Source organism: Zalophus californianus, chromosome 7, assembly GCF_009762305.2.
Source record: "Zalophus californianus isolate mZalCal1 chromosome 7, mZalCal1.pri.v2, whole genome shotgun sequence".
NCBI classification, from domain to species: Eukaryota; Metazoa; Chordata; class Mammalia; order Carnivora; family Otariidae; genus Zalophus; species Zalophus californianus.
This window is the reverse complement of record NC_045601.1, coordinates 118,944,276-119,084,822: the sequence shown is the minus strand read 5'-3', so window position 1 is coordinate 119,084,822 and position 140,547 is coordinate 118,944,276. Positions and strand designations below refer to the sequence as shown.

General features: G+C 47.8%; 6 protein-coding genes and 1 pseudogene across 19 annotated transcripts in view; 5 read left to right on the top strand and 2 right to left on the bottom strand.

The window, feature by feature from the left end:
- The window catches only part of DDR1 (discoidin domain receptor tyrosine kinase 1), a 51,809-nt gene extending 12,422 nt beyond the window's left edge, over positions 1–39,387 (top strand). Inside the window, exons 1-19 of one of the 11 annotated variants that reach the window (XM_035728540.1) lie at positions 21,886–21,978; positions 25,168–25,333; positions 28,053–28,194; positions 28,284–28,386; positions 28,583–28,811; positions 30,196–30,343; positions 30,577–30,685; positions 31,141–31,327; positions 31,432–31,678; positions 32,185–32,280; positions 32,397–32,548; positions 33,398–33,563; positions 34,587–34,697; positions 35,817–36,061; positions 36,235–36,362; positions 36,623–36,841; positions 37,330–37,564; positions 38,115–38,264; positions 38,379–38,519. In XM_035728540.1, coding sequence (XP_035584433.1) covers positions 28,095–28,194; positions 28,284–28,386; positions 28,583–28,811; positions 30,196–30,343; positions 30,577–30,685; positions 31,141–31,327; positions 31,432–31,678; positions 32,185–32,280; positions 32,397–32,548; positions 33,398–33,563; positions 34,587–34,697; positions 35,817–36,061; positions 36,235–36,362; positions 36,623–36,841; positions 37,330–37,564; positions 38,115–38,264; positions 38,379–38,519 — 2,766 coding nt within the window. In that variant the 5' untranslated portion in view covers positions 21,886–21,978; positions 25,168–25,333; positions 28,053–28,094. The other 10 variants (XM_027602318.1, XM_027602317.1, XM_035728541.1 and 7 more) reach the window with 10 other exon arrangements.
- Positions 39,388–42,978: 3,591 nt separating this feature from the next.
- On the top strand, positions 42,979–48,781 carry GTF2H4 (general transcription factor IIH subunit 4). 2 transcript variants are annotated; one of them, XM_027603287.1, is made up of 14 exons: positions 42,979–43,238; positions 43,897–44,042; positions 44,311–44,415; positions 44,768–44,899; positions 45,182–45,278; positions 45,368–45,456; positions 45,653–45,764; positions 45,951–45,974; positions 46,172–46,255; positions 46,631–46,763; positions 46,955–47,085; positions 47,750–47,797; positions 47,950–48,028; positions 48,475–48,781. In XM_027603287.1, the coding sequence occupies exons 2-14, from the start codon at positions 43,900–43,902 to the stop codon at positions 48,645–48,647; spliced, it is 1,350 nt and encodes a 449-aa protein (XP_027459088.1). In that variant the 5' UTR covers positions 42,979–43,238; positions 43,897–43,899; the 3' UTR covers positions 48,648–48,781. The 2 variants fall into 2 exon arrangements, with proteins under 2 accessions (XP_027459088.1, XP_027459087.1); XM_027603286.1 differs by having other exon boundaries at positions 45,906–45,974.
- VARS2 (valyl-tRNA synthetase 2, mitochondrial) lies at positions 48,624–60,285 on the top strand. 3 transcript variants are annotated; one of them, XM_027603283.2, is made up of 30 exons: positions 48,624–49,029; positions 49,421–49,647; positions 49,788–49,869; positions 49,986–50,086; positions 50,383–50,504; positions 50,624–50,690; positions 50,790–50,887; positions 51,608–51,689; positions 51,867–51,986; positions 52,417–52,528; positions 53,225–53,313; positions 53,809–53,899; positions 54,133–54,260; positions 54,386–54,489; positions 54,725–54,806; positions 55,126–55,202; positions 55,285–55,360; positions 55,656–55,761; positions 55,980–56,050; positions 56,185–56,310; positions 56,532–56,636; positions 56,785–56,853; positions 56,978–57,056; positions 57,198–57,325; positions 57,452–57,604; positions 58,213–58,419; positions 59,080–59,191; positions 59,351–59,526; positions 59,713–59,841; positions 59,933–60,285. In XM_027603283.2, the coding sequence occupies exons 1-30, from the start codon at positions 48,771–48,773 to the stop codon at positions 60,026–60,028; spliced, it is 3,474 nt and encodes a 1,157-aa protein (XP_027459084.2). In that variant the 5' UTR covers positions 48,624–48,770; the 3' UTR covers positions 60,029–60,285. The 3 variants fall into 3 exon arrangements, with proteins under 3 accessions (XP_027459084.2, XP_027459086.2, XP_027459085.2); XM_027603285.2 differs by lacking the exons at positions 48,624–49,029; positions 50,383–50,504 and having other exon boundaries at positions 49,038–49,647; XM_027603284.2 differs by lacking the exons at positions 48,624–49,029; positions 49,986–50,086 and having other exon boundaries at positions 49,506–49,647.
- A 2,338-nt stretch (positions 60,286–62,623) lies between these two features.
- SFTA2 (surfactant associated 2) lies at positions 62,624–63,407 on the bottom strand. The gene is made up of 3 exons (XM_027603985.1): positions 63,266–63,407; positions 62,947–63,035; positions 62,624–62,796 (listed from the first exon to the last, which is right to left on the bottom strand). Exons 1-3 carry the CDS (start codon positions 63,324–63,326, stop codon positions 62,710–62,712), a joined length of 237 nt encoding a protein of 78 aa, XP_027459786.1. The 5' UTR covers positions 63,327–63,407; the 3' UTR covers positions 62,624–62,709.
- An 8,799-nt stretch (positions 63,408–72,206) lies between these two features.
- Positions 72,207–82,094, top strand: LOC113927995 (mucin-like protein 3). The gene is made up of 3 exons (XM_027604096.2): positions 72,207–72,288; positions 80,484–81,424; positions 81,948–82,094. The coding sequence occupies exons 1-3, from the start codon at positions 72,207–72,209 to the stop codon at positions 82,092–82,094; spliced, it is 1,170 nt and encodes a 389-aa protein (XP_027459897.2).
- A 7,233-nt stretch (positions 82,095–89,327) lies between these two features.
- Positions 89,328–92,003, bottom strand: LOC113927994 (annotated as a pseudogene).
- An 896-nt stretch (positions 92,004–92,899) lies between these two features.
- On the top strand, positions 92,900–104,191 carry MUC21 (mucin 21, cell surface associated). Its single transcript, XM_035728347.1, has 3 exons — positions 92,900–93,407; positions 102,436–103,439; positions 103,772–104,191. The coding sequence occupies exons 1-3, from the start codon at positions 92,900–92,902 to the stop codon at positions 103,958–103,960; spliced, it is 1,701 nt and encodes a 566-aa protein (XP_035584240.1). The 3' UTR covers positions 103,961–104,191.
- The last annotated feature ends 36,356 nt before the right edge of the window (positions 104,192–140,547 follow it).

Below are 140,547 nucleotides of genomic sequence, written 5' to 3'. Positions count from 1 at the left end.
TATTTTTTTCTGGAGGTTTTTTTAAAATAATTTTTTAAAAAGGTGTATTTATTTATCTGAGCAGGGGAGGGGCGGGGGACGGACAGAGGGAGAGAGTATCCAAGCAGACTCCCACTGAGTGGGGAGCCTTACGTGGGGCTTGATCTCACAACCCATGCGATCAGGACCTGAGCCAAAACCAAGAATTGGAAGCTTAACCGACTGAGCCACCCAGGCGCTCCTCTGGAGATCTTTTTAAAACAAACTCCAGACATCGTACCATTTCATCTATAAATTCTTCAGCATTATACCCAATTCTTATTTGAGTCCCTGCAAGCTGAGAGCATAATCACAAAGCATAATTCATGATAAGAGATTCTATAAAGGTTTAAAACAGTGTGATCAAAATTCACAATGTTGTGAATGTCTGGAATTACATAATCCACAGAACTGGATGCACTGCATACCCTTCAAGGAATCCTACAGGGACTTTGTTTCACTTAACTGAGTTTTTGGTAAGAACTGGGGGGAGGGAACAATATTCAAAGTTGTATGTTTTGGCAAAAACTTAAGAGTGCAAGTTATTCTTGTTGGTGTTTAAGAGAGACCCATTAATCAGAAAGTGGATTTGGCATCCTTGTAGAAAAATTGCATAGCCTAACCAGAATTCATGACACCTAGTCACTGCACAGACATGAGCTTTTGGTAGGATTCACTAAGCTGAACTGGCTTGCATCAGAATGGTGTCTCTTAAAAGTGGGCAGCCAGAGTGAAAGAAGCCAGATAAAGAAGAGCACATCCTTTATGATGTCACTTTATGAAAGTCTGGAAAATGCAAATTAATCTACAGTGTCAGTAAGAGGATCAGTGTTTGCCTGGGAATGGGGGCAGGGAGGGGCAGAAGGAAAGGAATTACATAAGGGAATGAAAACTTTTGGGATGGTCACTTACTGATTGTGGTGATGAATGTGAAACCACAGACATTTAGCTCTGACAAAACTTATCAAAGTGCATACTTTAAATCTGTCCAATTTATTGTATGTCAATTATACCTTCATAAATATGTTTTTTGAAAAAGCTTAGCTAAAGGGCAGAGTGGTGGAAAGCCTGCAGATGCTTTTCCAGAGGTGTGTGCCTACAGTTCCAGGCCCAGGTCACAAGTGGAACTCGAAACAAGAAAAGACAGGAGTCTGCGAGCTGACAACTATGAGCCCACAAGTTAAGGAAAGCACCCTCTGGGTACACAGTCCACTCTTTGGGTGGAGTCCTAACCAGCCGGTTGGTTGAGTCAAGGGGTGGAGACCTGAGCCCTGTTGGTTCGAAAGTTTGCCCTGGAGATACAGTCCTTGCCTCAGCGGCTTTCCTGGGGTTTTCTTCAGGCAGCCTGATAAAGCTCCTGGTTCTTAGTACAGCAGGACAATTTTTGTGTACCGGGATCTTGTCATGCTCAGGTGAAGCTGAGAACATGGTGTTCGTTTCTGGTCTTCTGTCTAAATATAAAAGCTAAAAATGAACAAAAATGAACATGGGAATTACCCAGTACCTGTATCTCCAAGAACTGTGTTGGGTGGAATTTAACTATGACGCAGGGGGAAGGTGCCAGTCAGTCACTGGGATCTAGAATTTTGCCTGTTAGCTTAGGACTCCAATCTGGACAACTAAAATTTCAGGAAGGATTGACCAACTTTTACATGAAAAATTGGTTCAAGGGGTGGCCCAATGTATTTGGGTAGAGGGAAGGCTGCTCTTGCTGGTGTCTCTCTGCCTACTTAATAGACTGCTTCAGAGGAAGCACACCCCAAAGACAAGGCCAGGTGTGTCCATTAGTGAGGACAGCTTTACTTATACCACTAGAGTCTTGACGCTGCAAGCTTTGGAGTCCTATATCAAGTTCATTGTATCTCCTACTGGAAAATACTGGGGGTGCTCCAGGGTTGATATAGGAAACCATCGTACCTGCCTTGAGCTTTTTCCTCACGCCTAAAGGTCTTTGGCTGCCCTAAGAAATGCAGGAGATCAGTGCCTGAATCCTCCCCTTTGGAAGATGGTTGAGGTATTAGTTTAGATTTGAGCTAAGCTCTAGGTCCTCCGGGGCTGACTAGAGCAGAGCATCTTACCCAAGACAACTGAAGTTGAAAGAGCAGGGAGAGTGGGCCCCAGATAAGGCCTGCGGAGAGCTGAGCACCAAGCCAGGGAGCCTGATTTCCCAGGCAAGTCTAGGATAGGAGAGGGAACTCAGTCAGGAGCGACCAGAAATGGGAACAGGCTGGGAACAAAATGGTAGGAGATGGTTGCTTTGAACAGACCCCAAGAGTCTGTGGCTCTTGTCAATCTCTCTATAGGCCATGGGAGCATCAGTCATGAGGGTGGCAAGTTGGTTTGGAGCTATAGAGGCAGGGCAAGCACCATTCACATCCCTACTACAGGACTGTGGCTCGCTTAGGGTCACCAGTGGAAGATTCTGAAATGTTCTGGGACATTTGGTGCAGGAGGCCGTTTCATAAAACCATCTTGTTGGGCCATACTTCCCCATGGCCCGAGTATTTGGAGATGACCATGATGTTTGATCCTAAAAAGATCCTGATGGTTCATGTAGTGGCCACTTGGTATTTCCTGGCACCTCTCAGCAGCTCATATTTTCTCAGTCACTAGTAGTTGTCCAGAGGACCGTTACACTTTGCCAGGAAAAGGCCATCCTGACTGCAACAGTAGTTAGACTGTGGGTCCAAAAGTGCTCCTCTTGTGGGGCTGGACAGGTTTCCTCTTAGTCTTGACAGCCTTTCAAGTCACTGCCTGGATGCTGCTCTGTGGTGCTGGGTCTTCAAGCCTTACTGAGCACTACACCCATGGCCTGAGTTCCTGATGGTTCTTGCATGTTTTGGTTTCCTCTTTTTGTTATCTCTGTCTGTATTGGGCTTACTAATCATGGGAGACTGTGGGCCACTCCTGCCCACCATCCCTGACTTCATGAGGTGAGTCAGAATTGCCCTCTCTCATGTGGGAGTCCCTTTCTTTTCTACTTTTCATGAAGAGGTGTTTAACAGCTACGCATGGAGATTCTCCTTTGTGTTCTAACATCTGCTGTGAAATTTAATGGCATGGCCCTGTAGCTCTCCACAATTCTAACCCTTGTGTACGTGCCACCCCAGGCATCCTGCCCCAGAGTCCGGTCTGTACTGACACCAGGAGTATTTCTGATGTGGCACCCAGAAGCTTTGTACTAGCCTCATTTCTTCTCTTTCCTCTTTTATGATTCTGCTATTCCTCGAGTGTCTTAAAGGAAAGTTCCAGCCAACATATTAAATGTCTTACTCTCTGAACCTGGCACAAGACTGCCATCTGTTTCATTTTTGGCCCAAAGACTTTGTATTTTTGGTAACTCATTGTTATAACCATTATATCAGGTAAGCAGAAATCATGAGGCATGGGGTGGAGACTTCCAGCTGCATACCAAAATGCCCCTCTCTTCTTGGGGTACACAGACTACATTTCCCAGCCTCCCTTGCAAACAGGTGTAGTCACATGACCAAGTTCTCTCTAGTGGCATGTGATCAGAAGTGTATGTGCCAAATTCCAGGTCTGGCCTATTAAAAACCTCCCACATTCCTCCTCCTTTCTCTTTACCCCTTCTGACTGACTGAGAGTTTGATTCCCAAGGTGACCTTGGAAGCCACAGTTGAAAATGGTAAAGCCACTGTTGGTTCAAGTTCCTGATTGACCTTAAGGAGGAGAGCTGCCCTTGGAATCCAAACCTGCTCAGGAGAGTTATATATAAGAAATAATGTCGTATTATGTTAAGCACTGAAACTTTAAGGTCTTTTTGTTACTACAGTGTATTCTACCCTAACTAATGCAAGGTAGGATCAGGAAGCAAATTAATTTTCATTTCTCTCTGTCAGTGTAAACCCATTTTGTGGGATCCAGTCTCCTTCTGCCCCGAGATAAAATTTAAGGCAGGTTCTGTGAAATTTCTGGTCATATGTAGGTAATCAAAGTCATCTGGTCACTCTAATTCCCCAAACAGTTCAGTAATTAAATGGTCCAGTTTCATGTAATGGCAAAAACTTCAAGCGTTATTTAAATTTAAGGCTTCTTCCTTTTCTTTGTGGCATTTATAAACCAGCTGCCCTCACTAGGAATTGAGGTGTGCAGAAATCTCTCATTTCCCACTTTGTGCTTTGTAGCAGAAACTGCTATTGTCCCCCAATATCCATTTTCCTTCTCTTCCTTATTTGTTTTTTTAGAGATAGAAGAGAAAACATGTGTGTGCAGGGGGTGGGAGAAGAGGAAGAGGGAGAGACTCTTAAGCACGCTCCACACTGAGCATGGAGCCTGCTTGAGCTTGGAGCCTGACTAGGGGCTCGATCTCATGACCATCATGAGATCATGACCTGAGTCAAAATCAAGAGTCAGATGCTTAACCCATTGAGCCATCCACATGCTCCCCTCCTCTTTCTTATTAATTGAACTCCCAAATTTTTGTGGATTTGTGGCTACCCCCAATAAAGACTACATTTCTCAGCACCCCCTGAAGCTAGGTGTTGCCATGTGACTAATTTGGCAACAGGGTCTGAATAAAGCCGGTAAGCAATCTTTTGGTAATGTCCTTAATAGCAGGAGTAGTGCTCCCCTTCCCCTATCCTTTCCCCCCACTCCTGGCTGGAATCCAGACTCTGTAGATGTGATGATGGGTCATTTCACCCTTGCAACTGAATGGCAGAACAGTAAGACAGAGGAGCTGGGTCCCCAACACAGTGGGCTTATGTATCCAGCTCAGGACTCTTTAAGCTGGAACTATTCCATGAGAAATAAATTAACTTTTGTTCTTTTTGTCTTTTTGCATGCTTCTCCCTCATCTTGCTAACGTGGACCTTGGACCCCTCTAGGGTTGGAGTGGTGAGAGGGAGAGACTTAAGGGGACCAGGAGAAGTCTGATTTGGCTAGAGTTACTGTGAGGTAGCATAAATGATCCCTGGGTCATTAGGCATAGCTGATTCTTCCTTTCATTAGACACTTTGTGAATTTCTTGGAAATAAATCTTTGCCTTTGCTACGGTTTCTCACTCCCTGATCCTTTAACATGGGCCAATGTCTTTCTTAGGCTGGTCAACTATACATCTTTCTGCAGCCTCCAAGAGTCTGGCAACTCATCCCTTTATTAGGATCACCAAATCCCTCTGACTGACCATTTTGGACAGGATCTAACATAATCTTGTGCCCGCTCTCTCTTTTGCTGGCCCCACATCTGGTCCATAGGAAACATCATGAATCCAGTGCCTCTGGAATGTGGGAAGCTGACAGCCCCTCAACCCAGCAGTGTCCCTTGCACCACAATGAGAGCAGCTAGCCAGCCTCTTGGTTTTTGGTTTTCAGACATGAGCCAGCCGCTAGCTCCCCCTGTACTCCAAATTGCAGCGGATACGTATTAAACTCTCTGAAGGGGTCTGTTGAAGCCCCTTGCCCTGGGCTTCAATCAGGGCAATACCTTAGTTCTCCTCAGGAGGCTGAATTGCCTCCCCTTCCTACTCAACTATGGTTCAGAAGTTGCTCTTTCACCTAGGGACTCTGGCCCTTTCTGTTGTTAGTCCCCTCTTTCATTTAGGAAGAGGTTCAAACTTTTTAGAAGCTCATTGTCTTTCTTTCTTTCTTTCTTTCTTTTTTCTTTCTTTCTTTCTTTCTTTCTTTCTTTCTTTCTTTCTTTCTTTCTTTCTTTCTTTCTTTCTTTCTTTCTTTCTTTTTCTTTCTCTCTCTCTCTCTCTCTCTCTCTTTCTTTCTTTCTTTCCTTTTTCTTTTTCTTTTCTTTTTTTTTCAAGTAGGCTCCACACCCAGTGTGGGGCTTGAACTCACAACCCTGAGATCAAGAGTCACATGCTCTACTGAATGAGCCAGCCGGGTGCCCCTAGAAGCTCATTATCTTGAGTAAGAGCCACTGTTTGCTTTCCAGATACCAAGCCCACCCACTTGCCTCATACATTCCAGGGCATCACAGAAGAATTATCTCTGGAAGCTCGAGTGGCACTGTGTTCACATTCTCCTTCTGTTTGAACTTCCAGGCCACCTTACCCAAGGCCACGTGTAGCAGGACTCCACCCGTGCTGCGGCCACTGCCACCGTCCCCAACAGGTCAGGGGTGCTCATCCCAGAGATGGTGCAAGTAGTATTTCAAGACCGAGTTCCAAAAATGTAACCTGAGTTTCCCGGGTTCTCACTAGCCTACACAGATGTGCAAATGGGGCTACCTTAGGGTGATAAGCCAGATTTCAGTGTCTCTTCCCAACCCCTGAAAGGTCCCCTTCTCTGCCCAAGTATTTCTGGGGTCTGAGGGAAGTCTCACAGGTGCTCATAAACCCAGCCATCCAGGTATACTGCCATTCTGTGCCCAACCCCTGCTGAGTATCACCCCCAGTGAACTGAAGCACTGAAGTCACCAAATCTACAGTGGGGGGTGTCTGTGCCCAGAGGGGAAGTGTCCCTCTCTTTCATGTTCCGCTTCATCGGAGGGCTGCCCAAGCAATGGCCGTGTGCTTCAAGGTCTTGCAGAGCTTCCAGAACCAGATTCATGTTGACATTCAGTCTCCTGTTTGCCTGGGAGGACTAGAGGTGGTGACAAATCACATCCACTTACTCTTTAATTCAGCAAATATTTCCTGAATCCCTCTTCCGTGCTAGCCATGTGGCAAACAAGATACATGTGGTCTCTGCACCCATGGAGTTGACAGTCTTATTGCAAGACCAAAACAAAAAAAAAATACACAATGACAAAAAAAGGTCACTTGAAATTTTATGTTCAAGACTTTGTTATTGGGCCCAGTTCATTGTGCTTGCCTGCTGCTTCTGCTTGGGCGAGTTTTGCACACGAAGCCTGCCAACTCTCAGGCAAATAGATGCTGACAGCCTGCCTCACCATGTGGAGCAAATCCCTCCTTAACCCATGGCTACCCTGATCCTTGCTGTGCTAAAATTGTCTGATTTTTTTTTCCACATGTAGTGATAACCAAAGAAAAAACATGAACTGTATTTCTCTAAGAGCTTTCTTCCTGCCATTCCACACCATGGTTCTCAAACTCTCCATTCCCTGTGGCAAAACTTGATAGTGAAGAGAATGGCCTGGTGGCTATGATAACTTCAAAACCATAAGAGGAGGCCAGGGTTTTGTTCATCCTGGCAGAAGAGGGAGGCAGGCCAGTGCAAACATGGGGAGATGGGGAAATTTGACAGAAGGTGAAAGGAAGGAGGGTGTGCAGAGGGGGAAAGTGGAAGGTTGAAGAAAGAGGTACCAGAGGAACTGAGGGAGGTCTTGGAGGCACGTTCTCCATTGGCCTTAGGGGACCCCATGCACAGATAGACTGAGGTTCTGGGCAGCAGGTGCACGGCAGGGAGCCATTGGTACAAACCCCTGAGACTCCATACTGTTTGGATTTGGGCCTTGAAAACCTTGAGTACCAACCTTCCTTGGGATTTTCCGTGAGAGTGAAAAGTCTCCTGAACTACCAAATGGCATGTGAATGGGATGTGTTCTTGCCTCACTTTCTACAAAAAGGAAAGGATCTCATGAAAAACGTCCAGTGAACAGATAGCAAGACTGAGCCCCCTTGCCTGCCATCCTGTCCTGGATCCTCCATTGCTGCACATCTGTCCCCAGCTGTGAGGCCCACGGAAACCGAGCTCAGTTTGATGGTCACCCAGGGTTGAAAACCAGCCTGGAATTTTTAGCTTCCTGTCTAAGAAAATCCAGATATATAATTTTTTTTACACCATTATAATTTCAGATTTCCTTTTTTCTTTCTGTCTTTCTTTTTTTTTTTTTAATTTTCTTACTTTCTCGTTCTGTGGCTTGAAATACAGAAACTTTCAGTCCCTCCTTTTGTTAAGTGTCTATTGATCAGGAAACACGCCCTATAATAACACTAAGAGAAGATGCTACTCAACGGGTTCATGTGATTATTTCATCAAGTGAGAGATTCTTTCATAATTTGAATAATTTCATTCATTCGTGTGCAAGTTTTGGAAATGATGTTATAAGGTAAGTTCAATAACTTAAAAGGTCCATCCCATTATGGGGAGGATAGATCTCTGCAGAGAAGTTTCCTTCCCCACTTTGTACCTCCAACCCCTCACTGCTCAGGGCAGGGCTTTCGTGGAGCACACAGGCCACGCCTCACTCAAGGGGGGCACCCTGCAAAGATTGGAGAAATGACTCCAGGAGGTTGCTATACTGATGTTCTGAACCTGGCCCCTGCTGTGGGCAGTGGCAAATGGGCAGGCAGCTCTTCCAGCGGAGAAGTTTGAACACTCTTTTCCAGAGACATGATGTGAACTTCAAGCCTCAGCTGATGATCTGCCAGTGGTGGTGGCTGACTATTTCTATGATCCATGGAGGGGCCCCGGCAGGACACAGAAGGAGGTGCATCATTTTGTCCGTATCACTGTTGCCCTCAGGTCAGGGGACAGGTCATTAGGAAGTTCTTGAGCGATGCATGAGATGACTCTTGGGCACTCCCCTCAGGTGAATGTATCATAAATGGAAGTATAGTTTATGGCATGGTGCCTAAAATTAGGCAATTACAAGTCTCAGATTGTCACTTTTGGTGCCTTGAATGGGACGTGGTGGTCTGTTCCGGGAGCAAAGCAGCAGAATTTAGCACTTATGTCAGCCTTCTTTGATTCAAAACATTGTCAGCCCCCTCCCACCCTGACCACTGGGCCTTTAGGACCGCTCCCCCCAGCCCCACAACAGTGGATCCTAGTCAGGCACGAAGTCTGCTGTTTGTACTTAGGTTAGTTAGCTCCACTCAAGGGTGAAGAGCAATGAAGTTCATGGGGAGGATCTCCAAGGAGGACAGTTTTTGCTGCCTGCGATCCAGTAGGCATCATAGGTTATCTATCCACCTGTCAGCTTTGGTTTCCTGATATGTAAATGATTTAGAATTAGAAGCAAATAAAAAACAGCTGTAGTGCTGGCACCCCTCACTTCCCCTTCACATCATTCTTTATAACATTATGCAAATCTGATCATGCCCAGGCTCCATTTTAAAAAGGCTTTCCAGAACCTGTTGGATTAGATCCAAACCTCTTGGCATGGCAGGCAAATCCGTTTAGGAAAGCCTGTCTAATCTCACGAAAGCTTTTTGTAGAGGACACTTTTGGTGCTCACACAACAGTTATCCCTACATCCTTCCTGGCAAAGCTTTTGCAAATTGTATTTATTGTTTCAGTGCTGCCTTCTGGTAAATTCAGGGAAGGAGGTCCCTTCAAGGTCCAAAGAGATACACGTATTACTGTGATCGGTCTAAAGCGTCTTGCATCACTCTTGCCATGACTGATGTAGTAGTAGGGCTCTGGGCCCAGTGAGCAGTGAGGGAAAGTTGGCTGGGGCACTTCTGGGAAAACCTTTCTGCCTCTGAACAGGGTTGTTGACGATGTGGTATCTGCTGCTTCAGCAGCTGACCACAGTCCTTGAGGGTGAATTCCAACACACTGACGATGGGGGAACAGAGGGATGGAAAGAAGCTGGTCCTTGATATCATCCAGCCACCAAATTAACCCAGAACTTTTTGTCTGGAAGCCTTTTAAACCCGACCATTTTTCACTTGCAGCCACCAACATTCTGACTGATAAACTTGCATAATATAGTCTTTTACAGTTCACCTTTTCTTTCCTTCTGCTTAATGCCTGCCAGGGTCTCTCTCACACCTCCAAGCTCTTGCATACAGTGGTGCCCTCTGCCTGGAGTGTTTCCTCCCTGCTTTTTGGCCTGTAAACTCCATTCACCCTTCCTGTCCAGCTTTGCTGTGACCGCCTCTGTGAGGTCTTCGCAGCTCCCCCACGCAGGCTCAGGGGAAGCCATCGTGTGGCCCCACTGCTCCCCATTGCTCCATTCTCTACAAAAGCAATGCTTCCATTTGTGGAACAGATAAGAACTTCCCCATCTGCTCTTACCAAAATCATTTTATGAAAAAAATATCTCCAAACCTCCTTTTGCTAATCTGTCTGATGGAAAAATTCAAGCATCCCATCCAAGCCATTATTCTCAGTAGCAAATACAAGTTTGTAGAAGTTAAAATCTTAAATTAAAATACCCTTTTTATTATGGAAAGTTTCAAACATATTTAAAAGGAGAGGCAATGTGGGGCACCTGGGTGGCGTGGTCCATTAGGCATCTGACTCCTGGTTTTGGCTCAAGTTGTGATCTCAGGGTCCTGAGATAGAGCCCTGCATCGGGCTCCCCACTCAGCGTGGAACCTGTTTGAGATTCTCTCTCCCTCTCCCTCTGCCCCTCCTGCTCATGCCCTCTCTCTAAAATAAATAAATAAATCTTAAAAAAAAAAAAGAGGCAATGTTATAATAGACTCCACTGTATCCACTCTGCCTGCCTGTGGCACATAAACGAATGACCAGTCTTGATTCAGGCGCTGCCAGCCCCGTCTGCCCCGAGGCAGTCTCACATTACGTCATTTCCCTCATTAATATTTTACTCTGATCTCCAAGAGTCACAGCTCTCTTTTGAAAAAAATATAACCACGGTATCACTACCACTCTTCAAAGTATCAACATTGATTCCTTCACGATATCAGTAAATAACCAGTCAGGGTTGAAGATTACTTTTCTTTGATTGTGCTGATTGTTTTATACACACACATAGACAGTTTCTTGGAAAATCGGGATCCAAATAAAATCCATATATTGTAATTGGTTGATATGTCTCCAGTCCTTTAAAAAATTATTTAAATTTTATTTATGCCTGTATTTTACTGTACACTGTGCTTTTCTAACATGGCCAGGATTTTTTCCTTCTCAGCATTCCTAATAGAACTAGTGTTGGAACGCAGGGACCACTTGCCCAAACAAGGGGAACGGGAGGAGAGGCTTCAGGGGTCAGGAAGCCGTAGAGGGCAGTCAGCAAAGTCTCTCTTAAAGCGAAAGTGGCGAAGAGCCTCAAAAGCTCCTCTGAACACACAAGAGAAGGTGTCTTCTTCCTTTCTTTCTTTCTTTCTTCCTTCCTTCCTTCCTTCCTTCCTCCTTCCTTCCTCCTTCCTTCCTCCTTCCTTCCTCCTTCCTTCCTCCTTCCTTCCTTCCTTCCTCCTTCCTTCCTCCTTCCTTCCTCCTTCCTTCCTTCCTTCCTCCTTCCTTCCTCCTTCCTTCCTCCTTCCTTTTTTCCTTCCTTCCTCCTTCCTTCTTCCTTCCTTCCTTCCTCCTTCCTTCCTCCTTCCTTCCTTCCTCCTTCCTTTCTCCTTCCTTCCCCCTTCCTTCCCCCTTCCTTCCTCCTTCCTTCCTTCCTTCCTCCCTTCCTTCCTTCCTTCTTTCTTTCCTTCTTTCCTTTCCTTCCCTTCCCTTCCCTTCCTCCCTTCCTCCCTCCCTCCCTGCTTGCTTGCTTGCTTTTTTCTTGTCTTTTTGTTTTTTAATTACAGTGTCTCTAACTATATCTTGGCTTCCTCAACTTCTTAATTTTGTCAGTTCATTTATGGGAACAAATCTCTCTATCAAAATCTATACTAAGAAGACCCTCCTACATTTGTGGTATGAGTATAAAGTGGTTCAATTTCTAATGGAAGCAATCAAAATCACAAATTTCCTTTTACTCAGCAAGGCCACTTCTATGAATCTTCCCTACAAACATACTCACTCATGTGCAACATGACTCCTGTGCCAGGTGGTTTGCTGCAGCATGTTTGTGCAAGAGTTTGGAAATAACAAATGGCCATGAATAGGGGGCCAGTTTTTTTAAAATTATGGTATTTCCATACCACGGAAACTGTGCAACTATAAAAACTGTATGCAAGCTCTTGATATACTGATAACATACACTAATAAGTGAAAAAAGTGGGAAACTGAATAGTACACACACACACAGCATGATTCTTTTTGTTTAAAAAAAACAAAAAAATGGGGGTGTCTGGGTGGCTCAGGCGGTTAAGTGTCTGCCTTTGGCTCAGGTCATGATCCCGGAGTTCTGGGGTCGAGCCCCGCATCGGGCTCCCTGCTCAGCGGGGAGTCTGCTTCTCTCTCCTTTCCCTGCTCGTGCTCTCTCTCTCGCTCACTCTCCCTCTCAAATTAATAAAATCTTAAAAAACAAACAAAAAACCCAACCCAAAACAAAACAAGAAAAACAAAAAAATGTGTGTGTCCGTGTATTATGATTTTGCTTCCATATGTATAGAAGGATAGAAAGAATATCAGAAAAATATAAATAACCGATTGGCAGCATTGCTGCTGGGGGAGGAAACAGGATGGCCTGGGACTTGGGTTTCAGGGAAGCGTCACTTGTAGGTACTTTCAGATCTTTTAAATTTTGAACTGTAGGAATGTATTAACTATTCACAATTAAGATTATCTAAATATAAAACTTAATACTTAAGGGGCGCCTGGGTTGCTCAGTCAGTGAAGCGTCTGACTCTTGATCTCAGCTCAGGTCTTGATCTTGGGGTCGTGAGTTCAAGCCCTGCATTGGGCTCCAACCCCCCCCCCCAACTTAATACTAAAAAGGCTCAGCCAAGGGATTGGGAGTGATCTGTTGCAGGGCTCACATACTACTGTTGGCCGTGACCTCCTTACATGCTCCTTCCATTGGCCTCTAGGACACCTTGCTCCCTCAGCTCCTTCCTGTTAGCTCAGTTGCTATGCTGGCAACTCTTCCCATGCTCATCTTACACATGGATGCTCCTCAGGGCTCAGCCGGGGCGCCTTCTCTTAGTCATTCTACACCAGTGGTTCTCTCTCATTCCTCCCCATGGAACCTCATGGTGCATCGTTCTCATGTGTTTGCGCAAAGCCCCTCTTTTGTTTATTTATTCCATTTTCTTCCACTCCTAATTCTATTTCTCTCTCCCTTGGGCCGTCATTCTAATGTGCTCTACGTCTCTCCTCTTGCTCGAATGTGTTTTTGTAAACTGTATTGCTATTTTGTGTGCATGTACTCTTAAATAAACAGTATTAAAATAGTATCATGTTATAATTTTTTTTCTTATTTTTTCATTCAATGCTATGCTTTTAAGATCCATCAGTATTGCTATCTTAGAGAACTGAACCCAACCCTTGCATGGTTTACAAGTCCATTCATTCATCCAGTCAATAAACATTTATCACGCACTTTCTATGTGCCAGGCCCTATACTAGGTGCTGGGGATAGAGTACGTGAGCAGAAGTGGTCAGAGTTGATGGGGCAGAGAGGAAAATAGCGGGGGGATCCCAATAGCAAACTTGACTGCTGGGGCTGGCAGGGACTCTAGATCATGGTGGGGAATTTTAACATCATCCTAGGAGAACAAAGGGAATCACTGAAGAGTTTTAGTCAGGGGATAACATGATCAGAGGTTCATTTTGATCTTCTGTCTGCAACGTGGAGGATTGATTGTCATGGCCCAAGGTGAAGGTCGGGGGCGCTGGATCATTCTCAGCAAGACATGTGAATTAGGAGGGCTGATGGAGGAGATGGGAAGACACTGTCAGATTTGAGAAATATTTAGTAAGTAAAGTCCATAGGACCTGGTGCTGGGTTGAATATGGGTATAAAACAGAGGAAGAGGCACCAAGGTGGACTCTAAGAAACTGGGCTTGTCCGGGTGGACAGTGACAGGCAGCTTTCTGAGAGAAGGAACACCAGAAGAGGTCTAGTTTGGGTGGCAAGGCAAGGAGGGAGGTTTTTAATGTGCAAATTATTTTTTAAAACCTCAGTAATAACAAATTATTATGTGTATATGTGTGTGTGAATTGTTTATTGTTGTTTGAAGGTATTAACTTTTGGGGTGGTTTGTTACCCAGCGATAGAAGACTAACATGATGGATTTTCACCAAATTTGAAGATTTTGTTTGATGAAGTATGACTTAAAATATATGCTATGTGGCATACACTGTGTCTAATTTAGCAGACCTGTGGTCACGTCAGAGAAATGGCAGTCACCCATCAGAGCAGATTAAGTTTATGTACAAGGAGAGGCCTGGAAAGACATTCCAAGCTTACTAAGATGCTATGGACGAAGAAAACAAACAGTAATCGCAGGTAAGAAACTTATATAGGAAGCTATAACTGTGCGTGTTCCAAATTGTAATGACTAATTTGCTATCCAGCTGCTTCTCACACAGGCATCTCCATAGAACCAGGTTTCAGGTGGCATAGGAATCTTTTTAGTATCAGTTGATAATGGGGACAACATGAGGGTTCAGCTAGTCTCTGATATAGAAGTGTCATCAACTGGCCGCTGTAAGTCACAGGGCTTTGTGAGGATCAAAGGAAATAATGTGGGAAAGATGTGGGGAGCACAAAAGAACTATGCAGATGTATCAAGGATTATATATCAGTCAGTTTTGTTATGGTGACAAAACCCCCACACTCTTAAGGTCCCATAACATCCAAGGTTTACCCTTTGCTCATGCTGTATATTACAGGTTGGCTGTGGCTCTTCCCATGTCATCTCACACCAGGACTCAGATGGAGTCATGGAGAACCACACACTGGCTTTCAAAGCTATTTACTGGAAGTAACACATCACGTCTGCTCACATTTCATTGAGTAGAGCAGGTGATGGCCAAACTTGGCATTAAGAGGTGAGAAAGTGTAATCCTCCCATATTTTTGCTTGTTCTATTGTCCTTTCTTCCTAATGTTCCAAGAGTCCTTTTATCATCTCCTTTCTCCTGTAGTTTAGGGTCGGAATGCTGATGACAAATTCTCTTGTTCTTCTAAGAATGTCTTGATTTCCCCTTCATTCCTGAAGGGTATTTTTCATGGATGTAGGATTCTGAGCTGACAGTTCTTTTCCTTCAGCATTCGAAAAATGTTGTGCCACTTTCTTCTGGTTTCCATGGTTTCTGTCATTTGAATGGTTTTTCTCCTATAGGGAATGTGTCATCTCTTGCTGCTTTCAAAATTTTTTGTCGTTGGTTTTCAGGAGTTTCATTAAAATGTGTCTTGTTGTAGATTTCTTTGAGTTTATTCTGTTCATGGTTCACTCAGCCTCTTAAACATGCAAGTTTATGTATTTTGCCAAATATAGGAAATTTTCAGCCATTATCTCTTCAAATTCTTCTTTATTTTTATTTTTTATTTTTTTGTTTTAAAAAATTTTATTTATTTGACACAGAGAGAGAGAACTATGAATTTTTATGCTTCAATACTTGAGCAGTTATAAAGCTGTAGAAAGAAAACAAAGTAGAAATAAAAACACATGAGAGAACTGGAGGGAGAAGCAGCCTCCTCACTGAGCAGGGAGCCAATGTGGGGCTCCATCCCAGGACCCTGGGATCATGACCTGAGCTGAAGGCAGATGCTTAACCGACTGAGCCACGCAGGTGCCCCTCAAATTCTTTTTTAGTTCCACTCTGATTTTCTACTCCTGCTGAGACCCCAACGACACAAAATTAGATCTTTTGTTATAATCACAGAGGTTCTTTCCATTCTGCTATTGAGCCCATCCAATGAACTTTTAATTTTGATTATGGTATTTTTTGGTTCTAAAAAAAGAGCCCTGTAGTGGGGGCTCTTTACTATTGGGCAGGGGTGAAAGTCTGGGTTCCTCACTGAGTCTTCTCCGATGCCACTCCAAAAAAGGAGAGGAGGCGCTCAGGGTACCAGAGCGCCAGGTCTCAGAGGACGTCTAGGTTCCTCACTCAGCCTTTATTGATTGAAGTGGAGATGGAGCTGCATTTTTCCCCTGGCGTTTGGTTGGGATAGGCCATTATTTTTTTTATTTTTTAGTTTCAGAGGTAGAATTTAGTGATTCATCAGTTGCATATAACACCCAGTGCTCATTACATCACCTGCCCTCCTTAATGCCCATCACCCAGCTACCCCATCCCCCCACCCACCTCCCTCTAGCAACCCTCAGTTTGTTTCCTAGAGTTAAGAGTCTCTTATGGTTTGTCTTCCTATTTTTATCTTGTTTTATTTTCCCTTTCCTTCCCCTATGTTCATCTGTTTTGTTTCCTAAGTTCTGCCTATGAGTGAAGTCATATGGTATTTGTCTTTCTCTGACTGACTTATTTCGCTTAGCATAATACCCTCTAGTTCCATCCATGTCATTGCAAATAGCAAGATTTCATTCTTTTTGATGGCTGAGTAATATTCCAGTGTGTGTGTGTGTGTGTGTGTGTGTGTGTGTGTGTGTGTGTATGTGTGTATTATATATACACACACCACCTCTTCTTTAACCATTCATCAGATGATGGACATCTGGGCTCTTTCCATAGTTGGCTGTTGTGGACATTGCAGCTATAAACATGGAGGTGCAGTGCCCCCTTTCAATGGGATAGGCCATTATTGTCTCAGTTTTCTGTCTTGCTACGTTCAAGCTATTACTTTAAAAAATATAAAGTTAGTTAAGTTCATTATAAAGAACTAAGATATACAGAAAAATACAAAGTAAAACTTCTTTCCGCCACGATCTGTAGACCTCTTTGGATCACTCCAGATATTGCTCTATAGCTTCCATGTATATACATGTGTATGCACAGGCACACGTACGTGTATTTATGGGCACATATACTCAAGGGCCCAGTCTCTCTGCTTCTCCACTTAGTGGCTTTCTCTAGTGCCATGAGAGCTGAGTTAGCCTCTGAAGGCAGACTACAAGTTCCAGGGAATTAATATCTCCAAGGGCAACTGCCGCCAATGAGGGATGGGAGTTGGAGGGTGCTATGGACCTGATGTTTGTGTCTCCCCACCGAAAAACCATATGTTGCAGCCCTAATCCACAGTGTGATGGTATTTGGAGGTGGGGCTTTTGGGAGGTGATTAGGTTTAGATGAGGTCATGAGGGCAGGGCCCCCATACTGGGATTAGTGTCCTTATAAGACGAAGAGACCAGAACTCACGCTCTCTCTCCACAATGCGAGGACACCGCAAGAAGGCAGCTATGAGCAAACCAGGAAGAGGCTCTCACCAGACACCAAATGTGCCAGGACCTTGATCTTGCACTTCCCAGTCTCCACATTGTGAGGAAGAAATGTTTGTTGTTTAAAGCATCCAGTCTGTGGTATTTTGTTATGGTGCTCCAAACTGATGAAGATGATGGGAAATAACTGCTTCATCCCTTATGGGGACAAATCTGAGGAGCATTCTATACAGTTCCTTAGTGGGCTCACAGTTTTCAGTCCCAGTGTCCCCCAACAGTAGTACACCAATGAACACACACATTATTGGCTCTTTTCCCCTCCCTGTCTCACTCCTCCCAGCCCTTCCCTTCAGTTTCCTGGGCTCTCCTCCCAAGTGAATGACTTTTATGCAAGTCATAAGTTCTTGTCTCAGGACATGCTATTGGGAAACCCTCAACTAAAACCACCACCATTTTCATGGCTCTTCACTATTAGTGAACATTTCACTGTCTTCTTTTTATTTCTCTTGCTATTTTTTCTTTCCTTCCTTTCTTTCATTTCAAACAAGGTAATGGAAACATTGTGCACATCTCTGCACACCTGTACAAACATATCCATCTAGTATAAATTCCTAGGGGTAGAATTGCTGGGGGAAATAATGCACATTTAACTTTTTCATAGACACTTTCCTTAAAAAATCTGTGTGCACGTATTTGGGAAAAATTCTACACATTCTCACCTCATTTCCTGGTTCTGTCATGTAAATTCTGCTTGGAGTTTTCCCCAGGTACCTGCTCTATGACTTCCTCACTCTGACTTGCAACCCCCATCTCAGTAGCCCAGAGGCCCCAAGTTCCAACTTCTTTGTACTGGATCTTTTTTTTAAATTTTATTTTATTATGTTATGTTAGTCACCATACATTACATCATTAGTTTTTGATGTAGTGTTCCGTGATTCATTGTTTGTGTATAACACCCAGTGCTCCATGCAGAATGTACCCTCCTTAATACCTATCACTGGGCTAACCCATCCTCCCGCCCCCCTCCCCTCTAAAACCCTCAGTTTGTTTCTGAGAGTCCATAGTCTCTTATGGTTCGTCTCCCCCTCCGATTCCCCCCTTCATTTTTCCCTTCCTACTGTCTTTTTCTTTTTTTTTTTTTAACATATAATGTATTATTTGTTTCAGAGGTACAGGTCTGTGATTCAACAGTCTTACACAGTTCACAGCGCTCACCATAGCACATACCCTCCCCAATGTCCATCACCCAGCCACCCCATCCCTCCCACCCCCCTCCACTCCAGCAACCCTCAGTTTGTTTCCTGAGATTAAGAATTCCTCATTATCAGTGAGATCATATGATATTTGTCTTTCTCTGATTGACTTATTTCACTTAGCATAATACCCTCTAGTTCCAACCACGTCGTTGCAAATGGCAAGATTTCATGGGTTTTTTGATGGCTGCATAATATTCCAGTGTGTGTGTGTGTGTGTGTGTGTGTGTGTGTGTGTGTGTGTGTGTGTGTGTACCACATCTTCTTTATCCATTCATCTGTTGATGGACATCTTGGCTCTTTCCATAGTTTGGCCATTGTGGACATTGCTGCTATAAACATTGGGGTGCATGTACCCCTTCGGATCACTACATTTGTATCTTTGGGGTAAATACCCGTAGCCTTGCACTGGATCTTGAAGATGAGGAAATTTCTGGTCCTTAACAGGAATTCGATCACTACAGGTTGCCTTTGGAGGTTCCCGAAGGCCCAGGTTTAGTTCAGCCCTGCTTTAAAACTTGAGTAATATATGGACCCTTTTGGAAGAACTACAATTCTCACGGACTTGATTTAAATTATTTTTATAATTTAAATGTGTGCAAACCCAGCTAACCACGAATTTTTATGCTTCAATACTTGAGCAGTTATAAAGCTGTAGAAACAAAACAAAGTAGAAATAAAAACACATAAAAGTAAAAAGGCAGTTTAAGCTAACTAATCTGATGTGACGCATAGCTGTTTTTCTGAAATGAAGTTGCTGCTGGCAAGATGAACACATACTGCCTGATACAGGTACTTGTGAAATTGACACAGTATCCCACTGTGTGCCCGGTGATGACTCAGTTCTCCCCATACTTGTGTCTATTCAAATTGCTAAGCAATCATTGTCAGTACATGTTCCCTGGGCTTTACTTGGTACAAATGCAACCCAGGCAATTACAGAAGTGCTAACTTGACCATAAGAAGGAAAACACAAACGTGAACAAACACAGGTACTCACATACAGGGCCGGGATCAGTTATTTATGATCCAGAAAAGGCTTATGATACTTTTTAAAAATTACTGATGAAACGAAAACACGGAATTTAATCATTTTCATGGGGCATCATGGGTTCTCAGGAGTCCAGGGACCTCGGTTTGAGAAATGCTATCTTAGTACTGACCTTGACTTCTGGTGTGACCTTGAGCAAATCTTTTGCTATTGTTGGATCTCTGTACATTCTTCGTACACAAACAAGAATGATTTGGGCCACCAGTATTCTTGGGAGATGAAGGCAGTTAAGAGTATTTTCAAGGACTAAAAGGAAGGGATAAGGCTTTTTACAGACTCTAGATTTGGGAAAATAATGATGGCTAAGACCCTCCAGCGTAGCTTTGGCTTTAGAGTCAAAAGGACTCAGGTTTGAATTCCAGATCTGCCAGTTGTTACGTCTGTGTGTGGGCATTATTTGACTTCTCTTATTCTGTTTCTGCCCCAGTAAAAGTGGGCATATATCAAAATGCCACATCACAGAGCTGTGGCGAGGGCCAAGTGAGATGACTCAGGAAAGTGCTGAGGGCAGAGCCTGGCCCTAGCAAGGCTCATTAATTAGCAGCACGATCAGGAAGAGGCCAGGGGCTGCTGACAACAGAAGAGAGAAAGGGAAGATTCTGAGATTCTGTCTATAAATGACAATATTCCTGAGAAATGACTATCAGGATATCTCACCCCAATGACACCTGCTGCGACTCTAAGCTTCCACTCAGCCTTTCTCCTGTCTCCTTCCCTATCTGCCCTCCCAGGCCTAGGCTGGACTCTCTTGCCCTCCCCTCCGGGCTTTCACCTCTCTCTCTGGTACGTTGTGTTGGTCACCCGGGAAGCGAGCGCCCCCCTGTGGCCGTTCTGTTCATTACAGGGACCACGAGCCTCACAAAAGAGTCTGAGGAAAGGTGGAGTTTCCAGGGGAAGCCGCGCTCTACAGGCTCAGGCGTCTAGTCTAGCCTCACAGAGGCTGTTCTGGATCCCCTCCTAGTTCCCTCCCCCTTTTGGAAGAGAGAGGCAGAGGAATTTAGGAGAGGTCCTGGGTGGGAAGCAGCAACTTGCCTCAGATGAGGCAAGTTACAACTTCTCCAGGCCCGGTTCCCCTTTCATGAAGAGCCCCGCGTCACCCACCTCAAATGCTCCAGAGAAGACAACCAAATGATAGGTGAAAATACCAGAAAAATATCTAGCATGTGCACTGCTTTCCTGTAGCATCTCAGCATTTTCTCACGGCATTCCTGGCTGGGGGCGGCGGGTGAAACACTGGCTAGATGTGGACAGGATGCCGTTGGAATCAACCCGCCCCTCCCCCTCAGCTGTTGCTCTGCCAGATGTTGCCAACACACCGCTTCCAGAAACCACCTTTAAAATCTAATCATGCCATCGCCCAGCTCAATATCCCAAGGCCCTTCTTCCTCACCTTCGGAATAAGCCAAACTACTAATGTGATTACCTCACCTCACCCTACCTCTCTGGGTTTACTCACCTGGGCAGACCCTGTCTTCCGGTCACAGCTGCATTCTCACATAACCATGTTCATGCCTCCCTTCTTTGGCCAGGAGTGGCCCTGCCTCATCCCTGCAAATCCCTGTCTGACTTAAGGCCCAGTTCAAGCTCCAGCTCTTCCATGAAGTCTTCCTTGACCTTGACTCAGGACGACCTGGGCTGCTCCTCTGCTGGGTTTCCTCAGCCTCTTCCACCTCCAGGTAGAGCCTGGGTGATGCTATCTTCTGTGATTATAAACACACACACACACACACATATGCATATACATGTCTGGCTCCCCCTCTAGACTGTAAATGCCTGGAGGGCATGGAGTGGGTTGTGTTCCTCAATGTATGTCTCATAGTGCTTACTTTCAGAGCCCTGCCCCTCACAAACCCTTAGTAACTATGGAATCAGCTGGGATGTGGAACTCAGAGATGCAGGTGACGTGGTAAGGGAGCCACACAGGGAGATCACGTTAGTGGAGTTCGGCTGGTTGCTTCCATGAAAAGGGCCTGTGCTTTTCAGATGCCATCTCATAATATCACAACAGACTCCAGGGGCAGGTATTATCATGTCTGTGTTACTGGTGAGGGAACTGGGATGTAGTAGGATGCAGCACGAGAAGCTAGATGGTGAGTGGCAAGGTCAGTCCTCGCCTCTGAGAGGCCGAGCCTTGCTTTCTCCCCTCCCCATTTGGTACTCTGCTTCCTTCCAGCACTGTGAGAGGCCTGGTGACTACCTCCCTCCCTGCCCCACCCCCTCCCAGCCTAATCCGTTACCTTCAGCTTTGAGGATCATATTTTCCAAACTATGGATTGGCGTACACTGTCTGACAAGGACATCTGATTTCAGAGCTGGCAGGTCAGCATATGTTTGAAGTTGGGGCCGTTCTTGAAAACTGAGGGTGCTTTTCGAAAAATCCTGAGAGAAGGAAGTGGATTGTTAGGGACCCAGAAGGAGGCCTCCAAAGGACTGCAGCCAGTCAAAGCTAATCTCTGGTCCCTTGCCTGGATTTTCCCCCCTTGGCAGGACCAGACGCGCCCTGCCTAAGTAAGCCCGGGGCCACAGCTAGCCAGGGCTGCTTCCCCCCTGCTGCCTCCCTCATCCCCCTTTGTCTGGGGTCTCTTTGTCTGGGGTCTCCCTTTGGTTCACTTTTGAAGTCCTCTGCCCCCTCCCCTCCTTTCTTTTGGCCCTGAGGCTCCCTCCCTCTCCATGGGGCCCGCGAGGCTGGGGGGGAGGGGCGCGGGCCTGGGTTGCCATGGTCACGTCGAAGGCGGCCGCAGCTGGCCGGGGCAGCTGCTCCCAGCCCCGGATAGGCGGACAAAGCCAGGCGCCTAGGCAGCCCCGGACCTGGAACCCCGAAGGCCTGAGACGGGGGAGGGGACTGGGACCCAGGAGAACCCTGAGCTGGAGGTGAGAGCGCAGACTGGGAGGGCAGCAGTGGGGACTGGAGCTGGGCGCACCCCTCTCGGGGAGGAACCAGGTGCTCTGGGCCGGTGGTGCGGGAGGAAGGCAGCCTGGCCACAGCCGAAGGAGGCCAAGGATGCCAAGTGGAGTTGGGGGGCCATGGTGCTGCAAATGGGCTGAGGGGCTAGGACGTCCCCAAAGAGAGGCATGCGGCCTCCGTGTCCTGTCGCCCAGAAACAGGTTCCGCTCAGCCGTTAGGCCTGTGTCTCCTCTGGTCCGTCCCTCAGTAGCCCCTTCCTCTCCTAGCCTCTTACACTTGTCATCTCCCTCTGTGTCTTTCTTTCAGCCCCTGTGCCTCAGTCTCCCTCCTCTTCCCCCATCTCTTAGTTTCACTCCAACCCCTTCTTTTCTCCTTTGCCGCTGTTTATTGTCCCCTCGGTCTGTCTGCCGCCTTTTAGGCCTCCTCACTTTCCTGCCCTACTTTCTGAGTGCCCCCCCTCCCGTCTCCACTCCAGTTAGCTTCTCTGTCCAGCTCTCTTCTCCCCAAATCTCTGTCTCCCTCCTTCCCTTCTGTGTGCCCTCATCCCCATCCCCCCCCCCCGTTCCTTTCTGTGACCCCCCCAGGCCCCCCCCAGCCTCCGAGTTCCACCCCCACTGTGCCGCCATTCCCCACCCCCAGGCTGCCCACCGCTGAGCTGTCTCACTTTCCTCCCCATACTATGTCATCTCTCCCTCCTCCTTCCACTTCTGGGCCTCAGTTTCCCATTTGTACTTGGTGGTATCAAGGCCTGACTCCTGGTTGTGGCCTTGCCACCGCCCTCCCCCCTCAGCCAGTTCTCATTCTCCCCAGCTGCTGACCCGGCCTGCTTGCTCCAGAGGCAGCTGCATCTCTTGGGAAGGGGACTGCAGCTAGTGTGTCTGGACCCTTCTGGTCCATCCCCCCCTCTCACTCGTCCTGTGGGCTTCCTTGCAGTGACCGGGTGGTCTGCAGGCCTGAAGCTGCTGCTCTCTCCTACGTGCCTCTTCTCACGTTTTTTGAGCTCTTTCCCCTCCTCTCCTTCCTGGGGAGCAGGAGACCATTGGCTTGAAGGGGAGGGGAGAAGCTGGAAGGGAGGGCATGGATGTGGGAGGGGCGGGCCGTCCTTCGGGGGCTCAGGAAGACACGGGGGTCCCTGGAGTTGGGAGTGATGCAGCAGATATGGGATGGTCTCTAGGGCCACGAAAGACTGTGTGGACATTCTCAGCCTTTGGCACTGCTCTAGGGGCCCCTGGATAGCTGGGATTTCCCTCTCTGGCCCCTGGGAATCTCGGCTCCGAGACCCGCATTCCAGGCGGCTCCAGCCTCCTTTCCACTGTCACTTGACTCCGCTGGGCCCCAACCCTGCATCCCTCCCACTCCTCCAGCTTTGGGCTGGGGCGAGGTGGGCATCACCGACTAGGAATTTCTCCTGGGGGAGACCAGGGGACAAGAGTTCCCGGATTCTATGGTTTCCTCTACTCTCCCCACTGGACCCCTCTGTCTGGCGCCGCCATGCCACCTGGCCGGGGAGCGTGGGCCTGGGGTGTGGAATGTCCCAGTGGGGTGTGAGGGGCTGCCGCTCCTTCCCTGAGGCTTCTGGAAGCAGCCCAACCCGGTCTGCCAGCCCAGGGTTCCTCCGAGCACAGTCCCTGGAAGGAGGGGTCGAGAGTCTGCCCAGGTGAGGTTACTGGGGAAACCTTGGCCCCACCCCCGGCCTGGCTCCACCCCCGGCCCAGTCTCTCCAGGGCCCAGATTCCCCAGCGGCTGTCTCCAGAGGGGTACGTGCTCTTGGGAACCCCTGGGGGTTTGGTCGGAGGGGACGGTGGGAAGTGTCCATTCTCCGAGTGACCGTGGGGCTGTTTATTAATGAGTCCCTTAGCAGTTGGGCGTGCTGGGATTGGTGTGTCCTTGGTGGTTTGGATCTCTTGCCCATACCGAGGGCCAACTTCTTCCTGGTAGTACTTTTGTGTACTTGTCTGGTTGGGACGTCGTGTTTCTTTCTTGGGACTGTTGTTGGGACTGTACATAGGGTGTGAGCTGATGTCTGCTGTGAGGTGTAGTGGGGCGGGGGATCTGCAGTGGACTCAGAGATCTTTCTGAGCCAGTGACATTGATAGGTGGCTGACAGGTGTGGATGTGGAGAGATGATGGCCTGAGGCCGAGTGGGGCGCAACACCCCCCACCACAGCTCCTCTGTCCTGCCCACCTCACCCAGCCTCCTTGCCCATCTTCTCTGGGACTCCTGTACCTGGTTCTTTTGGGCTGTGTCCAGTTTTCTCTGTCTCTATCCCCCACAACCCCCTCACCTTATCCAGGCCTATGCCTGCCAGTGGTCAGAGCCTCGACCTCACCTGGGCCCAAGGGAGGCTTGCCCTGAGGACTCCGGGGCCTTGAGCAGGGAGCCCAAGGGAACCTGGGTCTTGGAGTCTGGGCTGCAGGGTCCTTGAGAGGACTGGGGGATGGAAGGTGGAAGTAGAAAGAGAATGGGGCTAGGAGAGAGTGGGGGGCCATCAGGCTCTGGGGCAATCTGGGTTGGGGTGTAGAGGACGGGAGGCCAGAGGGTGCCAGAGAGAAGCAAAGGTTGGTGGTGTGAAAAGTGTGAGGCTGGGGGGCCTGGTTGGACAGGTGAGCCCTGTTCCCTTCCTCCATCCAAACTTCTGCTGCTGGGCTGGGCACCGGGCCTGTGGGAACCTGCTCCTTCCCTGTGCCCTGGGGCTGCCCCCTTCACCTCCCTCTCCAGGAACTGAGCCCAGAAAGGGGGAGTAGGGAGGGGGCCATCTCTTCACGGGGCCTGGATATGTGGGAGGCCCCAAGCGGGGCCTCAGCTTCGGCTGTTCCCTTTAGTGGGGACCCTGGGGCCTGGGGGTTGGGCCGCGGGTAGGCGGAGGGGGCTGGGCGCGCAGCGTCGAGGGGACCGCGGGCTGGTTTCCTGGGGGAGGCCGGGGCGCGCGGGGGAATGCGGGGTGGGCGTGGCGGGCGGAGGGGAGCGCGCGGCCGGGAGGGCGGTGCCGGGCGTGGGAGCGGCGGGGACGACGCGGGCCAGGAGGGGGAAGGGCGGCGACCCGGGCAGGCGGGCGGAGGGCGGCGGGAGGGAGCGAGGAAGGGGGAGTCCGGCTTGGGGGGAGGCGGCGCCTGGGCCCGAGCTGCCCCAGCCCTGGCTCCTCTCCCCGGAACAGGCCCCCGACAGCTGCTCGCGGGAGCCGCCTCCCGACACCCGAGCCCCGCCGGCGCCTCGCGCTCCCTGCTCCTGGCTGCCTGCGCCTCCCCCGCCCCTCGCCCTGCCGCCGAGGAGGCCCAGCTCCCGGGTCGGACGCCTGGGTCTGCCGGGAAGAGCGATGAGAGGTAGGGGGCGCGGGCGGAGGACCCCTGCGGGGCGGAGGGGCCGAGGCGGAGGCCGCGGGGGCTCCAGGGGAGGCGCGGCGGCCGGGCGAGGGCCTGGCGGCGCGGAGGCAGGACGCTCCCAGGCTGTTCTTGGTTGTCCAGCTGTGCCAAGTGTGTCCCTGCCTGAAAATGGGGCGGGGGGGGACCTCCCTGACCTCCGAGAAAGTGTGTTCCAGCATTGAGGAAGGACCCTTTACTCAGTGTGAAGGAACTGACACCCAGGAAGACAGGTGCTCTCGTGTGGCCCCGTTGAATCATCCCCTCGCGCCCCTGGAGAAGTGGGCCTGCCCTCCCACCAGGCCAGTCTCTGCGGGCATCCATCTGCTAAGTGCTAAGCCTCCACCCAGTCAGCTCCCAGTGGGGCAGCCTGCCCTCAGCCCAGCAGAGAGAGGCACTGACACCCTAACCCGCCAGTGACAGCCTCTCCATGGTCAGTTGGTTCTGTCGTGAGACTGTGCCACTGCCCAGTGAGCACCATCCTCAGTGTCCCCCCCCCTCCCTTCCACACCCCCGCGGCCTGGCCAGGTCCCCTGCTGGCTGGACTTTCCTTCTCAGCACCTCTGCCCCCAGCCGGTGCTGCAGGCACACAGGTGCGTCCAGAGTGAGTGCTACAGTGGAGACAGGTGAAAGCTGAGGGTACGGGGAAAATGGAGCAGTGCCTCTTTCTCATTGCTGGTCCAGCCACCGCCTTGACTTCCCTCTGGCTTGGTCTTGGTGTGTATTAGGCGGTGGGCCCCAGTTCTCTTGGAATCCTGTGCCTGAGAGCCTGCGTGTGTATGTCTCACGGTGTCCTCTAATGGTAGGAGCATGTGGTATCTGTCATTTCACGTTCACAGATATCTGAAGATGGCTGTTTACTAAGTGATGGCATTGGATTTTAAAGAAGGCCCACATGTGGACGGCGTTGATGTGTGCATGAGTGTCTGTGATTGCGGCTGGGGCAAATGTGTGTAACAGATGTGTCTGTCTCTGAAAGTCTGTGGAGAGTTGTCTGTGATGGAGGTGTGTGCGTGCGTGCCCATGTGTGGGTGTGTGCTACATCTAGCCCCAGTGTTTACAGTCGGCTCTGTAAGTTTGCATGGCTGACGTTTGTGGGGGGGGCTGGGTGCACAGAGCTGTGTGGGTGGTGTTTGTGGTGGGGGGTGGGGGTGGGAGAGGAGAGGGAAGGACCTGAAGCTGTGACCGGGTCCCTGCTTTGTAACTGGTTGCAACGGAGTGGAGTAGGGTAAGGTGGGGTGGGGTTGGGGTAGGTCTTCTCAGCCTGTCCTCTGTGTGTCTGACCCGGTGAGAGAGAAAGAGGGTGATTGGAGTGTTGGAGGGATTGCCCCAGACATCTGTGTGTTTCTCTGCTTGGCTCTGTGCCGTGTACTTCTGAGCCTGCTCTATTTACCTCTTGCTTTGTGTTTCTCGCACTGTCTCCCCCTTGCCTCCTATCCTCTGCCTGTCTTTGTGTCTTTGCCCGGAGCTCCTCTAGCTCCGTCTGGCTCCGATGACTCATCTGGGATAGGCATGAAGGTTACCCAGGGGAACAAGGGCCCCGCTGTTCCCGAGAGAGGTGGGGGTGGAGAGCGGCACCCAGGAATTCCAGGCCAGCCGCCTGGGACCCTGCAGCCTGCTCCCCTGCACGTGGCTCCTGGACCTCCAAGGGACCAGGTGTGATGCTTCTGGTTCTAGCTCTTCTATGATGCCTGGGTGCCCCCCGCAACTCAGTCAGCCCCCTCAGCTGCTGCTTCAGAGCTGTGGGGTCTCAGCTGCCTCTTACATTCCTGCCCTAGAGCATGATGGGAGCAGCTGGAGGACGACAAAGGGATGGGGGGGTATCCCCCCACTCTTCCCACCTCCTGGGGTGACCTGGCCTCCCTGTCTTTAGACCCGCCCTCATCTCCAAGGCAACTCAGGCTTTTCCTCAGCGCTGGGCTTTTCCTTCAGAGGCAGCCACCTTGAGAAAGTGGGAACTGGGGGGGACAGGATGTCCAGGTCTTAGGAAGGGACGGCGGGAGGAGGAGAGCTGGGGTAGGGTGCTTTGGTAGATGCTGATGGCAGAGGTGGGAGAAGGGCTTGAGGGGTGGCACTAGGGCTCCCTCCAGATTCCAGGGCCTGGAGAACTCAGTGCAGACCTCCAGGAAGAGGCCAGGTCAGCATAGCTTCTCCTGCTGGTGGGGCTGCGGAGGGTAGATACCCGGATTCACAAGGAGACGCCAGTTGGAATGGTTTTAGGCAGTGCATGCCACTGGGCCCCAGTGAAGAGCAGGGATTCCCAAATTTTCATGGGCACAGATCACCTGGGGATTGTGTTAAAATGCAGATGCTGATTTAGCAGATCGAGGGGAGGGATGAGGTTCTGCCTGTCTCCCGGGTGCCCGCGTGCTGCCGGGGCTGCTGGTCCAGGGGTCATACTGGGCTTAGTGGGGCTGGAGGACAGTGAGATTGGAAAGCCCTGGGGTCCCCCACTTCTCTTAGCATTCTGGGATCGTAGGCGGGGTGGGGACCAGAGTTTAGCCCAGCGTCTGGCACGTGGTGAGCATTGTACAATATAGCCGACGCTGTTTAGCGACTATTGCTGTTGTCACTTTACCCCTGCTCTTCCCAGAGCAGCCCATTCTGCCCGTCGGTTGTTGGCTGAGGCTCGGGCCCCTGGACTGTCCTTTCACTTACCCTACCATTGTTTGCTCCCCTGCAGAGATGCTGCCCCCGCCCCCTTAGGCCTGAGGAGTCAGGAGCTATGGGGCCAGGGGCCCTCTGTTCCCTACCACTGCTGCTGCTGCCGTCGCTGCTCTTGGTGGCAACTGGACATGCTGATATGAAGGGACATTTTGACCCTGGTGAGGAGACTGGCTCCTGGGTCCCTGAGGATGGGGCTTGGGAGACAGAGCCAGGGGCCTTGACCCTCCGTATGCCTGTGTTCACCCAGCCAAGTGCCGCTATGCTCTGGGCATGCAGGACAGGACCATTCCAGATGCGGACATCTCTGCCTCCAGCTCTTGGTCAGACTCCACTGCGGCTCGCCACAGCAGGTAACTGGCCCACCTAGGCGGCCGCTCTGGAGGGAGCTCCTGGGGCCTCTACCTGCCCTTCCAAGTCCTCTGCCCAAGTCCAGAGGCTTCTGGGAGGGCCAGTGGCAATGGAACCCCACCCCCCATTGTGAGGGGCTTTAAACACTAGAGACAGAGGCAGACCAGATGTTCTTTGTGACCTCTTGCCCCCTCCCAGGCTGGAGAGCAGCGACGGGGATGGGGCATGGTGCCCGGCAGGGCCGGTCTTTCCAAAGGAGGAGGAGTACCTGCAGGTGGATCTGCGGCGGCTGCACCTGGTGGCTTTGGTGGGCACCCAGGGGCGGCACGCGGGAGGCCTGGGCAAGGAGTTCTCCCCCAGCTACCGGTTGCGTTACTCCCGGGACGGCCACCGCTGGATGGACTGGAGGGACCGCTGGGGTCAGGAGGTGAGGCTGGCGTGGGCAGCCCCCAGGGAAGGTTGGCTCTCCTCTCGCCCCCAGCTATACTGTAAATGCCACCTTCCACCGATGACTCTCCCAATTTATACCCTCTCTAGTCCAAGCCTCTCTCTTGAGCTCCATATAGTGTTGCAAACCTGACCACCTTCTGGACCTTTCCACCTGGATGTCTTAAAGGGTGTCTCAAACCTACCATAAACTTCCCAAGCTGAATTTGAATCCCATTCCCACCCCAAACCTGCTCCTCCCCCAGCCCAGAGCAGTTGCTCAGCCACAAGCTAAGATGATATCCCCGATTCCTCTGGTCTCTCACCCCCTACTTCCAAAGCACCAGCAAGGGCAGTCTGTTCTACCTCCACATTTCCTGAATCCAGCCACTTCTCACCACCGCCACCTCTACCACCCGCGGCCACGCCCACACCATCCCCAGCCTAGAGGAACATGCTGGCCTCCAGACTGTTCTCCCTGCTCCTCTCTGTTCCCACCTGAAGTATCTCCACCTGGAGGCTACATCCACTGTACCTGAGAACATGCAAATCAGATGAGGCACAGCAGGCCCATAACCCTCCACCGGATTCCCACTCTGCCAGAACAAGAGCTAAGCTCCTTCTGGGGTGCGGAAGCTTAGCCTGGCCTGGCTCTTGCCCGCTTCCCTTATTCCTCTTTCCTATATTCTCGCTCCACTTGGGCCCACCGGCTTTCTTGCTGTCCCTGGAACAAGCAAGGGTTCATCCCACAGCTTTAGGATATTTTTGCTTGCTCGTCTCTCTGCCTGGAGAGCTTCTCCCCCAGATGTAACCAGGTTCTCCTTCTACTCAGTTCTCCTCTAGATGTCACCCGCTCCGAGTGCCCGCCTCTCCCTGCTTCAGCCCCACCCCCTGCCCCTTGCTCTTCACAGTGGTTTTTCTCAGTGCGGTGTGGGGAAGGGGGAAGGGGGAGGGCGGGAGGCTTGCCGCTGAGGATGTGCGTGGCTGGCACAGAGTGGGCACTCAAGCAATGCCTGCTGAGTGAACAGAGAGGGTGCGGTGAGGGAAGAGGGGAAGGCCGCAGCACAGTTGCGGAGCCGTGAGGCTGGGTGGGACCCGTGCCCGGCGGGGCGGGTGGCTTAGAGACAAACGGGGACAGGCGGCGCGCCAGGCTGACTGGAGGCTGAGGACAGACCGTCAGGCTGAGAGATGTGTCAGAGGTGTCTTTGCTGCAGCCCCTCATTTTAGAAATGCCTGGCTGTACCCCATAGCCCTCTATGCTCAGCACCAGCCTTCATGAGTCTCCTTGGGCCACTGTGTGCTGGGCCAGGGGACAGCGGCTGACTGGGAAGTGAGGTCCAACCCGGAGCCTTTCCCACTCACCCACCCTGTTTCCTGGGCCACAGGTGATTTTAGGTAATGAGGACCCTGGGGGAGTGGTGCTGAAGGACCTTGGACCCCCCATGGTGGCCCGGCTGGTTCGCTTTTACCCCCGGGCTGACCGGGTCATGAGTGTCTGTCTGCGGGTGGAGCTCTATGGCTGCCTCTGGAAGGGTGAGTCATTCAGACCCCCCGAGAATTCGCTTCCTGGGCTGGGGCCGGGGCAGAAGGGCCTCCGGGATCCTCTTTCTCCTGTTGGGAAGCTGTCATTCTGAGTGAGGGGGTGCCTGGCCAACTTGGTCTCCTCCAAGCCCGTGGGCCTGTCTGGGGACACAAGAGGGGACTGATGCAAGGGAGCAGGAGGGAGCCTTCCTGCCTAGAACACCCCTCCTCCTACCCCGCCCCAGACGGACTCCTGTCTTACACGGCCCCCGTGGGGCAGACGATGTACTTATCTGAGGCGGTGCACCTCAATGATTCCACCTACGATGGACACACCACACACGCTGTTGGCGGGTAAGAGAGGCCGGCCCTGCAGCGCCTGAGCCTGGGGTGGGAGGAAGGGTGGAGTGGGTGGGGTCAGGGGCCTGGGCAGTGAGATGCAAGACCTGGGGAGAGGGGTGGGTTAGGTAGGGGCCTTGGAGACATAGGATCAGGATTGAAGGGTAGCAAGGTGACTACTAGCTCATGTGACACTTGGTGCAAATTAGAAAAAGGCACCCCTTCGCTAAGACACATCTGTTGGAAACTGTCACAGTAAATATACACACCATAGGTGGCATGGTGCTCCCTAGAGGTGGTGCCTTCCTGCAGCCTGCAGCCGCAAAGTACCAAGCTAGTCCTTGGGGGTGGGAAAGAGAGAGCCACAGGGGGTTGGGGCAGGAGGTTGAGGCTGGGGGTGGCAGAGCACGTGGAAGGGTGGCACTCTCTTCTCTCCCACCCTCCGCTTCCTCTGCTCCCCTGCTTTCCAGGCTGCTGTACGGAGGTCTGGGTCAGCTGGCAGATGGTGTGGTGGGGCTGGATGACTTCAGGAAGAGCCAGGAACTGCGGGTCTGGCCAGGCTACGACTACGTGGGGTGGAGCAACTACAGCTTCCCAGGTGGCTACGTGGAGATGGAGTTTGAGTTTGACCGGCTGAGGGCTTTCCAGGCCATGCAGGTAAGCGCATCAGCTCTTCTGAGACCAGGGTGGTTGCTCCTGGGGTGCTCACCTGGGCTCTCCTGGCCTTGACCCTGTGTTCCATCCTCCCTTCCCCTCCCCAGGTCCACTGTAACAACATGCACACCCTGGGAGCCCGCCTGCCTGGTGGGGTGGAATGTCGCTTCAAGCGGGGCCCTGCCATGGCCTGGGAGGGGGAGCCTGTGCGCCACGCCCTGGGGGGCAGCCTGGGGGACCCCAGAGCCCGGGCTGTGTCCGTGCCCCTGGGCGGCCGCGTGGGCCGCTTTCTGCAGTGCCGCTTCCTCTTTGCTGGGCCTTGGTTACTCTTCAGCGAAATCTCCTTCATCTCTGGTAAGCCCCTGGTCTATGCCCAATCCTCAGCCTCTGGGATTGCCAACCCGCAGGATGCCAAAATATCCACTCTTGGCACCAGAGCTATCACTCGTGAGACTTCCCAATCAAGGGATGCCCTGAGTAATCGGAACACCTCCCTACTCCTTTCCCCATCCCCATCTTGCTTCACTCATGACTGATACTGAGCCAGTAGGACAGTGTCAGCTGTAAAAATACTGAAGTACTCTGTGCTGGTTGAGGAATAGCCTCTTCTCCGGCCTCCTGATACCCAAGATCCCCACCTGGGGCCCTCTCCGTGGGAATCCTGTATCTCCTCACAGTCCAGCAACTAAAAACTTTGACATCCACAACAGCCAGGCCCCTCTCCTTCAGATGGGCTGGTACACATACTGAGTATCACCCCTGCTCCCGGTGGTAGGATTCCATAGGTGTCCTGCAAGTAGCTTCCCTTTGGTCCCTCTTCCCTATCTGACTCCCTCCTTTCTTCTCATCCTTCCCAACAGATGTTGTGAATGACTCCTCTCCAGCCCTGGGGGGCACCTTCCCACCGGCTCCCTGGTGGCCACCTGGCCCACCTCCCACCAACTTCAGCAGCTTGGGTGAGCAGCCTGGGGCCTCCTCCCGGACCAGTGGGACCTGTGCTGCCATTCGTCCCTGGGGCCCCCCAGCTTGGGTGGGAAGCCTCCTGCGGTTCTGACTCCCCTGTCCCTGCCAGAGCTGGAGCCCCGAGGCCAGCAGCCCGTGGCCAAGGCTGAGGGGAGCCCAACTGCCATCCTCATCGGCTGCCTGGTGGCCATCATCCTGTTGCTCCTGCTCATCATCGCCCTCATGCTGTGGCGGCTGCACTGGCGCAGGCTCCTCAGCAAGGTGCGCGGGGTGGGGGCAGGGCCTGGGGGGCAGCAGGCGGGGTGCAGCCTGGCGGGGGCAGGCAGGGGGTGGGTGTGGGGAGCGAGGCCAGGCCGATGCCGACGTGGGTGGGGGTGCCTGCGTTAGTTTGGGTCCTGCGGGGACGACAGAACACAGTCTTAACTAGAATAATCAGAGGCGGGCTTAGGAAAGTGACAGGTTGCAACGGAGTGGGCAGCCTTGCGGAAATCGAAAAGAGTAGTGCAGTTCCCACAGAACTGTTACCACCCGTGGGCCGCGGGCATGCAAGATGAGAGGAGGGAAGTTACCAGAACCTGGAGGAGTGGGTCTGGGGAAAGGCTCCTTGAGAAGGGCAGTGGACTTGGCTTCAGGGATACAGCTAGCCTGAGTCCACCTCTCAGGGAAGGGCTGGGAGACTAATCACCCTGACCTTACTCCTCGCCTGCCCAACAAACTCCTCTCCGGCCAACCCAAACCGAGCCTGTTGATTCAGTCCACACTGGTCAATCTCTTGGGGCAGAAGCCAGATGGGAAGCGGGGAGAGTGGAGCTAGAGGAAGAAGCCAGGCACACTCCAAGCCCTTGCCTTCCTGGCGAGGGTTCGGTGGTGGTGAGATGCATGAAGGTTTATAATTCTAGAACTATCTGGTCAAATTTGGGTTGGAATCCCATTGTGAGACATCAGGGGACTCACCTACATGCTCTTGAACCTCTGTTTCTTTACCTGCGAAACAGAGTTAATAGTAGATACACACTATGCGACTGTTGTGGGGACTGAAGGGGAGAAGGGGAGCTTGGCATTTAATGAGCTGGAATCATGTGCAGTTAACATTCCCATTCCCGTGACAAGGCCGAGCGCCGGGTATTGGAAGAGGAGCTGACAGTCCATCTGTCTGTCCCTGGGGACACCATCCTCATCAACAACCGCCCAGGCCCTCTTGAGCCACCCCCTTACCAGGAACCCCGCCCTCGTGGGAATCCGCCCCACTCTGCTCCCAGTGTCCCCAACAGCTCTGGTAAGACCTGCCTTGTTCTAGTCCCCCCTCCATCCTCTGCTTATTTTCTTATTGTATCCCTTTTCCTCTCTGTTTCCATTCTCTTCTTTTCCTGTCTTTCCAAATTTCAACTCATTTCCTTATTTCTGTGTCCCTGGTCACCACACTCTATGTCACTCCATGTCCCTACCATATAATTTCTCTCAAGAATTTTCCATGTATTACCCCGAATCCCTGTCTCTGTGTCCCATACACATCTCTCTCTCTTCTTTGTTGTGCCCTCTCGTTGTGTCTTCCTGGCTCCTCTCCTTTCTCCTAGACTTGCCATGGTCATTCCATTCATCAATCTATCCATCCATCCATTATCCATCCTTCTATCTGTATTTATACATCTGTTCATCCACCTGTCCATCCATTCCTCTATCCACCATCTGACCGTTTATCTATCATCCATCCATCCATAAATATTCATACATCCATTCATCCTTCTGTCATCCATCCATCCAACCACCCATCCATCTTCTGTTTATCTGCCCATCCATCCATCCCACCACATCTGTCTTCTTTCTGTCCATCTATCCATCCATTATCCATCCGTGTTCATACATCCATTCACCCATTCATCCATCTGTACATACATCCATTCACCAACCAATCACTCATCCATCATCCATCTATCCATATATATTCAAACATCCATTTGTTTATCTCTCCATCCATCCACCATCCAACCATTCATCTATCATCCATCCAGCCATCCATATATATTCATCCATTCATTTGTCTATCTGTCCATCCAGCCATCCATCCATCCATCCAACCATTCATTTATCATCCACCCATCTACCCATCCATCTGTGCACCCCTTCATTCATTGTTCATCCAGCTACCCAGCACTCTCCAGATCCTTGTTGTACCCTGTCCCTGTCTCTCAGTACATTCATTCCCATCAGCCCTGGTCTTGCCCTGTTGCAGGTCTCCCTGTCTGTCTAGCCTTGAGTCTCATCCCTTCCCCGTGTCTCCCCTCCCTCCTTCTCCCGACAGCGTTGCTGCTCTCCAATCCAGCCTACCGCCTCCTTCTGGCCACTTACGCCCGTCCCCCTCGGGGCCCCGGCCCCCCCACACCCGCCTGGGCCAAACCCACCAACACCCAGGGTAAGCCCCTCTGCCCCTGGGCTCCTCCAGGCTCCCCATACCTCTACTGGGGCAGGGAAAAGTCCTCACACCTTGCACTCCCTCTCTCCCTGCTGTGGCCTCTTTTGCTCTCCTGAGCTCCCAAGGAGGAAGCTCTTATGGCCTCAGCTAGCCTCTGCCGTGCTTGTTCCTTCTTAAAGCCTTTCCCTTGAGCAGAGGAGCAGGGAGCTCGCTGGTTCTCAGCTCTGTCCTCTTCATCCACCCCATCTTTTCCGCTCTCCAGAGCCAGAGAGGAGGTTGCTGCGCTGGCCCCAGGTTCTCTTGTAACTCCTCCTTTGTTTCCCCTCTCTCTAGAGCTGCGAGGAGGAGGGCCTCTCACCCTGGGTGCCTGCCCTCCCCCGCCATGCGCTCTCTCTCCGCAGTCCCAGAGCTGAAGGCTCGCACCCTGCCCTTCCTGTCTGCTCCGCTTCTCCTTGGTGTTGCCTTCTCTCAGTGTTGCTGCTTCCCCAGGGCTAAGAGGGGACAGCTCTGCTTCCCCTCCTCTGTCTGTGGATTCCTTGTTGTCCTGGCCGTGAGGAACTGTCCCCCTCTCCCCCTTTCTGTGTGCCCCTGTCTCTGCTTGTCTCTGAGCTTGGACTCTTGGGTCGGGGAGGGTTTGGGTAACCACGGCAGGGAGGAACCACGGCTGATAGTGTGTGTGGCGGGGTGCGGGCCGGTAGAACAGCCAAGTGAGCAGGAGGGCCCGGCGGCGAGTGGGACAAGGGTTTGGAAAGTAGGGGGTGACCGGATGACTGGCACCATCCTTCTTCTGATGGTGGGTAGAGGAATCCCTCTTCCAGTCAAGACTTCTGTCATGGTCTCTTGGGCTGTGCTGGGATCCCTAGAAAGCAGACTTTATGACATTCTTTGTTCAACCATTCCCGTTGCCTTAAACTCTGAAACAGCTCGCTCTCATCTCATACCAGCATCTTCTCTGGTTTGAGGTTGCAGGGTTAGAATACCAAGAAGATGGAGGGTAGACCCCATCTCTCACCCAGCTGGGAGACAGGGGGCCTTTGGGAGGCCAGGGTGTGGAGAACCATGGCTCTCGGGGGCTGCTCCTGATGCCTCGTCTTGTCTTCTTTCCCCTCACGCCTCCAGCCTGCAGTGGGGACTATATGGAACCCGAGAAGCCGGGTGCCCCGCTTCTGCCCCCACCTCCCCAGAACAGCGTCCCCCATTATGCCGAGGCTGACATTGTCACCCTGCAGGGCGTCACCGGGGGCAACACCTATGCTGTGCCCGCGCTGCCCCCAGGGGCTGCCGGGGATGGGCCTCCCAGAGTGGATTTCCCTCGGTCTCGGCTCCGCTTCAAGGAGAAGCTTGGCGAGGGCCAATTTGGGGAGGTAAGGAAGATCCCTGCCCAGCTATCAGTAGAGTCTCGACTATCTGGGGCTCTGACGCCATGCCCATACATCCCCATCGGTCAGAACCTGTCATCCGTGACTGTGTTATCCCAGCTGACCTTGTGACCTCAGTGACCCATGTGACTTTCTAACAAATGAGCTTCTTTCCCCAGGTGCACCTGTGTGAGGTAGAGAACCCTCAAGATCTGGTCAGTCTTGATTTCCCCCTTAATGTGTGCAAGGGACACCCTTTGCTGGTAGCTGTCAAGATCCTACGGCCAGATGCCACCAAGAATGCCAGGTGAGGTCCAGGGATGGTGTCTGGGGATAGGGAAGGGAGGCCCTGAAGAGTGGGGAACCATCAAGAGAGAAATACGGTAGAGGCCAACAGAGGAGGAGTGGCTGGGGAAGGAAGTTTCCATCTCAGGCTGATCTCAAGCCAGGTCTCAGTGTCACTAGTGAGTCAGCTTGTCTGCTGGGGTTAGGGCGCTGGTCTACATGGGCAGGAGAGAGAGTACAGATCAGCCCCTCAGGAGCCCTGCCCCCTCCCTGCTTTCCTAGGAATGATTTCCTGAAGGAGGTGAAGATCATGTCGAGGCTAAAGGACCCAAACATCATCCGGCTCCTGGGCGTGTGTGTGCAGGACGACCCCCTCTGCATGATTACTGACTACATGGAGAATGGTGACCTTAACCAGTTCCTCAGTGCCCACCAGCTAGAGGACAAGGTGGCTGAGGGGGCCCCCGGAGACGGGGAGGCTGCCCAGGGGCCCACCATCAGGTACCCACTTACCCAGGCTGGCCCTTCCCTGAGAGCTCCCCGGGGCGGGGGGTGGGGGTTTCCTCTCCCCTTGCTGCAACCTGGATCCAACATGGGATGGGGAGGCAGGTAGAGGTTCAAGGGGGTGGGGACTGGGGTGAGGAATACATGGCCATGTTCATCTGGGAACTGAGGAGCAAAAGCCAGAAGTTACTGCAGTGGGGGTGCTGAAGGGACCTGGCCTCTGTCAGGAATCTCTCTCTGCTCTCTCTCACCCTCACTGCCTGAGTCCAGGCAACAAAGCAGTAGCTCCCTGGGTCAGATGAGCCAAACAAATGTTGAGTGGGCACCTACCTCTGGCCTGTACCTGGGCATTCCATCTCTGCACCAGGAGTAGATGTGGCCCGGTCCCAGGGAGTGGGCCCCACCTTCCTCTCCTAGGAATCTGTGAGGTGGGGATGAGTCTGGGACAGTCCCCAGTGACCCTGTCTTGTTGGCTCCCTCCTCAGCTACCCCATGCTGCTACATGTGGCGGCCCAGATTGCCTCAGGCATGCGCTATCTGGCCACACTCAACTTTGTGCATAGGGACCTAGCCACAAGGAACTGCCTCGTTGGGGAAAATTTCACTATCAAAATCGCTGACTTCGGCATGAGCCGGAACCTCTATGCTGGGGACTATTACCGCGTCCAGGGCCGGGCAGTGCTGCCCATCCGGTGGATGGCCTGGGAGTGCATCCTCATGGTGAGAGGCCCTGAGAGAGGTGGGTGGGGCAGGGCCGGGCAGGGCTGCACTGGCTGCTCCGTGGTCCCGGTCAGTCACTTGACTTCGGGACTGCAGTTCCCTCACCTCTGACGGGAGGGTTGGGCCAATGCTCTGTGAGGTTCCCTCTGGCTCTAGGGACCAGAGAAAGCGGGGAGGAATGGTATGATGGGAAAGGGCCCAGGAGCCAAGAGTGGGTACAAGGGCTGGAGTCAGGGAGCAAGAGAGGTTAGGGGAGACAGGAGGCTAGAGATAAAAAGGCAGGAGTTGGGGAAGAATCAGGACCAGAAGATGAGGGTCGGGCTGGAGAGGAAGGGTGGGTGGAAGAGGGAAGAGGTCAAGGGGAGGACTGGAGCCTGAGAAAGAAGACAGAGCCCGAAGGAGGGAGGAGCAGACTTGTTGGGAGGGGACCAGCCAGGGGGAGTCAGGCCAGGGAAGTGTTGAGTGGACGTGGAGCTCCCCGTGGGGAGGGGAGGAGGGTCTGTGTTGCCTGATGTCTTTCTCTGCCTTTGTTGCTTTATCTACACACCAGGGGAAGTTTACGACTGCAAGTGACGTGTGGGCCTTTGGGGTGACGCTGTGGGAGGTGCTGATGCTCTGCCGGGCCCAGCCATTTGGGCAGCTCACTGATGAGCAAGTCATCGAGAATGCAGGGGAGTTCTTCCGGGACCAGGGCCGGCAGGTCAGAGCAGAGGAGAGGGAAGTTAGGGTTGTGGGTCTGGGAGGGCCAGAGCCTATCATCTTGGGGACTAAAGAACATTTGTTCCCTGCCTTTCGTCCATGCTGTCTAATGCAGGTGTACCTTTCTCGGCCCCCTGCCTGCCCGCTGGGCCTGTATGAGCTGATGCTTCGGTGCTGGAGCCGGGAGCCTGAGCAGCGACCACCTTTTTCCCAGCTACATCGGTTCCTGGCAGAAGATGCGCTCAACACGGTGTGAATCACACCGAGCTGCCCCTTCCTCAGGGAGGATTCAGGCAAAGCCAGAGGCAATAAACAAGAGGATTTTAATGGCGCCCCCACTCCATTCCCTGTCCCGACCACCCTTCACCTCTGAAGGAGAGGCAGTGTGACCATAGGTGGGCTGGGCCTACCAAGGAGCTGACGCCTTCTCTTCCCAGGACATACTCTCATGCCCCCTTCCTGCTCCTCTCTCAGAAGCCTCTGCCACCCACCCAGCTGGCCCTGTGGATGGGATCCTCTCTGACCTCTTCTAGCCATCCCTGGGGGGCGGGGGGAAGATGGGGGCACATATAGGGCAGACACTGGATAAGGCCTATTGGAGCACCTGGGCCCCACTGGACAACACTGGTTACTAGAGAGAAGGTTGTGGCCTCCCCAGCCTCTCTCTCCTTCCGTCGCACACTGGATCCCACGGGCTGAGAATCTGGGGAATGAGGAGGACAAGAAAGGGAGAAAGGTGTTCCCTTGTGCTAACTCCTGGAATTGTCCTTGGCTTTGGCTTCTCCCTCCTCCATCCTCTGAAACACTGGACCTGGGGGTGATCCCTGTCCCCCACCCCCAGCCATCCCCACTTCCCACCTGCTGTGTTGTAGCTAGAACTTCTCTAAACCTGTATGTTTCTGTGGATTAAATACTGGGATTAGGGGGAAAGAGGGAGCATGGCCTGCGGCCTTGGGGTTGGACATCTCTGTTGTAGCTGCCATATTGGTTTTTCTATAATCACTTGGGGTTTGTACATTTTTGGGGGGAGAGACACAGATTTTTACACTAATATATGGATCTAGCTCAATGCAATTTTAATATCCTGCACTAGGCAGGTAATAATAAAGGTTGAGTTTTCCACAGCTGTGAGTGGGTTTCTTGGGGTTTTGGTAAAATCTGCTTCCTGTGTCTGCTCCCAACTCATTTCCAATTCCTTTCTTCTCCTTTCTTCTCCCCATTCCATTTCCTACTGTGTATCTTGCCCAGCACAGTGTTCTGTCTGTCTATAAGCCAGGCCCTTGCCTGTGGGACCTCAGGTCCTACATGAATGTGTGAACCTTGTCAACTCCAGTGGGAGCTCTGCAGGAGGCTTGGAGGGGGCTGAATTAGGCCAGAGGTCTTAACCTTGTTTGACCCATGGATCCCTTTGGCAGACTAGAGAGGTCTACTTATTCCTCCTCAGAATTGTTTTAAAACGTGTTACACACATACCCACACACACGTGTATATCTCATATCACAGAAGAGATCAATTGAAAGAGTTGACTAAAATGTTAAAAAAAAAACACAGTAACCTATGTTTTTAAAATATATTTAATAACAATAGCAGGGGGTGTAGTAACTACTAATATCTCCAAATAGTAATAAGCATAAAAGATACTCAATACTTGGAGATTTCTACAAAGGTAGTGGATACGAACAGAGCTGTGGTGTCTCAGTGACAAGTCCCAGGTGCTGCTAATACTACTGGGGGTTTTGCTCGTATTCATACTTGGAGGACATGCTAAATTTCTGTTAGAGGTTAATAAAAATAGAGGTGTAAATTTTTTGGGCCCTAATTCTAAGACCCCCTTCAAGGGTCTGGAAGTCACAGGCAGGGAATCCTTGGATTTGGCTGATCAGATGTACAGATGACCCAATAGGTGGGAGCTATTTGGATGGGAGCCAGAATCAAGAGCCTAAATTATTTCAGAGGTTTGGAAGGATGAGCCACAACCATCAATGGAGCATTTAACAGAGTTTAAATTGGTTGGGGGAAAAAAATCACTTGCAAGTATTGGAAAAGGCAGACCTATCTTGATGGAAGTTTGTGTGAAATAAAGACCCTGGGGTCTTGGCTGATGATACTCACAAAATGAGCCAATTGGATAATGAGGATACCAATAAAGGTAATCTGTTGAATTAAAAACCCCTTGGTGGGAATGCAAGCTGGTGCAACCACTCTGGAAAACAGTATGGAGGTTCCTCAAACAGTTGAAATTAGAGCTACCATTCGATCCAGCAATTGCACTACTGGGTATTTACCCCAAAGATACAAATGTAGGGACCCGAAGGGGTACGTGCACCCCAATGTTTATAGCAGCAATGTCCACAATAGCTAAACTGTGGAAAGAGCCAAGATGTCCATCGACAGATGAATGGATAAAGAAGATGTGGTATATATACACAATGGAATATTATGCAGCCATCAAAAGGAATGAGATCTTGCCATTTGCAATGACGTGGATGGAACTGGAGGGTGTTATGCTTAGTGAAATAAGTCAATCAGAGAAAGACATGTATCATATGACCTCACTGATATGAGGAATTCTGAATCTCAGGAAACAAACTGAGTGTTACTGGAGTGGTTGGGGGTGGGAGGGATGAGGTGGCTGGGTGATAGACATTGGGGAGGGTATGTGCTACGGTGAGCGCTGTGAATTGTGCAAGACTGTTGAATCACAGATCTGTACTTCTGAAACAAATAACGCAACATATTTTAAGAAAAAAGAAAAAGAAGAAGATAGCAGGAGAGGAAGAATGAAGGGGAGTAAGTCAGAGGGGGAGACGAACCAGGAGAGATGATGGACTCTGAAAAACAAACAGGGTTCTAGAGGGGAGGAGGGTAGGGGGATGGGTTAGCCTGGTGATGGGTATTAAAGAGGGCACACTCTGCGTGGAGTACTGGGTGTTATGCACAAACAATGAATCATGGAACACTACATCAAAAACTAATGATGTAATGTATGGTGATTAACATAACAATAAAAAATTAAAAAAAAAGAATTGTGTTAGTACTGATAAATAGCCACAGGTGGCTAGTGGCTCCTATTCTGGAAAGGGTAGCCTTAAAGATTTTTCTCTACACTGCAGGGTCTCCCCAGCTTCCCTTTGCTTGCTCCTGTCAAAATGAAGCATATGACCTATTTCAGTTTTACACACACACAAAAGCTTCTTGCAAAGATGGCACTGAACTAGGCATGCCATTTTGTAATCCGCCACTCTCCCCCTCATGATAGGTTGTACATAGCTCAGCCACTATGCAGTGTCCTAAGTGTTGCAATGACCCACATTTTATCTAACCAACTCCCCATGATGGACATTCAGGCCCTTTCCATTGTTTTCATAATACAATAACAGACACACTTCAATAAATTTGCATGTATATCTCTGTATCCATGGGGGAGAACTTCAGTATGATACATCTCTAAAGGTGGAGTTGGTAGGTCAAACGGCAGTTACATTAAAATAACTGGTACATACTGCCAAAGCCCCCTTAAAAAGGTGTGACTATGTCGACTTTCAAAAAAAGTATATGAGTACTTATGCTCCTATGTGGTGACAACATCGAGGTTGTCAATTGCCCCCCCTTTTTTTGCTAATCAGATATTTTACTGTTTCTTTAATTTACTTTTCCTTAACTACTGGCGATGACGAGAGCTTTTTCATTTGCTTATAAACTTTTCTTTTTCTGTTTATTGCCTGTTACATCTTTCTACAATCTTTCTATTCTGTTTTCTTACTGCTTTGTAAAAAGCTCTTTGTATTGTCTATTTTGTCAAACATTTTTTCCAGACCAATTTGTCTCGTATTTTACTTAAGGTTAGCCGTAAGTAAGCTTTGTCAGTTTTGTGTCATCCTTGAGGATTATATGCACCGACTGTTAAAGAAACGGAAAAACAAAACAAGCACGGGTGAGCATAACAGAGTCTTACACAGTTCTTGCCATTTTGGTCCGCGGTCCCTCACATGTACTTCAAATCCCAGCTTCGGGATTTTCTAGATGAACGATTGGGGGCCAATTTCTTAATCTCACTGGGCTTTGGTCTTCTAGTCTGCAAAGCGGGAATGATAAAACTTACTTTATAGGAACTTGGGGATACTTGTAGCTCTGGCTTTGGCTTAAGACGTTCCCTTCCCTTTTCCTGCAGTAGCCTCATAAATCAAATCAGACCCAACAACTGGTTTCTTAAAAAAATTGTATTTATTAGGATCTTCGGAAAAAAACGGGATGGTGGGAGCATGGTGGACGTGGCAATTAAGACCGAGTACTTACGTGCCGAGTAAGGCGCAAAGAGTAGTGCTAACTCCTACCTCTCAAGAACGCTCTAGAGAGTGCTTTACTCCAATTTTACGAGGAGTAAAGAGCTCAAGGAGCTCAGTTTGTGTGTCTCTAAACTAAGCGCCTCACCTAGGAGTCCTGTCCGCGCCTCCGCCAGGAAGCCCTCGGGGCACTTCTCCTCCCGGGGTCCCGCCTCCCGCCCAGGTCGGTTAGACCCACCGGTAGGGGCGTGAGCGTAAAGTGACGCGGAACAAAGCGGCGCGGCCTCGGGTGTCCCCGGCCCTTGCAATTAAAGTCCGGTCTCCCTCCTGGCGGCTTCCTCGCGGTGCCTTCTGGGAGTTGTAGTCAGACGCGCTTCAGCCTATTCCAGGGCGAGCCGAGACAAGACTCTAATTCCCAGAATGCCCCGCGGCGGGCGAGTGAGTGCAGCGCCTATTCTTATCTTCCCTACTTTTCCACTCCTTCCCCTCCTTTTCTTTTCTTCTGAATCCTCCACTGTCTAGGTCTTTGTCCCTCTCCCCATCTTTTTCTCTCATTTTCCCTCGTCCATTCTCCTGTCTAGTTCTTTGTCCCTCTCCCCATCTTTTTCTCTCATTTTCCATCGTCCATTCTCCAGTTCCCTGGAGCCAAGGCGAGACCTTAGCTACGATTAAGCGACGACTTGAGACTCAAGGTGCACGAAGGGGGAGCGACACGGAGTGGTAGGGGGGCGCCGAGAGAGAGGGGATGAGGGAGGTATGAGAGTTGGCTGAGAGGCGATGAGTAGGAGGAAAGTAGGAGAGAAGTGAGGAGATCCGACATGTCGATCAGGGTGAATGAGGTGAAGTCTTGGCGGGGCAAAGAGGAGAGGTGGACTTAGATTTGGGCGATAAGGAGGAGAAAAGTAGTTCATTGCTCTGCCCGGCAGGACCTGTGGGGCCAACAAACAGATGGGAAGGACTGACAAATTTGGAGCTCATGGGCTAATCTGACCAGGAGAGGGGAAGGGAGAGGGGGTTGGGCTTAAACAAGTTTCCTTGACACTGCTTAGGTAAAGATGAGACGAAACATTGAAATTAAAAAAATGATTTTGCCAATATGGGACAATTAAGAATTCTCTAATTTGGAAATTGAGAGAAGACTGGAGTTGAGGCTAGAAGTGGGGGGAAGAGGCAAGAGAGGAGGGGAGGTTGGTCAGGTCTGGGAGAAAGGAGAGGAGATGAGTGACATAGAAGAGGAAATCACAGAAAGGATGGGTTATTGTGGGGGCCAGTGGATCTGGAATAGGAATGAGGTGAGGGATGACACTGGCATGGACTGTGGGGGTGAATTTCTAACTTTGCATCTCTCAGGTCATGATGGAGAGCACCCCCTCAAGGGGTGGACTGAACCGAGTACACCTACAATGCAGGAATCTGCAGGAATTCCTAGGCAGCCTGAGCCCTGGCGTATTAGACCGATTGTATGGGCATCCTGCCACCTGTCTGGCTGTCTTCAGGTAAGGACCCCCTTCATGGCAGGGACCATGTTGAGGAAATGTAATGAGGCCTTCAGACTGGAATAAGTTATCATGAGTTGAAGCTTAGCCCTCGGGGACTTGAAGACTGAAGTGTGTCAGGCCAAAACAGATGGAGCTAGTGGGAACAGCAAGACTGGTAAAGGTGTGTGTGTGGGGGGGGTGGGGTGAGATGTTGAGAGGTTGTTGAGGGCAGAGATGCAGATAAGGCAGTTTCTGATACTAACATTTTACCTGTACCCCCTTCCAGGGAGCTCCCATCTTTGGCTAAGAACTGGGTGATGCGGATGCTCTTTCTGGAGCAGCCTTTGCCACAAGCCGCTGTAGCCCTGTGGGTGAAAAAGGAATTCAGCAAGTGAGTCTCTGCTGCATGCTCAGCCAGATGCAGATTTCTCAACAACTAGCTATTCCAAGTGTTCCTTGGAATACTTCCAGGAAATATTAATGGATACACCACAAAGCTTGTACTTAAAAAATAAGTTTGGGAAACTCTGCGTGTATTTCCCCTCTTGGAAAATTGTGATGTCTACAACAAGATTCTGGTAGGCATTGCTGTAAAGAAATTTGCCTTAAGAAGACACTCTTTTTGCTGTATGAAATGGTGTTCCAAGGGATAACCAGTTCGGAAAAGGCAGAAATGGAGGCCTTTATGGGCCCCCTTCTTCTTGTTCTCCGGACACCCCCTTACTTCTCCGCTTCTGTTTCAGAGCTCAAGAGGAAAGTACAGGGCTCCTGAGTGGCCTCCGTATCTGGCACACCCAGCTGCTCCCTGGTGGTCTCCAGGGCCTCATCCTCAACCCCATCTTCCGCCAGAACCTCCGCATTGCCCTTCTGGGTGGGTATGTCACTTCCATCTTCCTAAGCTAGGCCAGGGGATCTAGTATTTAAACTGCTGGGGGCGGGGGTGGGGGTGGGGAAGAGCCCCTGAGGGGCCCCTCTGGAACCTTGTGGTCTCCACCTTTGGGAGCTCCTTTAGGAATAAGTTGGACGAGATGTAGCTGCATGATGTAGGAAAGAAATGTCTCCCACTCATAGCCCATGGAGATGAAGGGGGAAAGAGGACAGAGAAGCAGGCAGGGAACACAGGCAGGGTTCCTTACTCTTGGCCCATCCTCGCATAGGGGCAAAGCCTGGTCTGATGACACAAGTCAGCTGGGTCCAGACAAGCACGCCCGGGATGTTCCCTCACTTGACAAGTACGCCGAGGAGCGATGGGAGGTGAGGACTTGGGACTCTGTCTCTGCTTGTGCTCCTACATCTCATGGCCCTTAGAGGCATCATTCTCTCTATCCACTTCTGTTCCTCAGGTGGTCCTGCACTTCATGGTGGGCTCCCCCAGTGCAGCCGTCAGCCAGGACTTGGCTCAACTCCTCAGCCAGGCTGGGCTCATGAAGAGGTGAGGAAACCAGAGGTACATCAGATCCCTGCTAAACTGAGTGTCTGGGGTGGGTTAGGATTGCAGGCAGTTAACTGAGAAAGGAGAGCTGAGTGGAATTCAGCCAGAGAGAAACCAAGACAAAATATGAGAGGACAAGAGGGGATGCTGGCCTCTCTATGCATACCTCCACCATTGGCCCTCTCTATGTCTCTAGCACTGAACCTGGAGAGCCACCCTGCATTACTTCGGCCGGCTTCCAGTTCCTGTTGCTGGACACCCCTGCCCAGCTGTGGTACTTTATGTTGCAGTATCTGCAGACAGCCCAGGTCAGGAGGCTGCTTGCCGGCATGCTCTGATCTTCTCAGGACCCACTGAGAGATTACCCTTGCAGACTGTCCCCTGATGTTCTATCCCCTCATTTTCTCCCTTCCATCCCTGCCCCTTTGTCTCTGCCCATTTCTCCCTAGAGTCGGGGCATGGACCTAGTGGAGATTCTCTCCTTCCTCTTCCAGCTCAGTTTCTCTACTCTGGGCAAGGTAAGCAAGGGGATGGAGCTGGGGGCTTGGGTGGGCAAGCTGGTGGGTAGAGAGATGAAGGGGAAATCAGGTTATGGGCAAAAGCATGAAAGATAAGAATGAACAAAGCATAGATGGGAAAAGAGGGAATGAGTGTATGAGTTTGGGAGGGGGAGAATGGGATATTTTGGACCCAACTGGCCACCTCTCTTTCCCAGGATTATTCTGTGGAAGGTATGAGTGATTCTTTGTTGAATTTCCTGCAACATCTGCGTGAGTTTGGGCTTGTTTTCCAGAGGAAGGTATGCACACCCAGATACATGGCTTCTAGGAAAGAGGCAGGGTGGTATCTTACCTTGGCCTTTAAAAAGGAGTGGGGTCTCAGATGGTACCTTCATTGGTAGTGAGTATAGCATAAGTGTAGAGTTGTTGAATCACTGTGCTGTGCACCTGAAACTAATGTTACATTATGTGTCAACTATACTCAAAAAAGAGTGGGGTCTTGGGAGGCAGTAGCAGAAGGGAGTCACCAGGACCAAGTACTTGGGTCCCTTGGAGTTGATAAGTTGGGAGTTGGGGCCCTTGCCCTCAGAGGGGTTTGGTGTCTCAGGCAGGAAGATGGTTAGTGACACCTGAGAGAAAGCCAGCCCTCTGCCTTTCCCTTCTGTATTTTCCAGAGGAAATCTCGGCGTTACTACCCCACACGCCTGGCCATCAATCTCTCATCAGGTGTTTCTGGAGCTGGGGGTACTGCCCATCAGCCAGGCTTCATTGTCGTGGAAACTAATTACCGACTGTATGCCTACACTGGTGAGGCCAGACAGAGGGCCCCAAACAGCAGAGAGGGGATGGGAGTGGGGAGAGGGAAGGAACCAGGAGGGAGTGCCAGTTTATGTTCACGTTTACAGAGTTCTCTGACATTCCTCATCACACCTGAAGGTCTTGAGGGAGTCTGGGTGTGGGGATAGTCTTCTCATCTTCTCTTCCTGTCCCTGGGCCAGAGTCGGAGCTGCAGATCGCCCTCATTGCCCTGTTCTCAGAGATGCTCTATCGATTCCCCAACATGGTGGTGGCACAGGTGACCCGGGAGAGCGTGCAGCAGGCCATCGCCAGTGGCATCACAGCCCAGCAGGTATCCCCACTTGGGGAAGGCGGGGGCGGAAAGATAGCCTGCACTTGGGCTATGGGGTACGGGGTGCTCATCTTACAGAAGGCTAATGTCGGCTCTGTTTCAGTGGATGGTGGTGAGTTGTTTGTGTTTGAGTGTAGACCATGCACATGAAGAGAAGTCAAGGCTCTAAGCGTGGGGAAAAAACACAGGGGGGTGGGGGGGGTATAGATTTGTGTCTCCACCACCAACCCCTTCTAGCTGTGTCTCCACCACTAACCCCTTCCTAGCTGCCTGGTTGCTTGACTTTTCTGAGCCTTGCTTTCCTCATCTGAAAAATGGAAATAACAACATTTCCCTTCATAGGGCTAGGGGAGGATTCAATGAGAGAATAGCAGTAAAGCCTTTGGCTCAGAGCCTGTCATGCAGTAAGTGTTGCTGCTATTTTAAAAAAGAAAAACAAAACAAGACTATAGAAAGGGCAAATGTGCTAGAGAAGAAATAGCAGACATGACCAGTGGGAACCGCAACTTGGGATGACAGCTGAACAGGAATGGGTTAACGACAGGCACGTGGCTATGGATTTTTAACAGTAAGCTGATATTCCAGTGACATTAAGTAACAGCTTAGGTACCTTTCCTGCCCTCTTAACCTGAGCCCCTGATCCCATTCTTGTCTGTTTTCCTAGATCATCCACTTCCTAAGGACAAGGGCCCACCCAGTGATGCTCAAACAGGTACCAAGCTGCTGGAGGCTGACAGCCCCTGGCACCTGGCGATGAAGTGATGGAAAAGAGAAAGGGACAGCCAAATATGGGGAATGAGTAGACGGCTGGGGTTGTCTGGGGCAGTATTCCTGCATCTTCACAGCCATTGCTTGCCCCTACAGACACCTGTGCTGCCACCCACCATCACAGACCAGATTCGGTTGTGGGAGCTAGAAAGGGACAGACTACGGTTCACTGAGGGTGAGTGGCTTCTAGTGGTTGATTCTTGGTCATGGGCCAGGAGAAGGACAATTTCGTCTTTATGAACTGAAAAAACTATTCATGCGTTTTTTTTTTTTATTGCATGGGTTGGGAGAGAAAAGCTGGCAAGACACTATTTAGGGGGTGAGTGTGTAGTAGTAAATTGTCTCAAATCAATGCAATGTGGATTTAGCTAGAAGTGGGAAATTGGGAGCGATAATTCACAGTAATTTCTCTGGTTTGGTGAGCATTAGTGGGTTTTCTTACTGTGTTATATTGCCTTACTGAACATGGCTGGATCACACTACTGTTACTGGAACAGGCAAGCCTCAAGAATTTGTTTTTAAAAATAGTGGTGGCTGGCAAGCCCAGACCACTGCCCTGAGGCTGCCCGGCCTCACGTTTTTTGCCTTGTCTCCCGGCTGCCCCTGCCCTGCGGACTCCAGGTGTCCTGTATAACCAGTTCCTGTCGCAAGTGGACTTTGAGCTGCTGCTGGCCCACGCTCGGGAGCTGGGCGTGCTGGTGTTCGAGAACTCGGCCAAGCGGCTGATGGTAGTGACCCCGGCCGGGCACAGCGACGTCAAGCGCTTCTGGAAGCGGCAGAAGCACAGCTCCTGAAGAGTGCGGGCTCGGACCGGGCGGGGTGGGGCAGGGTGGCCGCGTGGAGGCGGGCTTGGCCTCAGAACTCAGGTGTTTTTTATTTATGCGTCGGACTCTTAATTGTTTAATAAAGTTGTGGAAATGAGCCACGCGGCCCCGGGCGCCTCCCCGCGAGGCTTCCTTTCTCCTCCAAGGACCCGCTTGTCGCAGCGCTGGCAGCCATTGGACCGGAGGGCGGTGAATGGGGCCGAGCCCGCTACCGCGCATGCCCTGAGCGGGACCCCGCCTCCCTGTCCCGCGCGGCTCGCGGGTCGCGTTCTGGGGTTGGATTCGCTGGTTCCCTTGGCGTCTGCTGTTGCTGCGGCCGCGGGGCGCCCTGGGATAGCGGCGGGCTGGCCTGGTGAGCGCGCGCCGGAGCTGCCTCCGCATGGGGGAGGGGGTGTGGGAGTTGCCGCGCTGCCGGGACCCACGCGGTGCGACGGGCCGAGCAGGGCCGGGGGGCAGCGCGGTCGGTGTTTGGGCAGGACTCCTTGCCGGCTCTCTGGCGCCCTGATGTCGACCTTCTCCCAGAATCCCTGAGTCCTTTCCCCGCCTGGGTGTCAGCGGTCATCCCCCGACGCGGATGCACAGGTTGAGGGCGACTCCCCACACCGTGCACTCTAGTCCTCACTAGAAAGCGTCGTGCGGGAGGGAGTAGACAGAAAACAGACCAGTCCTAGTAGAAGGCAGGGAATAAGGAAGAGGGTGTGACCCACGCACCCACATCTCCTAATGTGCTTTATCTGGAACAGATCTTGGCCCTTTCCAAGCACTCCTGATGCCTCATTTGCCTTTGGCCTCTTTTCGATCACCATTCTGGGGGCTGAGGCCCTCACAGGGCCTCCCCAGGTTCCATCCTCTCTCTACCCACTCAAAGCCCTATGGATCCTCCATCTCCCGGAGGAACCATGAAGCCAAACAGAAGCGCCAGCGAGAGAAGCAGGCGGCGCTGGAGGCTGGGCTAGTCCGAAAGAGCAAGGTTAGGGGTCAGACAGCTTGTCCTTAGTTCTTTTGAGAAAATTTTGGAGGGGGCTGGAGGAGAGACTGGTTGGATTCCAGATTCCTGGGGTATCTTGGAAATTGTACCCCCCACCCCCGCTTTTTGGTCATTCTCTCCAGTCAGCTGCAGAATCCAGTAAGGCCTGGACTCCCAAGGAGGTGGTGGTGTATGAAATCCCCACGCAACCTGGTGAAAAGAAAGGTAATTGGGGAACTTGAAGGCCTTTTCACTCACATTTTTGTTGCCCATTTGGGCTGCTAAAATGCAGCCTGGGAACAAAGTTCAGGACTTAGTGGAGCTCTCCTCTGCTGCTGCAGATGTCTCCGGGCTCCTACCTCCTGCATACAGCCCTCGGTATGTTGAGGCTGCCTGGTACTCTTGGTGGGTGCGAGAGGGCTTCTTCAAACCAGAGTATCAGGTTAGTACCTGGAACGGAGTGGGTACTAAATGGTCTCCAGGACAGAATGGCGTTTGAGCTTGGTGGGCAGAAAGGAGCCTCAGAATCTGGAGCTTACAGCTGGCCCGCCCAATAAAACGGGAGAGCTTGTCTTCTGCCCCTGGTGTCCAAAGGGTTTTCTTGGCAGGGTTTTCCCTTTCCTGTTATTTGCCGGACTATTTTTCCTGCAGTTCTTTCCGCCTTGGTGACACCAGAGGGTGCTATTCCCCCAGGTAACATCCAATCATCTTTTGCCCTTTGACTTTTCAACTTTCTAGACCAAGCTGCCCCAGGCTACAGGGGAGACCTTTTCCATGTGTATCCCACCTCCCAATGTCACCGGCTCCCTACATATCGGGCATGCACTGACGGTGGCCATACAGGATGCCCTGGTGCGCTGGTGAGAGAGGAATGGGGATGCTTGCCTTCTTGGAGGGGAAGGAGAAAGTGTGATAGGCTGGAAGGAGTGAGAGTAAACACGTAAGCTCAGGGGTTTGTGTGAGGGTGTTTGTTTTGCAGGCACCGGATGTGTGGGGATCAGGTGCTGTGGGTCCCTGGCTCAGATCACGCAGGAATTGCCACACAGGTATGCATTTTGCCACTTTGCCCTTTTCTTGGGTGAAGGAGAGTTGTTCTCCCAAAGTGACCTGATTCTCTGTTCACTTGCCTCCCAATCTTACTGTAGGCTGTGGTGGAGAAGCGACTGTGGAAGGAGCGAGGAGTGAGGAGACATGAGCTGAGCCGGGAAGAATTCCTTAGGGAGGTGTGGAAGTGGAAGGAGGAGTGAGTATGATGGGTCAGGGTGGAGGGGCCGAGGTGGCAGGCTTCGCCCTGCTTCCGGCCGATCTCCCTAACTTGACGGGCTCTTCCCATCCAGCCCTAACTTCCCTCAGCGAGGGGAGCTCTGGATTCCTTTAGCTTTCAGCGGGGTCTCCAAGCTCTGTGTGTGGTGTGTGCGTGCACGTGTGTATTATATATATACTTTAAAATGCACACGTTTGTGGGAATGGGCACGTATGTATGTTTTTTCTTCACTTATCCCATGTTTTCTGACCTACATTTCACTATCTCTTCTACTTACCTATTTCTACCTTCCATTTGCTTGAAATTACTCTTATTCTTACAGGTCTGTTACCATGTGCCATTTTCTCTGTAAAGCTTCTTTTGGTTTTTCCCAAATTAGCTGCCTCCTCCTCTGTTACCATAGAACTTTGTTTTTTTGTTTGTTTAAGTAAACTCTACATCCAATGTGGGGCTTGAGCTCACGACCTCCAGATCCACAGTGCGTGCTTCACCGCCTGAGCCAGCCAGGCAGCCGAGAACTTTATACTTATTTTGATGCCATAGAAGGTCCCTACTGAGTTTGTGTGTCTGTCTCCATTGGCTTCTAGAGGCTAGGTCAATGCCATACTCCAGTAGCTGGCATTGCTGGGGGTATCACTGGGCCTGATACATAGCTGGTGCTTAGGACAAGCTTGCTGACAAAAATCTCTCTGGGCACAGGAAAGGTGGAGAGATCAGTGAGCAGCTCCAAGCTCTGGGGGCCTCCCTAGACTGGGACCGAGAGTGCTTCACTATGGATGCTGTGAGTGCTCCAGGCCTTGCTCCCTGTGGGTGTCGGGGCGGTGTCTAGAGACAGGTGTGGGCAGGCAGGATGTTGTGTGTGTTGGGGGTAGCAGGTGGGGGGGATCGCCTGGGTCCCTGAGTGCCGTGATGGGCTGAGAAGGGGCTGTTAGATATGGATGCTGAGGTCATTCCCTAGGGCTCCTCGGTGGCTGTGACTGAAGCTTTTGTGCGACTCTACGAGGCAGGGTTGTTGTACCGGAGCCAGCAGCTTGTCAACTGGTCCTGCACTTTAAGATCAGCCATCTCAGATATTGAGGTGAGGCAGAGGAGGAGGAGCAGGTCTTTGAGAACTCCTAGGTGGGGGAAAGCTCAGACTCTGGAGCCAGACTGCCAGGAGTCACTGGGTCCTGCCGCCTACCAGCCGTGTGACTTCTGGCAGGCCGTTAGCCTCTGTAAGCCTCAGTTTTCCCAGTCTGTAAATTGGGGGTGATGGAAATGCCTGTGTCAAGGGGGCGTTGTGAGAATTAAATGAGAATTTACGGAAGGTGTTCAGCATGATACCCCACACAGTATAAGTGCTCGGTGAATATTTCTCTTAACTGTGACTGAATTGGGGGGCGGCGGTGGCTCTTGAATCCTCTGAGTGTCTTTAGATGAGCTGCAGGGGGCCCAAGGCAGGTGGGTGAGTGGAGGTGGGAAGCCTGCAGAAGGGCTCCTCTCCAACCCTGCTGCTTGGATTCATCCAGGTGGAGAACCGGCCCCTGCCTGGCCGCACGGAGCTTCGACTGCCTGGCTGCCCCACCCCTGTGTCTTTTGGCCTCCTCGTTTCTGTGGCCTTCCCTGTGGATGGAGAGCCTGGTGAGGGTAATCCTCAGGTTGCCTGCTTATCTCTGCCTTCTTGAGCATGTGTTGGCTTGATGGGACGGAACCCACCAACCCGTTTCCCACATGGCCTGGTGGGAAGCATAAGGAACCTTGGTAGTGTTTGTGTTCTCGTGGGCATTTATTCTGGGTATTCTGTGTCACGTGAGAAAAGTGCACATGGTAGCTGCCCTTCAGGAGCTTAGCATCATTCTGCAGGAGGCTGCTACCCCGAAAGAGACAAAAGATCAATTCTGAAGTATGATTTGAACAGTAAGTGTCTGGAAGAATTCAGAGAAAGCGAAGAAAGATTAGCCAGAATACACGGAGGAAGTTTCTCAAGGAGGGGCTCGTGCTTGCCCCAGAGAGTGTGCAGCATTTGTGATTAGGGCCCCGAGAACTCTCAGTGTTCTCTGGGCACCAAGTAAGGATTCTAGTTGTTTTTGTTAATGATCTATCTGTTTCTCCCTTGCAAGTTTTCGAGAAATTCCTTAGCACCAGACAGCCTCCCAGGCTACTGGTCATCAGTTTACATGGAAACCCCAGGCTCCTAATTTTCTCTAGTTGCTCCTGGGGGCCTGCTCAACCTTGACGGCTTCTCGCCTCCTCCCTTCTCTGGTTCTCCTGGCTTCAGTTACGGGAGTGAGGGGCCAGGTAGATGACCAGCATCGAGTGCTTGACTTTTGTCTTCAGACGCAGAGGTTGTGGTGGGAACCACAAGGCCAGAGACATTACCTGGAGACGTGGCTGTGGCTGTTCATCCTGACGACTCCCGACATGCGGTAATACACACCGTGCTCTCCTGTAGCTTTCTCTTCCTGTCCTTTTTGATGGGAGCGCCTTCTTTCCTTCCATTTCCTCTTCCTAAGACTTCTCTCATCTCCGCTCTCCAGTGTCTTTGACTATATGTCTTTCTTTTCTTGTTGTTCTACCTTTTCTCTAGCTCAGTGGTTGACAAATTATGGCCCGTGGGCCAAACCCATCCCGTTGCCTGTTTCTGTATGATCCACACTTGCACGTTTAGGTATAATCTGCAACTGGGTGTCATTACCTAACTGCTGCAGCGTCAGAGCAGAGTAATTGTGCAGAGGCTGAATTTGCCTCTTGGCCTGCAAAGGCTAAACTACACTCCGGCCCCTAAGAAAAAGTTTACTGACCACTGCTCTAGCTCTTTACTTTCTGGTGTTGAGCCTCTTCTTCCCAGGGTTCTCACGCTCAGCCCAGGCCCTTGCACTCCACACGTGTGCCTGTCCTTGATCTCGCTCTTTTCCTTTCAGCATCTGCATGGGCGACAGCTTCGTCACCCCTTGACCGGGCAGCTTCTCCCCCTCATCACAGACTCTGCTGTTCAGCCACATGTGGGCACAGGTGGGTGGAGGTCATGGGAAGGAGAGCAGGCCGGGGATTCTGGAGGAGTGGGGAAGCACCAGGAAGAGGAAGAAAGGAGGGGAGGGAAAGCCTCTTCGAGGGTAGTCTCAGTGGAGAGCAAGATGAAAACAAGGCATAGACCAAGAGGAAAGGGGAGGGATGGGGGCGTGGGCGATGACAAAACCACTGGCGAAGGTTGAGGGTCTGTGCTCACGGTGGGTCTGCTCTCCCAGGGGCAGTGAAGGTGACTCCAGCGCATAGCCCTGCAGATGCTGAGCTGGGGGCCCGGCACGGCTTGAGCCCCCTGAGTGTCATCGCAGAGGATGGGACCATGACCTCCCTCTGTGGGGACTGGCTACAGGTGTACCGGCCTCAGTGTCACCCTATCCTTTGGGGGCACCCTCTGCCTTTCCTCACCTCCTCCCCTCTCTCGCTTTCTTGTTTTTTAGCGACCTTTACCCTTTACTGTTGCCATTTTCTCCCCAGGGTCTTCACCGATTTGTGGCCCGGGAAAAGATTATGTCTGCGCTGACAGAGCGGGGCCTGTTTCGGGGCCTCCAGAACCACCCCATGGTGCTTCCTATTTGCAGGTAACCCCACTTTAACCCTTTTACATAGGACTTCCCCGGGAAGGGCGTGGACAAAGCTCAAGAGTACAAGAGGGTAGGCTCTGTACCCCTTGCAAGGAAATGGAAGCTCTGTGTCAGTTTTGTTTTCTGCTGTGTTCTCTGTTCTGAGGTCCTGGCATGTAGTAGGGTCCCATGTCCCTTGGGGGGAAAAGCACAGAACTCAAGGAGCAGCAAACTCACCCCCTCTCTTTCTCAGCCGTTCTGGGGACGTGGTTGAATACCTGCTGAAGAGCCAGTGGTTTGTCCGCTGTCAGGAGCTGGGGGCCCGAGCTGCCCAGGTGAGGCTGCAGGGCGAGGAAGGGCCAGCGCCTTGGGCAGCGAGAACTCCCTGCAGCTTGGAATGAAGAAACAGGGAGGCTGAGACCCTCCTGCCCCACGGACCTCTGGCCCCCGGCATTTGAGAGGAGAACTGTGGGGATGGAGGCAGGGTGGCCTAGACAGGGCTGGCTCATCTCCCTCTCAAACCCAGAATCTCCTCGGGAGCCTTGGGAGGTCCTTTCTGTGTAACGGCACCACCTCAGGCCGCTTGTCCCGTCTCGGGAGGGTGCAGGTACGGGTGTAGGAAGGGAGGCACTGTCTGAGGGCCTTTTGCTCCAGGCTGTGGAGTCAGGGGCTCTGGAGCTCAGTCCATCCTTCCACCAGAAGAACTGGCAGCACTGGTTTTCCCACATCGGGTAAGGGTGATGGGAGCTCTGGGGAGGTGGGGTGGGCCGAGGCACTGCTTGTGCTGAGAAATCCCTGACGTCTTCTCTGCAGGGACTGGTGTGTCTCCCGGCAGCTGTGGTGGGGCCATCGGATTCCCGCCTACCTGGTGGTAGAGGAGCACACGAAGGTTGGTAGGAGGGAGAGGATGGGAGGGCTGGACGTGGTGGAAGGACAAGTAGCCATAGCGCAGGAGTCAGAGGATGTCCAGTGCCGGTCTCAGCTCCCTGCCTTTCCTGGGCTTCATGCCTTAGTCATGTAAGCCACCACGGGGTCAGCGCTCCTGAGCTGGCCCTTTTTCCTCTCACCGCCAGGGGGAGCTGGCTGTTCCCAGATCACATTCGAGGACGTGAGATGCAGTGATGTTTCACACCTGGCAGGTGTGACTCTTCCTCACTCTCCTCCAGCCCTTACTTTTTCTGTAGGGTGATAAGGAGGACTGTTGGGTGGTCGGGCGGACAGAGGCTGAGGCCAGAAGAATAGCTGCAGAACTGACAGGGAAACCAGGAGCAGAGCTGACCTTGCAGAGGGGTGAGTGTCTGGGTTGTGGAGGGCAGGGGAGGCCAGGGGAGGGTGGCTGGGCCGTTTGGGGAGCAGATCCTGAGGTAGAAGAGGTGGGGTCAGGAAAGTTGAGGATGGGGCAGAGGGCCTGACAGTGGTCTCGGCGGTGGGGGGGTTGTTGGGCTGGAAAGATGCACAGCTGTGGGCTTGAGGTTCCATCTGTCCCCATTCCCTGCTCTGTTTGTCAGATCCTGATGTCCTGGACACATGGTTCTCTTCGGCTCTTTTCCCCTTTGCTGCCCTGGGCTGGCCCCAAGAGGTGAGGGGGGTTGAGAGGAAGAGACTGAAGGTGGGGATATGATGAAGTAGACACCTGCCCCCCACTCCCGAGAGCCTCGAGGAGAGGTGCAGGCACAGGGCTTGGCTTCTCATTGCTTCTCTTTTTCCTCCTAGACCCCAGACCTTGCTCGTTTCTACCCCCTGTCACTTTTGGAAACGGGCAGTGACCTTCTTTTGTTCTGGGTGGGCCGCATGGTCATGTTGGGGACCCAGCTCACAGGGCAGCTCCCCTTCAGCAAGGTAATGGCCCTTCAGTGCCCAGCCCCTCTCTTTGACTCCCCGGTTTTCCCTAAATCTTGTCCTCTCTTCTAACCCCTAACGTGCTGTTGTTTGTGGTCCCAGTTCCTTTTGCCTGATTCACTTCCTACCCTAACCCCTGATACATGGAGGCCAGAGATGCCCTGGGTACCCCCAGGGAAAGGCTCCCCTGCTCCCTCCGCTGACTCCCTCCGTGCCCTCAGGTGCTTCTTCATTCCATGGTTCGGGACAGGCAGGGCCGGAAGATGAGCAAGTCCCTGGGGAATGTGTTGGACCCACGAGACATCATCAGTGGGGTAGAGCTTCAGGTCAGGATGAAGAGTCTGGCGAGGGATGGCGTTTGTGGGAGAGAAGAAGGGAGCCTGAGGAGAGGAGCCGGCTGGGAGGGAGAGTGGCTGGGACCCTTGTAGGGTCAGGGTCCCAGACCAAGGCCACTGAAGTACTTACCCATCCCAGGTGCTGCAGGCAAAGCTGAGGGATGGGAACTTGGACGCCACAGAACTGGTGACCGCGGCTGCGGCGCAGGTGAGTCACCAGCGTCTGCCCCTCTCAGCCTCAGGCTCGCAGCCGCCAGTTTCCTGCACAGCCCAGGCTTCTGGCCCTGCAGCCGCACAGGCATCTGCCACCCCTCTTCTCCCTCTGGTTGCAGAGAAAGGACTTCCCTCATGGGATCCCTGAGTGTGGGACAGATGCCCTGCGATTCGCCCTGTGCTCCCACGGGGCCTTGGGTAAGTCTGGGCAAGGGAGGGGCTGGGGGGCTGTAGGCCCCCTGGCAGACGGGGGGTGGGTGGGCCAGGGTCAAGGACTCCCCGTGCTGCTGCCTCCCACGTGCACACTCTCCCCTCCCTCCCCATCCCTCTCCCTCCCAGGGGGCGATTTGCACCTGTCTGTCTCTGAGGTCCTGAGTTCCCGGCATTTCTGCAACAAAATCTGGAATGCCCTGCGCTTTATCCTCAATGCCTTAGGGGAGAGATTCATACCCCAGCCTGCAGAGGAGGTAAGAGAATAAGAAGAGAGGCTTGAGGGGCAGAATCATCAGGTCTCTGAGGGCTGAAGATGGCATTTGGAGGGAAAGGAGATGGGGAGTCAGTCACCCCCTCCTGAAGCCCCCTTCTGCCCGCAGCTGGTCCCCTCGTCCCCCATGGATGCCTGGGTCCTGAGCCGTCTTGCCCATACTGCCCAAGAGTGTGAGCGCGGCTTCCTGGCTCGAGAGCTTTCACTCATCACGCATGCCCTGCACCACTTCTGGCTACACAGCCTCTGCGATGTCTACTTGGTGAGTCAGACTGGGGCCGTGGCGTTTCCTTCTGCCCCCGCATACCTGCTTCCTGCTCCCCTTGAGATCTGACTCCCTGGCAGAGAACTCGGTCTCTCCTTTTTTAAAATGTTAAATATCATTTACAGAATCATTTTTTAAAAAGATTTATTTATTTGAGAGAGCGAGCGAGAGAGAGCGCATGAGCAAGGGGAGGGGCAGAGGGAGAAGGACAAGCTGACTCTCTGCTGAGCAGGGAGCCTGACGCGGGGCTCGATCCCAGGACCCCGGGACCATGACCTGAGCCGAAGGCAGACGCTTAACGACTGAGCCACCCAGGCGCCCCTTTGTCTCTTTGTGATAGGCGAAAAAACTCAGTGCTTTGCTTTCTAAACTATCCAAACCACACTGACAGTTTTACCCACCTCCCCACCCCTGAGAACCCCTGCCGTAGTTTTCCACTTTCCATGTGCTCCAGAGTGTGTTCTGGGACAGCCAGTGGTGCCCAGGATGCTGTGTGCTCCTGCCTCGTTTACCCACAGCATTTTCCACAGGCAGGGCAGTGAATGTGTGGGAAAGGGACATGGCGTGGCCTGGCCTGTCCCCTGACCCCATGGCTTCTTCCCTAGGAGGCTGTGAAGCCAGTGCTGTCGCACTCGCCCCGTCCCCCAGACCCCCCTCAGGTCCTGTTCTCCTGTGCTGACGCCGGGCTCCGCCTCCTCGCCCCACTGATGCCCTTCCTGGCTGAGGAGCTGTGGCAGAGGCTGCCGCCCAGGCCTGGCGGCAACTCTGCCCCTAGCATCTCTGTTGCTCCCTACCCCACTGCCCGCAGCCTGGTGAGTAACGTGCCCCTGACGTCTGGGGATGGGACCACTGGTAAAGGGCTGGGGAGCAGTCTTCTCAAAGGGTTTGGTGCTGTGGGGTCACGGAGAGTCTTGGTTTGTACTTTAGTGTAGGGTCCTTAGGAGGATGAGTTGTTCTTGCAGGGCTGTGTTGGGGGCAGTCTTAGCCCCGTGGGCAAGAGTAGGACTACATTGCTATGTGACCGTGCCTCAGTTCCCCATCTTTAACCAGGGGTAGTAATAGTTTGTGTCATGGTTGTGGTGAGAATTAGATGTTAGTAATAGGAGGGCTCCCAAATACCTGCAGTTTTAAGCTTTAATAACTTCAGAAGGATAAGTGCTATAAACTCACCCCCAAAATCATTTTAAAGTTTAACTATTTAAATTTTTTTCTGCTTACTTGGTCTTGTGAGTACTTTTGATTGTTCGCCATCTTTGATCAGAGCAATTAACAGACATCAATCACAGATGTCAGCTGAGACCTGCTTAGATGGTGCCCCAGGTTTTGCTTGAGGTGGTGAATTTTGTGTGTGGTGCAGAGGCCAGATTCTGTTGCCCTAAGCAGGTTGGGGTGGCGGGTGTGGGACGGAGCCAGGAGAGCTGATGCCGAGGCCCCCGGGAGCCTGCTTGTCAGCTCTGGGTCTTCCTCTCCAGGGGCACTGGCATCAGCCGGAGCTGGAGCAGCGCTTCTCCCGGGTCCAGGAGGCTGTGCAGGCACTGAGGGCTCTCCGAGCCACATACCAGCTCACCAAGGCCCGGCCCCGAGGTGAGATGGGCCCTGGGTTCCTGAGTCCCTGCAGAAAGGAGGGGCTGGTGGAGGAGCGGGGTGAGCCTGGAGGGCAGAGTCCAGAGTTAGGAGGTGCAGGATGGGAGCAGAAGCAGGATCTCATGCTTTGACCCTGAACAGTTTCCCTTTCCTCCTCAGTGCTGCTGCAGAGCTCAGAGCCTGGAGAGCAGGGCATCTTTGAGGCCTTCCTGGAGCCCCTGGGCACCCTGGGCCACTGTGGGGCCGTGGGCCTCTTACCCCCAGGTGTAGCGGCGCCCTCCGGCTGGGCCCAGGCCCCGCTCAGTGACACCGCCCAGATGTACATGGAGCTGCAGGTGCCCAGAGGCGATTGGAGGGGGAGGGAGGGATCGAAAGGATGTTGGGAGGATGGCAAGGTGCCAGTTCTGTAAAAGTGAGGCGGGCTCCTGAGAACGGGGCAGAGAGAGGCATTGGACAGGCTGCCCATGAAGCAGAGCTGCAGGGGGTGCAGAGAAGGCTGAGTCCTCCCTGTTCTTCCGCAGGGCCTGGTGGACCCCCAGACCCATCTGTCTCTGCTGGCTGCCCGAAGACACAAGTTGCAAAAGCAGCTTGATGGCCTCATGGCCTGGACCCCATCAGAGGAAGAGGCAGAGACTAAGAGGCAGCAGAGGGTGAGGCTGGAGGCCTGACTCCCTGCAGGAACGTGGGCTGGAGGGCATGGGCCTTCTATCGGGATCCTCGCCTCCTTCTCTTCTCGTCTAGCTTTCTTCCCTCCAGTTGGAATTGTCGAAGCTGGACAAGGCGGCCTCTCACCTCCAGCAGCTGATGGATGCATGTCCCAGCGCCGGGGAGCTCTGAGCACCAGCTCACTATCCCTGGCGGTTTTGTCCTCCCCCAGACCTGCCTTCGAGGACAAACAGATCTGGCAACTGTCGGGGCATGATGGGGCCTCTGAGACCATGTGGCTCACCTCCCTCATTTCATAAATGAGGAAACAGACTGGCTTGGTCGGTGTCACTGGGTGTCCTCAAGATACTTACGTCCCTGCCCAGCCTCCCTCCTATGCAGTCCCACCTGGAAGTTTAGGAATGAGATAAACCTTTAAAATCTCAAACATTACTGCCTGTGGTCCTTTTATCTCTCTTTCCCCTAGTGGTGGACTTTCTTGCCTCTCAGTGGTTCCCTGAGACTTTGGTCTAGGAAAGGAGGGGGCTGCCTCTTGGCCTTGGGCTCTGGACTGCAGTGGAGTGTGCGTGCTGGTGGTGCCCGCCTTGTTGGAAGAGAGAGGAGCTTCCTAGGAGGGTCTGGGCACAGTGACTCGGGTTCCACCTACTTCTTAGAATTATTGCCAGTGCCTTGGCTTCTGCGAGCCCTTCCCCCTCACCAAATGGAAGCTCCCCTGTTCCTTGGCCTTACCTTGGGGGTTGCTGGAGAGGAGCAGGTACTTCCTGTGGGCCTACGGGGCTGCAGAGTGCACTGGGGCTGGAGTGCTGCTCCCATTCCGTGTCCCTGACACCAGTTGCCAGGGACATGTTGCCCAGCCTCTGACACATGTACGTCCCCACTGATGCAGACACCCACCCTGAACGTCTTGTGTCCTCCCCGTGGAATTCAGGGGCCTGCCTCTTACATGCCCAAGTTATATTCTGTCCAGCAACTCTGAGTGGCTACTGTTTATGATGGGTCTTTCAGGGTCTGGGGCTTCTGTGATGCCATTGAGAACCTCATGGTGGATGTTTGCTCCATTTTGGAAGTCAAGAAATGTGCTCCGAGAATAAAAGCAACTTGTCCCAAGTATCAACTAGGATTCAACCCAGTAAACAGGTGCAGTTCATTTTGGCCGCTATAAGCAAGCTTCAAATAAAATGGTGGCTTAGGCAAGGTGGAAGTTTCTTCTGCTGGGCAGAGGTAGGGCAGGGCAGGGCTCTGCAGAAATGGGAGGCCCACACCCCACTGAATCTTATTTCCTGCCATTCTGATGCACTCCTTCCAATTCGGGGTCTAAGATCTGTCCCAGCTCCCCACCCCCGTTCAAGTACTTCTTGAGTACTTACTACTGTGTGCTGGGCCCTATTCTGGACCCTTAGATTCATCAATGAATGATGTCACACAACGAATGTCACTGGCCCACTGGTGCAGGCTAGGATCAAGTCATGAAACACTGGGACCCTTTGCGGCTCCCAGCTACTTCTAGCCTGCTGGTCCTAGGACAATTGTAAAAAACTAGAGGAATTTTGTTTCACAGGTTTTTCTTTTCACTCCGCCATTTTCTATTCTCCCCTCATCTTCAGGGATAGTCTCTACAGAGCCGTGCCTTCACCTCCCTCCAAAGGAGTCAGCATCTAATTTCACATGGTGTGTAGGTGGGAAGTATGATAGGCAGGGGCGAGGGCTGTGGAGAATAGGAAACGATCACATTAATACACCCAAATGGTCAAGTTTGGGCTGCATGCTTGCATTTTGAGAGAGGTGATAAGAAGTCAAGATAATCTTGGGTGAGGATTCAGATGAGTGCCTGCCTCACGAATATCCGGAGGAGGACCCTGGACCCCTGAGGGGCCTAGGACTTACATGTTGGGACCGGGGTTCCTCCTTAACCACCCCTACTGCCCATTCCCACTTATCTGGCATGTGCCCTTGGTAGCTGGTCCATGTAATCCTCACGGGGGTCCAAGCGGCAGGTACCAGCAATCATCCCCATGTGGCAGGTGAAGAAGATAAGAAATTTACCCAGGACTCAAGTCCTGTGGGACTGAATGTCCTCATAGCCAGCCAGTACAGCTCTGCTCCCCCGCTCCTCCCCACCACTCACACCGGGCTGGCCATCCCTTTACAGGTGGAACCTCTCATCTCCCACGTGGGCTGCCTCCCCCCACACCCACCTCCTACCCTAACTGACCTGTGTGGGGCCTGTTCTGTCCACATTCCTCTCTGGGCTCCTGAGCTCCCAGCCCCAAGGCTGAAGCAAAGAGAGATGAAATGAAAATCCTGCTCAAGCCGAGGCATTTGTCTGGTGTTGGACCTGTCTGCTGCAAATGGCCCGCAAGTGAGTGACTCACCCTCGGTAAGCCTCAGTCTTCATCTGTAAAATTGGATAATGACACCTCTTATGCTACATTCAAGATCACTGCAAGCATCAAAATGGGAAAGCATCGAGCCTGGAACAAAGTAAGAATTCAGTACAGGCTGGTTTGCTTTATTCCTGGGTGTCATACGAAGATCTCAGCTTGAAGTGTATGTTCACGCACATGCGTATGTGGGTGTGGTGCGTGTGTCCCCAGTTAATTCCCCAGATTCTTTCTAGGCCTTTCACACTGGTGTTGAGGTAGAGGGTGTCTGTCCTGGAACCCCTCTGCTTAATAAAGGGGAGAGTCAGAGACTTTGGTGTCCAGTTGTGTTTTCCTGCTGGCCCTTTGCTCATGAACCCACAAAGGCAAGTTACTGAATTCAGCACATTTACTCATCAGGGTTAGGGCATCCCTCTTGTACCTCGGTGGCCAAATGCCTGGGCCAAGGGGGGACACAGAGTTTGACCATTCTCAGACTTCGCAGGTGACATGGCGTGGGGATCCTGCATGATGGAGGGTGACGTTGGTCCCTGACGGGAGGTGAAGGAGGAGGCAGAGCTGGGGGACAGAAAGGGTTAGAGGGGAATGGTGTAAGATGGTTCTTACTCATCCCTTGGAGATGGCCAGGCCCCAGCAGGGAGGCCCACACCGAGTCGGAAACACACTTCGAGGTCACACAGCCTTGTTTTTCCCCTCCCAAAGAACTACCTTCTCGAGCAATTCCAGGAAGCTGGACTCATAGGAGAAATTTGTTAGAAAGGAGCCCTTCAGCTTCAGCTGCAAAGTCAATCCTGGCCCTAGGGACCCAAAAACAGAGCTTAGGGCCGTATTCCCTCAGAGACACGAGTACCCCATCCCCTGCTCCCCTCCCCCGCTCCTCTTCCCTGACAATGCCCTTCCAGACCCTACCCATGCAGGGGTTCAGCCCCAGGCTGAGAGCTTGGGACTGGGTGCTCTGTCCCTCTCACTCCCCTCTTTGGCCTCTCCCTGCCATGAGCACCCAGGCATCAAGCCCTCCGGCCCTCACCTGTTCCCTGGGAGCTGCCCAGGAGAGTCAGGAAGAGGAAGAAGGGCATCCTGGCCCCCATTGTGGCCCCCTTGCTTCTTGCTTCGCTGATGGACAGAAGAGATGTCTGAAGCTCTGGCTGGCTCTCCTTACCAGACCTGCCTTTCTGCACTCCACTCAATCCTTAAGCCCAGGCATTTGGGGGGCAAGGGGAGAGGGAAGCTGGGTAACTGGATTTTCCAGTTTTCCCAATAAGGCTTTGAGGACCCAGGAGAGGGCCATTCACTGGGCTGTTGGGGAAAATAGAAGGTGGTTCCCTTTCCTCAATCCTGTGCCCCCCTCCCCTATATCTGGGGACTTGAGGGGGAGGAGAGGGAGGTTAAGGAGGTGTCCCTCCTGTAGGTGTCCGGGCCCCACCCAAACCCGGGCCTCTCCTTGCTCTTCAGGGATTAATTATTAACTGCAATTACTTTCCATCTTTCACACCACCAAAGGGTTCAGGAATGTGGGCCCAAAAGGGAGGGGTAGATTATACCAAGTTTCTTCCCAAACCCAGGTGTCCTGCTCCCCCAGGCACAGTGGTTTTCTAGGTGAGAAATCTGTGTAAGGGGGAACTTTCATCTTTGAATGTTGTGTTTTACTTGTTCTAAAACATCCTATCTATTCAGGTGGAGACTTTCATCAGATATCCTCCCAACCCTTGCCTTATGCACACTCATCCTCCCAATCAACAGCTGTATACACAGGCACTCCGAATGACGAAAACAAGGACAGATATGGAGAGAGAGTTTGGAGTCCATCTAGTTTACCCTCTTGCATTACAAATTAGGAAACCAAAGCCCCGAGAGGCCATATGACTCACTAAGGTCACACAGCAAGCAGGTCAGTAGCAGAGAGATTAGAACCCATCCCTCATTATGCCAGACACAGGGACAAGCTCAACAGATTGACACACTAGTCACATAAACCCCCCAGAACACACAAAAACACATGCCCTTCGTCTTCCTACTTGCATGACTGTGTACTATCACCCTCCTCCCATGAAAACCAGTGGCCCAAGCACAGAGGGATGGAAGCAGTGAGACCACTGGGCAGACTCAAGGAGAGAAGCCAAAAGCAAAAACAAGAAAGTGGAGAGATGGAAGGAGACACTGCTTACACCCTAAAAATAAATAAAGTGAGGCATTCAAGGACTCGCAGACTTGCACAAGAGAGCAGGCAAACAAGAATGGAAAGAATATATGGGCAGAAAGATCAGCAGGCAGAGGAGGTATGAGCTGGGGGTAGAAAGCAGGAGCACAGACAGATGCTTTGGGGCATCTGAGTCTTCTTAAGAGGAGAGTCTCCTCTTCTTAAGAGGAGAGTCTCCTTAAGAGGAGAGTAGAAAGCAGGAGCACAGACAGATGCTTTGGGGCATCTGAGTCTTCTTAAGAGGAGAGTGGGAAAGACCCTTATGTCTTTCCCAGCTGGTGCCCCCAACTCTTTCTATATAGTCATGGCTGACACTGCTGTTTGCTAGGAACATTCGAACCATTATTTCCTTTAATTCTTGTAATGACCCTTTGAAGTAAGTACTAGATCACCCCATTTTAGGGGTGAAGAAATGAAGACTTAGGTCACATGACTTGCCTGAGATTGCGTAGGTTGGGAGTAGTGGATTCAGTGCCGTTTGTCTTCAGAGCTAGGTTCTGAACTTCTGCATTGCACTGTTCTGGAACATGATTCATGTCTTCCCTGATGCTCCTCTTCTCCCCTTGCCCCTTCTCTGCCAAAGGAATGGAAAGCTTTGTGGGCCACAGCAAGCTAGGTGAGAGATGGCTCAGGTGTTTACCCTGCCCTGAGGTCTCCCAAAGGTCAGATGCAGGCCCCAGGCCTTGACATTCTCCACCTCCATCCAGCTCCCAAATTCTGCTTCCTCAAGGGACCCGTGTATACTCACCCCCAATGGTTGTACTTCTAGGAGCAAGAGCACTCTGGGAGAGGACACCCTTCCTTTGAGGAAAGTCTGGGCTGGAGATTGACTTGGGCGTGGGAGATTGGTCCCAAGTCTGGGAAGAGCCTGAGGGCCAGGTAGGGAAGTCCTCAGCCTCTCTCACTCACTCTCCCCCTCACCCACTGTTTCCTGGGATCAAGCTGGGATAGGTTAATCCCCCGGGGACATCTTGGTGACCTCTCCCTGGGGATGGAGATCCTGGGGTTGATGGAGGCCTGGACACACCTGGCTCTCCTGAGACTTGTAATCAGCCTGAGAGCCTTTAAAGAGCCAGGGAGATGGATCTGGAAAGGCACCATGGATGCTGCACTGGTGCTGTTTCTGGGCCTGCAGGAACACCATCCTCTGAAAAGGGGTGTCGGGGTGAAGATGTGGGCTCTGGACCCAGGGACATGGCCAACTCTTCTAACCCCATCACTTCCTTTTTCTTCTTCTTCCAACAGCTCAGCTGAGCTCATCGGGAAACAGTATCTGGATGCATCCTGACTACCTCTGAGAGTCCCTCAAGTTCTCAAGATACCTCTGCCAGTCTCCTAACTATTTCTGAGGAGATCTCTGCCGGTCTCCTCACTGTCTCTGCTGGTCTCCCCACTGTCTCTGCCACTGTCTCTGTCTCCCTGTCATCTCTGCTGGTCTCCCCACTGTCTCTGCCAGTCTCCCCACTCTCTCTGGCGGTCTCCCTAACATCTCTGCTGGTCTCCCCTCTGTCTCTGCTGGTTTCCCCGCCATCTCAGAGGAGATGTCCGCCAGTCTCCCCACTTTGTCTACCGGTCTCCCCACCATCTCTGCCATCTCCCCACCATCTCTGAGGAGGTCTCTGCCAGTTTCCCCACTCTCTCTGCCAGTCTCCCTATCATCTCTGCTTGTCTCCCTACTGTCTCTGCTGGTTTACCCACCATCTCAGAGGAGATCTCTGCCAGTCTCCCCACTGTGTCTACCAGTCTCCCCACCATCTCTGCTGGTCTCCCCACTGTCTCTTCCGGTCTCCCTAGCATGTCTGGGGAGATCTCCACCAGTCTCCCCACTGTATCTACCAGTCTCCCCACCATCTCTGCCGGTCTCCCCACCATCTCTGCCGGTCTCCCCACCATCCCTGGGGAGATCTCTGACAGTCTCTGCCCCGTCTTTGTGAGTTTCTCAACAGGTTCTTCAACTTCTGGGGGTTTTCCCAGTAGTCCTCAGACTTCAGCTACCACCATTTCTGGGAGCACTGCAGTAACAGTCTCGGTGTCGCCAGGTGATATTTCTGTTGCTCAATCAATCTCTGAAGGGCTCTTTAGCTTGGCCCGTGGTTCAGGGCGGGGGCTTCCTGTGCTTGGCCATGGGTAGGTCGACAGTTCCCCAGAAGCTCACTGAAGCAGTGCCCTGGCCTTGGTGGCTATACAAAGGACCCCCTTCTGCTTTTCAATTCACAAAATTTTTCTCTTGTAGTTAGTGCCTTTTGTATCCTGCCTAAGACTTTTTTTTGCCTACATCAGAGTCAAAAAAATATTCTCCTATATATTCTTCTGGAAGCTTTTTATTTAGGCTCTGACATTTAAGCCTATGATCTATCTTCGATTACTTTCTGTGCATGGGGTGAGGTAGAGGTTGGTTCATTTTCTCCCCTTATGGATAACCAATTGTCCCAGAACTATTTATTTCAAAGACCCTCCCTCTCTGCCCACCATTGAATTGTGTGAGTACCTTTATCCAAAGTCAAGTGAGCATATATGTGGGGGTCTATTTCTGGACTCTATTCTGTTCTTCTGTGTCTATTCTTATGTCAGTGCCACAGTACTTAATGACCACAGTTTTGTACCAAAGTTTCAAGATCTGGTAGGATAAGTCTTCTACTTCTCTTTTGCTTTAAGATTTCTTGGCCATTCACAGTCTTCATTTTCATAGAGTCAGTTCATTAACTTATACCAACAACTTGCTGGGATTTTGACTGAGGGTGCACTGGATGTAATTTCTGCTTCTGCTCTCACTTTGATCTCTCCTGGCCATTTTCTGTCTCTGCCCTTCTAGGATCTGTCTCCCTCACAGCAGCCCCAGGAACTGCTCCCACTGTGCCTGGCCTTCCATACCCGGCATGGCTGTCTCAGGAGTTTCCACTCCCATAATGGCTAGAGCGGTCACCACATGCCCTGAGCTCGGCCTCCACACCAGTAAGGTGCTCTTATTTGCATTGGGCCATTTAACAGTAAAGATGTTGGTTGGACCCATTCTCTCTTATTCTTCTGCAGCCAGCCCTCACTCTTGGAGGGGAGCGTAGGAACAGGCATTTCGTGCCTGCTTTCAGCTGTGTTTTGAGTATGTCTGAGGATGTCCACAATTCTTAAAGGGGTTTTGGTGCTTCTGGTCACACCAACAGCCAGATATCTGTTACCTGACTGCTTCCTTAAAAAGTTTCCAACCTCCTTCCTCATGGCCTGACCCGTCTTTCTGGTGCAAGAAGCATCCCCTCCAAGGATCCTATTCTCCCTCCTCCCTCTGTTTCCTCCTCTTCTGCCCTCCATTCCCAGCAGGGGAGGCATGGCCAGCCTCCCCCCCCCGCCCCCCCCCCCCCCCCGCCCCGGTAGCTGAGGACAGGAAATGAGGGGAGGGAAGACAGAACAACAGGCTCTAGCTCCCCTTGATAACTAGCATCAGGCCAGGGGGGTGGGAAGGACTGGGGTTCAGAAGAAGGAGAGAGGCCTGCCTGGGCATCCTCATAGCAGACACATCGCAGACTGAGAGAGACATAGACAACAGAGCCGGAGATACTGGAAGAAGGTTCAGAAAGACGGAAAGATGTGGATGTCAGTGAAGAGTTTAGAGACCGACAGACATATGTCCACAGGTGTCAGGGAAGAGGTGGCTGTGGCTTGGATGGAAGCCCTTGAAAAACCCCCTCCACTGAGATTCTGTTCTCAAGATGCGGAGAGAACTCCACAGAAAGGTGTGGTCTTTGAGCTGCACAGACATCAGAGTCACAGAAGGAAAGATGGAAAGCCATGGAGGGCAGTGGGGAGCTGGGGGTTGAGGTTCCTCCTGCCTTGATCGCTGTTCCTCTCTGCTCCTCAGGCCCGAAGCCTCAGGAGAAGAACCCTGTCCAGGACTGGGCGATCATGCCAATCACTCTCACTGTAGTGGCCACACTGGCCAGCCTACTGTATGGTATCAAGAAGGTGAGTGAAGCTGTGCCCTAAATGTGTGGGTCCCCAAGGCCAGTGGGGCTGGGACCTGGCATTCCAGGACTCCGAGAAGAACAGGGGCTTCAGGGAGGAGGATGCCAGCCTGCCACACTTAGGGAGAGGTGAGGGGGAAAGGAAACCTTGTCTGGGTGGCTGAAACCCTGACCAGGCAGGGATGGGGACTTGGGGCCACCGAAGGAGGCTGGGGAGGGCTGGAGGCTGACCAGCCCAGGGAGACACTAAATTTAGCTCTAGGCAGTGAAGAGCTGTCTGCTCTGTGGATCACGTTAACCTGGGTGTTGAATCCTAGCTCTACTATTATAGCTATATGACCTTGTGCAAGTTACTTAACCTCTCTTTGCTCCAGATTTCTCCTTAATAATAATAACTAGTACTTAAATAGCATGTATTATATGCCAGGGGCTATATGTACATACATACCCATGTGCCTGTGATATAGGTGATATTATTACCCCTCATTTTATAGATGAGATGTAGCCCTCATTTGATAAATGAATGCTGGATAAAATGAGAATGATAGCATCCATTTCAAAGGGCTGTTGGAGAATGAAATGAGCTATACACGTAAAGCCCTTAGGTGCTTGGCATTAGTAAGTGCTCAGTAAATTAGTCTTGTTGATCATTATTATTGTTTTGCTTGAAAAGGAATGCTGAGAACCTGAGTTGTCAAAAAGAGGCAGCAGTGCATGGGGAGAGCGGAGGGCTGGACAGCAGGTTCCTGGGGCCCTCAGTTAACCCAACCTATCCATCCCTCGTCTCCCAGGCCTGCCAGTTCCAGAAGGAAATGAGTGTGGAGTGTGGCTGTGGCTCTGTGATCTCTAATAGCTGCCACCAGGAGGACACCAGCCAGTGCTACCCTGTCAAATGAAGGGGCAGGACCAGGATAATGGAGTATCCTTCCCCCTTTCTCTCTAAAATAGACTCATTCCCAGTCTCAGCTTCCCATTCAGCTAACTGGGGCAATTTCCTACAGTAGATTCCTGGGGCTACCGGCCCAACCAGGTTTCCTCCACCAACATTGTAAGGGGAAGTCCATGGTCAGTCATCAAGTGGGAGGCTGAGATTCCAGTCCCGGTCCTGCCACCAGCCTGCCATCTGGCACCTAACTTCTCTGATGCACTTTTCTCATCTGCAGAAGGAAGGACCAGAGCTACATGGTCTCCAGGGGTCTTCCAGCTTTCATGGAATCTAGGTCTGGATGGTTGGAACCTTTGCCCCTCACCCTTTCTTCCCATCCCACCCTCTTCCTCAGAGAAGCTCATTAGCTAAGGACACTTTGGGCCCCCCACGTTCAGGATGGGCAAGTCTCCCTTCACAGCTCCTTTCATATGGAGCCCCTTTGGGCTGGCCTCCTCGCCCTCCCAAGACCCCTGATTCTCTCACTTTCTCACCAATTTCTCCTCATAGCCTCCCTCAGGGGTTCTGTGATGCCCCCCTAGACCACTCTGAGTGGATGAAGGACACAATTCTTGCTAAATAAAACACTAGTCCCTCTACTCGTCTCCTAGCCACTGTGTATTTGTCAAAGCACGTGGGCTTTGCCATCGGGCAGGCACTGGCTGAGTCTGGTCTCCTGTTTACCAGGTGTGTGACCTTGAGCAAGTCACTTTCCTGATCTGAGGTTGTTTATTCTCATCCGTAAAAATGAGGCTCACATTGCTAACCTCATAGGCTATAACAAGGTAAGGTGCTTAGCACATTCTTTGGTACACAATACATGCTCAAACATTAGAAGCTAGTAGGGTTGTTTTGTGACTGGCCCCTCAGCCTCTGGCTCAGGCACAACAAACTCTTACTCACACTAAGAAATCAACTTGAGCCTCTACTAACCCCCCAGTTCCTCTAACTCAGATGTATGGATCCTCTGGGGCAAGTTGTGGCTAAAAGAGAAGGGAGGGTGCTTATTTACCCAACCAGAACAGAGACTGCCAATCTCAACACTACCGACATATTGGGCTGGAGAGTTCTTTGCTGGGAGCTGTCCTGTGCATTATGTATTATGTTAAGCAGCATCTCTGGCCTCTATCCACTAGATGCTAGCAGCATCCTCCAAGTGTGACAAGAATATCTCCAGACTTTGCCAGATGTTCATTGGGGGAGTAAAACTGTCCTTCTCTGTTGAGAACCACTTTCCTAGAAGACTGGGTGAGGCTGGGGACTAGTGGAAAAAGGGTTGTCAGTCACTCTGAGTCCAGATGGAGTTGCAGTGGATGCCCTGTTGCTGCCTTAGGTGCCCCGTCTTGCAGGGTGCATTGCTTGGGAGGCAGGCCACCTAGTTCTGACATCAGTATTTGGCCTGACTCCATGCAGCCTCATCAACCTCCCATTAGTCACATTAATGAGCAGTCGACCTATTCTCCTCTTCTCACTCATTCCAGCCCTGCCTCGGGCTTAGGGACAAGTCACACCAAATGATGAGAGAAATTCACATGTCCAGTCTGCTGGTCCTCCCGCGAGCCCCACTACCCTGAGGCCCTGGCTTCTTGCCCTTTAGATCTTGACCTTCTCCATGCCCTCTGCCTGCTCTGCTGCCTGCAGAAAGGCATTTGGTGGCCCAGGTACCCCCTCCAGACAGCCCAACAGTAAGTGCTTACTGACTGTCTACTGTGTCCCAGGCGCTGTCTCAGGTGATGGCGAAGCAGCAGAGGTCAAGGCAAAGACCTCGCCTGCAGGGTGCTTACTTTCCATGAGAGGAGGCCCACTGTAAGCAGATCAACTGAGTCACAGCGGGGTGGTGACTTGGATGCCTGGACTCATGACTTTCTCTCTCCTTGACCTCGGTAGTTTGTGCCCCACTGCAACTCCAGCCCCAGGCACTGTCATTTTGGGAGTCCAGTGAATTAATTTTGACAGTCTTCTGAACTACTGCTTGCTCTAGACAAGGAATCAGGAGAAAGGAAAGATGGAGACTCCAGGAGATCCTAAAAATGAGATGTCTGCATTTCTGTATAGGGGTGGATGGGGACTTGAGGCAAAGAGATGGCCACTGGGCTGATATGGGAGAGGAGGGGAGCGGTGGGCTGAAGGCAGAGCCCTTGTATACCAGGCATCTCCACCAAAGATAAATCTCAGCCTCTGTGTCCTGTCTGAATCCCCGGTGAGGTGTGTGATGTCAGGTCCTGGGCTTCTGTATCTGTCCTGTTGCTTCTCCCTGTCACTGCCCTCACTGTCTCCACATCTTGTTGTGTCATCTCTGAACATCTGGAAGCACCTGTCTCTGCAGTAGTGGGCCATGTGAGGGCTTTCCTCTTCTTTGCTCTTTCACCTGATACTCATGGATGACTCCACCCGGGACAAAAAGAGTGACCATGTGTGAGTTAGGGGTGTGGAAAGCAGGGCTGACGTGAGAGAGGCAGGAAGGCAAATGTGAAGCTGGAGAAGAACCAGAATTTGAATCTCTTCCTATAACCTGAGCACCCAGTCATCCCCCTCTCCGCTCCACCCATCAGAGCTCAGTCCTTCTAGAGTCCAGCCATTTGCTCCCTACCTCCCCAGAGCCCTGGAGGCCACCCCCACCCAGTCCCCACTCCCTCTGCTGGGGCTGGGTCAGGAGTCTGCCCGCTCTATGTTCCTTTTCTCAGATCCCACCCATTCAGCAGACACCCAGGTGCCTGGCTCCATGACGCAGCAGCTGCGGTCTCCCGTTATCAGGGCACCGCTGTGGGGTAGGGCGGTTCCATTTGTTTAAGGTTTAGACCTGAGGGGCCCCAGCCCCCATGACGTCAAATATGGACCCATATAAGCTGAGGGGACCCCAGCCCATGGCCCCAAGCAGCTGTCCAACTCTGACATGGCCCAGCCAGCCCACCGCATCTGCTCTACCTTTGGCTTCTGGGGCTGCATCTTCGTCCTTCTAGCTTCTTGGGAGGCAGGTAAGATGCCCTCAGAGGCAAAGGGGTCACCATAACACAGGGAGACAGAAGACTGAGAGGGATTGTTTCTTAGCACTTGTGGGGTTCAATGACCAAGCAAAGAAATGAACAGCAGGTGACTGTGCAGTGGGAAGGGGTGTGGGTATGGGGTTGTTGCAAAAATTGCCTAGGGTAGTCACTGTTCAAGTTTGCTGGCTAACAGGCAGGTAGGAGATGAAATCCAGTTTGTGCTTTGCTTCTCAAGACATGGCCTGCAAGGCTGCATCCACCTGGAGTGGGGCTTCCTCCAGTTTACATAGAGACACTGTACAGGCTGGTATAGCAGGGGGGACCTGACATTCGCTAAATCTGCTGTGTGCAAGGAGCTCACAGGGGCTCACAATACGCCATCTCATTTTAGCTCCTCAAATCCCCTAAGGTGGTTAACAATATCCCACTTTGTAGTTAGGAGAGTGTGACCCAGAGAGGTAAAGGGACTTGTCCAAAGTCATGAAGGTAGCAAACAGGGATTCTGACACTCCACATTGCCTGCTTCCCTCCAGAGGCAAGGGGTGCATTTCTCTCCCAAAAACCCTGTTCTAGTAGATCTTGGTTCTACTCTGAAGTGTGGCCCATTTAATTAGTCTGGACGTCCTCACACCTGGCCAATACCAGTAGCTGATGCTTACTGAGCACTTACTATGTGCTAGGCATTGTTCTGGGCACTTCATCCACGTTTACTTATTTAATCCTTATAGCAACTCGATAAGGTATGTGTGGTTTTGTCCCCCTATGTTACAGTTGGGAAACATCCCAGGGCTTTGGTGAGAAAATATATATGGAAAAGTTTAATAAGCAAAACAGAACCTACAAGTTGAAGTGAAATCACCAAATTAGTTCACTTAGTTAAGAAAGAGTTCTGTGACTGATCCCAGGGAGTAGAGAGGCCAAACACAGGGGCAGTTCGGAGGGGACCTGGGTGACTTGAAGGAGGATCTTCATAAGGCAGACATACACAAATAGATTCAGAAAGACTCTCTAACGATGGACTCTGAAAAACAAACTGAGGGTTCTAGAGGGGAGGAGGGTGGGGGGATGGGTTAGCCTGGTGATGGGTTAGCCTGGTGATGGGTATTAAAGAGGGCACATTCTGCATGGAGCACTGGGTGTTATGCACAAACAATGAATCATGGAACACTACATCCAAAACTAATGATGTAATGTATGGTGATTAACATAACAATAAAAAATTTAAATAAAAAAAAGAGAAAGACTCTCTATGTACTGGATAGGGTTATTCATGGCAACGATGTTGATGATTGCAAACCAGGGCCCAGAAAGTTGTGAGTCTGGATGCTCCAGCTAGTATTTGGGACAGGGAGGGTAGAAGCTTCTCCTGCTAATAGTGCTTGACTGAGGGTGATATTGGAGGAAGTTTCTCCTTCCCTGAGCTCCTGTCATGTTGGGGCCAGAAGGGATGGGGGCAACAGGACCAAGTGTCTGGTGGATGGTAGGGGCAGGGACTGAGGAATCTTCAAGCGGCCTCTGCTAGGTCTCAGCAGTGCATTCTGTTTGTGCCCTGACTTGATGTCCTTCCACCTACCTCAAGGGTCTGGGGACAGAGGTACCAGAGCCATCGTCAGCCTCCCAATCTCCAGTCTCTTCTCTCCGCCTTCCTGTCAGGCTGCTATCCCCCCTGCTGCTCTCCACCACCTTCTGTTGTGCTGTTGCCCAGGAAGAGGAATCTGTAGGTACAGAGTAGAAGGGCAAGAGTCATGAATCAACTCCATACACATTCACTTTTTTTTAATTTTTTATTGTTATGTTAATCACCATATATTACATCATTAGTTTTTGGTGCAGTGTTCCATGATTCATTGTTTGTTCATAACACCCAGTGCTCCATGCAGAACGTGCCCTCCTCAATACCCATCACCAGGCTCACCCATCCCCCTACCCCCCTCCCCTCCAGAACCCTCAGTTTGTTTTTCAGAGTCCAACGTCTCTCATGGTTCGTCTCCCCCTCTGACATACTCCCCTTTTCTTCCTCTCCTGTTATCTTCTTCTTTTTCTTTTTTCTTAAAATATGTTGCGTTATTTGTTTCAGAAGTACAGATCTGTGAGTCAACAGTCTTGCACAATTCACAGCGCTCACCGTAGCACATACCCTCCCCAATGTCTATCACCCAGCCACCCCATCCCTCCCACCCCCCACCACTCCAGTAACACTCAGTTTGTTTCCTGAGATTAAGAATCCCTCATATCAGTGAGGTCAGATACACATTCACTTTTGAGGGAGATTTGCTCTAGGACACAGACAGGTGCAGGGCAGACTTGAGATCCAAATTCTCGAACAGGACACTCTGGGCTCTGTGTGTGTTGTCTGGGGAGATAGCCACTAGAACCTGCCTGGGTGGGAGGGGGGGAGGGCTGAGGGAAGGGCCAGGGCAGTGGACACTCAGATCCTGTAAAGAAGAGCAAGTGGATGATAGGTGGGGAGGGCTTGAGACTGGGATAAAGTTGGGATGGGGTCAGGTTGGAGCTGGACTGTGGGGCCAGCTGGGCACATGACTATGTCCAGCAGGGAGCGAGGCCAGGGTAGAGAGGGAAGAGTGATGACTGGGATGGATAAAGACCTTAGCCCACAGTTCTGGTCCTTCTCCCCCATCATTTATCCACAGGACTAGTCAATGCCCAGACTCAGATAACTGGATCTTAGAAACCCAGGGTCTGTGTCATGCAGCCACAGAATCAGAGGTGCAGAAACTAGATTAAGTCATCTATGAGGAGAGCACAAGTGGGGCTGAGGTCCTAGAGAGAACCTAAAAAGGATGTTTTCCTATAATAAATGTTATTTGATTTAATTTATATGACAGAAATAATATATGCTCATTATAGAAACTGGAAAATTGAAAAAATGAGAAAGAAAAATAAAATATCTCCTAATACTCCCCAGTTACCCACCCAGGCAACAATTTGAGTATATTTCTCTTTAGTCTTTTTATTCTGAGTTTTAGGTCACATATTGAGCTTATGTTCTATAGACATTTCAAGCATTTACCCATATTATTACACATGGAGTAAGGCATCTTCTAGGGGCAGGACACCAAGAAACACCAGATATGCTCCTTTGGGTGCGGCTGCTCTGACAAAGACCCTACATCATGAGTCACCTAGCAGGATGTCCACCTTCTTTTCAAATAAGAGAATGAAACAGATTGAATAGACCTTTGGAACTGCACATAGTTTTGATGTTGTGGATTTGTTTTCATTCTTTAATCCAGGCTGAGCATCCACCTCCAATGTCCTGTGCTAAAGCCAGATTTTCCTCTCTGCCTATCAGTGACCAAAAAAGTTACTTTCAGGCCATTATTGTAGTCAGTGAAATGAATATCTCATGGTGAAAACTTCCTAGGGAACTAAAACTGCTACCAATGGTAGATTTACTGGGGAGAAGAGATGGTCATCTCATAGCAGGTGGGGGGGGGGAGTGTGTTAGTCACTGATTTGCTTCATGGCTGAACTCAGAACCAAGGAATTCTTTGAGTTTGACTCCAGATTTTATAATCGATGGTTCCACAATTGTGTGATGTAGATCTGGAATTCTAAGATCTAGTTATCTGAGTCTAGTTATTGATTATGTGGCCCCTGGGGTTAAATGATAGCCAGTATCCCAGAACTGGTATGCTGCAGGACTTCTTTTAACATCTCAGGGTCTTGGGGCACCTGGATGGCTCAGTTGGTTAAGCGTCTGCCTTTGGCTTCGGTCATGATCTCATGGTCCTGGGATTGAGCCCCACATTGGGCTCCCTGCTCAGTGGGGAGCCTGCTTCTCCCTCTCCCTCTGCTGCTCCCTCTGCTTGTGCTCTCTCTCACTCTCTCTTTCTCTTAAATAAATTAATAAAATAAAATTTAAATTAAAAAAACACCTCAGGGGCTCAATTATTTCACATGGCAGAAATTACCCTTTGGTTTTCCAACCTTTGGAGGTCACAGTTATGTTTGCTTTTTTACTTAATGTGCATAAGGAAAGGTTGTTGGCCCTGTTTCTGAAGAATTTTCATCAGTCTTAAAATATTCTGTCAATCACCTCTTCAACAAATATGTATAAAGTGCTTCCTCTAGGCTGGGTACCTAGCAATGAATAAAACAAAAATCCCTGCCATTGTGGGATATATTCCTTATATACTAGAGAATGATGAGTGTCATATTGATAAAACACAGCAGGGGAAGTGGCCCAGGAATGCAGGCTGCCCTTTGGAAGAGGTGGTCAAGCCCTCCGAGGTATATGGAGTAGGTGGGTCAGGAGAGCTAGCAGGGGCTGCGGAAGACCATAGGCTCAGGTTCCGCTTACTACCAGGAGAACAGGGCAAAGTATGAGACTCTTTCAAAGACCGCAATTTGGATTTAATAAACTCTGTAAAGAATCTTCTATGCTCAAGCTGGTGCCGTCGACATCATTGTTATTTACAGTCGAGGATATGGAGCTTCTGAACATTTAAGCGACCTAAGCAAGGATGCCAAGCTAGTGAGGGACAAAGCCTGCACTCCGACCCTGTCCTCTGATTTTTTAAGGCCATTGGAATTCGCCACTGTGCCGCTGCTGCTCATTTATTTACTCTATGTGTATTTATTCATCCCTTATCACATTGTAAAGCATCTGGGATAGGGATTTCCTGGGTGGCTCAGTCAGCTAAGCATCCAACTCTTGATTTCAGCTCAGGTCATGATCGCAGGGTCGTGAGATTGAGCCCTGTGTCAGGCTCCGTGCTGAGTGTGAAGCCTGCTTCAGATTCTCTCTCTCTCCCTCTGCCCCCCCCACCAACTCTCTCTCTCTCTAAAAAATTAAAAATTAAAAAAAGTAAAAGCATCTGGGGTGTAGTGAGAAGCCTGACTTTGCCAATTATTTAATCTCTTTGGACTTCCTTTTCTTACCTATAAAATAGTAAGACTGTATATTTGTCTCACAGGTTTGTGGTGAAGATTAAATAAACGAATGTAGAGACAGCATTCTTTAGGGGTAAAATGCCAGCATTCTTCCTTTCCCAACAGCTGGGCTGACCTATAGTTTGTGTAATGTAGTCTTAACCAGCAGGAGCCTGGGCCTGGGAACCCAGACTGTGTGTTCAAACTCTGGCTCAACTTCTTATTTGGGGAGTGTCCTTGGGGAGGTTACTTAACCTCTCTGAACCTTGTTTTCTCATCTATAAAAAGGGGAGAATAGTGAATAGTTCTCAACTTCAAAGGGCTGTTGTGAGAAGTAAATGAGTTAATACATATCCTCATTCATAAGACCTGCCTGTTTCATAGTAAGTGTGCAAGAAAGGTTGGCCACGGCTATTGCTGTGGGATGGTGTGCAAGTCACCATTCCTCCAGGGTGAAACTTGAAACTCAAGTTTCTTGGCTATAAGATAGGGAGGCTGAGGGTGCCTGGGTGGCTCAGATGGTTAAGTGTCTGCCTTCGGCTCAGGTCATGATCCCAGGGTCCTGGGATCGAGTCCCGCATCGGGCTCCCTGCTCCTTGGGAGCCTGCTTCTCCCTCTGCCTCTCTCTCTCTGTCTTTCATGAATAAATAAAAATAAAATCTTAAAAAGAAAAGATAGGGAGGCTGACAGTTTCTAAGGCACATTTTGGGGGAGCTGTGAGATCAGTCACCCTAGAAGAAAATCCAGAAAGAGAATGTCTATGAGGCAACCACCTGAGCTCTTGGCCCAGAGAATGTGGCCAATGAACAGCAGCTATCATTGGGATTGCTGCTGAGGGAATCAAAGAACGGAACTAACATAGTGGAGTGAGGGCCTGAAAATTCAGCCCTCGTTTCTCTCTCTAATCTCAAATCCCTTCAGAGACTTGGGCTTCTCTAGTATCCTCACCCTCTTCTTTTCCCACCCATATTTCTTTCAAGGAGTTCCCCAGCCCCTTACTCTCATCGGCAGCAGGCAGGTGGGTGGATTGTGGTTTTCTATGATTGGGAATGGGTCCAGGTTCTGGTTGCAGCCTTGAGCTAACAGAGACTGGAAATCTCAGTTATGTAACAACACTATTTCTCTCACTCTTTGGCGATCTCCTGGCTAGGTATCAGAGACATCTCCTCTGTCCCCATTGGTTGTTTTTCCATGTAATTAAGGTCCATATATGTTCACTGATAGAGGTTTTTTTCCTCTCACACCCTGTTCTTAAACATGGTCAGTCCTTCCAGAATTCAGCTGCTTCATTCACTCCTTTCAGGACCCCAACCAGATACCTTTTTCTTTCAGGAGGGTGACCTTCATCTATCCCAGATGGCTATAGGTGTGTGAAGGTGTGTGAAGGGGCTATAGGTGTGTGAAGGAGTCATTGGGGAACCATAAGGATTGAGTCATTTCATCTATTTCTCTGCATCCAGACCAAACTTTAATACCAAAATGGAAGTTTCCCATCTCCCTTCTCTATCCACCCTCCTTTCCTCTTCTGAGCTTTCTTTCATTCATCATCCGTGTCTACTTGTTAATCCCTCTGGGAAGTTCTGCCAGAAATCTTACCTCAGTCTCTCACACAGTTACATTTGGGATGGAGCTGGAATGTTATGGGAAGATGGAGATTCTGGTATTTGTTCCCTTTCCTCTCAGCTCCGTCATGGAAAGGGAACTTCATTCCATAAGTATACAAACTAAAGGAGCATTTGTGGGGCAAAATGCAAGTCAATATCTGATCTCAAAATCTTATGATTTGATAGGCGTGGCAGGAGGTAGAGGTTGACAGGCACACAAATAACTGTAATGTCCAGTTGAAGGGTATTAACAAATAATTTTTTGAGCACTGAGATGAAGCTAGATCTTATCTGCTTGGAAGGATCTGGAAAGATGCCATAAAGCCAGAAAGGTCTGAAACTGAGAACTGAAGAGTAAAGGTGGAAAAGAGGTGAGGTGGCTACTTGCTGAAGGCAGAGCCTGAACAAAGGTCCAGAGACTAGAGGAGAAAGTGGGGGTTATATATCATAGTATTCTGAGGATACTGGCTGAGGAGATATATCTAAGGTAATAAAGGGATCCCTAGAGACAGAAGTGGACAGAGAAGCAAGGAAGAACATAATGGAAATTTCTTATTTGCTTTTCTTCCTTCACAGGTGCTATCACATCTCAAGGACTTCAGAAAACTGATGATTCCCAGGCATCTGATCATTTGTTCCCTCCTCCTATTGCTCTCCATTCAGACCGGAGCCCTCTGGACCTCAGTAAATCTATAGAAACCCCTAAGCTAAAACACCATTGCAACACTACACACCATTTCAAGCCAACTTACAATCCTACAGATAATTTCCAAAAGTCTGCAAGTCATCAGGAAGTTCCTCCTACTTCTGAGAAAAACCCCAGCAATCAAGAAAAAGACCCAGATGTCCGGAATGAACGCTCTGTTGATCCTACTGACTCTACTAACACACACAAAGGACCGTCTGGTGCAAAACATCTAAGCACAGCACTCAAGAACAAAACAGCTTGCACTAAGACCAACAAAAACAAAATAGGTTCAGGAAACCAACGTAAAACTGTAACACCTTCAGGAAACATCAACACACGTGCTCACTTTGGCAGCACATACACTAAAATAGGAAACAGCAACACTACTTTAGACAGTAAAAGCATTACTTCACACAAGACCATAAATCCTGTCCACAATACGGTCAGTCTAGAGACCAATAAAATATCTAAATCCTCCACAGGCAAAAGCGTAACAGCCACAAATGTATCATATGAGGCTACAAGAACCCCAGAAAGGTCAAAAAGAACTGAAGATCATAAAACAGTTACTAGTCCCAGAATTACAGTTGCCTCAGACAAGACTGTGATGAAGACTATAGAACACATAAACAGGACCACATCAGCCACTGAAAAGACCACACAAATGCCAGCCACACTTACAGTACACATACATAAGACCACATCAGCTCATATAAATATCACAAGATCACTAGTAAACCCAGTGGAAAATGGAAAAGGGGCCACATTGTCTTATAAGAAGAACCCAGGAGTTCCAGCAGAGCCTACAAAACATGGAGAAGAGACTAAATCAACCAATGAGAAGACCACAAGAACCCAAGAAAAGTCCAAGAAACATGGACAGAACAGGACTCCCTCCAGCAGGAAGACCACAAGAGCCTCAGAAGAGTCCAAGGACCATGGGGGGAAGACCACAGGAGCCCTAGAAGGGTCTAAGGACCATGGGGGGAAGACCACAGGAGCCCTAGAAGGGTCCAAGGACCATGGGGAGAAGACCACCGTAGCCAATGGGAAGACCACCAGAGCCCCAGAGGGGTCTAAGGACCATGGGGGGAAGACCACAGGAGCCCTAGAAGGGTCCAAGGACCATGGGGAGAAGACCACCCTAGCCAATGGGATGACCACCAAAGCCCCAGAAGGGTCCAAGGACCATGGGGAGAAGACCACCGTAGCCAATGGGAAGACCACCAGAGCCCCAGAGGGGTCTAAGGACCATGGGGGGAAGACAACAGGAGCCCTAGAAGGGTCCAAGGACCATGGGGAGAAGACCACCCTAGCCAGTGGGAAGACCACCAGAGCCCCAGAGGGGTCCAAGAACCATGGGGGGAAGACCACAGGAGCCCTAGAAGGGTCCAAGGACCATGGGGAGAAGACCACCCTAGCCAATGGGATGACCACCAAATCCCCAGAAGGGTCCAAGGACCATGGGGAGAAGACCACCGTAGCCAATGGGAAGACCACCAGAGCCCCAGAAGGGTCTAAGGACCATGGGGGGAAGACAACAGGAGCCCTAGAAGGGTCCAAGGACCATGGGGAGAAGACCACCCTAGCCAGTGGGAAGACCACCAGAGCCCCAGAGGGGTCCAAGGACCATGGGGGGAAGACCACCCTAGCCAATGGGAAGACCAAAAGAGCCCCAGAAGTGTCTAAGGACCATGGGAGGAAGACCACCTCAGCCATTGGTCCTTTTACTCTCACCACATCTCACGTGGAGCTGAGTTCCACCACGTCAGAGACCCCAAGCAACAAAAGCCATTCATATCAGAACAAAGATGGCTCACAGAGAGGTCTTCATGCTGGAGGAATGAGAGAGAATGATTCATTCCCTGCATGGGCCATAGTTATTGTGGTCCTGGTGGCTGTGATTCTCTTCCTGATATTCCTTGGCCTTATCATTTTGGTAAGGGAGAGGGATGCTACAGGGGAGCAAACCCATGAGATAGGGAGTTGACAAGAGATTATGGATCTGAACCAGAGGGAGTAATTAGCTCAGAAAAAGAGGCATGGTAGTGGAGGGATGGTAGTAATAGAGGGGTAATGGTGGTGAAAACTATGGGGCAAGACAATGATGCATGAGGCATGAACAATGGCATTGGAGAGAAGTCTCTGGCTGAGAAAAAAGGGTGTAGAATAGGGGAAAATTGGGGTTGGAGAAAGAATCTGGGATGTGAGAATAGGGTATATTAGGATAGGGAAAATTGGACAGAGGAGAAGGAAGCAGGAAGGGAGGAATTGGAGATGAAGTCTGGGACTTAGTGCATGGGATCTGGGGCTGGAATAAGGATCAAGGTTTGGATGGAATCTTGGGAAAGGAGGAAGCTAAAGGTCTAGGGTCAGGAAGAATAGAATCAAAGGATTATGGGTGTTGAGGAAAGTAAATGACATAGCAGATGAAACCCATTCCTCCTTTCTCCTAATCACAGGTCTCCTATATGATGAAAACACACCATGCACTGATCCAGAACAAGAAGGACAATGACCCAGAGAATGATGGGGGTCCTAACTCCTACCCAGTCTACCTGATGGAGCAGCAGACTCTTGGCATGGGCCAGATCGCTTCCCCACGGTGATCCTTTAGAAAGTGCCCTGCTCTTCCATGCCCTTCCTAAGATGAGGAATTAGACTCACAATTCATATTTCCTGGACTCCAGGAAGGGCAAAGTACTGACAGTTAACAGCATTAACCCTTCATCAGCTGTGTTCTTATTGAAACTGATCTAAGGATGAGATGATAAGCAAGAAGGATGTGACTCTGGGAGATATAAAAGAAAGAATGAATAATACGAGCATGTGTTCTCTGTAGAAGCTGATGGTCTCAGAATGAAAAGATGTTTGACGGCCATATGGGGTGGGCACCAATACTGGACACTGAGTCTTGGGAAGGGCAGCCTGGCTAAGGGAAGTTTGGGGGCCTTAGAAGGCAATGCCCCAGATCTGACTGTAAGTTGGGTTTCAGGACCCATCTGTAATATTTCTATCTATTACTTAGACTTTGTGTGTAAGCAGGCTTGTCTTTGAGTTCCCAGGACACTTGTCATCCCCCTTTTTAAAATGGAAAAGTAGAAATGAAAAAAAAATAAAATGGCAAAGTAGGATCTGAGAAGAAAAGAGGACTTATTTCCTTCACTGTCTCTACACCTGGGAGGAAGGAAAATTCCAGAAAAGATGATAAATATCTCTCATCTAGATGGTTCTTCCCTCATCCTTCTGAATCCTTTCATTTTTCTAAATGTCTATAGTAGGCATCCTGCTGGTTTGGCTTGCCGGGTTGTGGGTGGCATGCAGGGAGGGATTTTTGTTTGGCCTGCAGTGTTACCCATTCATCCCAGAGCAGCGGGGACTCCGGGTTCCCTGGGTCCCTGAGTATGCGGCCCTCCCTTCTTCCCTCTAGGCTCCACTTGGCTCGAGGTTCCTGGATCTTGCTCCGTAACAGAGCGGATCAATGGTTCACAGACGGCACCCCTTCCCCCCCCCACCCCGGGGCGCCCCTTTTGCCGCCGCGGACGACACGCGACCACCAGCCGAACCATGAGCCCGGCACAGCCCCCGGCTCTCGCGGGGTGCAGTGCCCAGCCCCGGCTTCCTGCGCCCAGCGCTTCCTTCCACCCGCGCGCATCGCACGGTCGGTCAGAAAACGAGTCTGCGCGGTGCTTGCTTTCAGTGCATCACGTACTTCCATCCTCTGACAACACTGCGGGTTCTTTCTTAGTACACTTGTTTGACAGACGGCAAAACTGAGACTCAGAGAAGTGCCCGTTCAAACCCACACAGCTCCTGGGAACAGAGATTTTCTCCCACTCGAACGTCACTTCGTTCCTTAGTGTAACTTGGCAGCATGACCTGGATGGGTGGGACGTTTCAGGGACCACCTAAGGCACAGAGCGTTATCGAGGTTTGGCAAGAAAGCGTCCAGCTCCTTCTCCCACAGTCCAGGTCTCCCGTCCAGCCTCTTGGACCTCCCAGAGCTTTGTTCTTCTGGCCCCATAGGGCCGGGCTCTATCCTGGCAGCCTCTGTGGCCCTCTGAGACTCATTCTCTGGCCTCAGGGTCACAGTGCCCCAACCTCCCCCCCCCCCCCAGCGCGCAGCCCCCCATAGCAGACTGTGCCAGCAGACCTGCTCCTGGACAGTGACTGCCGGCAGGGTAAGAAGATTCAACGATTTGGGACCCAGTCACCTTCATTTTCTCCCTGCTGCCTCCTACAAAGTCCCCTGCTCCAGAATGAGACATCCCCGGAGAAAACAGGTTTTTGCTGACTTCTGGCCCTAAGGGTGGGTCTCCTTTCCTCTGACAGTTTTGATCCCCTTGCTCTCTCTCCCTCCCTGTGCCAGAGATGCCTCTCCCTTGAGAGGGAGGGCCCAGAAGTTGTGGTTCCCCCACACCCCGCTGCCCAGCAGCACCTAGAAAGCCCACAGCAATAGCCAAGGGAGACAGGAAAGTGAGCCGGGCACATTGTGCAGCAAGTGTTGGAACCCAAGAGTCCAGCTGTCCCAGTCCCCGGCTCCCTACTACCATGGAACTTACCCCAACTGATCTTACTCGTCCCACAACCCTGGCCCTAGCAAGCTTTTGAAACTTCATGACCCAGTGAGACTCCAGGCATCAACTCGACCCCTGCAGTCCACCTCTGCTATAGAGCCCAGGCATTCTAGATAAAACTTCCAATGTCGATTGTTTCAAGATGAGGAGAGGAAAATCATCGCCTGCCTCCTGCATCCTGATGTGGCTTCTCTTTGGAATCCTGGGACTTGGTAAATGAATTATCCATCAATCACAGATGACACGGAGGCCACAAAAAGTCAGGAGGAGACAAGGGTCTCTGTCCCAGACACTACCTGCATATTCTCATTCTTTTTCTGGAAGCAAAGATGATAAACTTCTTTTTGCCCATTTCTGTGAAAGTCAGTACCGACCCTAGCCCCCACTGACCATGATTGTGGCCCTCACCTTCACCTTCACCTTGCAGCAAATCCACCCTTCTCCTGCCCTTCCGACCTTTAGCTACAAGCAGGAACACAAATAGAGCTTTATTTTGATTTTCCCTTGGATTCCTGGAGTGTAATAGCTGCTTGATAAGTGTTCTGTATCTAACTTGAAAATCCTAGTTTCTATATCATCCTTAATTCTTTATTAGAGCTAGGCTCCAAGTCTAAGTAAAGCCAAGGGAAATGAAAATATCCCTTCCAGAAATGCTGCCTAAATGTAAGTCCTTGGTCAGCTCTCAGAATTCCTGAATAGAGACACATGTGGAGGGACTGCAGAGACCCCAGGGCAGTGGAAATTAGCAGATGAAATTAGCCCGAGGAGAAGTAAAGTCTGGGCTCTCATGTTCCGAGCCATTTCACCTGATTTCTCTCTTAGACTCCTCTAGAATTCCAAGTTTCTCCTTTTAATTATTAAAATCAATGCCAAATAACTTATAAAGGCTCTTCATTTCCACTGTAGGATGGAATGCCTAAAAAAGGGAGTAGTCAGGGTAAGTGTGGAGTCTAGAAACAGGCCTGGGTCTTTAAAATAAAGAAGAAAAAAAAAGGAGCACCTAGGCGGCTTAGTCGTTTAATTGCCTGCCTTCGGCTCAGGTCATGATCCCCAGGATCCTGGGATCGAGCCCCATGTCGGGCTCCCTGCTTAAGCAGACAGTCTGCTTCTCCCTCTCCCTCTGCTCCTCCCCCCTGCTTGTGCTTAGCTCTCACTCTCTCTCAAATAAATAAATAAATAAATAATCAGAAAGAGGCCTGGGTTTATTTTTGTGTATAGTGTAAGGAAATTGTCCAGTTTCATTCTTCTGCACATGGCTGTCCAATATTCCCAACACCATTTGTGGAAGAGACTCTTTTTTCCATGGGATAATCTTTCCTGCTTTGTCAAAGATTAGGTGACCATAGAGTAAGGTCCATTTCTGGGCTCTCTATTCTGTTCCATTGATCTTTGTGTCTGTTTCTGGACCATTTCTTTACACCATACATAAAAATAGACTCAAAATGGATGAAAGACCCAAATGTAAGACAGGAGTCCATCAAAATCCTAGAGGAGAACACAGGCAGCAACCTCTGTGACCTCGGGCACAGCAACTTCTTCTTAGACAAGTCTCCAAAGGCAAGGGAAACAAAAGCAAAAATGAACTATTGGGACTTCATCAAGATAAAAAGCTTCTGCCCAGCAAAGGAAACAGTTGACAAAACCGAAAGACAACCGACACAATGGGAGAAGATATTTGCAAATGACATATCAGATAAAGGGCTAGTATCCAAGATCTATAAAGAACTTACCAAACTCAACACCCAAAGAACAAATAATCCAGTCAAGAAATGGGCAGAAGACATGAACAGACATTTCTCCAAAGAAGACATCCAAATGGCCAACAGATACATGAAAAAATGCTCAACATCACTCAGCATCAGGGAAATACAAATCAAAACCACAATGAGATACCACCTCACACCAGTCAGAATGGCTAAAATTAACAAGTCAGGAAACGACAGATGTTGGCGAGGATGTGGAGAAAGGGGAACCCTCCTACACTGTTGGTGGGAATGCAAGCTGGTGCAGCCACTCTGGAAAACAGTATGGAGGTTCCTCAAAAAGTTGAAAATGAGCTACCCTATGACCCAGCAATTGCAGTACTGGGTATTTACCCCAAAGATACAAATGTAATGATCCGAAGGGGCACCTGAACCTCAATGTTTATAGCAGCCATGTCCACAATAGCCAAACTATGGAAAGACCCCAGAAGAATGGATAAAGATGTTACACACACACACACACACACACACACACACACACACACACACACACACACACACACACACAATGGAATACTCAGCCACCAAAAAAGTGATATCTTGCCATTTGCAATGATGTGGGTGGAATTAGAGGGTATTATGCTAAGCAAAATAAGTCAATCAGAGAAAATCAGTGAAACATGATCTCACTCATGTGGAATTTAAGAAACAAAATAGAGGATCATAGAGGAAGAGAGGGAAGAATAAAACAAGACAAAATCAGAGAGGGAGACAAACCAAAGAGACTCTTAATCATAGGAAACAAACTGAGGGTTGCTGGAGGGGAGGGGGTGGGGAGATGGGGTAACTGGGTGATGGACATTAAGGAGGGCACGTGATGTAGTGAGCATTATATATAATAGGGTATTATATAAGACTGATGAATCACTGACTTCTACCTCAGAAACTAATAAACTAATAGTACATTATATGTTAATTAATTGAATTTAAACAAAAAAATTAACATTAAAAAAAAAGAAACAGACCTGGGTTGAATGAACAAAAGGGCTTTGGCTGGTGTTTTTTCTTTTTCCTTTGATATTTGTTTCTTGTGCCCTCCCTCTAGTCCCTCCCAATGACTCTCTCCTGGAGACTGTTGTCTTACACATTCTATTCTCTTCCTTCCTCTCTTTCTGTGAACCCCTTCAGCTTGAACCATTATTACTGCAGATGACTTCCAGACTCATCTCTAGCCTGTTTTTGCTCTGAAATCCAGTCCTGTATTTCCAGGCTTATTTTTCCCATAACATCTTCACTTGGATATCACGTCATATTGAACATGACACACATGTATTTGTCCAGCAAACATTTTTGGATCATTTCCTCCATGCTAAATCTGAAGATATATCAGTGAACAAAGCAGCAACATGTCCTGCCTTTAGGGATCTCACAGTCCGCCGGGAAAGGCAGATATCAAAAAAGGAATGACACATAAATACAGAAGAGTAACAAGTGTGCAAAAATGCTAGAAGGCACCGCTTCATCTTTATAGTTTCCCTCATCTCCATCCATTCTCTCCCTCCCTGCTCCCTCTTTACATTGGAGGAATCTCACTCTGACCTGGGCTCTGGTTCCCATCCCACACTTCCTGCCTTTCAGTAGGTGTCTCCCCCCCACCCACACACTGTCTACTTCTCCTTCTCCAGGGTCCTTCTCATCAGCATCCATACAAGCTCTAGAACAGTGTGCACAAGAATCACCTGGAAGAGATTTCTATTTGTCTACTTATTTATTAAAAATTTTTATTTTTTATTGAGGTACAACTGATATACAACATTATATTAGTTTCAGGTGCACAACAAAATGATTGGATATTTGTATATATTGAGACAGGATCACAATAAGTCTAGTTAACATCCATCACCACATATAACTACAATTTTTGCACGTGTGTGTTGAGAACTTTTAAGACCTACACTCTTTGCAACTTTGAAATATACAACACAGTATTATTTACTATAGTCCCCATGCTGTACATTATATCCCCAGGACTTACTTACCTTATAACTGGAAGTTGTACCTTCTGATCCCTTTTACTCGTCTTGCCCACTCCCACTCCCTGCCTCTGGTAACCACCAATCTGTTCTCTGTATCTAGAGCTGTTTTGTTATAGCTTCCACATATAAGTGAGATCATACAGTATTTGTCTTTCTCTGTTTGATGTACCTCGCTTAGCATAATGGCTTCAAGGTCCATCCATGTTGTCACAAATGGCAGGATTTCCTTCTTTTTTATGGCTGAATAATATTTCATTGCATACATATGAGATTATTTCTAAAATGTAGGTTTTGGCCCTTGTCCCTTGGGGTTCCTGAGTCAGTAAGTTAGGGGTAGGGGCTGGGATCTGCATTTTAACAAGCTCCCAACCTGTGGTCCAGGGGCCACACTTTGAAAAGCTCTGCTCTTCCAGCATCCATCTTAACAAGCCTGTTTCTTTCCCAGCTCTGCCCTCTGTCATTGCCAAGTTTCTTGAAATAATTCCCTATAAACACTATCTCCATTTTCCCATCTTCTACTCACTGTGTATATATTTCCTTTGCAGATTTTATCAGAGTAACTCATGTAAATAGTTTTAGAAGTCCAGTAGTCCTACAAAAAATACATCACAAAAAATAGTCATCTCTGATGCACATCTGATCCTTGTTGTTCGGAGGCAGCAACTCCCAACTTTTAGCTTTTTCTCCTGGTATTTGCACCTACAGACTTAAACATCACATTCATATTACATCGTTATTCATAGATTTTTAACAAAAGACCTTAAATGAATCTTTTATTGGGCTAAATAATATTGCAAGACTCAAAATAGCTTCTTGTCCCAATTTTGCCTCCGAAAAGACTTAATAATTTATATGTATCCAGTATCATGTGGAATGAATTTTTCAAAACAAAACAAATTTTTAAAATTTGAATCTTCTTATCAGTTAACTTAATTTTTAGCAGCAATTATTAAATAAAATGAAAAAGAAATTCTCTAATAGCAAATTACACAAGCCCAAGAGAGAATAATCCACGCCTATTACCCTAGTGTCTTAGAACATAATTTATCTAGCAATTGGCTTGCAAATTTTAAAATCAACTGCATTAAGACATGACAGCACATTTGCTGTTAACTCCTGCTTGTGTCTTAAGAAAACTCTTATTGAAAGAAAAAAAGTTTCACAGGTAGCAGGTGCAGACTGGTGATTTAGGCAATTGGCAACTAAAAATCAGTCTTTATTAGCATTGCCAGCCACAGCTGCAGTGAAGTATGGAATGTTCTTCAACATGCTCCAAGTCCATGAACTGGCATGTCAGAATTCTTCCTTTTCTTTTTTGCAAAGCAGAATACTAACAGAGTTTTCTAAATATGCACCTTCCTCTTCATCAGCTCTGTGGTGGGGACACCATCAGTCTCAGCCTGTGGTGTTGTTGCTGATTTCTTCTTCCTCCTCCTCCTTTTTTTCCTCAAAAATTTTATTGTGGTAAAACACGCATAACCTAAAATTTACCATTTTAACCTTTTGAAGTGTACAGTTCAGTGGTATTAAGTGCATGTGCATGGTTGTGCAACCATTGCTGGTGACTTCTTCCTGAGTCCCCCTCCTAGAATCACCACACTCAGGCCCTGTTTTGCATCCTTGCTGTCCAGGTACTTGAAACGTGGGTGGGGGCAGACGTCTGATGCTACAACTTGGTCTTGCTGCTCATACCCTTCCAGAAGCTGTTCTAGGGCAGCACAGCTCCAACCTCCATGGGCCCCTAGTGTGCTAGACTTTTCCCTGTGGCCATGTAGTCATTTCCGAATAGGTGAACTAAGACTTGAACAACTGTTTTCTTATAACCAGTTGAATAAATCTTAATGTCCTTATAAATGTTCTCTTTTCTGAATAGAGTGCTGCCTGGTCAATTCTTGTGCCAGCAATCTAGAGGCCTTCCCTAAGCATTCAACTGCCTGTTGAAGTGGGCCTCATTTTCAAACATGTTGGCTGTTGATAGAATTGTGCAGTCTTTTCCAGATCTACATTTTCTATGAGCTTTCCAACTGGTTCCAGGGCCTGCTGTGCTGGGAGTGCTGTTCTCATGAGTGGGGGAAGGGGCAGAGGAGAGAATCTTCAAGCAGACTCCTCACCGAGCAGGAAGCCTGACATGGGGCTGCATCTCATGACCCAGGAGATCATGACCTGAGCTGAAGCCAAGAGTTGGACACTTAACCGACTGAGCCACCCAGGCGCCCCCATCAGTTGCTAGTTTCTGCATGTCCTTCAGCATTATGCCTGTTGCTCAGAAGCTTTGTTTTTCCATATTCAGAAGTGGCATTGTCATAATCTGGCTTCCACTAAAAAAAGCAGTTTTCAGGTGTATCTCTGCTTTGATAAGATGTTAATTTCTCTTTTGAGCCATCTTTCCATAGTCTGTCCCTCACGTGAAGGGCAAGAAAGCCTCTTCCTTTTGGGCCCTGAAAGAGCCCTAGTTAGTGATTCATAGATTTGTTTGTTTGTTTGTTTCTGATGTTATCTATTTACTTATTCATTGTCTTTCTCCCTTACTTGAATATAAGCGTCATACCTATATTTTACCACTATGTCTCATGCCTGGAATGCCACATGCCTTACAGAAGCTCCTTAAGGAATATTTTTGAATGAACGAGAAGTACTGGACACAGAGAATGCCTATCAGAGAGAAACTTAGATCAGTCTCCTAGATTCTTCTCTAATCCATTCCCACTGCTACCATTGCTCTAGCACTTTATACTAAAAATTAAATAAAGGAAAGAAAGACATCATCCCAAGGATCTTCCCCTACCATCTCCCTGTGTCTCTTTACTGAGAGAACTTTTACTAACTGCCTAACACATTAGTTCTGACCCAGACTGCCTAAAGAGAGCCTGCAACATCTGGCCTCATCCAAAATTTACAGACTGACTGGCCTTCATTTCATGCATAACAACCCATGGGCTCTCTTCAGGAAGGGACAGTATGCTGCAAGTCCCAAAGAGTGAAGGGGGGATTTGCACTTGAGGGTCTCTGCTCAAGTGCCCTCCCATTTTAGTGTGATCTACTCCTTATTTCCACCTAGCTAAGGGAATGCTGCTGGGGAGATCTGTCCACATGACCTCTATGTTTTCAAACAACACATTTTCTCCTTCATCTGAGCTCCAACAATCCTTAGTGTTCGAGAGATGATAGGCAGTTTCTATTTGTGTTGCCTCCTTAGCATGGGTTAAATAAGAAGATTCACCTAGGCAAATAGAGTGACAAAAAACCCCACAAAAACAAAAAAACTGAGGACCCTGACTAGTAAAATTCTTGAGGAAAGAAAAAAATACAGAGGTGATTGATCAAATGATTCATTCATTCAATAGAACATTTGAGTCAGCTGTCATGCCCATGGCATCCGCATAAAAAGAAAAAAAAAAAAAGAAGAGGAGAGGAGAGAACTACCATAGCTGCACCCTATAAGGTACATGCTTCCACATGCAGGGTTAACTACAGTCTGGGTACCATAGTTCTGCTGACTCAACAGAAACAAGAATGACAGGTATGTGCAAGGCTCCTAATTAAACATAAAAAAGTGCACAAGTGGGGGCGCCTGGCTGGCTTGCTCAGTACAGCAGTCAGTGGAGCGTGCAACTCTTTTCTTTTTTGGGACTTTATTTATATGAGAGAGAGAAAGAGAGAGGGCATGAGCAGGGGAAGGGGCAGAGGGAGAGAAAGAAGCAGATGCCCTGCTGAGCACAGAGTCCACATAGGGTTCAATCTCAGGACCCTGGGATCATAACCTGAGCTGAAGTTAGACGCTTAACCAACTAAGTCACCCAGGCGCCCCAAGTGTGTGAATCTTGATCTGGGGTTGAGAGTTCAAGCCCCACATTTGACATAGAGATTACTTAAAAAAATATCTTTAAAAGAAATGCGAAAGTGAGTGCCATTATTCCTGAATAAAAATTAATGTACTTTAGGAAGGATTATAGGTCCTGGGCCCACTGCCACCTTTGAGCCCTCCACGTCCTTGATCACAGCTTCTGGGCACACTACCAAGACAACCACAGCCTCAGGGGCCACTGCAGAGTATGTCTCTACAATGGAGTCCTCCACAGGCCTCAGAGCAACTCAACCTTTCAGACGATCTCGGTCTCCACCACAGCTTCTGAGACCACCACAATCATCACCACAGCCTCTGAGGCTACCACGGCCTCCATCACAGAATCTGTACCTACCATGACCTCTAACACTGCCTCTAATACCACTACAGTTTCCACGAAAGCCCTTGTGACAATTGCTAAGTCTGTGCTCTCCTCAGTCACTCCCAATAACTGCCGAGACCACCACAACATCTGTGTCCATCACAGCCTCTGAGAGCACCGCTTCCTCCATGATGACATTTGTACCCACCTTAGTCTTCACTCTGACCTCTGAAATCACCATAGATCCTAGGGCCACCACAGATTTCACTGCAGCTTCAAACACCACTGCAGATTCTGTGTCCACCACAGGCTCTGAGATCACCATGCCCTCCACATTAATATCTGTGCCCACAATGGCCTCCTCCTCTGCCTCTGAAATCTCCATAAGTTTGGACACCACCAAAGCTTCTACTACAGCCCCTGCGATCATCACACCTTCCACTACAATGTCTGTGTCAACCACTTTCTCCAACACTGCCTCTGAGACCACCCCAGTCTCTGAATCCACTGCGTTCTTCATCATAGCCTCTGAGATCACCAAACCATGTCTTCCATAATAATGCCTGGGCCCATGACTACCCCCAAAATAAGCTCTAAGACCACAAGAGCCTCTATTACCACCATGGCCTCCACCACCAATGCTGAGAACACTTTTGTTTCCACTGAAGCTTTGGAGAACACTCTGGCCACTACCACAGCCTCAGAGATGACTAGGGTTTCCATTAAAGCCTCTGTCACAGCTGTAGAGTCTGTGCCTTCCACAACTGCTGAAAGACCTGTTAAAACCACCACAGCATCTGTGCCCACCACATTCTTCGCCATAGCCTCTGAAGCCATCACAGGCCTCTGAGACCGTCAAAGATTCTGACTCCACTATGGTCCCTCCCACCACTTCTAATACCACCAGATCCTCCACCATAGCATCTCTACCCATGACAGTCTCTACTACAGCCTTTGAGTCCACTGTGGCCTTCAGCATAGTCCCTGAGACCACCACGTTTTTCACAATAATATCTCTGCTCCTCATAGCTTCTACCACAGGCTCTAAGAACACAACAGCCTCTGAGACCACCATGGTCTCCACCATCACTGCTGGGACCACTATCATCTCCATTGAAGCTTCTGAGATCACTCTGGGTTCTTCTGTAACATCTGTACCCACCATACTCATCACTGCAGCCTCTGAGACCACCAGGGCTCCCAGCACAGCCTCTGAGATAATCACATCCTCCACCACAATGTCCGTTCCGACCACAGCCTTCAGCATAGCCTCTGAAATCACCATAAGTTCTTCAACTATCCCAGTCTCTGAAATAACTTCTGAGGCCCTCAAGTCCAGCATTATAGCATCTGTGCCAATGACAGCCTCTATCCCAGACTTTGAGGTCTCTGGGGCCTCTACCAAGGTCTCTGAGACCACCATGGCTTCCACAATTACATGTGGGCCCACAACAGTCTGTAAGAACACAGTTTTTGAGACTACCATGGCCTCCACCACCACCTCTCTGAGACCACCATGGCATCTACCATCACTGCTGAGACCACTAAGATCTGGACTGATCTCTCTGACAGCACTGTGGCTTTGACCATAGCCTCTGAGGCAATGACAGAATCTACTAAAGTCTTTGTGACACTTGGAGAATCTGTGACCTCCACAATAATTCCAGCATCTGCAGAGACCCTGACTGTCTCAACCACAGCTTCTAAGAGCCCCACAGTTTCCTTCTTAGCATCTGGGCCCACCATATTTTCTTCCACAGATTCTGGGGACACCAAAGCTTCCACCTCACCTTCTGGACCCACCACAGCCTCAGAGGTCACCACATCTTCAGGTTTGGCCTCATCACCCACCTTGGCCTCTAACTCTGCCTCTGGGGTCCCCACAGTCTCTACCAGGGTCTCTGGACTTTCACAGTCTCTTCTATCACCTTGGTGCCCATCAAGGCCATTGACTTTTCTACTCAGTCCATCACTAACACAGCTGTATCAGGTGCTGACCACCACGTCTTCTCTAAGCACACACATTTACCTTCAGTGTCAACCATCGCCTTTTTGCCTGTTTCTGTCATTTCTGCTCTAGACTCTAGTCAAGCCATCACTCCTGTTAGATATACTTCTGTTCTCTTTTCTTGAATCCTATTTATTTCTACTCTGGTCTCACCTTCTTTTGTCCAGTGTCCATCATTTCCAACCTAATCAGAAACACTTCTTTGTAAGTATCTCCCCCCAACACACACACACACACGTTAATTATATTCCATCACTTCTGCCTAGAGGGAACTCACCTTAGCTCTGTGACAAACACCCTAGTTTGTCAGATGCTGTCATGTCCGTGCCAAGCACAATCAGCTCTGTTCCGCCCACCACCTGTGACACTGCCATCCCATCTTCAATATATTGAGCCCTGGTCCAGGCACTGCAAACTACACTTCATGGGCCAAATCTGGCCCGTTACCTGTTTTCCCAAATGAGGTGTTACTGGAATATAGCCACATGTACTCCTTTATATCTATAGCTGCTCCCCAGCTACTTTGCATACTTGTGGCAGAGACTTTGTGGCCCAAATAGCTTAAAAATTCACATCTGATGACCCTTTAGAGAAGGTGTTTGCCAACCCTTGCTCCAAGTTTGGTTAAGACCAAAAAATGATTTTTTTCATCTCTGGCACGTGCTCTGAATAAAACCACCTCTGCACTTGCCATCAGCACTCATGTGGGATGTGATTCTACCCACTTTGTCCTGAGCTACCCGGTGCTAGCCCAGTGACTGACACTGTTCTTGTATCAGTGTAACCACTTCCAGTCTAAGCACAACCCTTGCTGCTGATGCCACCTGCTCTGTGTATTAGGTCCTCCCGCCTTGTTCTGAATCCAGCCTCTCCTTCCCTAGGGCCAGCCTCCTCCCTGTGGTCAGGTTCTTCCACATATGTTCCGAGCACACTCACCTCATCTCTGTTGACCACCATGATTGTGTGAGAGTATGTCACCTGTGCTCCCAGCCGTGGCCACTGTCTCACCCCTCAGTAAATCTGATCCCATCATCCCTTCCTCTAGCAATGTCCTTATACCCAGTGAGCACATTATAAGAATATCAGACCCTATCTCTTATCCCAGCCTACCCTCCCTATTTGGGTGAGCACTTCTAAAATTGAATACATCAATCCCAGTCACGTCTCCTCAATCTTAGTCTCCACCATCACCAGCACCACCCGTGGACAGAGCCTACCTCCTCTTCTCTAAGACACTCACCTCTCTCTGAGGCCCTCATGGTTTCAGGTGAATCACTTTCCACCATCTCTCCTCCCACCACAACAGCTCTTCTCAAACCACCACCACCATTACTGTGTTAGATCAATCCCTCTGCTCTAAGTACACCTGCCTCCTCTTCAATTATTGTCACTACAAATGCATCATACTATGTGATCTGTTTCCTAGGCACCTAGACCACTGGAACCAGACCAACCACCCCCATGTCTGTCACGATGGCCCCTGCAATGGACTCCATATCCCCTGCTACCAGGAATATTGTCCGTGAGATGGACCCAAATACCTTGGACCCGGGCACATCCACTTTTGGAGCACCATCTATCAGCTCTGTTCCAAACACCAGGAACACTGGGATGAGATCTACCCAGGAGCCAACCACCACTTCTGGAAGCAGTACCACTTCACATAAAATAGACCCAGTCACCACGGGCACAGAGACAGTTACTATGAGCCAAATGCCAATATGGGACTAAGCCAAGTGGATATTGCAGCCCTGGGGCATCATCCTCATCTCTCTGTCTGTAGTTGTGGTGGGTATTGGTGTTAGTGGGACTGCGTTTTTTCCTGGTAAGTTACTGTGAGTAGAGATGGAAGAACTAATTACATGATGGATCATGAGTAGGAATAGAATAATGAGAAATGGACCACTAGGATGTTCAGAACTAGAGAGCAATGTGTGGAGGGTCACACACATCCTAGCCCAGTCAACATAAGAGCATCAGGAGCATACCTCTAGCCTCACAAATCAGCTTTATCGGCTCATTGCAACAAGAGAGACTCTACACCAGAGTAGGACTAAGGAGCTTTGTACCAAACTAAGGAAAACAGTCATTATAGTGTTGGGGGAGTGTGGAGTTTTGGTTAAAAGTAGCAGAGTTAAGAGTTTTGGTTAAATGCAGCGGAGTTAAAAGTTAAATGCAGCAGAGTATTAGTAAGCTTAAAACAAAGCAGGATGAGTACAAGGGTCAACAGGAGCTCCAGAATGTGAAGTGGAGTCAGTTTCCTTGGAGACAACAAAGTTACAATAGATGGGGAATGCTATTATACTCAACCCTTGAACAAGGTGGAGGTTAGGGGCACTGACATCCCTCACAGTAAAAAAATCTGTGTAATTTGTGTCTCCCCAAAAACTTAACTACTAATAGCCTACTGTTGACTGGAAGTCTTACCAATAACAAACAATTGATTAACACATATTTTGTATGTTATATGTATTATGCTGTATTCTTATAATAAAGTAAGCTAGAGAAAAGAAAATGTTATTAAGAAAATTCTAGGGGCGCCTGGGTGGTTCAGTCAGTTAAGGCTTTGGCTCAGGTCATGATCCCGGGGTATTGGGATCAAACCCTGCATTGGGCTCTCTGCTTAGCAGGGACCCTGATTCTCCCCCTCCCTTCCCCTCCCCCCTGCTTGTGCTCTGCCCCTCTTCGGCTCGTGCTCTCTCTCAAATAAACAAAAATTTTAAAAAATCTTAAAAAAAGAAAATTCTAAGGAAGAGAAGATACATTTACAGTATTATACTGTATTTATTGAAAAACTTCAGTGTATAAGTGGACCAGCAGAGTTTGAACCCATGTTGCTCAAGAGTCTACTGTATTCAGAAACTTTTATCTGCCCCTGGGTTGGAAACTGAAGCTGCTTCTGTGTGTTAAATTAACTTAGATTCTCCAGACAGAATAGGATATTTGCTTCTTACGAATATAATTTCAAACAGGAAACTTGTGATAGTCTATGAGTTTAGAGAATCCCATTTTTCATTGACAAAATCACTGAGTGAGTAAGTCACTGAAAGAAGGGAGTTGTTATGAAGGTTTACAACTGCAGTGTGTCTTTGGTGAAAATATTTTCCTGTGAACCTTGCAGCTGGCTTTACCCATGTCATCATCCCAGCCTGAGGAATGGCAGTGCAGACTGTTACTTTCTCAGTCTGGTTTTTACTTTCTCACATAGCATGATATCAAGACCGCAAGAGAGAGAAAGACAGAAATCCTGACTACGGAGTTGATTGGTGAGAGGTACACAATGGGCATTCGGCAAACACCAGCTGGCAGCCTGATTTTCACCAATCTGATGTTCGTCCTTCCTCCCTTCCTCCCTCCCTTCCTTCCTTTTTTGAGGTAAAATTGACATATAATATGATAGTAATTTCAGGTGTATAACATAATGTTTCGGTATTTGTATACATTGGGAAATGATCACCACACTAAGTGTAGTTAATATCTGTCTAGGTTTGTAGCTTCAAATCATACAAACCAGGTAGACAGGAAACCATCTTAGAACCACTCATTCTTTTCCAGGTCTCCTTCATCTTTGGGAAGATTCTTCTTCCCTCCTTCTTTTCTCTTCCAAATGCCATGTGACAATAAGGAGAAAATTACTGGGATGTGGTACAAATTGAAATCCTAAAATACACTGGCTACTATATATATATATGTTTTTCTTTTTGTTTTTCCTTTGCCCTTTATAATTCCATGCTTACTATGTGCCAAACACCATGCTAGTGCTTTTAAATACACTATCATTTTTTTCTCAAACCAATCCAGTGAGAACTTAAATTTCTGGCTCTGTGATGCTCTAGGTGCATTGACTTAAAATACCCTGAAAAACTTAAAATGGTGGACTAATAACCTTTTTTTTGTTTGATAATATGTGGATTTTATTGATTAAATCAGCTTTAATAACCAGGGCATCCATCTTCTCTAAAACGAGACATCCGCCTTAAAATACACAATGCTGTCAACTTCTAGGCAGTACTTGAATGGGAATGGATGACTATAGATGACTTTTTAAAATATCTTCTTAAATGAATCAATGAGTTGGTGGAAAAGTAAGGAATGCTAGAATTAAAGACTAAGTTAAGTCAAGTCAACATTTGCCAAACCCAGTGAACTTAATCTTCAAGTAGTACAGCCTCAGTCAGACCAGCATGGGTGGGGACTCTTGCAGTAGACCCTCCCATAAATCTGAAACCTTCAGGGAGTGTAAGCTAAAAATAAACCCACTCTTCCTCTAAGGAAATGCAAGCAAAATCACCTGTCTCTAAACTTTGTAAAGGGGGAGGGAGGAGAGAAGGAAGTATCTCTTGAGAAATAACTTGTAACCACAAGTTACAAGTTATTTGTAACTTATTATTACAATTGTTAGTTTTACAGTAACTAACAATATTTTACATGGTTTGCAGTTCCCAATCATGGGTTATTCAAAAGACCTCAAGCCTATCATTTAATTTATGAGAATCCTCAAATGGTAATGCATCCATATGCTTGGCCAAAACATGCAAATTCTCTGTGGAAGATCATGCCCTCATCTTAGGCTTCAAAGTACTTCTACAGATAACATCACAAGAAAAATAAACTCAGCCATAAACCTCTAGTAAAACCATCTCAGTCATAAAGCATCAGTGAAAACCAGCAAGAAACAAAACACAATACAGCAGGATCAGATCCACAAAAACTGGAGGTATTGGAATTATTAAATACAGAATATAAAGCACGTAGGTTTAAATGTGTGTCATAGCTTTCTGATTGTCCACTAATATCCATTCTCCATCTTCAACAATCATATTCTCAAGTTTTAGTCAAGCACATGCCCACTCGGCTACTCACCATGTTCTCCAGTCTCTCAGCTTATTTTGTCTGTATGACTATGTTCTGGCTTATGGTGTGTAAGCAGAGAACAATAATCTCTCATGAAATTAAAAACCAAGACAGAATTAAAACAACTTGATAAGATTAGGGTATGAGTTGGGAATTGGGTAGTAATAATTAAAGTTCCAAGGTTCTTGTGTTGTTTTGAAGGACTAATTACATATAGTCTCTGATAAGTATGCATGCAAAAAAATTTTAGGATTATGTCTAGAAGGTGGAATCTGGACTTGAATTCAGGACCTCTGCCTCCAAATAATTCTAGAGGGAAGAAGAAAAAAAGGATTTCTTAGAGTGCTTTTGGCCTGTCAGCCATAAAATGCAATTGCTAGGAGTCTAAAGCCCAGCCAGTCATTGAATGGTTCCTCACACTTCAGCCTCAGGAACTGCTTCAGCCTCACAGCCGCTAGGCAGATCTGCATTAGCCTTTTCCAGCACACTCCGTCCCCTCCTGACTCTCAGACTCACTCATAAATTCCTTTATGTCTCCAGCTACCTCCTGCTTCTTTCAAACAGGTCTTAAATGTCGGGAATACTCATTCACACACAAAAAACTATCTGAGATATTGCTTCTTCCACAAAGCTTCTCATTAACAGTAATGAAGACAGCTGACTTTGGTCACACAGACTGTGCCCTGAAACTCCCATCTATCAACCCCCTGACCCTGACCACAAGATGCCTTCCCCATGAACTCCCAAAACCCTTTGCTCATTTGGGTCTGTTCAGTCATACTTGTTTAGTTGACTGTGTGTCCTTTGCTGTTACATTGTCCAGACCAGCATGAAGTTTCTAAAGGACTTGAAGACTATATATCTCCCTCCCCCAACAGACTTGAAGTCTCCTAACGTGTTATCTGTGGTATACCCTACTGAGAGATGCTTCATTAGGCTGATGAGAAGGAGCATCTGAAGGATTCCGGCAGAAAAGGTCTGGCAGATTTCTCTGAAAACAAACAAGAGGGAAATTCCTATGGTGGAGGATCGGAAGGGGACCCTATACCACCCCTTCACCTGCTATGAGTCTGACAGATGGCTTCTTCTACACATTCAACACTCCCCATGCCCTCAGCCCTCATGCCCCAGAGACCCCAAAGATGGCTTCATCAACCCCTGGATCTCTCTTCCCCTCTTTATTCAATGTGCATTGTTGAGTGCCTACTGCATACCCAGCAATGCTCTGTCTTCTGCCTATAACCCAGAAGCCCAGACCCCTAGTTACTGCTCTCTTTTGAGTCTCCCATTCCCATTTGCTTCAGAGATGTAGGGTACCACCCACTTAGCTCACTCCTTACCAAAGCGGGCACACAGAACTTCTTGACCAGGAAACAAAGTCTTGCAGTAGAACAGGTTTCTGGCCCCATCCCTGCCTTAGAGGGTGGGTCCCTTCCACTCTGACAAATTTGATCTCCTCATACCGTTTGACTTCCTGCTCTGATCCAGCCAGTCCAGTGCCCTGCCTAGTGTGATCATGTCATTCTCCTTTCTCACCTTCCTCTTGACCCTAGTCTATTCCTTCTCAAGCTCAGTATTGTTTTTTTAACTGCTCATAGTTGGCAAAAGAACAAGTCAACTTCCCAACTCCTCCCCAACACATATGAAGCTATAAAGGTCCCTGCAGCTCTTCCATAATAAAGAAAAAGGCAATAACATTGCATGGAGGAAGCTTAAGGAACCCAGGCTTCCAGTCTTCTACCCAAGTTCAAAGTTCTTCCCAAGAACAAGTACTTAGGAGACCCAAGCTCCTGGAAGCTCCAGTCTTTATCTCTTCATCTTGAACTCTCCTTTTTCAAGAATCCTGTTCTTTGCCTTCTAGATCTTGGCCACAGCTGGGATTCGGGCATCATACTTTCCAACAATGAGGCAGATAAAGATGCAGAAAGGAAACATCCTCCTTAAGTATTGGTTACTATTGCATCTCCTACTTTTAGAAACTGGTAAGTGATTTCCTTTCAAAGTGGGTGATCTGAGAACCTTCAAGGTGCTTTGGGAGATGCTGACCACTGCTAGGACCAGCTCTGGTTCTCTTCCATAGAGTGGGGATCATTGTTTTACCCCAATCACTTCAGTCTAACTAGGTATCACCCAGGAGGCAGTCAGAACACAGTGGTTAAAACTGTACACTCTGGTCTCAGATTGCCTGTGTATGGATCATGGCTCCACTGTAAGAGTGTGCGTGTACTTCGGGTGAGTTGTTTAATTTCTCTATGCCTCAGTTTCTGCATCTATAAAATGATAATAACCTGTGTGGTTGGCTGGGTTTTTTTTTTTTTAAAGATTTTTATTTATTTATTTAATTGACAGAGAGAGAGAGAGAGAGAGATAGCGTGAGAGGGAACACAAGCAGTGGGAGTGGGAGAGGGAGAAGCAGGCTTCTGGCTGAGTAGGGAGCCTGATGCGGGGCTCGATCCCAGGACCCTGGGATCATGACCTGAGCCGAAGGCAGTCGCTTAACCAACTGAGCCACCCAGGCGCCCCTGGCTGGGGGTTTAACTACTAAGAATGGGAAGCTTTGACTGTGGTGTCATTCTTACTCTTGATCATCTCAGTTTCTTTTTAGTTTTATTCAAGATTCTGATCTTAACGCCTATTTGTACCACACAGCTGATAATAGGGGGCCTTCCCAAAATAGAGCTAAAACTCTAACCCTATGTTAGTTCAATTAAGCCCAAGGAAAAAATACACATGTGTGGAATGAATTGATAGGCACCCATGTTCCAGTTAGTGGTAAAAGGAGCCACAAATTAATTTTGGTTATCTGGGGGAGGTTGAGTATCTTTGTCCTTCAGTGTTGTGAGGGGCAAAAAAACAGACACAACCTTAACTCTGTCTGAGTCTCCAAGAAGGTTGAAAAGATTCCCTATACCTTACAGCCCTTTATCCTGGGAGATCTAATACTTTTAAGCTACATATGACTTGTGCTTCTCCAGCCTCTGCCATAGACATCAGGAGCCCCCGGAAATTGAAAGCATATAAACTCACCCAGCCCTTGTTGGAAGGTCACATCTCAAAATCTGATTCATTTAATCTAGAATGGTTTGCCTTTATTGTTACCAAGCTACTCAGACAATTCAGATGTAGATGTTTTCTGAATAACACTGAAAAATATTTTCTTGGAAGGGAGCAATACTACTTTAAGAATGAATTAATCAATATATACTAATTTCACAGGGCTTTGCAATTCCTTTATAATACTTCTTATCTGTATTGGATCTTATATAGTAGAATATGGAATAAGCTTACTACCAGTGGAACTAGGTTATGTAACCCTGGTATTGGGGCTGGGTGGGGAAGGCAATTTAGCATGGTAGCTGAAAGTGCAGATCCAGTACCCTAAGTACAAATTCCTCCTTACTACTTACTATCTGCATAAATAAGGGCAAATGTTAACATTTCTAAGCCTCAATTTCTTCATCTTAGCTGTTGATAATAATAGTATCTAGTTCATAGGGCTGTAGTGAGCATCAAATAGAATTACCCATGTAATGAATTTAAACAAGCATTAAACCAGAAAATACTTATGCTCCTTATGTGTTTGTCATCATTCATGATTATCAGCAGGGGAAACATCCACAGCAGGCAAGACTGAACACAGCATAACTTCTAGTGGGACCAGTACAACCTCTAACACTAAATCCACCACAATCTCTGGAGGGACCAGCACACTTGTCAACACTGGATTCAGCACAGCCTCTGGTGGAACAAGTAGGGGAACCAATACAGCCTCCAGTACTGGATCCAGCACAACCTCTGGAGGGACCAGCACAGCTGCCAATACCGGATCCAGCACATCTGGTGGGACCAGTACAGCCTCCAACACTGAATCCAGTGTGATCTCCAGTGGGCCCAGCACAACTTCCAATACTGAGTCTAGCACAACCTCTGGCAGGACTAGTATAGCCACCAAAACTGGACCCAGTGTGACCTCCGGTGGGCCCAGCACAACCTCCAATACTGAATCTAGCACAACCTCTGGAGGGACCAGCACCCCTGTCAACACTGGATCCAGCACAACCTCCAGAGGTAGTAGCACACCTATGAACACTGGATCCAGTGAAAACTCAGGTGGGACCAGTATAGCCTCCAGCACTAGATTCAGTACAACTTCTGGTGGGACCAGCATGCCTGCTAATACTGGTTCTAGTACAACCTCCAGTGGGACCAGCATAGTCTCTAGTACTGGATCCAGCACAACCTCCAATGGGACCAGCACAGCTACCAACCCTGGACCCAGTGTGATCTCCAGCAGGACCAGTGTAGCTTCCAACACTGGATCTAGTGTGACTTCCAGTGGGACCAGCACAGCTGTTAACACTGGATCCAGTGTGACTTCCAGTGGGACCAGGACAGCTGCCAACACTGCATCCAGTGCAATCACAGGAGGCTCTAGCACACATTCTCTAACTGGAACACACACAACCTCCAATAGTGTTGGCATGACTGCTACCACTCCAGTGAATGAAGTGACACCTAGTGGGTCCCTGAAACCTTGGGAAATCTTCCTCATTACTCTGGTCTCGGTTGTAGTGGCTGTGGGATTCTTTGCTGGGCTTTTCATCTGTGTGGTGAGTGCCTGATATGTAGGAAAGTGTCTGGGGGAAGGAGTCGCAGGAACATAAGGAAATGGGGTATGAAGAGGAGGGCCACCAAGCTGGGGGGTGGGTAGGAAGGAAGGAAAGATCAGGAGCATGTTACTAAAGAGAAGTAGCAAGTTAGAACTGGAAGAGTCAGTCAAGGTGCTGAGGGAAAAGAAGACCAAAAGAAGGAATAAAGTCTAGAGGAAGGAGTACTAGGTGAAGGAGGTGATATGAAGGGGAAGAAGATTCCAGAAGGGGTCCATGTTAAAGCTCGGGACAAGGGGATATGATTCTGAAATGATTTGCCCTTCTTTTTCTAGAGAAATTCCCTGTCCCTGAGAAACGTCTTTGATACAGCTGTCTACCGCCCCCATGGCCCCAACCTTGGCACGGGCCCTGGAGGGAATCACGGAGTCCACCACAGGCCTAGTTGGAGCTCTAACCGGTTCTGGAGGAGACCAGTATCCTCAATAGCCATGGAGATGAGAAGGGGATACAATGGGCCCTGAATGGCCCCTGAAGCCAGAGTGCTACCTTCTTCAAGGAGAAAGCCAACCTGGGAGACCAGAGACCTGAGTGTCCTTTCATTTGTCCCCAGGGGTCCCCTCCCAGCTTTGTTTGGGTCTCTGACAGCCCTGGGGAAGACACTCCCTGTCTCTTGCTTTTACTAAACTGTGGAAAGAGGAGACTCTATTGGTCATTTAGCTAAGAAATAAACACAAACAAAATATATGACAGAATCTGTGTATGCACATGAGTGAGTGTCTACAATGCCGAGTTGAATTTCCCTGTTATATGAGAGAACCTCCATGCTGGAACCCACTTGGTATTCAAAATCTCCACAGTAAAATCCAGAGATTTCATTCCTACCTGTCCCCTTTCTCTAATCTTTCTTTCCCCAAGCAGGAGCACTGTGATTTGTTTTGTTTTGTTTTGTTTTTTTATTTTTTATTTTTTTTTATTAAAGATTTTTATTTATTTGACAGAGAGAGAGACAGCGAGAAAGGGAACACAAGCAGGGGGAGTGGGAGAGGGAGAAGCAGGCTTCCCGCGGAGCAGGGAGCCTGATGTGGGGCTCGATCCCAGGACCCCGGGATCATGACCTGAGCCGAAGGCAGACGCTCAATGACTGAGCCACCCAGGCGCCCCTGTTTTGTTTTTTTAAAGATTTTATTTATTTGACAGAGAGAGACACAGCAAGAGAGGGAACACAGGCAGGGAGAGTGGGAGAGGGAGAAGCAGGCCTCCCGCCTAGCAGGGAGCCTGATGCAGGACTTGATCCGCCAAAGGCAGATGCTTAACCATCTGAGCCACCCAGGTGTCCCAGGAGCACTGTGTTTTTGAGACTCACCAGACTGATAGGGGAATTGAATTAGGAGAGATGAGAAGGGAGGGCAGGTGCCAGGATTCTACATGCTCACTGCTTAGGCCTGTGGTACACAGAGATTATCTCATGGTACATAGAGAACCCAGAGCATGATGAGGCAGACAGGTGCAATTACATGTGCCGTGGGGCAGGGCATGTTCACTCTAAATCATAGTTTCTTGGGCATTTACATTTGCTCTAGACCTGGCCTACTTGTCAGAATAGAGGTGCGATTTGACACTTTTCTCTCTCACAGTGCTCCTTTCAGAAGCAGAAACAGGGTGTTTCCTTTTACCAAGGGAAGACTTTCTGGCTTTAACCCTTCTGGCCAAGGTCTAATCTTTCAAGAGGCTCATAGCAGAGACACCTGTGGTAAAGTCTGTGATTCTCATGAGTCCCCTCCCAGAAGGGCTGAACATCTCTTTCATGGGTGCAGGGGTGAAGCCTACCTGTTCCTACAGGTCTTGAAGGACAGAGGGGAGCTACTTTGGAAGGTTGAGTTGCTCCAAATCCACAAGGCAGTGAGAGAAATCCCATCGGGGACAGAGCCCTCAGACAGGAGTAGTTTGTTGGGGGATTCACCCCAACTTGTAGCAGTGGAAACTGCTCTGCCTTCCAATACTTACTGGGTTTCTCTAGTGTGAGCAAATCAGTTGATCCTAATCAATGAGGCTATGCTAAGCCCTATGCAGGCCCATCATCACCATTTCACTAAAAGGGATTCAGCACCAGAAGGAAAAGCTGAGTTGAGCAGCCTGAAAAGGTGCCTCGCACTGGTGTAAACAGTGGAAAGCATACTGTGAAAGTCAGGCAAGGGAATCCATTTAGATAATTAAAAATTGTAAACATGAATTTTCAAGTTTAAAATTGTAATAGATAGGGCGCCTGCGTGGCTCAGTTGGTTAAACGACTGCCTTCGGCTCAGGTCATGATCCTGGAGTCCCCGGATCGAGTCCCGCATGGGGGGGGTCCCTGCTCAGCAGGGAGTCTGCTTCTCCCTCTGACCCTTTCCCCTCTTGTGCTCTCTCTCTCTCAAATAAATAAATAAAATAAAATCTTTAAAATTGTAATAGATAAATGGAAAGAGCCTGGCCACTGTTGTGATAAAATTAGTAACCTGGAAGAGCAAGTGGGAAAAATAGCTTAATTATACAAAACAATACAGAGATGAAAATCACCCAGAAAATAGAAGTCACTTGGAGAATAAATTCAGGAAGACTAACATGCAAGTAATAAGGTTCAAAACAGAGAAAAAACAAAGAGATGGATGAGAGGAAGTAAAAGAACAACAGAGAAGGTTTGAATCTGCATAGTGAAAGGGTTCACCAACTACAGCTCTGTAAATAGAATAAAAATCATGGACATCTATATTTTTAAAGAATTTATTTATTTATTTAAGAGAGAGCACAGAGCGAGAGAGAGAGCATGGGTGGGGGGGAGTGGCAGGGGGAGAGGGAAAAGCAGACTCCCTGCTGAGCAGGGAGCCCTACAGAGCTCCATCACAGGACACTGGGATCATGACCTGAGCTGAAGGCAGACGCTTAACCAACTGAGCCAGCCAGGCGCCCCCACTGGCATCTATTTTAAACAAGTGAACCATAAGGTATGTATATTCTATTTCAATGAAGTTATTAAAATATTACCAGGCATATCATTTAAATAAAAATTTTGATTTCCAAAGAAAAACAACAAATGACTCAAAGCAATGAACACTTCAACATAGAGGAAGATGGAAAGGCAAAAAAGCACGGTAAACAATTTAGCTTGTGATTAATTCATATGGTTAGGCTGTGAGTATCTTGCTACTCCCAGCAACTGGAATGTGTGTGTAGTTTGGAAGCATCATTACTTAATTTTCATCATGGAATACACTTACATGGACTACACATGTTTTAACTTGACAAAGTCACAGCTCACCAAGCATGTTTGATTCAAGCAGAATCTAAGAAGTGGACAAAATTAGTGCTGCCCCTTCCAGATCCCATGCTTTTGCACTGTTGGTCTAACACAACAATCTTTGAAGGGAGTCTGTCCCATATCCTTGGAGGTACATGAAGATTTTCTAAAGAATATTATGCAGGTATTGGATATTTTTCGGAATCATTTTTAAGATCCTCATCCTTTGCCTAAAACTGATCTGTCTGAGAAGACCTCTGTGGTCAGAGCATCAGGCTAGTTAGACTTTTCTAATTCCCATTTTACAGCCACCCACCTTTTTCTTTCTAGCTCCCATATTATTATGGGTTACATTTCTCTGGTCTCAGTTGACTCATCTGTAAAAATGAGGATGACATAGTACCCATTTCATGAGGTTGCATGCACTTCATGAGTGTATTGGTAGCACTATAAATTTTGTTATTGTTTTTTATATTGGGTAAGTTAATGTTTCATATTTTCTTGAAAATATGGAAAATAATTGCATCAGAAAAACTTCTTCATTTACCACCAAAGGGTTATTGGCGACTGTGAAATTTAACCCTTAGAGTCTTACACGTCACAGGAAATTTTTAAAATGTTTATCAACATCTCTTTTGATATAATCAGCACCACAGAAATACGAATAGTTGTAAGAGAATATTATTAAAGATTATATGCCAACAGATTGGAGAGCCTAGAAGAAATGGATAAGTTCCTAGAAACATATAACCTACTAAAACTGAAGCAGGAAGAAATAGAAAAGTTGAACAGACTGTTTACCAGCAATAAATTGATTCAGTAATCAAAAATCTCCCAATAAACAAAAGTCTAGGACCAGACAGCTTCACAGGTGAATTCTACCAAACAAAGAGTTAATATTTATTCTTCTCAAACTATTTCAAAAAATAGAAGAAGGAAGACTTCCAAATTCATTTTATGGGGCCACCATTACCCTGATAACAAAACCAGATAAAGACACCACAGAAAAAAGAGAACTATAGGTCAATAGCCTCAATGAACATAGATGCAAAAATCTTCAATGAAATACTAGCAAACCAAATCCAACAATACATTTAAAAAAATCGTTCACCACAATCAAGTGGGATTTATTCCCAGGATGTAAGGGTGGTTCAGTTTTTACAAATCAACCAACATAATACACCACATTAATAAGAGAAAGGATAAAAACTATATGATCATTTCAATAGATGCAGAAAAAGCATTTGACAAAGTACAACATCCATTCATGATAAAAACCCTTAACAAGGCAGGTTTGGAGGGAACATACCTCAACATAATAAAGGCCTTATGTGAAAAACCCACAGCAAACATCATACACAATGGGGAAAAACTGAGAGCTTTTCCCCTAAGATCAGGAACAAGACAGGGATAACCACTCTCACCACTTTTATTTAACATAGTACTGGAAGTCCTAGCCACAGCAATCAGACAACAAAAAGAAATAAAAGGCCTCAAAATCAGTAAGGAAGAAGTAAAACTTTCACTATTTGCAGATGACATGACACTATATGTAGAAACCACTAAAGACCACCAAAAAACTACTAGAACTGATAAATGAATTAAGTCACAGGATACAAAATCAGTGTGCAGAAATCTGTTGCATTTCTATACACTAATAATGAAGCAGCAGGAAGAAATTAAGAAAACAATCCCATTTACAATTACACCAAAAATAATAAGGTACCTAGGAACAAACTTAACCAAGTAAAAGACATGTATTTTGAAAACTATAAAACACTGATGAAAGAAACTGAAAATGGTACAAAGAAATGGAAAGACATTCCGTGCTCATGATTAGAAGAACAAATATTGTTAAAATGTCCATACTACCCAAAGAAATCTACACATTTAATGCAATCTATCAAAATACCAAGAGCATTTTTCACAGAAATAGAACAAAGAATCCTAAAATTGTATGGAACCACAAAAGACCCTGAATAGCCAAAGCAACCTTGAAAAAAAAGGCAAAGCTTGAAATATCACAATTCCTTGCTTCAAGTTATATTACAAAGCTATAGTAATCAAAACAGTATGGTACTGGTTGATCTATTGGTATATATGGTACCATAGATCAATACAGCAGAGTAGAAAACCCAGAAATAAAACTACAAGTATATGGTCAATTAATCTTCAACAGCAGAGGAATGAATATCTAATGGGAAAAAGACAGTCTCTTCAACAAATGGTCCTGGGAAAACTGGTCAGCTACATGCAGAAGAATGAAACTGGGCCACTTTCTTGCATCATACACAAAAATAAATTCAAAATGGATTAAAGACCTCAGTGTGAGGCCTGAAACCGTAAAAGTCCTAGAACAGAGCACAGGCAGGAATTTCTCTGACATGGGCCATAGCAACATTTTTCCAGATATGTCTCCTGAGGCAAGGAAAACAAAAGCAAAAATAAACCATTGGGACTACATCAAAATAAAAAGCTTCTGCACATCAAAGGAAACAATCAACAAAAGTAAAAGGCAACCTAGTGAATGGGAGAAGATATTTGCAAGTGACATAAACAATAAAGGGTTAGTATCCAAAATATATAAAGAACTCATACAACTTACCATCCCCCCAAAATAATCCAATTTAAAAATGGGCAGAAGAGGGGCGCCTGGGTGGCTCAGATGGTTAAGCGTCTGCCTTCGGATCGGGTCATGATCCCAGTGTCCTGGGATCGAGCCCCGCATCGGGCTCCCTGCTCGGCGGGGAGCCTGCTTCTCCCTCTCCCTCTGCCTCTGCCTGTCGCTCCCCCTGCTTGTACTCTCTCTCTGGGTCAAATAAAAATAAAATAAAATAAAATAAATCTATCAAAAAAATAAAAATTAAAAAAAAAATAAAAATGGGCAGAAGACATGAACAGACATTTCTCCAAAGAAGACATACAGATGGCCAACGGACACATGAAAGATGCTCAATATGACTCATCATCAGGGAAATGCAAATCCAAACTACAATGGGATATTACCTGACACCTGTCAGGATGGTTAAAAACAAAAACACAAAAAACAACAGGTGTTGGTGAAGATGTGGAGAAGAAGGAACACTTAGCACTGTTGATAGGAATGAAAATGGTGCAGCCACTCTGGAAAACAGTATAGAGGTTTCCCAAAAAGTTAAAAATAGTACTACCCAAGATCCAGTAAGATCACTACTGGGTATTTACCTCCAAAATGCAAAAACATTAATTCAAAAGAATAACTGCATCCCTATGTTTATTGCAGCATTATTTGCAATAGCCAAATTACGGAAACAGCCCAGATGTCCATCAATAGATGAATAGATAAAGAAGAGGTGATATACGTATACAATGGAATATTATGCAGCCATTAAAAATAATGAAATCTTGCCATTTGCAATGACATGGATGGAGCTAGAGAGTATAATGCTTAGGGAAATAAGCCAGTCAGAGAAAGACAAATACCATATGATTTCACTTGTACATGGAATTTAAGAAACAAAACAAAGGGAAAAAAGAGAGAGACAAACTAAGAGACAGACTCAAGTACAGAGAACAGCTAATGGTTACTGGAGGTGAGATGGGTGAAACAGGCGATGGGGATTAAGAGTACATTTGTCTTGATGGGCACTCGTGTTGCATGAAAGTGTTTAATCACTATATTGTACTCCTGAAACTAATTTAACACTGTGTGTTAACTATATTGGAATTAAAATAAGAACTTAATATAAAAACTGCTATGCTGGGGCGCCTAGGTGGCTCAATCAGTTGAGTGCCTGACTTGATTTTGGCTCAGGTCATGATCTCAGAATTGTGAGATCAAGCCTCCACTCTGGTTTGTGCTCAGCTCAAAGTCTGCTCTCCCTTTACCCCTCCCCTGCTCAGGCTTACTCTCAAAATTAATTAATTAATTAATTAATTAATTAATTAAATCTTTTAAAATGCTATGCATATTAGTTTGTATGTTTTAATTTTGTGATAATACAATAATAATTTGAAAATTTTGAAGGCATAGCATTTTCTTATCATAAAACAAATCTTATCAATTTAGTATTACTTTTTCCTCTGAAGTTGCAAATTGTAATTTGTTCAATAAAACATATAGGACCAAAGAGTGACCAGTAAATTTCAATTTAGTAGTTTAAATCCACAAGTTTATGATGTCTACATTCATTAGTAATGATATCTTTTAGTGTGTATGTTTCCTTTTTAAATAAATGACAGAAATCATAAACTGAGAATAGATAGAAAACAAAAAAGACAACGTGAGGAAAAAAACCACATAAAACATATCCTTTGGTGCATAGACGCATGATAGCATGGCCAATAAAGTCCTTCAAGCAAAAAATATTACAGTAGAATAATGTGGGGCAAGGAAAATGTTCACAACGCAGAGGGAACTATGTGAAATTTTGATTGTTGAGGAAGAACTTGCTTATATGCTACTAAAAAGGATATTGGTGAGTATTGAGAAGCTACAGAGTTGAGATGCTATTCAGAGTTGAAATATTTATTTTATTTTATTTTTTAAAGATTTTATTTATTTATTTGAGAGAGTGAGTGAGAGAGAGTACGAGACCATGGGCAGAGGGAGAGTAAGAGGGAGAAGCAGACCCCCTTGCTGAGCAGGGAGCCTGACGGGGTCCTGGATTGCGGGGCTGGATCCCAGGACCCTGGGATCATGACCTGAGCTGAAGGCAGATGCTTAACTGACTGAGCGACCCAAAAAAGGGGTGCCCCCCTTTTTTTATTTTTTAAACTAGGGTTAACATATATGCAGTAAAGTGTGCAAAGTCGACACATCATAAGTGTTCGAAGTTGTTGAATTTTAACCTATAACACTTTATACCCTCTATCCAGACCTTGCTGTGAAGCATTCCCATCATCCCTAAATATAGTCACCATCTGTCAGCATACAACATTCATATAACATTAGTGACCATATTCCCTACGCTGTACTTTTCATCTCTGTCACTTATTTTATTATTGTATTGTAAATTTGTATCACTTAATCTTCTTTAATCTATTTCCCCCATCTCCCCACCCACCTCCTCTCTGGCAACCACCAGTTTATTCTCTGTATTCGAGAATGTTTTTGGGGTGCCTGGGTGGCTCAGTCAGTTGAGCATCCGACTGTTGATTTGGCTCAGGTCATGATCTCAGGGTCATGAGATTGAGCCCCGCGTCAGGCTCTGGCACTCAGTGTGGAGTCTGCTTGAGATTCTCTCCCCTTCTCCCTCTGACGCTCCTCCTGCTCATGCTCTCTCTCTCTCAATAAATAAATAAATAAAATCTTTTTTAAAAAAAGAATGTTTTTGTTCATTGGTTTTGTTTTTTTATATATTTTACTTATTTTTGTTTTTTTTAATATTCTACTTATAAGTGAAATTGTATGGTATTTGTCTATGTGACTTATTTTACTTAGCATAATGCTCTCTAAGTCCATCCACGTTGTCACAAATGGCAAGATCTCATTGTTTATTATAGATAAGTAATATTCCATACATATATATCCATATATATATCTTCTTTTTTTTTAAGATTTTATTTATTTATTTGACAGAGAGAGGGAACACAAGCAGGGGGAGTGGGAGAGGGAGAAGCAGGCCTCCCGCAGAGCAGGGAGCCCGATGTGGGGCTCAATCCCAGGACCCTGGGATCATGACCCGAGCCGAAGGCAGACGCTTAACGACTGAGCCACCCAGGGGACCCCCATATATATATCTTCTTTATCCATTCATGTATGAATGGACATTTGGGTTGCTTCCATATCTTGGCTATTTTAAGTAACGCTGCAATAAACATAGGGATGTATATATCTTTTCAAACTAGTGTTTTCATTTTCTTTGGATAAATATCCCATACTAGAATTACTGGATTATATGGTAGTTCTATTTTTAATTTTTTGAGGAAACTTCACTATTTTCCACAGTGGCTGCACCATTTTGCATTCCCACCAACAGTGCATGAGGGTTCCCTTTTCTCCACATTCTTGCCAAGACTTGTCATTTCTTGTCTTTTTGATACCAGCCATTCTGACTGGTGTGAGGTGATATCTCATTATGGTTTTGATTTTCATTTCCCTGATAATGAGTGATTTGAGTATCTTTTCTTGTGTCGTTGCCCATCTGTATGTCTTCTTTGGAAAATATCTATTTAGATTCTCTGTCCATTTTTTAATCAGATTGTTTGGGGGTTTTTTGGTGTTGAGTTGCAAAAGTTCTTATATATTTTAGATATTAACCCCTTCTTGAATATATCATTTGCAAATATCTTCTCCCATTCAGTAGGTTGCCTTTTTATTTTGTTGATGATTTCCTTTGCTGGGCAAAGGCCTTTTTGGCGGGGAGAAGCATAGTCCCATTAGTTTATTTTTGTTCTCTCTTGCCTGAGGAGATATATCCATAAATACGTCACTAAGGGCAATGTCCAAGAGCTTAGTTCCTATGTTTTCCTTTTTTATTTTTTTAAAGATTTTTCATTTATTTGAGAGAGAGAGCAGAGAGAGAGCGCATGAGTGGGGGGAGGAGCAGCAGAGAGGAAGGAGCAGGCTCCCCGCTGAGCAGAGAGCCCTACACTGGGCTGGATCCCAGAACCCTGGGATCATGACCTGAGCCAAACGCAGATGCTTAACTGACTGAGCCACACAGGCACCTCACTTCCTATGTTTTCTTATAGGAGTTTTATGGTTTCAGGTCTCGAATTTAGATCTTTAATCCATTTTGAGTTTATTTTTGTATATGGTAAAGAAAATGGTCCAGTTTCATTCTTTTGCATGTTGCTGTCCAGTTTTCCCAGCATCATTTATTGAAAAGACTGTCTTTTCCCCATTGTATATTCTTGCCTCCTTTGTTGTAGATAAACTGGCTATATAAGTAAGGTTTTATTTCCCAGAGTCTCTATTCCATTCCATTGATCTATATCATACTCTCTTTTTTTTAATCATACTCTTTTGTGCTAGTAGCATATGTTTTTGATTAGTATAGCTTTGCAGTATATCTTAAAATCTGGAACTCTGATACCTCCAGATTTGTTCTTTCTCAAGATTGTTCTGACTATTCAAGGTCTTTTGTGGTTCCATACAAACTTTGGGATTATTTGTCCCAGTTCTGTGAAACTGCTGTTGGTATTTTGATTGTGATTGCCCTGAATCAAGAGACCTTTTAAAAGAAAATGAAGTTGAATGGAGTGCCCAGCTGGCTTAGTTGGTGGAACATGCAACTCTTAATCTCGGGATTGTGAGTTTGAGTCCCACGTTGGGTATAGAGATTACTCAAAAATAAATCTTAAAAAAAAAAGAAAGAAAATGCAATTGAAACACCACATTTGGCAAAAAGCTGAAGCCCATATCCTCATCCCTCAACACAGCCCTGCCTGCTATTGGTGAGAACAAGAGCCTAAGAACTAACTCAGATAAGTTATAGCAAACCAAGTCACATTTTTTTCCTTGCACTACTGAGTGGCAAGGTATAAATTTTAACCCACTGCTAGTTGTAAGGCCTAGAAATAAGGGCCCTTTATGAGTTAGGATGCCCTGATCATGCTGACAGAGCCATTGCCAAAGATAGGCTGGGAAACTGGTGATGCTATACCCTAATCACTGAGGGATTCACTCAGTGTCATCGACTGTCCCCATTGTTGGAAAATCCACCAAATATCTCACAGCCACGTGTTGCCCTGCATCTAGGGAAAAACATGTGGAGACAACCTCAAGATCTTTACAACCTCCAGATCTCCAGCTTCCCCCAAATAGACACCCCAAATATTGACATTTAAGATCCATTTGCTTCCTTCTCTTCTTTCCTTCTTCCTGCTTTTGGAAATGAGACATTCCTAGAGATAACAGTTTTCCGACTGTCTCTGTTTCAAAGGGTGGGTCCCTTCCACCTGACAAGTGTGATTTCCTCATTCTGCCTCCCTCCCTGCTCCTCCTTATGCCTGCACCCATTGATTTGGTGGACTAGCCCCCTCTCCTGTTTTGGTTCCTACAAGGACACCTCTCTCCAAATAGCCCTGAACTGCAGGAAGCAGAGTGCAGAGATGCTCCTCCCTGGGAAGGGAGGGCCCAAAGCTCTGGCCTCCCCTGCCCAGCAGGTACAAATGCCTTAGATATACCCATGAGAAAAAAAGATGACTATGAAGTCAAACTGTGGAGCAATTTGTGGAGCTTCCCTTCCCCCCCACCCCTCGAGGCTTACCCTGGCTCTGGCTGGCCTTCAGTGCTTTTCCTGCAACTTTATTTTCTGTCAAAGCCCTTGATTCTCTGCCTCTGCAGCCCACCTTTCCTCTGGGGTCTAGGCATTCTAGATGACAACTTTCCATGTGAGTCATTTCAGGATGAGGAGAGTAAAAATCTCTCCTGCTTCATGGTTCCTGTTGCTGTATGGTTCCTTTACAGTTCTTTGGACTCCTGGCACAGGGTGGCTTGTCAGTTAACAAAGGAGAGGGGTATGGAGGCCACAGTTCTGAAGGAGGCAGGTGTGCCATGCTCAGGCACGTCTCTTCTTTCAGAAGCAAAGATGATTCACCCTTCTGCCCATTTCTGCAAAAGCTAGTACTGACTGCAGTGCCACAGACCACGCCTCTGATGCTGTCTTCCTGGGAATCCATAGTCCTCTCCCCAGGCAGGGCCTATGAGTAGGGGTTCTCACTTCCCTTTGTACCTGGCATAAATGTTTTGTTTTTAACTGGAACACCCAAGTCCCAATAGCATCCTTAATACCATATTAGAGCCAGGTTCTGAGTCTTAAGTGAAGTAAATATTTTTTCCTCGAATGCTGCCTGATTTCAAATGAATGCTTCATCCCTCTGAGTTACCCTGAGTTAAACAAATTGGAAGCTGACTAGGAAACCAGGGCTCTGGCACTGAGTCAGTAGTGGCTCTGAAAGAAAAGAGCCTGAAGGAGAAGGTATTAGGGCTTTTTTTGTGGTTCTAACTGACTGCCTGAGCCGGTGCCATTGGCTCCTGTCTCCGATTTCTTAAAATATCAAGTTTTCTTCCTGAATTATGAGGACAAGGTTGATCAGCTTATCTATTTCCTTTGCCTTTATTATAGGATGACAGGTCAAGAACAGAGAGTGCAGACTTGAAAGAAAAGGTCTAGGTTGAATGACATAGAGGATTTGGGGGTGATTTTTCTCCTCCTTTCTTCTCCAACATGTATGTCTCTTGCATCTTGTTCTTGATTTGCTTTCTCACTCTGCACTCCCTCCTTCAAGGGATCCCCCACTGTAGTCCTATTTGATTCCAAACATTAATCTTTCACCTCATCCTGAACATGTCATTTATATAGTCATTCAACAAACACTAATGGTGCTCCTACCCTAGGCCAGGCACTGCTATATGCTAGGCCATGGTGAAGAATGGTGCTCAGAGCCATAGTCCCTGCCTTCATGGAACTCTTAGTCTACTGAGAAAGATAGACATGAACAACATTTCGGTATGGAAAAGAACAAGTGTGAGAGATGCTGGCAGGCACCCATTTTCCCAGTAGCAGATGCATAAAGTAACCCATCATTCCTGCCCCTACTCCATTATAAGGAATTAGCAAGGATTAACCCGTCCATCTGAGTCCTGGACCCCCTCTCACATTCCTGCTCTCTCAAGGCGTTTTCAGTGAGTTTTCTTCTTTTCCCATCTTTTCTCCCTCCACTTTTCATGGATCCTTTTCATCAGCATCCAAACAAGCTCTAGTCCAGTGTGCATAATTATCACTCAGGAGAATTATTAACCCAGGCTCTGAGGCTCGGACCCCTAGAGATCCTGATTCAGTAAGCTTAGGAGACGATGCTGAGACCTCATGGATAGCAAGCTCCTCAGGCAAATGAATCACAGAGGTCCCTGGACTAGACATTGTTCTCATAATATCCACCCTAACTCCTCCCCATCCACACCATTCCCCAGCCACTGCCTCGCCCTTCCTTGTCCTTCATACACAATTTCTTGAAAGAGTTCTCTACATTTGCCATTTCATCCCACCTCCCATTCACTTGTTTCTTTTATTTTTATTAGGTCATGCATGTAAGTAGTTCTGAAAAAGAAAGAAAGCTATAAGACTTGTAATAAAACTTCAGACCTGACCCCCTTCTCCTACCGCTTCTCATTCACGAGTCCTACTCTCTAGGGCTTATTTCAGCATTGACCTTCAGATTTCTAAATAACATTCTTATACTACTTGTTTGTTGGCTGGGGTTCTCCCCACCCCTGCTCTTCAGGCATGATTTATTGACTTCCTTCTACTGAAAAGGAGGATTTAGCTCTTAGACTCCACCTAAGTGGGGTATATATACATTTCATGTTCCATGTCACAGTCCTCCCAGATGTTTATATCAAATTTTTGATGGTCAATTAGTATTTAGTGTTTACATTATGATAACTACACAAGAAACACTTGTAGCTGGGTCATATCTTGCATTATGATTACTCTCCTTTCTTGTACATTTTTGTTTTTCTGGAAGAACTGCACCAGACTGAAGAAGACTAAAGAGACATGAATTAAAAGCAACACATGATTCTGCTCTGGATTGGTTTGCTATAAAAGACATTATTGGGAAAACTGGTAAAAATTGAGAGTGGTTTGAGCATTAGGTGGCAGAAATATTCGAGCATGAATTTCCTGATTTTGATGGTTGTATGATAGTTGTGTATGAGAATATATAAGGTATTAAGGGATGATGGGATATCAGATTACCAAATAAATCCCAAATGGTTCAGGGGGAAAAAGTTTGTTCTGTACTTACTACAAAAGAATTTGTGACCTTATTTTTTCAAAATAAAAAAAACAAATTAAGAAAAATTAACCAGATCACATTATTACAGTGGTTCCTTACTATATTTGAAATGAAACTTAATCTCTTTACCATGGTCTACAGGTCTCCCTCAAAGCTTCTTTCTTACAATTTTCTCCTTCAATAACCACATTTCAGCCACTGTGGTCTCCTGTTTGTTCTTAGATGACATTAAGCTCCTTAACAACTCAGAGCATTTCCCTCTTGCTATCGGTCTGTGACATCTTTCTCCTGGTTTTTAGATGGCCGCTTTCTCATCCTTTGGAGCTCAGTTCATACGGTCAGCTCCTCAGAGAGACCTTTCCTGGCTATAATCTCTAAAGCAGGACCCCTGCTTTCGTTAACAGCACATAACCTAATGTGTATTTATATTCTTTACATGTTTTATCTCTCTTCTTTACTGAAATATAAATCCATGGCTATTTTTTTTTTTAAAGAATCACTTGGCCAATTTTTTTTTTTAAGATTTTATTCATTTATTTGACAGAGAGAGAGAGAGAGAGAGAGAGCACAAGTAGGCAGGCAGGCAGGCAGAGGCAGAGGGAGAAGCAGGCTCCCCGCTGAGCAGGGAGCCCGATGTGGGGCTCGATCCCAGGACCCTGGGATCATGACCTGAGCCGAAGGCAGACGCTTAACCGACTGAGCCACCCAGGCGCCCCCTCCATGGCTATTTTGTTGACAGTGGTATGCCCAGAGTTTAGTAAAATACCAGGCACATTTGAAGAATTCAACATTTTTTAATAAATGAGTAAATTATATTGATTATATATTAAAGTAACACTAGCCTAAACATGCAAATTCATCTATAATCCATTCCTGTCACCTCCTTTGGCCTAGCAGATTATTTTTGGAAACCAGAAATACTTTGAAAACCTTCAGCTCATCTAATACCAAGGAACATTCTATACATATTTTATATCTCCAGAAAATATTCTTCTTCCTTGTGTTTCATCTCCAAGATCTTCTACTACATGCCTAAAAAATCAACAATAAATTGCACTACTTAAAAGAGCCCTTCAAAATCTGGTCATTCATTAACCACAGAACCAAAGGACTCAATGTTCCTGTGATAGAATTTCTGGGATTCATCGATTCAGTACAGTGTACTTAATGTCTCTAAAAAGGGATTCATTCCCAAATGTGTCTTAGCTAAAGCTGTTTACACATCCTATCTTACTTCCAAATAATAAAAACTAGCCAATTGTGGTGAACCTGTGCAGGTGCCATTATCTTTATGAAGTCTCCGGTAACCAAAATTTCTTACTCTTTGGAACACCAATCACCACAGCAAAGAATATGTAAAGTAAAAAATGTAATGGGCCACAATTGTCATTATCTGCTGACTGCCAAACATGGATAATTTTTTTAATTTTTTTTAAAAAATATTTTATTTATTTGACAGAGAGAGCACAAGCAGAGGGAGAGAGAGGGAGAAGCAGGCTCCCTGCTGAGCAAGGAGCCCAATGTGGGACTCGATCCCAGGACCCTGGGATCATGACCCGGGCTGAAGGCAGCCACTTAACCGACTGAGCCACCCAGGTGTCCCATGGATAATTTTTTAAATTAAGTTATCATTTACATACAATAATATTCATACAGTTTGTTGTACAGTTCTATGAATTTTGACAAATGCTCAGTCATGTAACCACTAATATCATCAAAATATAGAATATTTTCCTCATCCTCCAAAGCTCCTTCAGAACCCTAGGTAGTCAACCCCTCCCCCCACCCAAACCCTAGAAACCACTGAATTGTTCTGTGTTCCAACTGTTTAGCCTTTTCTAGAATGTCATATAAATGGAATCCTACAATCCTACAATCCTACTCTTTTGAGTCTGGCTTCTTTCACATAGCAAAATGCATCTAAGACTAGTCATGTTATTGCTTGCATCAATATTTCCTTTTTATTGCTGGTAGTCTATTACATGGATATACCATAGTGTGCTTACCCCATTACCAGTTGAGAGACAACTGGATTGTTTCCAGATTTTGAATAAAACCTCTAAAAACTGGGGCAGCCTGGCTGGCTCAGTTAGAAGAGCATGTGATTCTTGACCTCGGGGTCATGAGTCCAAGCCCCATATTGGATGTAGAGATTACTAAAAAAATAAATAAACTTTTAAAAATTCCCTTTAAAAAACCCTCTAAAAACATGTACATGCAGGTTTTTGTGTTGGGCTACATTTTAAAATTTGATAAGAATAGGGTTATGCCAAAATAAAGCATTGTTCTGAGAGCAAAATAGAGAATCAAAGACAGTTGTCTTTGATTCTCACTGTCAACAAAATAGCCATGGATTTATATTTTAGTAAAGAAGAGAGATAAAACATGTAAAGAATATAAATACACATTAGGTTATGTAATTACTTGAACAAGTTTTTAAAAAAAATGACTCTAATGAAGCAGAAGGAAAACACAGAGTCACAGAGGAAGAGACAAAACACATACCAATATAAAGAAGGAATAATAATAATAAACTCTCTAGAACTACAAGGAAGTATAGGGTATGTGTAAAAAAAAGAAGGAATAGAAAATATTAATTTTTAAATCCATAATAAGCAGAACTTGCTTAGGAAAGAGTAATATAAAAGAAAGATGGAAAAATACTCTTATATCTCGTCACAAAATTCTTATGAATATTCCAGTAAAAAGCTGGACATCTCCAGATGCACCAATCACAGCAAGCACAACAGGTGTCATTGTCTCCCTGATCACTGAGAGTAAGACAAATGACAGTGCCTTTCCGGACAACCCAACCATGGCCTCCACCAAAGCCCCTGCAATTCTGAGACCATTAGAGTGTCCACTAAAGGCTCTGGGACTACTCCAGCCTCTGTGTCCTCCTCAGCCACCCCAATACCCATCGAGACCGCCACAATAGCTGTGCCCACCACATCATTCAATACAGTTTCTGAGAGTACCACGACCTTCTGAGAACGTCTATTCCCACCATGGTCTTCCCCATGACCTCTGAAACTATACCTTCCACCATAGCCTCAGAACCCACTGTGGAGCCTATGTGCAAAATGGGCTCCAGTACAGACTGAGCCCATCAAGTCCATCATGGCCATCTCATCAGTCTCTCAGTTCACCACAGATTTGTCCACTTTTTCAGTACCTACTACAAATAACACCACAGTTTCTGAGGCCCTGACTATGTCGGCCACAGCCTCAGAGATCACCATAAGCCTTGACTTTAGTCTCATCACCCACCCCCAGGCCTCTACTTCTGCCTCTGGGGTCCCCACAGTCTCTACTAGGGTCTCTGGACCTTTCACGGTCTCTTTTATCACCTTGGTGCCCATCAAGGCCATTGACTTTTCTACTCAGTCCATCACTAACACAGCTGTATCAGGTGCTGACCACCACGTCTTCTCTAAGCACACACATTTACCTCCAGTGTCAACCATCGCCTTTTTGCCTGTTTCTGTCATTTCTGCTCTAGACTCTAGTCAAGCCATCACTCCTGTTAGATATACTTCTGTTCTCTTTTCTTGAATCCTATTTATTTCTACTCTGGTCTCACCTTCTTTTGTCCAGTGTCCATCATTTCCAACCTAATCAGAAACACTTCTTTGTAAGTATCTCCCCCCAACACACACACACACACACACACACACACACACACACACACACACACACACACGTTAATTATATTCCATCACTTCTGCCTAGAGGGAACTCACCTTAACTCTGTGACAAACACCCTAGTTTGTCAGATGCTGTCATGTCCGTGCCAAGCACAATCAGCTCTGTTCCGCCCACCACCTGTGACACTGCCATCCCATCTTCAATATATTGAGCCCTGGTCCAGGCACTACAAACTACACTTCATGGGCCAAATCTGGCCCGTTACCTGTTTTCCCAAATGAGGTGTTACTGGAATATAGCCACATGTACTCCTTTATATCTATAGCTGCTCCCCAGCTACTTTGCATACTTGTGGCAGAGACTTTGTGGCCCAAATAGCTTAAAAATTCACATCTGATGACCCTTTAGAGAAGGTGTTTGCCAACCCTTGCTCCAAGTTTGGTTAAGACCAAAAAATGATTTTTTTCATCTCTGGCACGTGCTCTGAATAAAACCACCTCTGCACTTGCCATCAGCACTCATGTGGGATGTGATTCTACCCACTTTGTCCTGAGCTACCCGGTGCTAGCCCAGTGACTGACACTGTTCTTGTATCAGTGTAACCACTTCCAGTCTAAGCACAACCCTTGCTGCTGATGCCACCTGCTCTGTGTATTAGGTCCTCCCGCCTTGTTCTGAATCCAGCCTCTCCTTCCCTGGGGCCAGCCTCCTCCCTGTGGTCAGGTTCTTCCACATATGTTCCGAGCACACTCACCTCATCTCTGTTGACCACCATGATTGTGTGAGAGTATGTCACCTGTGCTCCCAGCCGTGGCCACTGTCTCACCCCTCAGTAAATCTGATCCCATCATCCCTTCCTCTAGCAATGTCCTTATACCCAGTGAGCACATTATAAGAATATCAGACCCTATCTCTTATCCCAGCCTACCCTCCCTATTTGGGTGAGCACTTCTAAAATTGAATACATCAATCCCAGTCACGTCTCCTCAATCTTAGTCTCCACCATCACCAGCACCACCCGTGGACAGAGCCTACCTCCTCTTCTCTAAGACACTCACCTCTCTCTGAGGCCCTCATGGTTTCAGGTGAATCACTTTCCACCATCTCTCCTCCCACCACAACAGCTCTTCTCAAACCACCACCACCATTACTGTGTTAGATCAATCCCTCTGCTCTAAGTACACCTGCCTCCTCTTCAATTATTGTCACTACAAATGCATCATACTATGTGATCTGTTTCCTAGGCACCTAGACCACTGGAACCAGACCAACCACCCCCATGTCTGTCACGATGGCCCCTGCAATGGACTCCATATCCCCTGCTACCAGGAATATTGTCCGTGAGATGGACCCAAATACCTTGGACCCGGGCACATCCACTTTTGGAGCACCATCTATCAGCTCTGTTCCAAACACCAGGAACACTGGGATGAGATCTACCCAGGAGCCAACCACCACTTCTGGAAGCAGTACCACTTCACATAAAATAGACCCAGTAACCACGGGCATAGAGACAGTTACCATGAGCCAAAATGCTACCATGGGACCAAGCCAAGTGGATATTGCAGCCCTGGGGCATCATCCTCATCTCTCTGTCTGTAGTTGTGGTGGGTATTGGACCATTAGCAGGACTGCGTTTTTGGCTGGTGAGTATCAAGGCTGAGTTAACAGAGGAGCCTGCCAAGAAGGTATATTATGAATGGGAGAAGAATTCATGTAAATAGTGCTATTAGGATATCCAGAATGAGAGAGGAGAATAAGTTGGTGTGCTAGGAGGAAAAGAATCATGTAGCATGCTATGAAGACTAGAAAGAATGATTAAATCAGGGAAAGTGATAAAAGTAAAGTAGAAAAAAGGAGGAAATACACAAAATTGGGGCTAATGTGAGAGGATATTTTGTGAAAGGGGAGGAAAACAGAAGGTTTTCTTAAACAAAATCTGAAAGTAAGACTGTTTTAGCCCTGGAAGAAGAATCTCCAGGAAGTAAGGGGTCATTGGGCCCTCACTATGCTTACTGATTTCCACTGTAAATTTTAGCACCAGTTACCCATGGACACTTCTTGGCCTCACAGGCGGAGATAAGTAGTCTACCTTGGTTTTCTTCAGCTCAGCTGCTAGACAGGCAATGTCAAAATATTTCACTAAATCTGAGAGAGAACAGGAGGGAAATAAAGAAAGAAAGCAGGAGTGGGGGACACCTGGGTGGCTCAGTCAGTTAAGCATCTCTCTTTGGCTCAGGTCATGATTTCAGGGTCCTGGGATCGAGTCCTGTGTCGGGCTTCCTGCTCAGCTGGTAGCCTGCTTCTCCCTCTGCCTGCCAGTCTCTTTGCTGGTGCTCTCTCGAGCGCTCTGTCAAATAAAGAAAATCTTAAAAAAAAAAAAAAAAAGAAAGAAAGGAAGAAAGCAGGAGGGGTGCCTGGGTGGATCAGTTAGTTAAGTGTCCCACTCTTGGTTTCAGTTCAGGTCATGAGCTCAAAGTTGGGACATTGAGCCCCATGATTAGCATGGAGTCTGCTTGATATTCTCTCTCTGCCCCTCCCCCCCACTTGCATGCTCTTTCTCATAAATAAATAAATAAATAAACAAACAAACAAATAAGTAAATAAATAAAATCCAGGTTTTGTCTGGGCTGGCCACTCTCTGACTTCCCGTTGTATCTCTGCTTTCTGGTCTTGACCTTTCTTCAAATACATATTTTTCCTATTCTGATTTCTAAATTTATTTACATTTTTCCCATTTTCTTATAGTTTCTGTCACTAAGCTCACATTTGAGGAATGATTCAGGGTACAAATCTGTGGAGTGCTGGATGTAGGTCATACTACCTCACCAGAGACTGTGCATCTCTTCCTAGCTCTGAGTTCAGTGATACCACACTGGTAGCTTAAAAATTCTGTGGTGGAAGTATTTACATTCTAGAAACCAGAAAATGCTACAAATCATGTCTGTTTCCCTCTGGAGAGTCAGGCGTTAAATGATCACTAGTATACTACTGGTAAAAGTGGATAAGCAAATGCAACACATGCTGCAGCCAAAGACTGGCATAATATAGTCAATTCACTAGCATTCTTTAGCTCAGAATTTTCAGCCTACCTCCATATGTAGGGTACAAAATGAAGACCATCATCCAGAAATGACTTACTAAATTACCTTATAATTTATGTGCAAGATCAACAGATAATGGGAACTAAATTAACCGAGGTTTTACTAAGTGCTAGGCCCCGAGCTGAGTGCTTAAAATGCATCATTTCATTTAATTTGCTCTGCAGTCCTATGGGAATATAATACCTACCTTATAGGTGAGGAGCCTGGAGCTCTGTGATCTTAGTTATTTGTCCCAGCACATGTAGTACGGGGCAGATCTGGGACTGTAACCCAGGTTGGTTTGATCCTGGAGTCCATGCCTATAATCTCAGGCCTCTATATGAATACTCTCTGTCCTCAGCTTCCTTAGCTGACTAATAGAGTGAATGGCTGTGTCTTCTAGGTGAGTCTCCACAATTTCACATAGGGATGTGGATTCACTTTTGTGTCGAAAGTCTAACAGCACATAACCTTACCATGATGCAAAGGGTGTACTGCAAAGGTTGTACTAATAAAGTGACAAGGGGGATACCTGGGTGGCTCAGTCAGTTAAGCAACTAACTCTTGATTTTAGCTTAGGTCATGATCTCAGGGTTGTAGGATGAAGCCCCACATTGGGCTCTGCACTCAATGCAGAGTCTGCTTATCCCTCTCCTTCCTCCCCCTTACACACACACTCTCTATCTCTTAAAGTAAATAATAAATAGGGTGCCTGGGTGGCTCAGTCAGTTAAGGGTCTGCCTTCACTCAGGTCATGATCCCAGGGTCCTGGGATCGAGCCCTGCATTGGGCTCCTGCTCGGCCAGAAGCCTGCTTCTCCCTCTCCCACTCCCCCAGCTTGTGTTCCCTCTCTTGCTGTGTCTCTGTCAAATAAATAAATAAAATCTTTGTGAAAAAAATAAATAAAATCTTTAAGAAAAAATAAAGTGACAAGGAAAGTTGTTTACTCAGATAGAAAGATTGTGAAACAACAAAGAGAGAGAGAGACAAAGACACAATAAAGATGGTAAAGAGAGGAGAAAATCGATGATTCTAGAAAGTAAAAATTCAATGGTGAAAGAGATGATAAAGGGAGATAAGGGATAAGAGATACGTTTGGTGATAAGAGAGAAGAGAAATTAATTTTATAATATTCTTTATTTCTCCTTTAGAGGGACTTTTCCTTCCCCCTGATAAACAGTGACACTTACTACCCTCATGACTATAGCATTGGCCTTGGTCTGGACTCTGGCCTGTTCCATAGCCTGGAAAATGAACTGGTCCATGGAGGAGCATGTGGCTTTGGACACAGAGTGGGCCATGAATTGAGCCACAGCTGTGGGAGTGGTTATGGCATCAATCATGGCAGGAGTCATGGACACAGAGGAGGCCATTCCAATAGCCATGAAATGGATCACAGAGGAGGCCACTAAGGAAGCTATGAAGTGGGCCACAGAAGACCCCAGGAAGCCACAGCAGGACAAGGTGGTTATGGCCATAGACTGGATAATATTATGGAAAAACTATTATCCAGTCTATTATAGTCATAGTCTATGACTATAATAGACTGGAAAATATATTAGAAAATATTATAGAAAAAGAAAGCATGGGAGGGCATCATAGAGGAGAAGAAAAGAATGATCACGAAATGATTAAAATGAAGTATAGGGGCACCTGGCTGGCTCAGTCGGTAGAGCATACAACTCTTGATCTCAAGGTTGTGATTTCAAGCCTTACGTTGGGCATGGGCCTACTTAAAAAAAAAATAAATGGAGTATAAAAATGTTCTCAAGGAGTAAGTTTAGAGATCAAGAAAAGGACCAGCAAAAAGATCTCAGAGACCTTGACCAACATTGGGAAAAATCAAGCAGAGACTGGGTTTGGAGGAGATGCACAGCTTTACCAGGCTTGGAGATGACTTCAAGGTAAAGCTTTCTTGAATTCTACCTGAGTCTCAGACTTTATTGTAGGGAATCATAGTGATCATCCTCAGGACATTTTCTTTCCCATCTCCCACCATCCAAGTCATGGTCAGTGTTTTTCATCCCTTTTTCCTCAGGGTGCTATAAATGCTACCACACATCTCTAAGGAACAAAAGCATGCAATAAATATATTATCAGGGGCGCCTGGGTGGCTCAGTCGTTAAGCATCTGCCTTCGGCTCAGGTCATGATGCCAGGGTCCTGGGATCAAGTCCCACATCGGGCTCCCTGCTCGGCAGGAAGCCTGCTTCTCCCCCTCCCACTCCCCCTGCTTGTGTTCCTGCTCTCTCTGTCTCTCTCTCTCTGTCAAATAAATAAATAAAATCTTTAAAATAAATAAATAAATAAATATATTATCAGGACCACAGACTTAGTTGTTTTCCTATTTGTTCTTTTAGTTTTCATGGAGTTGTTGTTTTCTTTTTTTAATGCTTACTATGTCCCAGGTGCTGTCCCAGAAGCCTTTAAATACATCATTTAATCCTTAAAAAGTCTTTGAAGAGACTTTGAAGTAGACAAAGATACTTAAGTAAGACACAAAAAAACACTAATATAAAGAAAAGTTTGATGATTTGGACTTCACAGAAGTCCAGTATCAGAATGTATCTGCAAGAGAATGAAAAGGAAAGCCAAAGATAGGATCAGATACTGTAATACTTACATCTGACAAAAGACTCATATATCCAGAATATAAAAAGTACTACAAATCAATAAGAAAAAAAACAGGGCAATTAAAAATGGGCAGAAGATTAGATAAATATTTAACAAAAGAGTATATCAAAATGCTTAGCGAACAGTTGAAAAAGTGCTCAATATTATTTTTTATCAGAGAAATGAAAATTAAAACCACAATGAGATACCACCACAGATATACCAAAATGACTCAAATTTAAATGACTGATAATACCAAGTATTGGCAAGGATGTGGAACAACTGGATTCTTAAACATTGTTAGTGGGAGTATATAAACTGATACAATTATTTGGAGAAAATGGCAACACTAAAATTAAACACACATGTATCCTATGACCCAGAAATCCTAATCCTGAGTAAATATATCCAACAGAAATGAATGCCTTTGTCCACCAAAAGACATGTCTCATAGCAGCTTTACTTAAAATAGTGCTGAGCTGGCAATTATCCAAAGTCTATTAACATTTGAATGGGTAAATACATTGTGACATGTTTATACAATGGAATGCTATTCTCTTAAAGCAAATCCATTTTCATCTCCCCCAGCCATGGGCCTGATCAGGGGCCAGAAAGAAGAAGCTGACTGATGCATGCTTTATAATGAACCAGAAGATCCTAGTTTTAATTCATCCTCAAGTCCAAATCAGTACAAGGCTCACATCTAAGGGCAATGCAAGTGATAATATTTCCTCCACAAATGCTGTCTAATTTCAAATTGTTACCTTTAATAATCCCAGAAGATGCCCACCTCCAGGGTGACATGAATGCAATTAGTCCAGGGGGGAAGAAAACTGGTTTCTTGTGTGAGCCCAGCTGATGGACCTGCACGTTTAGCTGACTCCCATCCCTCTTGGAATTCAATGATTTTTAAGTCTTAATCATTATAGACTAGTTTAGCTCACATGTAGCCTCTTTATCTCTATTGTCAAATGAAATTTAAAAAAGAGGGGTGCCTGGGTGGCTCAGTCATTAAGCGTGTGCCTTCGGTTCAGGTCGTGGTCCCAGGGTCCTGGGATCGAGCCCCGCATCCAGTTCCCCGCTCCATGGGAAGCCTGCTTCTCCCTCTCCCACTCCCCCTGCTTGTGTTCCCTCTCTCGCTGTGTCTCTCTCTGTCAAAATAAATAAATAAAATCTTAAAAAAAAAAAGAAGTTAAAAAAAGAAAGGTGGGGGAAAATTTAAAGAAAAGGTTTAGGTTGAATGAAGATGAGGGTTTTAGATGACCCCCCCAATCTTGTGCTGCTCCCGGGCTCCCTAACTGGAGTCTCTTCCTCCTCCCACGCTGGCACTGAGACTGACCCCAACACCGTCTGCCATCATACCAGGTACTTCCTTCCCCTCCCACATTCCATTGTTAGAGTAGCAGCTACCATGAAATGGAAACAACCACTTCTGCCCAAGGCATAGTCACCACTGGGACATATACAACTACCCCTGTCTTGGTTACCACCAATGCTAGAACAAAATCTAGTATTTCTGTTTCAGGGAAAATCAACACTGGAATAGAAACAACCTTGACTGACGTAGATGCCACTGCCACTGAAGTAGGCATGAGCACTTCTGTGCATGGTAAAGCACTTCTGGAACAGATACATCTACTCTTGTCTCAGGTACCACTATCTCTGGAATAGGCACCATCTCCTCCTTCCAAGCAGCACCCACTAAGAAAATAGGCACAACCACTACTGCTCAAATTCGGCGTCCACTGAAATACCATCAATCATCTCCATCTCAGTCACCATCAGCCCTAGAACAGACAGACACTCCTATTTCAGGTAAGGCCAGCACTAACACAAAAATGACCACTTCTGACCAAGACACAACCACACAAGAACAAGTATCACTTTTGCCCAAGGCATAAGAACTCAAGTGTCAAAAGTACCCACCTTCATCCAGGCACCATCATCACTGGAAAAGGAATAACCACCTCTGCTCAAGGATCAGCAGCCATGGAGACAGGTATAGAAACTTCTGCTCAAGGGCAGTCACTCTTGGAATAGGCACAACCATCTTAACACAGTCCTAAGCACAACCACCATGGGAACTGTCACAACTTTCACCAAGGCACACCCACCTGTGCGTCAGGCACATCATCCTTATCCCATATACCATCATCCCATTCACATTATTTCCAAAACAGGTACCATCACCTCTTCCCAAGAATCAGCCGCTGCTGAAATAGGATCAGTCTCTCCAGTCCAAAGTTTAACCATTACCAAAAGAGGTATAACCACCCTAATCCTGGACATAGCCATGGTGGGAACAGGCATAACCACTTTTGTCCAGGACACAACCACCCTGGATTGGGCACATCTCTCCTTACCCCAGACAGCACTATGATCAGAACACGAACCACAACCTTTGCCTGAGGATCATCATCTAGTACTGACAAAGAAACATCAACCTCTGATTGAGCAATCACTGGAGCAAGCACATCCCTAAGTCCATGTCCAACCGTCATGAGAAAAGACAGCCCCTTCCATCTCAGTCACCACAAGCTCTGTCGAAGATAATACCAGCCCTGGAAGATGAAAACCTTCTCTGGCCAAGGCAACAGGCCCCATGGGAATAGTGTGAACACTGCTTCTTAAGGACAACCTGCACTAGAACAGAGACCGCCACCTATGTCTTAGACACCAATTGTATTCCTGTGGCTGGAACATGACACTTTGCTCTGAGCACAACCCTCACTGAGATAGGCACAACCATTCCTGCTTCAGGCACCATGGCCCAGGGACCTGCCTCTACCTTAGTCACTGCAGTTGTGAAGTAGCATCTACCCTTGAAACTGTTGGATTCACTGAAAGCACCCATGAAGCAGACCAGGTCCTTTCCAATGTACACACAGTTTGAGCCACACTCCAGTGACTGTGGTAAAGCCAAGATATTCATGGCCTGGGGCACATTCTCATTTCTCTGGCTTCAGCTGTAGTTGCTGTCATTCTGTTAGAACTTGGATTTTACCTGCCAAGTATCTGTCACTGGTTAATGAGGCTTTGGTGACAATAGATCACAGGTTAGGGTGTATGTGTGGAATGCATGGAAATAGTATCATTTAAAGTTTTCATAATTAGAAATAATAAATATTGAAGATTGTCAGAACCAAAAAAAAAAAAAGGACACTCAGACAGAGAGCACTGCATCTTATAGAGACAAGGTAGGAAGAGTAAAGCAGAAAACAAAAAGAGAGATGGAGAAAGGAGATAAAAATAGAAAGGGGAGGGAGGGTTGGAGTCTAGGAGAATGAGAGACAGGGAATAGAGGGAACAAAACCCTAAGATTCCCAAAATTTAGCACCAAAGGGGGCCTTTTTAGATGCAAAGGGAGAGAATTAAGTGTTCTACACTGGCTTCCCTTTGGGTTCTATCCTTTAATTCAGTTGTGCTCTCCAAGAGCACAGTCCTTGCCCTTTAATGTTTCTACCCCACTGGGGGTGAAACTGTGCTTGTATCTTCTTAGCAGAGCTGAACTAGGTTGGCACACAAGAGCCTGTGGCCATATCAAGGCAGAATAACAGGAATCAACCAGAGAGGATGGGAGACAAAACAGTCTCCCTGATGAAGTGCTGAGTTTGCAGAGCTCAGCCAGGACTCCCTGGCTCTCCAGCATTCCTCCTTGGGTTGAGACAGCTGCATTCAGTCTCAGATTGTGTTCTGCATTCAGATATTCACCAGGACTTTCTGTCTTATTCCAGTGTATTTACCTCTTGTTCTGAACTTTTATTTTATATCTTTTGTTATGGAGAGATTACCTTACACAACATGTGGAAAATGGCGAGGTATAAATGATGAAGAAAACTCGGACCATAAATGGTTTCTTTACTTTTAAACTCTTCCATCTGGACAGTATTACATACAGACTCACATCTACTAATCTTCTCCTAAATGTGCTGGCACTCTCTTATTTAAGAACAAGATGTAATAGCAATAATCATGGCAGGTAATGTTTATAAAGCACTTACTTTGTTCCAGGGACTGTGTGAGTATTTTACATGTGCTATTTCATTTTATCTTCCCAATAATCCTGTAGGGAAAAAAAATGTGGTATTATTATCTACATTTCATATACAAGGACACTATTCACATTTCATATACAAGGAGGCATAGACAGGTAAGTAACCTACTGAAGGGCACACAACAGACTTAAAACTCAGCCCAGGATTTTTAAAATTCAGGAATCCATGCTCTTAACTGCAAGGTTATATGATGAATTTCAAAACTGTGGCTTTTCCAGATCAGTTAGTCTCCCAAACACACATTTCTTTAGTTAATACAACGACTGATTCTTGCACTTTGATGGGGTCCATCCTCTGAATATTGGGAGATTGATTGTTTTTGCTTTGTGAATTCTACCATATTGGTACAACATAATAAATGAGAATTCATAGGCACAGTAAGGTAATTATTTTATTTGATTTTTGCTTGTTTTGCTATCTTCTCAGAGAGAGAAATAAAGAATAACACAACAATGATACAAAGAGAGACACAGAGGAAGTAAAGAAGTTGAGAAGAGATTTTTTTTTAAGATTTTATTTATTTGACAGAGAGAGACACAGCGAGAGAGGGAACACAAGCAGGCAGAGTGGGGGAGGGAGAAGCAGGCTTCCCACGGAGCAGGGAGCCTGATATGGGGCTTGATCCCAGGACCCCGGAATCATGACCTGAGCCGAAAGCAGACACTTAACGATTGAGCCACCCAGGCACCCCAAGAAGAGTTTTAAAAATGGTTTTCTAAAAAGTAGAAGTCTGTGACTTTAGTCAACCAGGTAGGCTATGAAATGGGAGAGAAGGATTAATTTCTTAAAGTATTTATATTTTTTCCTTTTAGAGGGATATTCTTCTGCTCCTGAGAAACATTAGCATATATTACATCCATGACCTAGGCCTGGGTCCATTGTCCTGAACCAATTGGGGTTAGAGAACATTGTTATTGTTTCAACAATAAAAAGAGCTATGGAGGGGCCCTTGGTTTGGTTCATAAGGAAGCTTTAAGGCAGGCCATGAATGGAGCCACAGTCATGAAGATGATCATGGAATGAGTCATGAAGTATCCACAGAGGAGGTCAGAGTAGAAGCCACAGACATGGGACCATGATAGAACTCATGTTAATGACAACCACAGGGTAGGCTTCAGAGGAAGTCACTGAAGAGGGGATTTCCATAGCCACTGGAAAATGGGAGACATTATAATGAAAGGAGGGGATCATGGAGAAGACCAAGAGCTATAATGGGGAGTGAGTCAAGATGGGAGACCAGAATGTTCCCAGGGAATGGCCATAGGTGATGGCATAGCTCAAGAACCGAACCAAGGAAAGCCTCTCAATATCTGACCAACAAGGCTACAGCTCAAGCAGAGTGTGCTTTTGAAAGATAACCACAATTAATGAGGCTTAGAAATGACCTGAAATAAACGTATTCCCTGGACTCGCCCCGTAACTCAGAATCTCAAGATCAAGGAGGTTGCTGGCCCTCAACAGGGGTAGGAATGGGCACAGTGACTGCACTCAACACAGCTGCTTTACATTCTCCCTCTGCTCAGGTCATTCCAGTACCCTCCAGAACGTGACTTTGTCTTTGAGAAGAGTCTTCTTTTCTTCTTCTGTGTCTTCTTCAGATGTCACATGACTAAGAAGAGAATGACTAGACACTCTAAGGAATAAAAATTCATTAATGTATGTGACATCATGTGACATAGCAGACAAAATGCTACTCTTTTAAATTTTGTCTGTTTTGCTCTTGTCCTTTGTTTCTGAGTGACTGCCCGTGCCACGCAGTGTGCTAAGTGCTTTTACATATACCATCATGTAGTCCTCACAACAACCCAAGAAGTCCAGATTATAATCCCCATTAAGTAAATGAGAAAACTGCAACTCAGAAAAAGAGCTAGTAAGTGAGCAAGATTGTACCGTAAGACAAGTTCTCTAACTCCAGTTGGTTCAGGAGGGAAAAAACAAATTTCTGATTTAGAAGTATTATAAGGATTTTTACCCTTAGTGCAGAATGCTGAGATCCAGTACCAACATGTTACTGACCACACCACTCATCCATCCACTGCATGGAACTTTCTGTTGCAGACAATAGGCAGATCAACTTCCAAGTGCAGGGCATCCTAGAACCTAGATTCCTGACCCCTCCCCACTCAACACCTCATTTTCTATCATAGCTCATTCTCTTCCAGCTTCTAGGACTCAGTCATTCACAGTTCTTTCATATCTTAGGATGTAAGCTCTCAAAGAACCCAAATTTATCTGTTTTGTTTACTGGAGTACAATGTCCAGCACATAGTGGGCAATCACTAAATATTTGTGGGATGGATCCCTAACCATCTCCTGCTTGTCACCTTACTTCCATCAGGCTTCATATGCCATGAATATTCTTTCACCCAAATGTCTAAATGATCTGAAATGGTTTCTCTGCTAGGAAGCCTTGCCAGATTTTGGAGGGAGTGGAGACAGCTTGTTTTGATTACATACAGTGTAAAATTAAAATTTCCATAGGGTCTATTCCCAATTTGTTTGCCATGAGCTGTGGATGAAGTAACTGCCAGTTCCCTTAGCTCACTACTATCTTTGTTTTATTCTCCTTGTTCAGCTGTCTTTGGGTCATTTCTGTTGGCCTCATCCAAGTGTCTAAACAAAACTGTACTGCAAGCCCTCGGTTCCCCAGCATACTGGCCATGTTTTCCTCCATCATTCAGCTTATCCAACACACAGCACTGATGAGAAGAAGCAGCTGAGGTTCCCTAGGGTATAAAAGTTCCTGTGAATTCTTTAAAAATAAGCAAGGAATACTCCTATGAAGGGGTTTAGAAGCAGGAACATTCTTCTCCAGTTGTCATTACTCCCTGTAGGTCCTATCCACTGTGTGTACTGGTGAATATTTAACAACCAGTTTTCTGTGGTGCAAATGCTCCCACCATGGCTGATTTTAGGCTATCAATGTGACGTCACTGAGCATGAGGTTGAGAAGAGATGTGCAGACACCATTATATACTATTTCCACTAGACAGATACAATAGATGTACATAACTTCATGAACATAGATCATAGTAAATATAGTAAAATAATTGGGAAATAATGAGTTTTGAGTACTTTTGCCATTGTTTTAAATATAATTTAGTTCACTGTAAGCTAATTTAATGTTTAATGATGGCTGAGTTGCAAAACTGCTGAAATTCAAAAATTTATGGTCCTTGCCGACAGGTATGCACTGATGCCAATATACCACTGGTCTCATCTCCCCAACAGCCCACAGCCCCACTCCTTCCACCCCCTACTTCCCATGCCCCAGAGATTCCAAAGTCTATCCTTGAGTCTCTCTTCCCCCCTCATTCAAGATGTATTTTACACACCTACTATATGCTCAGCAACTCCCAGAGGTCCAGTCCCCTGTTCCCATTCACATTAAATCTTACTTTATGTGTTCTTCCTGCTAAGTTCTGTTCATGAAGTCCTCCTTCCAGCCTCACTCTCACCCTGGCACTCAGGACTTCTCATCCAGGAAACAAGGTCTTGAGTTAGAATAGGTTTTCATCCCCATCTCTGCCTCAGAGGGTGGGTCGCCTCCACTTTGACAACTTGATTCTCTTGAACTGTCCTACTTCCTGCTCCACCTCAGGCCCTGCCTAATGGGATCATGTCATTCTCCATTTTCATGTACTGTCCTGACCTCTGCACCCTCCTCTCTGAGTTCAAGTATTCTGCCTACAGCTGGAAAAACAACAAGTGACATATCCTGCCCCTGCCCAGCCCAGATGATACTATAAAGACTTCCTTTGAAAGATAAAGAGGTGACATTCTATGGAGGAAGCCCAAGGGGCTAGGCACCAGCATCGCCACTCTGCAGCCCCAGGTCCTCCTTCTTGGTGGTTTTCTTCAGATTAAGGACCCATTCTTTGGAGACTCAAACTCCCAGCACTCCAGCCTCAGATCTCCACCTCTTCTCTCTCAAGACCCTGCATTGTTTGCTTGTTTTTCCTTTTCCTTCTAGGCCTTAGTCTTATCTGGGACTCAGGAGCCCTCCTCTCTAGGCTTCACAGGCAGATTATCTCAAGATGAAGAGAAAAACATTTTCCTTTGCATGTTGGCTGTTGTTTCACCTTCTTCTACTTTTAGGAAATGGTGAGTGATTTTGTTTAAAAAAGGATATTCTTGGAGTTTGAGTAGAGTTTGGAGAAAATTTTGACAACTCCTGGGATGCACACTCTGTCTTTTTAGTTCCCATTTTCCAAAAAGAGGTAAGGGCTCTATTCTCTCCAATTCAACCGAGCATTTATTCTCCATTCTTTTCCCAATAGCAGTTCTTCTGCCCAGAAGACTGGCCTATTTCCTCTGTCAGAAATCAATCTCAAATGGAGATGCATTAGAGTTGGCAGAGATCTTAAAGTTAATGTCTGACCACCCACAGTAGGCAGGGATCCATCTCCAATATCTATGACAGCAGTCACCAAGCCTCTAACTGAACATGGCAGGAAAAATACTATTCCATACTTGCATAGCTTTAATTTTTTCTAGAATTTGACCCACCATAGCTTTGGCTCATTTGTTTTATGCCCTTGAATAACACAAAATAAATCTATTCCCTCTCCACAAGCCAGGTTTTCATCTTAATTTCTCACTTAGTTTCTCTCTTAACTCTAACCCTAAACCTAATTAGAGGCATTAATATAAGGTTTTCGGATTCTTCCCCCAAATGTAAATTTGCAATTCTTACTTTAGTCCAGACAACACTGGGGGAAAAAAAAAGAATACATGGATAGGGTGAGGAGAACATCTAAATCCCTGTGGAAGAACAAGGCCATAGATGAGTTGTGGTACATATAGGCATATAGGAGACCAAGTTGTTATTGGGATGGAAAATCAGGATGTAGAAGGTAGTCATGAGATAGAGGGGAAAGGCATGGCCTCACATTAACTCTAACTCACTAATCAAGGAGGTTTAGCTCCTTTCCTGAATCCTAGGATATCTTATCTATTTGAGCTACACGTGGCTAGTTCTTTGCTAGACTAAGTACCAAGGCCTTTTGGGATCCCTTCACGGATGGTTCCCAAATGTTCATATGCGTAAAAATTACCTGATAGTAGTAAAAATGCCCATTACTGTCCCTTCCCAAACTGATTCCCTTTTGATTATCTTTCTTCTAGAAAAAGGGTACCATTCTATTTTGAGAGCAGCTCAATATGTATACACAGTCCTATTAACTTTCTCTTTTACATTCTTTATCTAGAGAGTATCATGAATAGTTGGAGGAGGAATAATACCATCTTCCTATGACTCAGGTCATGTGACTCCCCCATATCTAGGATGTGGAATAGTATATGAGCTAAGAACTGGCTCTGTGTCAGACGACCTTAGTTTTAATCCCTGTTCTGGGTCACCTGGCTGGCTCAGTCAGTAGGGCATGTGATTCTTGATCTCACGCTTGTGAGTTCAAGTCCCATGTTGGGCATGGAGCTTACTTAAAATAAATGAATGAATGAATAAATAAATAAATAAATAAATCCCTGTTCCATGATCTGCTAGCTATTTTAACTTGGGACTAATTGCTTAACTTCTCTAAACCTTAATTTCCCTATCTATAAATGTGAGTAGTAACAGTCCCTCATGGGATTATTGTAAGGATTTGAAGTACTCATGGAAGTATTGTAAGGATTTGAAGTACTAATTCATGTGTGGCACCTAGGACAATACTTGGACACAATGCATAGTGACCACTCAATAAATGATAGCTATTATAATTATCATTATTATTAGTTATAGTTACAAAATAAAAGTTTCCAAAGGAACTAACAAGTCATCCTTTCTTAATATGCTGTAACTTCCAACGTTAACACTATAGTCACCCGCCCTGTATCAACCACAACATTCAGTGAGACCATCACAACCACCAACCCTGGAACAACCCCACCATCCAGTGGGACAGCTGTAACAACCACCCACCCTGGCACAACCCCACCTTCCAGTGGGATAACAGTCAGAACCACCCATCCTGGCACAACTCCACCATCCAGTGGGACAACTGTAACAACCACCCGTCCTGGAACAACCTTACTATCCAGAGGGACAACCATCATAACCACCCACCCCAGCACAACCCCACCATCCAGTGAGATGACAGTCATAACCACCCACCCTGGCACAACCCCACCATCCACTGGGATAACTGTAACAACCACCCATCCTGGAACAACCCCACCATCCAGTGGGATGACCATCACAACCACCCATCTCAGAACAACCCCTACCATCCAGTGGGACAACTGTAACAACCACGCATCCTGGAACAACTGCATCATCCAGTGGGATGACCATCATAACGACCCAACCCAGCACAACCCCACCACCCAGTGGGACAACCATCACAACCACCCATCTCAGAACAACCCCACCTTCTAGTGGGATGATAGTCATAACCACCCATCCTGGCACAACCCCACCATCTACTGGGACAACTGTAACAACCACCTATCCTGGAACAACCCCACCATCCAGTGGGACAACCATCATAACCACCCATCCCGGCACAACTCCACCATCCAGTGGGATGACTGTCACAACCACCCACTCCAGAACAACCCCACCATCCACTGGGATGACCATCACAACTATCTATCCTGCCACAACTCTGCCTTCCAGTGGGATGACAGTCATAACCACCCATCCCGGCACAACCCCACCATCCAATGGGATGTCACAACTACCCATCCTGGAACAACCCAGTAGGACAACTGTAACAACCGCCCATCCTGGAACAACTCCACCATCCAGTGGGACAACCATCATAACAACCCATCCCGGCACAAATCCACCATCCACAGGGATGACTGTCACAACCACCTATCCTGGAACAACTCACCATCCAGTGGGATGATTGTCACAACCACCCACCCCAGCATAACCCCACCATCCAGTGGGACCATCACAACCAACCCCCCTGGAACTACCACACCATCCAGTGAGAACATCACAACCACCCATCCTGGACCAACCACACTATCCAGTGGAACTAACACAATAGCTGTGCCCTCCAATGTCACAAGCACAAGCACTGCCCCTCCATGGAATGAGAAAAAAACCTAACAGATACTTCAGGCCATGGGAAATTGCTCTAATCACTTTAGTCTCCATTGCAATGGCTGTGATTCTCTTCACTGGGCTCCTCTTCTGTCTTGTGAGTGCCTGATGTATAGGAAACCCTTTTTCTGAGAAAAAGAGCAGGAAAGTGAAGAAGGAAATACAGTAGAGAGAGGAGGGTCACTGTAGGGATAACAGGGAATGAGAAATCAGGAGTTACAAAACAAGGCCCAGAAACAGCAGGTTAGAACCAGCAAGCTAGATGGTCAGAAAAGCCAAGACGTATTCAGAGGAAATTGATGAGAAAATGGGATCCAAAAAAAGCAATGGGGAGGAGGAGTGCTGGCAGGGAAGGAGGATGCTTGGGACTGGAGAATACTGGAAGAGGGGGCATAACTCAAATGATTCATCCTTTTGTTTTCTAGAGAAACTCTCTGGGCCTAAGAAACCTCTTCAACACAGATCTCTACCACCCACATGGCTCCAACCTTGGTCTACACCTCACAGCCATTATAGAGTCCACGACAGGTCTGTGATTGAGTCCAGAGGAGACTACTCTCCCCCTGCAGTCATGGAGTTGACTGTGAGACACAAGTGGCCCTGAGTAGCCCTGAAGGCAGAAGCATCACGGGGGAGGGAGGGAGCTGACCTGGATGACTGGGGGCCTGAGTGTCCCCCATAAGCTCCCAGGCTGCTCCTCCCAGCTCTTACCATCCTCCCTTCCCCTGTTTTTTTTCCAGACCATAAAAAGGAGGCTGTAGCTGTGACTGAATTATTAAATAAATGTGTTTAATACATGTGGGAGCCAGATTCTATGTGTTAGTGTTTATATATTGCTGTGAATAGAGATTCTTTGTATTCCAAAGACCTCTCTTTCCTGTATCCTCTCAGCTCTCAAATCCCTAGAGTGACATCCAGGGACCTTATATCTGTCCCATTCTCTTCCCTGTTCTGTCCCCATTCCTTTGAGGCCTCTGAGCTGATAGAAGAATTGAATCGGGGAAGATGGGGGAAGGCAGGTGCTGGACTTCACAGATTTGTGTTGCACAATGAGAAAACGAATGGAGCTTAGAGCATGAAGGGGTGGGGCTGCTGTAAGGTAGAGAAGGACTTAACAGTTAATGCGGCTATCCCTAGGCATGGCCACGTTCACTGGTCACTCATGTCTGCCCTGGGCTTGGACTCTACTGAAAAGACAGGTGTGAGCTGCCACCTTTCTCTCCTGTGGGCTCCCCCGATCCAAGAGGAGTACCAGGCAAGGAGACCATGTTCCCAGTTTCTGCAAGGGCAGCCCCTGCAAAACCAGGCCTCAGAGCAGGGACGCAACACCCATGTGTCAGCACCATGCTTGCTTAAGGCCACAGCCTTGTCAAGGCTTCTGGTGCAACTTGCTCCTCACACACATTCCACTAACCCTTCCTGGCTACAAAATGAATCATTAGCCTTAATTTAACCCTGCTAAGTCTCTTCAATTTCTATGGTTCTTAAAGTCTGAATCTTTGCCAGAGCCTTCCTAACAGGGCCAAAGCTGTTTATATACATTTTATAACACTGTTAACAAAACAGTTTTAAGGGCACTTTCGTGGTGCAGTGGGTTAAGCATCTGACTCTTGCTTTTGCCTCAGGTCATGATCTCAGGGTTGTGAGATCGAGCCCCACGTCGGGCTCTGTGCTCAGCCTGCTTGAGGTTCTTTGTCCCTCTCCCTCTGCCCTTCCCACTCGCATACTCTCTCTCTCACTCTCTCTCTCTCTCTCTCTCATAAGCAAGTAAATCTTAAAAAAAAAAAACAGTTTTGGGGCGCCTGGTTGGCCCAGTCATTAAGCGTCTGCCTTTGGCTCAGGTCAAGATCCCAGGGTCCTGGGATGGAGCCCCGTATGGGGCTCCCTGCTCCCCGGGAATAAAATAAATAAAATCTCGATTTTATTTATTTATTTGACAGAGAGAGACATAGCGAGATAGGGAACACAAGCAGGGGGAGTGGGAGAGGGAGAACAGCTTCCCGGAGAAGTTGGGGAGACAAGGATGAATGCGTGGGTCACAATTTATTAAGGGAGAAAGACTTGCAGACAGGCAAGTTTAGGCCAATGCATTAAGTACTACTAATTAAAGTAGCCCAGGAAAAAAATATACAAAGCTGGCCAAGGGAGGGAGCTGACTCACATAGAAGATGACTATGATTCGGGTCATAAGGAGTTGGCAGTAATTTACAAGGAGGAAAAGGGAAAATGTCAGGCAAGCCAGCACCTCATGCAAGATGAGGTGTGGCACTGCCAGTGAATGATCAAAAGAGCTGTGGGACCAGATGGGACAGCACAGGGAAATAAATGAAGCCAGAAGGTTGACTGTGTGGTTTTAGATGCCACATCAAGGAGGTGAGATTTCCTTCAACAGGAAGTCAACAGATTGTTTTAAGGCATTGTGGGATTAAATATTTTTCTAAGCGGGGCGCCTGGGTGGCTCAGTCAGTTAAGTGTCTTGCCTTCAGCTCAGGTCATGATCCCAGGGTCCTGGGATCGAGACCTGTGTTGGGCTCCCTGCTCTGTGGGGAACTTGCTTCTCCCTCTCCCTCTACCTGCCACTCCCCCTGCTTGTGCACTCTCTCTCTGTCAAATAAATCAATAAAATCTTTTAAAGTGTATATATTTTTTAT

Excerpts from the sequence above, each read along its gene's own strand:
- GTF2H4 (XM_027603286.1), top strand. The coding sequence starts at position 43,900 with ATGATGGAGAGCACCCCCTCAAGGGGTGGACTGAACCGAGTACACCTA. Across the intron at positions 46,256-46,630 it reads GGCTTGTTTTCCAGAGGAAG|AGGAAATCTCGGCGTTACTA; the intron begins GTATGCACACCC and ends TGTATTTTCCAG. Across the intron at positions 46,764-46,954 it reads CCGACTGTATGCCTACACTG|AGTCGGAGCTGCAGATCGCC; the intron begins GTGAGGCCAGAC and ends TCCCTGGGCCAG.
- VARS2 (XM_027603283.2), top strand. The coding sequence starts at position 48,771 with ATGAGCCACGCGGCCCCGGGCGCCTCCCCGCGAGGCTTCCTTTCTCCT. Across the intron at positions 51,987-52,416 it reads CAGCCATCTCAGATATTGAG|GTGGAGAACCGGCCCCTGCC; the intron begins GTGAGGCAGAGG and ends GGATTCATCCAG. Across the intron at positions 55,361-55,655 it reads TGGTAGAGGAGCACACGAAG|GGTGATAAGGAGGACTGTTG; the intron begins GTTGGTAGGAGG and ends CTTTTTCTGTAG.
- SFTA2 (XM_027603985.1), bottom strand. The coding sequence starts at position 63,326 with ATGGGGGCCAGGATGCCCTTCTTCCTCTTCCTGACTCTCCTGGGCAGC. Across the intron at positions 63,036-63,265 it reads GGGCAGCTCCCAGGGAACAG|GGCCAGGATTGACTTTGCAG; the intron begins GTGAGGGCCGGA and ends TTGGGTCCCTAG. Across the intron at positions 62,797-62,946 it reads TCCTGGAATTGCTCGAGAAG|CTCTGCCTCCTCCTTCACCT; the intron begins GTAGTTCTTTGG and ends TCTGTCCCCCAG.
- LOC113927995 (XM_027604096.2), top strand. The coding sequence starts at position 72,207 with ATGGCCCAGCCAGCCCACCGCATCTGCTCTACCTTTGGCTTCTGGGGC. Across the intron at positions 72,289-80,483 it reads TCTAGCTTCTTGGGAGGCAG|GAGCCCTAGAAGGGTCCAAG; the intron begins GTAAGATGCCCT and ends GGAAGACCACAG. Across the intron at positions 81,425-81,947 it reads TCCTTGGCCTTATCATTTTG|GTCTCCTATATGATGAAAAC; the intron begins GTAAGGGAGAGG and ends TCCTAATCACAG.
- MUC21 (XM_035728347.1), top strand. The coding sequence starts at position 92,900 with ATGACAGTCTCTACTACAGCCTTTGAGTCCACTGTGGCCTTCAGCATA. Across the intron at positions 93,408-102,435 it reads CATGGCTTCCACAATTACAT|GGGAAACATCCACAGCAGGC; the intron begins GTGGGCCCACAA and ends GATTATCAGCAG. Across the intron at positions 103,440-103,771 it reads CTGGGCTTTTCATCTGTGTG|AGAAATTCCCTGTCCCTGAG; the intron begins GTGAGTGCCTGA and ends TTCTTTTTCTAG.